The following is a 144,179-nucleotide window of genomic DNA, read 5'->3' as shown; positions in this document are numbered from 1 at the left end:
CACAAACTACATCTATTCCATTGCTTGCAAAGCTATCCTAGTTTCACTGTATCTGAGAATTATCTCCCATGCAGCTTCAAAGCAGCTTTTGAATGCATCTACCTGAGCAGAGCATGTTCCCCCAATGCCCAACATGTACACTGGCTATCAGCCGGTCTGCAGCCTGAACACACCAGATAGACCATGTCCAGGTATTGATATTCTCCTCGCTGCAATGCGTGATCATTGAGTTTTCATGGAGTTACCAGTGGGAGAGAGGGAGCAGAAGTGTATTTTGCACTCTGGGCATTTTACTACTTTTCCAAAGCAGTATGTCTTTTTAAGAAATAGAAGACTCCAAAAGAGAAATGGCCTAACATAGGAAATATGGGGATTCAAAAGAAAATAATTGTTAGTATTCAGGAGTGCTTGGTTCTACAGCTTTTGTTTATTCACTTAAGAAACAGAATTTGCTTATATGCCCTTCTCCCAAATTCCCATTGGTCCCCTCAGCTACATCAGCTCATGCCACCCTTTTAAAAATCCCATCTAAATCTCATAAATTGTTTTTCCTAACGAGTTAGGGAATAAAGCCTTGACAGTGTTCAGACACAGGCGCAGGCATGGTTCAGCAATGCTGCCACTGGCTGATGGACGGCTCCCCCTCGTGCCTTTCCCACACAGACAATCCCTGCCCAGGAGGTGAGACTGCCTTTCACGCAGCCATATGCACACGCTGTGCGGGCACCAATATAGCGTTCAAAGTCTCTGATGTACAAGGATGACATTTAACAAAGGACACTTAAATCTCAGCTCCTTATTAAAATGTATTTCATAACTGAAATCATATTAAGCGTGGTTTTATCAAGGTGATCCCGTCAGGGTGAGGTCTTGCATGCCAGTGGTTTTGTTTTACTGTGCACACTAAATGCTTTCTCACGTCAAAAAAACAAAACAAGTGTCAAAATATTAACGGCCACTGTCTAAGGAAGCAGAAGGGTTTGTGTCAGTAGTTCTTGGGTAAGCATGGCTAGGTGATGCGATGAAGTACTAACCCCATCAGTCCAGATGGACAGCCTTTTCCTGAGACAAATGCAAACACCACCCTGTACTTATTTCTGCATCTTATTCTGTGTCTAAGCATCTCACCAATGGGAAACCATTTGCCCTCGAGATTTCAAGGGTCCACGAATGCAAAAATAAATTAAATAACTCAAAGGGAATAGGTGTATGTTTAATCTGGATATCCCTTTAGTGGAGCTATTTGTGCATAACGCTGCAACGATTTCATACTGAGATGAAACATTGCACTTCTTTCCACAGAAAATCCCTAAAAAAAGTGGTCTGTTTTAAACCAGGGACCTATGCAGCTTTCTGAACAGAAAAAGTTGGCCCAAGTCATGTTTGGATTATTCAAAAAATGGCCTATCCCAGCAGGGCTTCACTAAGCTTAGCTGGGCACTTTCTATTTAGATCCCACTGTCAAGGTCCAAAAAAAGATTCTGCACTTAATAAACCTTCTTTATACTAAGGATTTATACCCTGGGACTTCACTTTCCTTCTCTATATGCATATATCATTTTGACTCACAGAACAATTTTTATGCAGCTTGAGTGTCTTCAACTGCAATAGAGCACACATTTTTCAATACTCTTGACAAATCCAAAGCCATCTTTTGCATAACCTACTTTCTTCTCAAGTCATAAATCCTGCTTAGAAACACTGATTTGGACACATACTAATTAACAGCCACACAACAATCTGAACAAAAAGCACACCTGAAGATCTGCAAAACTGAAGGATCTAAAATGAAATGCAAAAAGTCCAATCTCGGAAAGACCCTCAATCCCTAGATCCAGTTTCATTGCCAAAATCTGCCACAGGATTTGGGAAACAGTTGTCATAAGGGAAGAAATAAGGATATTGCAGTCTAAGTCACTTTTGAAGCATTGTCACTGGTACTATTTCTTGAAGTTATGTAGAGGATTTAACTTAACCCTAGGTCTCTATCAGCACTTACTCAAGTAATGACAAATCTGATTAGTTACAGGAAAAAGTTGAGCATATCTTAACCCCATAAGTATGTCTTAGGACTGAAGAACATCTACTACCAAGCTTCCAGATCTCTTTATAAGAATTGAATACATTGTACATGACTGTTTCATTCCCACTGTATACAGCTTATCTAGCCTAAAATGGGCTCAGTGGGATTTGTGATGAAATCCTGACTGCTCCAAAGTGAGAGAGACTTCTCTCGGGGACTTCAGGGGAGCCATATTTCACTTCTGGAATTTACCTTGTCTTTAGGTACACACGCATGGCACTTACAATATGCTCACATGCGATCAATCTAGCTAGCTCTCACCAGCAATGTTTTTAAAAGCTTTTTTGATGTCTTTAATGGGTAATTTATTACACATATTTCACCATTTATCCAGCATTTTTCATTCTACTCACTACTTTGGTAGATTTAGCAGAAACAAACCAGTACAACTGATTTGGATATAATGTCATAGCTCCCTTATTCCAGATGATTCGGGAGTTTATTTGCCATTGCACACAGGCACCAGAAGGTACTGATTGCATCCTAAATATCTTAACACAGTGTTGTATCCATGCGAAATTCAAAGTCTAAGGAACACAGACCCATCCTCTGCACCAGTCACCAATCCACAGCCTGTAAACACATGCAGCCCAGCAAAAGAGTCGTGGCTGCTGGCCACTTCTTTTCTGAGATCAGTCTGCTATTTTGTCTTCTGTATACGCTCAGACAACACAGGACAGAGTCCCAGAGGAATCTCATACAGCCAAGGTACTCTGTAACTGTAATGTTGATCACAAAAAGCGCAACTGTAATTTAAAGAGAAGGCTTCTGCACAGTTCAGGAGCAAACCCAGCTCACATTAAGGAAAAATCTAAAGACACGTGGAACTCCTCGTGATGGTACCAACAGCAAGCATGTTTACCCCCAGAACCTTCACAGGGACCCAAAAGTGAAAGTAATGGGAAAGGCAAAACATCTTTTTCCATTCAATTTTCCAAGGGGATCTAACTTATCTGGTTTTAATCCCACTTAAGTTGCTCAGCTGCTGCAGAGGGAAATTAGCTCCTTTGCTACACTTTGGACACCAGCACCAAAGTGAGAATTTGACTTCTGGATCAAAACAGAACAGTGTCACCAACCATGCTCAGTCCCAGAGTGTTCATCAAGGACCACAAGTGGAGTGTATTTCCTCTTTCTGCACTCTTCAGTAGTACTTGTAGTCGATGTTTGTTCTCCCAGTGAGGTGGGGAATTTTCTTAGCAGAAAAGGGACTTTTTCTTTACAGAGGAAAACACCAAGAGATATGCCTCTGGTGGGTTTAAGCTGCCCAGTGGCGTGAGCCTGCAAGCTAATATCTGAAACAGAACTTCTGCTACCAGTCTCCATCTTTCTTTCTCCAGGCCGTTGCCACTTTCTTCCACAACACATTGACACTTAGTCCTGTAAAGATGCAGTCTCAGCTCGTGTGGGGGGCAACCAGATGGACGCCTAGAGACACAGATGACTGCATGACTGTCAACAATTCTTCAGGACAAAAACTGACACTCACTAATTGTATGGTACATAAGGTAGCCCAGAACTTACCCAGGGATTTTAGGAGATACCCAAGTGTAAACGACAACACATGACAATAATGGCCATTAGCATTTTTGCCATGTGCAGACTCCATATTCCCGTTTCCTTGAACTAGTGATGTTTTATGGACATAAGCCTGCAAAGGGCCTTTTGCCATAACTATTCTATGATTCTTCACTCTCAGTCAGATGGTGGGAGAATTTTTTTTTTGTGCCCTTAATGTAAAATTGCCAAGAATAACTGTTGCCTCTCCTAAAATGGCAGCTGTAGCCCTGTGAAAACAGCCCCGGCGGGTTGCTTTCTGAAGTGACAGCAGGTCTTACCAACATCAAAGGAGACACGAGGTTTTTAGTGAGGGGTGTTTGTTGATTTTTTCTCCAGTGAAGTGATATTACATGGCATTTCCAACCCTCAATCCTATTAAGTGACAGAACTACCTAATAGCACTCATTAAATAACATAACTTGGTGTCAGAAATTCACTGACAGGCTCATGCAATTGAAGTGGTAGATTTATGCCCTAAAACAATATGGTTTTGGTGTTATTGTTACTGGTTTTTTAATCAATTTAACTTATTTTAACAGGTGAAAGCATAAGATCCAGGACAGTTCATTAAAAGGTTATCATCAATCAGCACATAACTGAGTAGAAAATCGGGTGCCTTAATTTTACATTTAGGGGGAAGAAAGCATTAAAAGCATGTTCATTGCTGCGCTGCTGAACCCCTTCATTCCTTGGAGATCATTTCTTTAGTGACACCACCCTACACTGCAGTGTTGTCACAAGGCAGTCATATGTTGCAACAGTATTCAGGAACTTTCCATTTTCTGTCCAAGGAGATATACAGAGTTATGTATAAATGAAAACACCAATTCCCCCCCCCCAAGTTATCTGTTGCTTATGGGCCCAAAGCAAACACAGATAATAAAAACATCAAGGTCTTAAATACCACCATCATCCCTTGGTCTCAGTCAGCTATTAACTGCACGTTTTAAACCTTTAACACAACATATTTATCTTGTGGATCAAATGACAAAGTTTGTCAATGTTCACAGAAATAAGTTTATCAATGATTTCTTGCTTTTTTCTTTCTACAGCTCTCATTCTACTAGAGCCGAAAGTGCTTTTTACCAACTGATATACAAGTAATAACTGCAGCTTTCCAGAGGCAGTGATCTGGCAATGGTTTACATGAGAATGAAAAGAGAGTGTGAAGCATAAGACAGGGAACAGCTAACTGTCTGTCTGAAATCCACTTTACCCTTCAATGGGCAAAGCTATCATTCAGAAAATATACTATTATCAACAACATTACAGCTCAAAAATGATGTTACGGTTGTCTTGATTTATATTTAATTCCTGAATTGTTATATACATGCAAAAAGTATTAGAAACCATAATTTCTGTAGAACATTTGTAAAAGTAAACTCTATTTTTTCCTTACAAGAGAAGTCTACTTTGCAAGTTGCCAGTAAACTACCACATTCAAAACCAAAGCAGAAAACGTGCACTCTACATAGTAAGCAATTAAGTTTTACTGGTAAGTGGCTACCCTCATGAGAGATCCCACTGGAATTAATTGAGTACTCATGTGAGCAACTGCTCACCAAAATGAAAAGTAATTCACAATCTGGGCTAAAGGTCTGTAACTTGTACACACAAATCCTCCCAAGGTCTGCCCCTCCACACTGAAAATTCATGTTTTTCATTTGCCCTCCACTTGCCCTTTCTTGCCAGCCATGCAGCAAAAATCTCTCTAGGTTATTCTATCACCTTAGGTTATAAAAGTCAGTCCATCTCTGGAAAGATAGAAGGACATTATGGGGCTGTTTTCAGCCAGGACCAGCACTGATCAAATTTTCATCTTCCTGATGCTGTGGGTAAGTTTTCAGTTTTAGCCACTGGAGGATGGTCAAGCCTATAGGCAATGGTTTAAAAAAATCCTCTCTTGTATTCTTATAGTCTCTTGTATTTTTACAGATACAGAAAGAAGTGGTATCATCACCAGCAAACGCAGAAGCAGACCAGATAATTTCAGTGGCAGAGTCCTAAAACACATTGCTTTCACAAATTCCCAGCCCTTGGCTGCCTTTTCACTACAATTTATCATCAATGCAATGATGTAAAAGAGAGCACTGCAAATGAGATCAAATTCTCAGTTTAAAACAAGTAATCAAAAGAGAGCAGGGAGTTATTTTTAGCAGAGAACATATAGTGATCTACTCTACACGCCAGTCTCGTGAGTGAAGGCAGTGAAACACCTGATGGTGTGGTTAAACCAGACAGGCTGAACTAGCAGCCAGTTGCCACCTCAGCCATGGTCTCATCCTTCCCACCAGTGCTGCTGGCTCCAGTACTTGTCTGACCCTGCAGTGAACTGATTCAACTCACTACATTGGTTGAAAGCTAACCAGGAGGGAAGAAGTTAATCAGCTCACGGGGTCATATGAGCACCAGTGCTGATGAGAGGGAGGGGATAAGCTGCAGCCTGAGGAAAGAGCAAATTGCAGTGTTCCCATGGATGGAAATGAGTAGCCACAAACTTCTTAAACCAACTTCACCACTGAAACTGCAGAACAGCACCCTGCACAGCTGCTTGCTTCCTTGTGCTAGGTCAAGCCAATCTAGTGAAGTTCACGTTTTCTGTTGTCCTGATAACAAGGTCACATATGGGTATGTTCACATCAGGTTAAAATGGAATAAAGAAATCAAGGAGACCATGACCTGGAAGAGGACTGTCTCCACGCATCCCTGGATAGGACGAGTAAGAGATGTGAACTGCCACCAATATAACCAAACCTATTTGGACATAAATAGAGTAACACAGCTGAGCTTGTCTAACAGCTCAATGCTGCCAGAAGGTCTGTCCCACAACTTTCTCTCCCTTCTCTTTTCCAACACCACTCCTCATCACACAATCCTGCCCCCTCCTTTATGCTGGTTCAACATTTATCGGACCTTCACTGAGCACACTCGACCTGCTAACTGCACAGGAAAGCCTCATTTTTCTTTCCCAGGTTAGTTTTCTCCAGGTGTAGTGAGTTGAATCTGTTCAGACAGGAATACAAGTGCCAGAACAGCACAAGGGAAGAGGTGAGGGTGTGCAGTCGGACACGAAGAGGAAAGCAAAGGGAACCTTCCAATTTCATGGGATCACAAAGTAGTTTAGGTGTAAAGGGACCTCTGGAGGTCATCAAGTCCAGTGACAGTGAATCACTGTCTTGGCTCTTCTATATCGAGCAGGCAAACCAGCCAGCAGCCTTCTGGCTCTGTCATCAAAACACCAACTCTTACAATTTTCCAGTGACATTTTTAATTTTTTTAATGGAACATCAATGTTGTTGCAAAAATGACTTCTTTTTGTACCCTAAAGGAATAAAATAAAATATTCTTCCTGGAAATAACAATTAGCAGTTAAATCCCTAACTATAACACTCTAAGTAAAGCCAGAATGCTCTAAGGAATAACAAAACAATGCAGTGAATATTTGTGCAGCAGGAAGAGTTTGGAGATGTTTGTTTACCATACAGTTTGTTCCTACTTGACAGATTCCTAAAGAACCCGTATAAAGAGCTCTGATTATTAATAGAGTCAGATAGCATGAAACAGTATTTCTAACCTGTTTATAAATGGTTCAAAGGAAATTACAAATAGATAAAAAACAAAACCAAGTTTACAGTAAAAGGGCAGAGAGCTAAATTCGTTCTTCCAGTAAGCAATATGTTATATGAAACTAAGCTGAGTACATCTGCCATCATTTTACCTGGAAAAAATCAAAGTGGGGAGGGGAGGAAAGTTTTTTAGTTTGCCAGTTTTTTGCAAAAGCAAAACAAAAAGAAAAAGCCCATATATTGTATTAACCTATTGTACATATGGATAAGTAGTTTAAGTAACACATACAATGATTTCACAATGTGCTTTGAAAAGATTCATTAATGTCTTTGGAAATATGGGAAAGTAATTTATAACACCACATAAAAAAGTAATAGAGGGCCCAATCCTGTCACCACTAACTTAAACTGGGCAGAGTTGAGCTTTCAGGACTTTCCGACAGATTTAGAACATTTTTCAACAGCCTTGTTCAGATATTAGCAAACCCCAGCCTGGCTGGCTCCCACCACATCCCCACTTGCTAAATTACTCCCTTTTCCTCTCCCTCTCCCTCCCCCCTCCCCCACCATTATAATTTAAAACAAAAATATTTTTTATGTGTTGAGCATTTGTATATTTGGAAACAGCGCCTGCCTTTTCTCCATTCTGACAGCTCCAAGCACTGCTAGCCATTAGTGGCCTGCAAGTCAAGAGATGCAGACCAGCCAGATATACCAAGTCAGAGCCGCCCACCCTCAACAGCATCCCTGAAACCACCAGAGTTTTGTGAAGTTCTGATTTTCTGCATAATACTGCTGTGAAAACCAATGTCTCCTACACAATCAGAGGGCAATTGAAATGCAAAGGGAGTTAAGTTTCCAGAGTGGTTTATGACATGAAAGAAATATTTTCCCTTTGTCTGCACAGTAAGAGAAATGACAAGCACGAATGTGTGGACCAAGAGGTTGTGTTAGGGGACCAACCATTCTCCCCAGCAGTAACATCTGAATATGGCACAGTTTACAATATGAGCTTGCACCAAAGAAAGAGCCCTTCTCTTTCTCACTCCCTGTCAGCACTGCAGTTCAAAGTGGCTGCTGGAAATACCAAACCTCTGCATGTGGCACATGAGATTTCCACCATTGGCCTGCAAAACTGTTGCACTTTCACAAGATGCTGCTGATCAGACCAAAATTCTGATGCCATTTATTCAAAAAGGGAAAAAAAAAACCCAAACAAACGAATAGTAAGTTATTCTTTATCATGCAATCCCTCTGGCCAAGTCTGCATTACAAGACACATCCACTACTATCTTCTCTGGCTTCCACCTAGAACAGACCCAGCATGCTTAGATCCAAAAGCACCATGTCATGCATTAGGTAGTTAAATGCAGCAAATACAAGGGCAATGACCTAGAGTTCTCATTTACCCTGTGCTTGTCTTGCAGCATTCATTTGCCCAGGAGAATTTCTTTATTAAACATTTAAAACCTTTCAGTTTCTGTCAATTGATGCCACTTATGAACTGAAGCGGAGAACTTGAAGCCATACAAACATAGTAGGACTCCGCCCACAACATGCACTGAAGCTCCAGAGTCCTCTAGGCTGCCTCCTTTAAAGCCAACTTTCCCTTCACCACCATTGTGTTAAACTCTGCAAGTCAGCCCAAATGAACCACAGCCTCTAAAAGATCTAGTGGCTCCTTCCGATAACCTGAACCAGGAGGAACAGCCAGCCAGAGGCTGGTACACGGAGGTGTACCATAGCATCTCTAGCCCTGAGTCCCTCTTCTGTCTCTAGACACCAACACAGGACCAGGCTTCAGCCCTTCTTGGTGAAGAATCCCAGGACCTCTACTTAAGCTTCAGTTGAGACAATCTGGACACATGCCCCATCCAGCTGTAGGACACAGATCAGAGCCTCTCCTACAGGGTTTTGAACCAGCTTTCTGGTTCATTAACTTTTGTTCCTCTACTGTACGGTTTGGTTCAGATTTAAATGCAGTGCTAGCTTCTAAGTTCACCTCTATTGCAAATGCCTCTATCAGTGCCTGGCAGTTCTTCACATTTCCAAGACAGCTCATCAAGTTAATGCAGACTGCTATGTCTCTTCCTCCCAGTTTGACATAACCCTCAAACAGTAAAACTTTTCCTATTCAATTCTCTTGCTACTCCTGAAAGACTGAAACAACGTGGTAAAAAAAGCTCCACCATAGTACAGTTGGAATTCAGTAGGAAAGTTTATTTCTTGTGCTTTTTATTACATTGCTGCCATTTCCTAGCCATAAGCTGGAAATGTTAAATTATAAAAAATACAATATTAATCAACCAATTGAGTTGCCAGTTCTAATTCTGGATAGAAAAATGGACAAAGAAATAATCAAAGGCTTACCAAAAAAGCAGATGGCTGGAGAGTGCTTCTGGCAGTCATGCTGCTCGCACATGGGACCACTTGAGTTTAACAAATTGGACAACAGAGAGAGTACTGAAATGGAAATTGGGGCTCTACTCCATTCAAATTCTTCAAAATGTTTGTTTTGGATTTGTACCTCTGCTGCAATTTACAACTCTAGATTAGATATAGCAAGAGTAAAATTCTTGACTAGAATAAAAACAGAATGACTAAACCGTTTGCCAAATCACACAGATTGTCTCCCTGTATACAAATAATACCAACGTACAAATGGTTTCCTAAATAAAATCTAGTACTAAACATGTCTTTTACTAACACAGCAATAAAGTTCTACCAGTAGTTAGAGCACAAGACACTTATCTGACTCAAACTGCAAAACTTCTTCAAGCAAGGCCCGTATCTGCATGTAAACATGTGTAAGTTACATCAGCATGAAAAAGAAATGCACAGCAACTTGAGATTTCACAGTCATCTCCATGCAGCACAGAGACCTCCCACTGCAAGTGAAACTATATCCCAAAGTCACTTGTTCTAAAAGCATGCTTTTCACTGCTAATGAACTAAAGGGCAGTTGTTTCTAACATTAGACAGTTTTGAGACCATAAGGCATAGTACAATACTTCCTATTTGATCAAGGAGGGAAAAATCACTAAAACAATGTTAGTAGTATCAATAGCAGGTAGTAGATGACACCTAAAAAGGAAGAAAAAAGACTCATTCCATCAGTCTTGCTGTAAGAAATCGGTTGCCTAAGTGTTTAACAGAAAAAACATGAAGCCCTTTTTCAGTGAGATGCCAGTTGCAGCTTAAAGTAAATGTATGGCCAAATATGACGTCACCTACCACAACCGAAAATTAAGACGAAAGTTCTGCTGGTCTCAGGGACCAGTCACTCACCAGGGAACCGGCGGTTTTATATGCACGCCTTCCTGAAGAATCCAAAAATAACATTTTTCCATAGAGCAGAAATTCCTGTAGCGTTCACGCTTTTCATTTCAGTAATGTTGCAATCCAAAGTGCCAGCCTTCTGTAATGAGGTAATCCGACAATGTAATTTGTAGTATTTTATTCTGTCAAAATTGATCTTAGTATTTCTATAGCAACTAGATCAAAACAAAAGATGGAGCAGAGTAAGTCTCTCCCTGCCACCACCCAGATTTTTATATAAATATATGTGTGTATATATATAAAGCATTACACATACATAAAGTTAATGTTCATGATTCATCATTAAACAACGCTAGAAAAACAGCACTGGAGAAATAGCAGCACAGTAGGATAACATTTTAAAAAAGAAATGCTAGCAAATGCGTAAGCTGACATCAATAAAATATAAAAAAAAGTAATTGTTCAATTATCAAAAACCTGGGAACAGAGTATGTCTTTCCCATTAAATCCAGTCAGGAAAAGGTATTATCCATTTCTGGTTGGGATAGATGGAAGTGAATACCGGCTTTGCTGACATGAGGTAAAGAATACAGTATCTTCCCCCCTCCCCCAAGAAAATCACACTTTAACCATTACTGTTAACATGTTAATGGTTAAGAAAGCTTGACTGCCATTTAGCTACTTAAGCTTAGTTTTGGAAGTGCTGTATGCAATAGCCTTGTAAATGTCTGTCAATTTATTTTAGTGCCTTTGTAGGAGCTGAGCTGAGTCCAGACGCTGTGATTACAAAACACCTAGGAAAACTCTGGATGTGGAACTCAATGCCATTTCCAATCAACTAACATGATTAATAGCAACACCACCCAGCCCCTTCCTTTTAAAACAAAGATTGATCCATTACAATGGTGGGATAAAAAGTTTGATTTTCCTACATACCATTTCTCCTTAACATCAGAGTATCTTCTGAACATTTCTTAGGAGATTTCAGTTAGATCCTGAACAGAGATGGCTAAATACACACTGTGTGTGGGTGCACACATACACCTGCAAGCTTCACATGTAAGCATGCAAATCCCAGAACACCCACACAGTTCCTAAATTGGGCTTTAAGAAGAGGAAGAACCTCTCCTAACAAGTGACATGTACCTGCCTCCAGAAATCTGTGCAATGTCCAAGAACAATTTTCTGACTACTGCATAGTGTCACTTGCAGCCTCTAGTATAAAAACGTGACAGTTTTAGACAGATCCCTAACGTGGCTGGGAGGGAATTTCTGAGAATGGCATGTCAGCTGGGAAGGGGATGATATACTCACTTTTGTTGTGCTGTTATCACTGCAGGTCCAATGGTGCCCCTGCTGCTGGCTGCCATCTGTGGAGGTCGCCATGTACCTGCTTCCAAAGCATGCTGTAAGAGCCATGGTAAGGGATTGTGGCTGGAAGGCAGTTTGTCTTCAAGGCCAACTGCTACTGCTCATTAAAAAAAAGAGAGAATGTTAGAGAAATACTGGACATTTAAAAGAAATAAACACTCTCAAAAGCAGGATACTTCTTTGATCCCAAGCTCTTCTGCTAGAAAACAGGACTTCCCCATCAGCTTAAGAAGGAGGGTATGATGGACAAAAAATTCTCAGTGAATACAGGAATAAAACTGTGTGCATGCATAATTTGAAGCATAGGAATGTTTCCACAGACTACTCACCCTCCTAAAATTAAACACACTCAAGTCATTCACCTGAGTAAAGACCCTGACCCCACAAAGCACTCTTCCACTTGATGGCAATTCGCTTCAGTAATGACAGTGAAGAATTCAATACTGGCAGAAACTGAACTATGTATTCATACTGACTTCACAGATGCTTCCGTAACAACTTCTGTCTATACATGGTCTTGTAATACTGGCATTTCAAAGCTTATCTTACAACTGACACACACCTTGGCATGTCTTCAGGTTAATATACTAACAAAAATGTACAAAATGAGCTGTTACCTTTTTTTAACTTCAAATAATCATTGATCTGCTGCTGCAGCAGGAGATACAAAATGCTCATTTAGGCAAGAGTGTTTAAGAAGTATAAAAATAAACGAAACTGTGGATTTCTTCCTAATTATCACTAGTTTCTGACTGTCAGAGAAGATGTACCTTTTCCATGTGAAACCCCTCATTACCCCTTCCTTCCAATAAACGCAATCAACATTGAACTTAAAAGTTCCCATCCGCATCCAGTTTACAGGCTTTACCATCCTGCCCTTTGAAATGGATCCTTGTACAAGGCATATCAGAAAAACTGGAGGAAATTGGAGATAAAAAAAAGATTTAAAAATAAAAACAGTATTTATGTCTCCCAAATGGGAAGCTTGGAGCAGCAAGGGCAGGAAACGGACTGGTATTTAAGCTGATTACCCAAGCAAAGTCCTCTGCCTTTTCAGCAGTGCCATGGTCCTTCAGTAAAACCATTTAAATTAATTGGAGTTTGGGGCAGGGGGAGCGGGAGGGAAGATGTCAAATTTTATCTGGAGTGTTAGTGATGGCTGGCTGGAGAGGGGCTTTCAGGCCTGTTAATTGGGCCTGCTTGCTCCAACGCCACAAATGCTTTGACATGAAATGTTCTAATAACCCTGCAGCGCAGGTGGCCGCCAGTGTCAGCCGGCTCCTGACAGCCCAGCCAGGCCTGTCTCTTCCACTCAGGGCCCGCTCGGCTGAGCAGGCGGCTTTGGGCCCAGCGGTCATTAACCCAAATGCTCTCGGTGTGTAGCTTAGCAACCAATTAAGTAGCTGGGATCTTTAACATTTGTACCAGAAATTCACACAAATAGAAGTCTTTTGGGCCACGCTGGCCTTATAGACATGGATCTTATTATGCTTTTTACCTAATTATCAACTTAGCTTTTTTCTTCATGCATCTGAAAAAGGACGGACGGCAGTTAAAGGCAAGCTCTGCTGAGCACAACTGGAGCGTGATTTCCTTGGGCAACACTTCCACGGGTGTTTGCATACATATAAAAATTACATCTTCTCATTCACACTTGCACATAACTGACTAGACAAATAATGTTATCATAGTGGGAAGAGCCAGAATTAGCAAGGAAATACTGCAACATTTAGATTTAATCTGGTGAGCATTAGATCGTGATTCATTTTGACACAAAAGCTCAAGAGCACATTTAGCTGGGGCAAAACACATTACAATGTTTTAAATGAGAAGGAAATAAGTCTAATTTTTGATGGGCTCCATTATTTGCTGTTGAAATCCTAATAATTGCCTATGCTTTACACCTACATTGTACCTAATCAATTGGTTTTAAATTTCAGAAAGCTTCAGCAACAAATTGGAAGATCTTATTTGCTTCTGACTCTCCAACAAAGGGGACTTTTTTAGTAGGACAGAAAATTGACAACAAAAACCCCCAAGTTTCAACTGCCACACTTCATTTATCTTCACTGTATATCACAGCAGTATTTTTAAAATAAGCATCTTTTTTGATAAAATATTTTTTTAAACGGGTGAATATTCAAACACTGTAAGCAGGACTGGTATCACTGTTTTTCAATATCCACAGTTAAATACCCATAGGCAAATACGGAGCAATGCTTCTCAAAGGCTAACACCTGATCAAGTCTCATGAAGTTTTGCTTTATCAAATAAAACACTGAATTAATACTCCATATGAAACAGTGGCTGACTCAACAGAAGTTTTGAAGTGGCTTAACCCAATCTTCTGCTTTCTTCTCACCCACATCCACAAGATCCTATTGCTTCCTTCCCATTACCTCCTGCTTTTTGGTGGCCACAGGAAAAAATAAATCCCTGCAGCCTCCTCCCTGCCCATTCTCTGTCACATCAACTGACAAAGCAGTGGATCATTTCAAATGGTAATACAGTCCTGCCCTGGCTTAATAAAAACCTGAAATGGCAGGCTCCAGATAAACATTTTTCATGGTACATAACCAGGCCCAGCTGCGTTTTCCAGCCATGCCTCTCCATCAACAGTCCCTAGTGCTCTCTCAACAAGACAGAATATACTCTGTGTAATTCGTAGGAGGAAGTCAGAAATGCCTTTATAGTTGAGATGTGAGCCACAATGTGTGAAACTGGGTCTGTCAAGCTGGGCTGACTTTCTACTAATTGTCTGTGCCTTCCTCAGTCCAAGGCATACCAACAAAATTCCCATGTCTGGGTTTCCAGTGTAACTTGGGTTTTTACTTACGACTTGTGTTCGTCTAAACACATCTCCTTCATACAGCAACTGGAATGAACATATCTAGAAACAAACCAGAACACTAAAAACATGCTGCTAACTCTTTCTCACGTGTGAATACAATGCCAGTTCCCAGAAGCTGCTGTGATTGTATGAATATGGTTCTCTTATGAACCCGACTGAGTGTTGCAGAGCTCTAAGTATCTGCAATTTCAAGGCAGATAAATGTTATGTAAACTCAAATTTTGCAACTTTATTATTGTGTATTATTCCATGCCAAGTCATTCTTTACATAGAAAGCAAACATCATCGAATTTATTTCAAAAAAAGCAAAATAAAGCTTACAGTTCTGCTTGGCTTAAGGTTTGTTAATAAACACAGGAGCAGACTGGCCTTATTACAATGGGAATGGCAGAGAAAAACCCTGTCTTCAAGCTGAATGTGAGCCAACAGTGTTCTCTCAGTAAGTAAGGCAAAGTGCATACGGGGCTTCATCTGAAGCATGGCCCTGGCCTGCTTGGTCTGATGAAGAGATGGTGATCTAGTAACAGGCTATCTAATAGCAGCCTGCAAGGAAGTAGCCTACACTGAATTGCCTTACTTGAAGGGAAATTATAGTGACAACACAGAGCCAAACTTCTTGTTTGAGACAGATGATAGAACTAGGGGCAATATCAAAAACTGCATCTTGGCAGGTTCAGATTGGACATTAGGAAAAACTTTTTCAGAGAGAAGTGGTGCAGCCCTAGAACAGGTCACCAGAGAGGCAGAGGATCTCAGTTCTTGGAGATGTTTCATGCTGAACGCGTACCTTTTGACACATGGGCATTTTCGGTGATAAAGTATCTTGTTAAGAAATTCTTTACAAGTCATTGGAGGAACCACAGATGTTTGGCACTTAACCACCCAGTAAAATTCTCAAAAGCACCTGTTCATCTTTTTTAAATACCCAAATGCCTTTAAAAGCCTTATCGTAAACTGCCTCATAACTATGGCTCCAAGTTCTGTATCCCCAGAATACTGGACCTTTTGAGGGTTTCATTCACATGCAAACCCTTGCACTTTATTCCAGTGGACTATTCCCTAAGAATACAGACTTACTCGTGAGTGCAGGATCTGGCCATATAACTTGCATCACAAGAGCAAACCCCACATATTTGAAAAGATTATCAGTCAACTACAGTTCTTCCCACTGTAGAAACAGTTACTCAGTTAAGATAAACAAAGAAATTCCCATGCACTGAAAAGGAAAACCTATTAACTGATTAAACATGTGAATCAGTTGATAAACTGGTTATCAAAGTTCTGAAAACATTTTTAACAATGACCCTTCCTGCCATTTTTAACAATGACCCATAAAAGCTAGAATAATTCAGCACTTTACAGGAAACCAGCTGGACAGAGAACAGAACATATTTCTGATCTAAGAAGCTGCAGCTACACCATATGAGCTAACAAATTTAGACGCTAATTATCAGTAGTGATAGACATTTTAAATACCAATTAAAAGCTCTGGTCAAAATTTTTCAATGTTTTCTAGCTCTTTTCAGCACACAGAAAAAATTACCATTCTCATCCCATCTGATGTATACTAGTAATTCATTCCTTGTTTCAGGCTTTTCAAATAACTATAAGAATACTTACTAAAAAAAACAAAAACAAAAACAAAACCAAAACAAACTCCTTAATTTTCAGGACAAGTTGAAGATCTGAAAGCAGAATAGGAATGGAAATACCTGTGTTTTTCTTAAAACTGATCATGCATATCCCATCTCAGAAAAAAGTCCACCTCAAAAATATTTGCAGGCACGCAAAAGCAGAATATAGCATATACTAATAACTAGATTTCACTTCATGGAGAATCTGATTTTACTCCTTAGTACAGTCCAAAAAAAGGTAAGTTGAAAAAAACTGTTAGACTTGGCCCTTGTGATAGATTAAAGCTCCTTTTAGACAACTCCAGATCCACAGAATTGTTCAGAGCAAGACAAAATTTTGGTGCCAGATTAAGGTCCCGGTTAACCAACAACATTACAATTGCTCACATGAAAAGCATGGACAGTACCTGCTGTATTTAAAGAAAATGCCAGCCATGAACTTCAGGTGGAGATTTACATCTTCCCAAGATTCAGAGAAATATTCAGATCTGAGGGACTTTTCAGACCATTCTATACAAATGCTTGACATCTATTCCCCTTCCTCATACCCTTTGTATTACCCATGTAAAACAGCTGTTAACCAAAATATATCCAAATCCTGAATCCTACGTCTGCAGGGCTTCATGGCAAGTAAATTGCCTATAGCTTCCTTTTTCATTTCATTATCAGAAAAGTCAGTCTAGCTAAAAAGCAACATTACAAGTCAGAGAAATCCCAGAACGCAAGATGTTTCCACCAGGGTCTTGTATACTGTTCTAATAGTTAGCCAAGATTTTGACATAAAAGTTTTCCATCAATTAAGAACTTTTTTACGAAGTTGTAGAAAAAAATTCAAGATTTCTACCAATTACTGCAGAGCATTGAAAGTAAGTTAAAATGGTCAGCATTTAAACATTTGGCTTTACAATGATCTTAGAACAATCCAGTCTTTGTAAAAAACCCGACCTCTTCTCAGCCTTCTAATAAGCTGAAATAATAAGGCATACAGAATTAAAAGCCAGAGTTAAAAGCCAGTATTCTATTTTCATTCCAGAAACACAAAATTTAAAAGTAATCAAACAAGGCATTTATTAACAGAGCAGCATAAATAAAAAGAAAATGAGCAGAGGTTTTTAATTTTTAAAAGGCTGCTACCATTTCTGGGAACATCATATCTCAAGAGCATGGCTTGCTCATCGTATAGAAAGACTGTATTTATTTGGCTACAACCCTGATCTCAGTAAGTACTGATGCCTGTGCTTTTGGAAGAGGAAGAAAACAAGAAGTTCAGAGAGTTATTTTTAAAAAATTTAAATGTATTTCAAGGCTATGATGGGTTTGGAATATACCTGAGCCCCATGCAGACCCTGGATTTGGAAGGAGACAATGCACTCAGCACCCCTCCATAAAGAGCTCTTCTGTTCACAATATCTAAAAAGAGATGAATACACAAAGGATTTGATACTTTCAGTTCTGTAATTTGCAGAAGATTTAGAAACTGCCCAGTTCATATACTTAAGGTCACGTTGCACTTTTTTGGTCTACAGAAACAAAGTGCTAGTAGAACAGTATGTTCTCCCCACCATCTTCCTTCCACTGCCCCCCTCTCCACAGCATGAAGCTCCCAGTGGGAGCCACTGCCTTACAGAGGGTTTTAACTGTGTGTGAGCAGAAATTCAGAAAAAGTTTCTATACAATTCCTGGCTCAAACAGTTCCTCCTCTGCCTATGAGCTGGACTCCATATGTACTTTGTGTAAAGCAGAAATGCATTTTTACCTATTGACATTACAGTAATCTAAAATATTCCTTGAAACTAGATTAAGCATAAAAATTTACAGTTTTGCAACCTTTCATTTCTCCTGCTTATGCCATGCTTTTGAGCAGCCACTCTGAGATCAATGCAGCCATTTTGTAAAACCAAACCCTACATTTTTACAGAAACTGCTTGATTTCAGATGTTTCAGTTACCAGGTGCTCAGCTTGAATACCTTGAAGAATTTTAAAATTTTCAGATGGTGAGAACACGGAACTTTCAAGTCACCTTTTTCCAGACAGCCCAGAACCAAGTTGCCCACAGTGATCTCCAAGCATTTCCAGTGCCTGTTAACAGAAACTTGGTTAGCTATAAATACTTTTACAGCTATAGCTTCTTTATACATCCCAGTTGTATCAGTATTCAATTAAATGGTTTTCCTATACTGCTTAGATATTTTTGCAGTTATACATAACATACACTCTTTGTTCTTCTTCTAGAGTTGAAATCTGAGTACAACTGTAAAAGTATAAAAAAGCGATGCTAAGATTCATGATACAGTTCAAGAGCGGAATAGTGTTGCAGGTAATTGATAACATATACATAATATCTATGCTTTGATATGGATATAGCTGCAGCCACAGAACAGGGATGAGTAGTCTTAATATTGTAGCAAGGGCAAATATACCTTACATTTTAAAAAGCTTGTGTTCGTACAATGAGTTGTTCCATCTAACGTGGATTGATCCTTCTAGCAGTTGCCCTGTCTTGTCAGTGAAAAAGTCACTGGGATGGAGAAATGTCTCAGCACAATCTGTTGCTGTGACTTATTCAGTGAGCCCCACTAGGACCTGCTGAGCAGCAGCAGCAGGACCCCGTGGTGGGGACACGTGGCCTGGGGCTGCAGATCTGCCTGTTAGGCATCACTGTGCACTAATCATACGTGCTAGAGATTGAGGGGTAAAACTGAAGAGGACAAAAAGACAGATGGGAAAAAAAGAGAAATTCAAGTGAAAAGTTAAGCTCTTTAGTTTTTCAAAGAAAAAAAAAAGGGGGGGGGAGCTTTAAAAAAAATTCAGAGATCAAAAATCCCCTTTGCAACATGTGATCATGTGATCACTTTTTGTAATGACAGCATCATTTTCAAAAACAGGTTTCAAGCGTTGCAGATGAAGGCAGAAGTATTAGACAAATAACATGCAGGTCTAGTCCTTGCTGTAGCTCAGGCCAGATCAAAGGCAGTGGGTCTGGCATGCCAGCCTTTCCTGCAGCTCCTCTTTACTACTGGGAATTCTTGACAACTCCTGTGCACCAGGGAATGGTGTTTAATTGCTCACACACACAGCCTGACTCATCATTTGCAGCTTGATGCTGCATCAGGCATCCCTTTGATTGTCAACAAGGCCGCAGACAGTTTGTTCTAGAAATGGCAATTGAAATGTGCATTCCCGTGGAGCGCTCAGATGCACAGTCACGTTACCACATCCTAACAAGTGGCTGAGAAGATGCTTAAGCTGGTGCCTATTCAGAGGACAGAGTAAAACATGGGCATATGCCTAAGTTCCACTGGGTTCAGTCCACTTCATGCCCTTCCTAAATGGGTGGTTTAAGGAAAGAGAAGGCCTTTGGCCAGGGATCATTCCTTTGCTGCCAGACAGACAGCATCTTCCACAGCAGAGTCAGATCCCTGATATGGGTTCTCCCTGCTGTCACAGGAGTACAAGTGTGTCCCATTTATTTCCAGCTCCAGAAAGGAGCATGATGGAAGGAGGTTGGACAGTCAGACTGGAAGAGGATGAGAAATTAAAATTAAGAGTTTCATGATGCAAACTGTTACTGCAAATCCTCAGTTAGAAATAGCAAATTACGAAAGTAACAATAAAAGGTGACTGCGCAATCTTCAGATTAATGCAGTCCTGGACAGCTAGGAACTGTGCTTGGCAGAGGGACTGACAGTAAAACTCCTTCAGTTCTCCCGCAACCCTCCCAAAGGGAGCACTGAAATCTCAGTGATGCCTTTAGCCTTTACCTAGCCGATAGCTAATGTAGCTATCACTACATTATGTCACTGGCTTGAACAGACTTATGACAATTTATGTCAGCTGAGGAACTGTCAACTGTATTTAGAGCTCAGCACACAGCTGCTGGCCTCAGTGAATCTGCAGGTCAAAGGGGAATGCGTGTCCCAACAAGTTTACATGAGCTGGGATAAAGGCTTGTAGGTGACCACAAGCCTATGGGCCAGGCCATGCTGCAGACAGATCCGCCCTGGCTGGCTCAGACCCACAGCCCAGGAGCAGCGCTGGGTGACCAACAGATTTTTCTTATTAATTGGTCATTCTGGATTAGAAAAGCATAGTAAGTTCAGATAAAAGTAATATTTTTAATTCATGGTAAAGTAAAACTTGAGGGGAAAAAAGCAGTCTTCATTATACTGTTTTGGTTTGAGTCCTTCTGAAGCATTCAATTTTGGTAAAAATTATGTAAAAAATTCAAAACAAATTGCTACCGCAAATTGCAGTTTCATTTTAGAAATTTTGCAATGAAATATTTAAATACTTCACACTCTTGAGGCAATTTTTCCAATTGAATAATTCAATGAAATAGCCATAGACTGACAAAACAAAGCAACTGTGTCAAATCTGCAGTTTCCCTAGAAGAGCCCAGGGGGGAAAAAGAGTTAACAATGACCCTGTTCTGCCTCAGAATGCCTTTATTTAAAAATAAACCATGTGTTAAAAAAAAATGAAAAAAATCACTAACATTATAGTTTTCAAAGATTGTGCAGCCAGGAATTACAGATAAGCCCTCTTAAGACCATAAAGAAAAATCTTTTGATAGTGTTCAGCATATTGAACTGGCTTCTCCTAGTATTTGCAGTAATAAAGCTGTCAAGCAACACAGAAAAGGAGAGCTAAGCATTTCAAGACTCAGACACATGAACTTATATTAACCTACATTAACATGTAATTGTTGCTGTGAGCACACTGTTCTCAGTGTCAAGTGCTTGTAAAGGACACAAGGAAAATCTTTCCATGTGAGACAGGGTAGGGTAACTGCTGTACTGTCCTACAAATTTCTGAAACAGTCTTCCTGGCAAGCACTAAATTGATATGTATGAGTTATTCCTGGAAACTTCCCATATGGTTAGTAAATTTCAGAATGGAAAGATATGTTATTTCACTTTAATAACTTCCATGTTTTATATCACACCAAGTAGTTGCTAGTTTGCTGAAGTCTAAGAGCTGAATGAACAATTTCAGTATGAACATATATGAGTGCTTCAGGTTGCTGAACAGCCTGCAGTCTCAGAAAGGCAGCAGGGGGTTGGTGATCATTTGCTTCAAAGCTTTGAGACGCCCTGGCCAAATCAAAGAGGTAATATGGCAGGAGAAGACTCAGGATACAACTTCAACATTTTCATCTTCCATTCACTCAAGCTGGCTGTGTCTGAGATGGATGGGAACACACCTGTAATCCTTCTGGACACAAACCCAAGCTACAAAGAACCATGGCATGGACAGCTTTTTGGACCTGGCTGGAAAGCCTTCAGAAAGCCCACTCCACATCACCTGGAATCAGTAGCTCAGCACTCTCTGCACTGCTCCCTCAGGCACTGCAAAGATGTACCTTTTAAGATGCAACAGAAGTGAGGTTGAGAGGAGATACACAAGGCTCTCTGTAAATAAAGCAGAAGGGCAAACAGCAGGAAGAAGAGCCATCTAATCTGAAGGAAAACATTTGCACAACAAGCAGTGGATATAAGCCAGCCATTAATAAATTTCTGCTAGAAATTAGAAAAAGGTGCAGAAAGATTCTGGCACAGCCTTCCAACAGGATGGGAGAAACACAAAGCACACAAAAATGTTACTGTTTTAAAATGGTTGTTGATAAATTCACAGAGAAGATGAGAGGACATAGTGACCTGTGACTGCAGGGACTGGACTTTCTCAGTTCTTACCCTGGACTTGTGCTTCATGTTCCCTCAAATACCCTTCCTTTCCAGCCAGGGTGAATTCCTGGCATTTCTTTAATGCTCATGAACTGCAAGGGTGTCACTAAAAAGATGTTGTAGGAGTATTCTCAGAGGGCAATATATGATTGCATAGAGAGTTGGATGTGTTTACATGGGACTGATCATTTGTTCTACTGTGAATGTTGCTGATGCAGGTGAACACGTTACCCTGTCTATCAGGCTGCTCATCAAGTCCTCTGCCCATCTTCCAGACCTTACCAGACTTACAAGCAAAGCTCTACATGTAATGGTGCCCTAACTGCAAGTCATAGTGACAGAGGTTAAGAAGTGCTCCAGGCTTAGCAGTTTCCCCTGAACTGAGCTGGGATGACATTACAGATGCCCCAGTACCAGTGGATCAAAGGGATGGGTGCTATCCCACAAAGCATGGCAGCTGTAAGAAGGAAGGTGTGATAACTCTCAGCCGGTGCAGGGGCTGCCAGAATAGGGGCAGTTATCACCAGGATAACAGACTAGTGACTAACATCACTGCACTGCCCTACCAAAATATTTTCTGGAATTGCTTCTGTGAGTCCTGTCGTGCTCCCTTGAAGGGATTGCTCCTTGACACGTAGCTCTGGTTAAACTTCCATGGACTGGAAGTAAAGGCCAGCTTATCAGCATATATTGCTGAGCAGGTAATTATGAAGTCAGCTCTCCAGGTTTCATAAAAGCACAGTAGAAGTTTAAGGTGCATTTATTCCTTTGGGTTTCATTCCACGCATTGTAATCTGCCTCCCTCACCTTTCATCATCTTGCTTTAACAAATATAGCCTGGGGGGGATTTCAGAGCCTGTATCCTCACCTCAGGTTAAAGTGGTTGCTGATGACAGACAGAGCTAAGCACGCGCACTCAGAACCTGAGCTCTCAGGCAAGAAGCACGTAGCTTAACTTTGCCAAATTACTTTCAGAAAAGCCCTGATTGAAAGGGATCTTCATTGTAACATGCTGAAAGACATACACACGGAAACCCCCGAAATCACTGAATTGCACAGGCAAAAGGTAGGAAGCAGCCTGGGTTTTCTGACTCTCACGGAACTGCTCATTTTCAGCTGATGATCGCATCAGCTTAATGTGTTCCAGAGCAAATGCCCTGCACATAGGATCCACACACAATCCAACCCAAAGGCCAGCCTAATTTCTGCTGTAGCTAGATGGGCTGTAGAGTCCTTTAGAGCTGGAGGAAGCTTAGGTCTGCTGAAATTTATGCAAGCAGTGAAAATGTCTCTTTCCATGGAATTGCATCAAATCACTTTTGCTCCCTTGTTTTTTCTCCTGTCTAAACACAACTGCTGCTCAAAGATTCAGTAATCAGCTTGTAACTCTGTCTGTCTAATGATCTTCCATTTCCTGCACTGCTTCATACCATCCTCATCATGGAAGACTTCTGCTGGAGATGCTCTGGGGATGAGGCTAACAAAAAAAGAAATAAAACACATACATATTCCCAATTCAGCTATTTCTGTGGCCTCCCCAACAGTGGAGATCCCTAGAGGCTGTTATTAGGACTGCTTGTGCACAACCTCCTTAAATCCATCTGATGAAAATTCGCCAGAAGATGACATGTAAAGCTACGGGTTTAGTACAAAGGAGCTTTCTTGATCAGCACAAACTTCCACTTCTGAGAATACAAGAAAAGAAAAAAGGAAGGATTAAACACTGTTAATGCATGCCATTCTCCTTCACTTTCCTGGCACGAGCATCCTTTCATGTGGTAGATTGTTTTCCTACAACACAATTTCAGAAATAATCTCTGCAGACATCTGGAAAACATCCACTTGCTCTGCCCACCATAGGAACCAGAGAAAATTAGATTGTCTGTGTACTCCACTAGGGCCACGTTTGTGGATTACCTCTGCCCTTGTCTAAAGGCTGGCTTAAGACCTCATTTTGTGGTTACCTGAAAGCCTGCCATTGCCTCAAGAGAGCTTTTCACAACACAGCTCCTGATGTGTTGAAGGCTTTGGTGCCTCTGTTCCTGACAGCCATGCCTCCTTTTAACCCTCCCCAGTTGCCATAGATCATCCTGGGATGAAAGAACTCGTGATATACACTACCATATGTTTAAATCTGGAAACAAAGAACAAGCAACAGCTCACCTCTGAAGACTGAACGCTAATTCTCATGGAGAACAAGCTCTTTTCTTAGCCCTGGGTCAAAGTTCATTTGCATACTGGGCAAAAAGGGGACCAGGGAGGGCCTAGGGTTCTCCTAAAGGCACTGCCAAGCAAGAGGCTGTAGCATCTTCCTGCTGTTTCAGTATCCACAGCACCACCAAACATTTAGTAAGAGATCCACACTCCTACCTCTGTCAAGTGTGGATCTAAGTGCCTTTTCCGTTCTGATTCCAACCTCCCCATTAACTGAGAGCCACAGAAATCTCGCTGCGTATGCATACAGGACATGGACCGTCTTGAGCGATGTACATCCAAATGGTTTCATCTTCATTCCCAAGACATATTTCAGCCTCAGTGACCTACTTCTTCAAATCTTCTTGAGAGAAAGGACAGGACAGTGTTCCACACAGTGACTGCTGGAATTCACCATCCAACAGTTCTCATCTGTAATGCAAGAGCTATAACAGCTGACAGTAACGGAGATTTAGGATACGATGGCATTCACTAACCATTTCATTGAATTGAATGTATATGAGCAGCAAAAGGAAACATCAACAAATTCCAGATGCAGAATGTAATTATGTTTGGATGGCAGAATGTTTCATATTGTTTTCTATAGGAAAAAAAAAAGTCATCATTAAAGCAATGGAATTTCAGTAAACTATGTTTTGGGTTACAGCCCAGAATAGTTACACTTGGCAGTTCAGAGGCATGGGTAAAATATTCCAAGGTTCATAAATCCTTGACTTTAATTTGTAGATATAGGTTACAGCTTTAGTATCACTGCAAGGGGGTAAATCATGCTCCCACCTAAACAGTTGCCAAGGGTTTGTAGATATAGGTTACAGCTTCAGTATCACTGCAAGGGGGTAAATCATGCTCCCACCTAAACAGTTGCCAAAGGGCGCTGCACCAAGCTTTTCAGCTCTCTTGGGCAGCTTCTAGGAAAACCATACATCAATGTCTTTCGGGTTCCCATGCCACTCAGATACTATATACTCAGCAGAAGGCTTCCTTGGCTGGAACAGTCTCTGCAGCACCTATTTTTAAATCACACACTTAGATGGTGGTGACCCATGAAGGAAAAAGATACCTGGAGCTGAACTGGATACGAACAAGGTGATTCCTCTCTCACATCAGGTTACATCAACTATTGCAGTCCTGCAGGGTCAATATGAGGAGGCAGTTTGGAACTGTTAGGAATTGATTTGTAAAACAAAAAAATCCAGCAGCATTCAGTGGCCTATAAAGAAATTAATTTAATTTGCATTCTCTGGAACAAGTTAAAGGGTTCTAGCAGCACGTGCCTACAAAAAAACAGCTAATAATGTCTGAGAAGAGCTACTTAACTAAGATCTCACTAGATATTAAGACACCTCATCTGCATGCTTGGGTTCTTTGCTGTGTTAAATTAAGGGTTTAAGAAACTGGTTCACAAGACTTATTGGTTAGATGCTGGTTTGTACAACAAAGACCTTACAATTAAGACCTGTCACATGGGCAACATATCATGCCACAACAGGGTAATAAAGCTGTAGGATGAAGGACAAGTCTGTCTCAAGAGACTGTACTCTACAGATAGCACCCAATTTGTCCCATTCTGTTAAAATCTTTTGCTACAACAAAGCCCTGACACAGCTAGAAGAAAATTACTTCAGAGGCTATAACTTAAACTAGTGAACAATCAAAAGCTGAGTACCATGGGCCACAGTCTGAAAATTTAAGCATATGCTTAAGAAGCACCTGAAGAAATTCCAGTGAAGCCAGTGGGACTTCCAAAGTGTTTAAAAGTAGATCCTCTGTCTAAGAAATTACAGAGTCAGCACTAAGAGAGCCAAGAAGTTGCTTGTAACAGTGTGAAGTGTGAGTTTAGGAAAAAATAATTCCTCTTCCTACCAGGCCTCAGTCACTGCTCGGTTGATTTCAGTTCACTTTTTTACTAGCTGCATAATTATTCCATTCATATTCCCTCACGGAAGTCTTTTCTGGAATCTATTCTTTGAAATTATGTGATTTTCCTAGCATCAGGCCCTATTCTGAAGTCCTGTGCTCTGCATGTAAACCCTGTTTCCCCCAAAGGTACACCAGAATTTGGTACTTACCCATTTTCACATGGTGACAAGAAGAACAACCCTTCATTCTAAGGCACTGCCTCTGGTTTTCAATCAGTTATAACAAGGTTATGAGAAAGGCTTTCTTTAAAGAGAAAAAAAACACCCAAACAAACTAAACAGCAGTCTGCTTTACTTGTGTGTCCTACCACACCTTTATAGTAGACTAGACAGTATTGTTTTTTTCAAAACATTCAAATTGACACCAGTGTTAACCTAGCTCTTCTCAAACAGTTCCAAATTTCTGGAGAAAGGGAGTCCCTTATAATCCAGCCAGACCTCCTTTGTTCTTTGAATTCCTGCTCACCCACACCAGCTCTACAAATGCAGTCTGAGGTCGAGCCAGACTCCTCCAAGCCACTGGTCCTACCATTGTCCCATAACAGCACTGGGCATTTGGGTGGTTCACCCCGTGACATTGTTTCCTTGCTGCTTGTTTTTACTGACAGCCTCCTATTAAACTAAAGCAACATATCCACACAGTAAACATCCAATAACCGGGTCACCATCTAACATTCAGAAATTAGAGAGCAGCTCCACTTCCACTACTGAGCCAAACCCCAAAATGAAGTGCTGGCACAGATTAAAAATTCTCCCAGAGGGAGAAAATTGTGGCCTTGTGTATTATGGTCTCACAGTGCCTCCATCTTGGAGGGTTTGCAGGCTTGTACTGAGCTGTGCCAAACAGACAGTAAATCTTTACTGGAGACAACCATGCTTCTCTAGAGAAATCTAATCTCTTGAAAACAGTGCTAGGTAAAATACAGTTGTACTGCATCACAGCCTATCATGCCAAATGTATCTTCTCCAATAAATGTTCCAAAAGAAGTTGAAAAATACGTAAAGACATTTTCAGTAAATCCAGATTTATATATAACATGTATTAGACTGCAGATGTCAGAGAACGTAAAATGCTTTTCTAATAGAAGAATTCAAGGAAAAAGCCAGAGCTTTAACATGTAAAGAATGCAAATATCCTGCAAAGTCTGCAGATGCATGACCTATGAGTAAGTGTACAAATCAAATGATTGGGTGTGCAGAAGGCTGTGTAGAAACCCAAGTGCCATTTGTACTGTTATGTTACTGACACCTTCAATGACTATAATATCTCACTATTTGAGTTCTCATAGACCCAGACCCTCAAACATATTCAAATCTGTGAGGCTTGGAACTCATTATGATACATAGTACCTGGTCATAAACCAGGCATTGAAAATACGGTTTACAAAATGACAGTTCTGGCTACAAAGCCTGTGTTTGGAACGGGGAAAGAGATGGCTATAAACAGGCAGGAGAACGCAAGGAAATGCTTCCAACTGAAGAGGTCAGGCAATATTGGCAACCCAACTTTATTAACCCAAGCCAACCAAATCCACAGCTCAGCAGAAGGCTGAGCCAGGTACCTCAAAGCCATTGGTTCTAAGATTACCCTATAGCAACCACCCATTGTGTAGGTGGCTCACTTTCAGCCATTGTGAAGATATTCAACCACCAGGAAGAACCAAGTGTAAATTGTACACGACACGATGAAGGAGTTTTAAGTGACTGTGCCTACAAACCCAGGCAGTGATTTGGACAAGCAAAGGTCAAAACCAGGACACAAAGTACTGTATTGGAAAAGGTCTATGCATCTTGGTTCACATCCGGCCTACAACAATTTCTTTTTTGTATCTTATTTACATCTTTATCTGAATAGAAACACAGCAAATGAGGTGAAATTAAAATAGTAAACAAGAATTTCAACTTTAAGCTTTGATTTAGATGATCTGTTTTCTGATAGTGCTTATGTAAATTGTGTCATTCAGTTATTTCTGGAATAACAGCAGGCAGAGTTTAATAAACAGGTAACCTACAACAATGTTTCTCATTCCCCCGCACCCGCTTAATAAAGTGAAGGATCACCTAAATTTAAAACAATATATTTAAAACATTAAGAATCATTTCCTGGAGTGTTGCCTAGTTTGTTTAAAACTTTTTTTTTAACAACAAAAAAAAAGAAGCCCAAACTGTGAATGTTTGTTTATTGCTTTTATGTTTCAATTGTACTTATTTCTGTGCTTGTACAAGTGGAAGCACATAACTTTTTTTTATTTTTACAACAGCCTTTCAAAAAAGGAAGTCAATTGTGCTCCTAATTGTGTATGTTTTTCAACTGAGGACCATAAGATATGAGAAAGTGGGCCACAAAATGATAGCAAAGATTAATTTTCAAGGTTTTTTTATATACACTAATGAGTAACTTGCATCCATGTTTAGATACACCTACTTAAGAAAAGTACATGATGCCCATTCCAATTTTTTATTATTTTTTTTATTTCAGACTTCCCTAAATTCCTAAATTCCCTAATCTAAATGTCTGGAGACTTTAAAGTCTCCCTCCAACAGCTTCCCCAGGGATATTTCCTAGTGCACTGAGAATTAAAAGATAAGCATTCCTTGATGGTGTTCACACTCTTTGCTGATTGTTTTGTTTTCCCCCAGTTTTCAAAGAAATATACACGATAATGAAAATGCCACTCTCAGTGAGAACACTTGTTCCCATTGGGATAGATGGCAAAAAAAGTGAGGAAAAAACCCCAAACCACAGTGCTCTCAAACTTTGTTCACATTGCAGTCCTAACCATTATGATTTTGAAAGTACCTACTGTTTACTACCTAAAATAGACCCCCCCCTAAATTAAAGTGAGTTTCTGCCATACCTTCACATATTGCCAAAATTATTTTTTTAAAGGTTTTTCTTTCAGATTCAAATGTAACAGATGCAAAGCTACAACTACAGAATAAGGATGAAGGTACATCCTACAGTGGTGACAGGAGGAGAGTGACAGGGATTGTCTCTTCCTTATGATTCCTTCAGCAGATGTTTCTTCCCTGGCATGGAGGACTTTGTGCTAAGCCCCATGAAGGTACTCCTTCCATTTAAAAGCATGCCTTCGATATGCAGCTGTGGTTGGGCCACCTATATCATGAGATTGACCCCTGACCCTGCACTGCCTGCTATACTACAGGCTTCCTTTCTCTAGGGACAGGCAGGGGAGGGTAGTATTTCGCGGCTGCCATTCCAAAGCAAAAGCTAGAAATCCAAGAGTCTTTACTTAATAAATAAAATTCCAGCACTATTCACAGTGGTGATGTCTCAGTTTACATGAAGAGTTGACAGAATTTTCTTCTAGCTAAGGGGCTCAAGTGAGTTACAGCGATGAAGGAAAACCCAAGAACGTTGATAAATAGATATTGTAATCTACAAAAAAGAAGACCAAAATTCACATCCATTCCAGCTGTCAGGAAAAGCAAGACGGCAGAGCTAAAGCGGCAACCAGAGATGCAGCAATGTGCGGTATCAGTGACACTCTGCCCAGATCAAGTAACGCTTTGTTCTTTGCAAATCCAGGAACAACTCATGTTAGAAAAATTCTAAATACCAGCACTTCCAACTGCATGGAGACAAGGCTGCGAGGACACTGCACCCACTGCAGTGACGGGTTTGAGGTACAGATGAGAAGCATAGGCGGAAATACCTTATTGCTCCATTTCTTTTTTTTCTTGAACCAGTTTGCAGAAGCACTAGTTAAGCTTCTCATTTGTTTGGTTCTACAGTTTCAGGGCTAAACTATTAAAAACAACCCAACACTGCCTGTTAATGACATGGCACATTGCAAGTCCATACAGAACATTTTACTTCCAAACCTGCCTATCTCAGTTTCTACAGAAAAAGGGAACCTCTTGTCTGCAGCCAGCAAATCACAGCTCTGCCGGCTGCCAAGGAGCTGCTGGAGCCCTTCAGACACTTGGTAAAAGCCTTACATGGTTCAGCTGGGGAGGCCATAAGCTGCCATCACAGGAGGTTTGAGAATGGGATGGATGAACAATTGTCAAGAGTGATGTTGGTGTAGGTGATCAAGGGAATGGACCAGGAGATCTTCTGAGAAATTTCCCAACCCCCTCTTCCAATTCAGTGAGCATTTTCACACTAACAACTATATTAACTTGACTCTTACTCCAGCTAACTAATTTTATAATAACAATACATATCCAAATCCTTAATTTCACTGATTACTGACAGTCTTGCTACTACATCATCTATAAACCAGATATCTTTCAGTTTACACTCTCAGTGAAGAAAGCAAGCTGACACACATCTAACCCTAACAGAAATTACCTGTCAGCCTCAGACATCCCAGCAGAGCTTCCAGCTCATGGTTATTACAGATCACCCTCCAGATACTCAGACCATTATAAGGAGCAGTTTTTACAAATTTCAGATGAACGGCTAGTTCTGGCATGAAGACAATGCAATAAACACACATTTCAAAGCCACTTTTGTCAGGTTCCTCTGTTGTTTGCTGGACAATTGCCAGAAAGAATAAAAATGTTACCCAGGGGTGAGCTCTCTGAAGGCATTAGGTGCTGGAGCTGAACTTCTGTGCTGATGGATCTTACAGAATCTCACTTACGAGGATGCCAGTAATTCTGAATTTGATGCTAGATTTATGGAAAACAAGGTGATACTTTTTTTTAATTTTATTTTATATTATTAGACAAAGGAAAATACAATCAGTGCTGCAATACTGTGATTGGGGGGTTCTCAAAAGGAAAAAAAAAAACCAAACACAAAAAAACCAGAACAAAAAACCAAAACCCACACTCATGGGGAAGCTAGTAACCATCAGTCATCTGTTAAATGAAACTTGTTCTTTCTTTCAGATTAGCTACTGTCTAGTGGTACATAATTAATATTGATTTGAAAGGCAGTCTGCCCAAGGGATCCAGAACAAGTGATTGTAGTACATGCTGACAAATGAAATATCATAATGGCCAGTTTACAACATGGCTTGAATGAATATCTATCAGTAGGAGCGGTTTTTCCCCCTCAGACTTCCAAAAGGCTAGATTCTAATTTGACCAGATTTCAAACACTGGAAAATGGAAATTATGTTTGAGGAAACTGGAAAGTACTGCTCTATTTTTTCAAATACTTGAATCAGTTTTTCATGTCAAGCCCAGTGTGTCTCAGTGAAGGAGTTCCTTGGTGAAAGTCAATGGACTCAACGATGGCATTAAAACCTGCATTCCTGTGTGGTTTTTGTGTGCATGTTCTGTTAGCCAGAGACCTCCCAACGCAATTAGGGGAAGGAGGGCTAGAGGTCTGCCACAGACTTTCTATGAGACATGGGGCAAGTCTCCATCTTTTTGTGGCTTACTTTCCATACCTGTGAAATGGAGGTAACAGGATCACTTCACAGGGACACGGAAAGGATAAAAACTGAAGAGCTTAGGAAAATTAGGCCTCTAATAGAAGAACAACTGACCAAAGGGTTAGAAGACCCTAACCTTCTGCAGACAGCGTTGTCTGACACACTCGCTTTCAGAAATGCAGTGGAGGGAGCAAACTTCAAAATACTGAGTGCTTCTAACCAGCATTTTGCTTCATAAATACAAACAGTAATTTCCTTGGAGGAAAAAAAGAGGGGGCAGGGGGGGGATGGACACAACACTGTTTATCAATTCCCTCTGACAAGCCTCCTCCTGCAGAGCCACACACAGAGTCCATTCAGCATTTGGCTCATCAAAGGGGGAGGACTCTGGTGAGAGGAAGGAGGGAGCCCTTCTTGCTGCCTTCTGTCCCTCCTTCCCTCTCCTGACTGGAGGGTTCAGGAAAAGGGTAGGAACATGCTTGGCTTGAGAACACCCTAAAGCGATAATTAAAAGGATAAACCAAAAATTGTTTGCACAAGTAAGCCAGCTGCTGTGTAGAAGACCTATTTACACCTTGCACTGAGTTTTCTTTCATCTCTCTAACGACTCATGCAAGAAGCATTACGAGAGCTAGGCAGACTTCTTACCCTGGCACCTTTGCCACACTAGAATATCAATTCCTGAAATGCAGTTAGTCTGAGAATGCAAGAGAGACTACTAAAGCAGACAGTAACATTACATAATTTAGTAGAAGCTGTGTTCATGACCAGGACAGGAGCTGGAAAGATTTCCTATGTTTCCATAAAACATCCCATTTCCCTCTATACAATCCTATCTCAGGAAACAAACAAAATAAAACAAAACAAAACAAAATCTATTAATTCTAGGCTCTAAGACTAAAGAAGGAAATGACAAGTTATATTAAGAAAAACAGGGTGGCACTTTAAAAAAGAAAAAAACAAGATGTCCCCAATTACTAGAAGCAGATACATATGTCCCCTTTGGCGTTGAAGCAAAACTGAAACAATTCTAGAACTACTCCTTTTTCTTCAGCTTACTCTTAAACAAGAATACTGAATGATAGATTTGTCTGAATAAAAAAAAAAAAAATCAGGATTAATCCCAGAAATTATTAACATATTTCAATAAGATTATTTAATCTCTTTCAACTGTGCTTTTAAGTCCAAAACAGTTTAAAGCTTACTGTGTAAATACTGGACTTCCGAGCATCCTGCTGAATTCAACAGAACAGAAAGACTAAGGCATCATTAAAAATAACACATTGTTTGCATTTTTCATAAAGACATCAAGAGTATTTCATCCCTCTGAAACACAATCTCCCCCAGGGAATTACAGATGAGCAAAACCAGAACAAGTGGAAGTTAAATAATTTTTTTTCAAATGCCAAGAAGCCAATGGGTTAAGCTCTCAATTTATCTTTGTTTCTCCAAAGATACAACACTATTTCAGAGACATTAAGAGCGAGACCACACCTGTGTTTCTTTAGTGGTGGCCTGCTGAAAATATTTGTCAGGCATTGTGTCAGAATCCAGAGCACATTCTTTCACTTTATGATTAACCTTTAAAGAGATTATGTTGGGAAAACACTCAAAGTGACATTCATACTAAATTAACTGCATTCATACTGAAAAGGGTTTACCCTTGAAGCTGGCGGTGTTTTTCAAGCAAAGCCTAAGTCAGCCGTAGAGTACGTGTCCATAGGAAACAGAATACACAACCAAATGCTGAAAACAAGCCAGGAACGTTTTGATATTTAGACAGCAGTAAATTCAATACTCCATAGAAAAGAAAAATAACAAATGAGAGAAACTGATGCTTCTTCTAGTAAGATCTGGTCATAGGGATGAGCAAATCAGCTTCAAGTAAGTAAAACCTGACCAGAACCTGGACTCGCATTGCAAACAGATCCCTTCTTCCCTTCATCCCACAAATACCCTGAACATCTACAAAAAGTTCTGCCACCTCTGCCAGGCTTGGCATTGCTCCAAATTGTTCCTCCTGACAGGGTTTGCTCCCTGGATCCATGTCAGCTGGTGCAACTCCAGCGTTGTTTCATTGAGAGTTTATCTCGGAGACTAAAGCAAAAGTCACAGGCTGCCTGAATCCAGGCACTTGGCCAAATCTCCAAACACAAAGAACTTTGTCCAGCACAGTGCTAATAAATGATTACACCCTCCTTTTACAAAACATTAATTCACTTGACTTGGGGCATAGGATCCCTTTTTCCAAGTATACAGTAGGGGTTTAAAGAAAAAAACATGCCCATTTGCAAAGCAACTGCAACAAGACCTGATCAAACATATTTTCCCACCATTACATTGAACAGATGCCCTCATCCCACATCAGAATGATTTGTACCATAAATGAGGTAGTAGGAATGATACAAAAGTACATGTAATCTGTGCGTTTTGGAAGAAATGTGTCAGGAGCACAACACAAAGGCTCGGCTGCATTCATTCCCCGCTGCTCTGCATGTGTATGGCCACTTTGGCAGCCGGGAGAAAAGTGATCCCTGAACACCCAGTTTCTCCTATTCTGTTTAAGCACTGGTTGTGGACTAGTGTCCTATCTCAGCACTCCGACTTGTCCCTTTGCCTGAGCGCGTTCGTTTTTTTCTTAAATCCTTGATGCAAAATAATGCAGAATGCTTCCAGAAGGGCCAAGCCTGCATCTGCACTCCTCTGGAGGGGAGGATGATACAGCTGCTGAGCGGCAGTGCTTGTACCCTAGCAGCCATTTGGAGTGCAAAACCTCAGAAGCTGGAGGGCCCTCAAACCCTTGGGAGAACATTCCATGTTCTCGAGCCCCATCTGCTGGCACCTTGGCCACTAACACACACAGGGCCTCTTCCACCTGCACTTCAGAGCGCTCCTCCTTCAGGGAGGAGAAGGGCTACCTTCTCCCCAACGACTGCTCAACTGCTACCTTGCATAGCTCTTAACAGCAATCAGGCAGCGTTTCATAAACGAGAGCAACAAACCGCTGAAGCCAGATCTTGTCCTCGGGGGCAGCGTCCGTAATGAGGCAACTCTAGGTGCATCTGTAACAGCACCTGAATTCAGTTAGGAGTGTGATTTTGTGAGGCGAATCTACCAGTCGTCCCCGCTCGCTGTGGCGTGGCTCTCGGCGGGGCAGCCCCGCGCAGCTCTCCCACCCCCCCCCCCCCCCGCTGTGCCTCCCCGGCCTCCCCGGCCCCGCAGCTTTTCCCGGAGCGCGGGAGGCGCGCTGCCGGAGCTGCCGTCTCGAGGGGCAGGAGGAAAAGGCGGAGCACCGCGGCCTTAGCGCCGTTACCTTTCCCAAACAGTACCAGCATGGCCCAGCAGCCCGCAGGAGGGCTTGCAAAGCCTCGCTCCCCGTCCTGCCAGCCGGAGCCCTCCCAGCAGCGCTGAGCAGCCTGCCGTTTGCGCTCACGCACGCCCCCAGGTCAGCCCAGCGACACGAGTGCCCGTAACACCGCGCAGTTCTGCTTCTCCAGTCGCAGCCTGTTTCCTTCCTTCTCCTCCGTCTCCGCCACGCACCCAGGCAAAAGGAGGGAGAGAAAGCAGCTAACCCTTCGTTCATCTCTGGCCAGACAGTGCTTTTATCCCTTGCTTCAAAGATGCCTGTTTCAGAGTCTGAGGCTGGAGAGGAACTACCCGGCTGTACGCTGGGCCCGCTTAGGGGCTTTAACAGGTAGCATGCTGGTGTACAGTTCCCTGTGCTCGCAGTTAGGCCAACAACTAGTCTTATTTGATGTTATCTTGTTTCGTGAGACCCTCAACGTGTACTTCATTAAAAAAGAAAAGAAAAAGCTGGTCCTCGAAGTTACAAAGAAGAACTTAGAAACACGGCTTGGATGCGAGATTTCAATGCCAGAAATCAAAACTGACAAAACCCAAGATTATTTTCCCTTTTAAGTTTTTGTTATTCTTAAAACAGTACCGCAATGTCAGAGAGTCCGACTTCGTTTTTCAGGGCTGGTGATAACAGTCCTTCTGCATTGTTCAACACCAGTCTGAATCCAGCTTCATTTTTATTTGAAATTTATTTCATCAGCTAAAAGTCCGTAATTTGAGGATGAACATTTAGGAGTCCAGCCTCACACAGAAAATGGATGATGCCCCTCGTGAGAGCAAGGACTTTCCCAAAAAGTCTTGGGAAAGGACTTCAGGTCTTTCAGGACAACCTGCTTACAGGTTGTATGATTTCGTCTCCATCCCAGTGTGTAACTTCTGTTGCGTCTTGATGAAAGGCATGAGGAGGACAAGGAAAATGATAAAGTTTACTACAGTAAATTTAAAATACTATTTTGATACAAGTTTTTTTTGTTAAAGGCCATGGATATTTCTTGTGTGATTAGAATGATTCCCTGTCTTAAGTCATTAAGATAAAAGACCTGTGATCACAAATTAACAGTTGTTGACCAGTCACCATAGAGAAGGTTTCACATTTCTGTAATAAAGACAGTGTCCAGTTTAAAGGTGAAAACACTGTGAACTCGTATAACGGGGATTTTCTGGAACGCTCTAGCTTCTGCAGAGTCCCAGTTCCTCTTAATGTGCTTCCGTTTTCTATACTGCTCTACAGCAGTTTACTTCGGCCCTTGGAACACAGCAAGCTGGCAGCTACCATTAATGCATTCATCAGGAGTCTGTAAACTCCAGATGGGAGCACAGGATTAATCTGTGTATGTGGTTCCTAAAGCATCTGATATTCACAAACATCTGGGATTTTTGCAGTGTCCCACAATGCAGACCTTTTCTACCACCAAACAATAAAACTCAGCTTTCTCAGGTAGAATTAAAATAGCAGGGGCACTAGTTCTCTCTCGGTCTCACTCTTGGATTTTGGGGAGTTGTGGTTTTTTCTTAATTAGAAAGACTTTATATCAAGTAAATATTTAGAGCTTACAGACGTTCTTTCTTTGTTGATTGACTTCTCAACACATGGACTTTCTGTGGTTGCTTCTGTCAACGTCAAGGATTTCTGCTTTTTCTTTTTTTAATAAATCGCAAAAGTCCTTGAAAAACACCAAGACGAAGGCATGACTCACATTCAGAATTTCCTGTTGATTTTTTTTTTAAAATGACCAGGATGTCATTGGACAGCTTATCCTAAAATAGATTGATTACAATAATTTTAAAAAGACGAGGGATGTAGAAGGTTTAAAGCAGCAATTCTGCTTTATGAGCCCCTTTTGCCAGCAGTGCTGTGAGTGGAGGCCCCAGGGCAATCACTGGGACTTTTGAAGGTTCAAGATTCTCAGACACGGTCTTTAAAGATCCAGTTCTTGCTGAAGACTGACAAATCTCTTCATGTAAACCAAGAATGAACAGAAATACAAAACCAAAGCCATGTCCAAAATCAGAAATGCACTTCCAGGTTTGTCCTGTGAGATTGCGACATATCTAGGCAGCCTTACAGGGTAGGAGATTCATATGAACACCAAGGGCTCATAACCTCTTCTCTTTCCCTGGAACAGACATGGTGTGGGTGGTGAGAAATGACCAGTCTTGATCACATCCCCCCCTGCACCAGGTTAGAGATACATTCAGAGATACAGTTCTGCCACCAATATCACCTCTCAGTCACTGTTAGCAGTATTAAACTCTTTTCTCTTCTGGGCTGCCAGTGGCAGAGAAAATGAAGATAAATGGGAAGGAAGCATGCTAGCAAAATATTAAACAGAAAGGAAGTGGTTTGGGATGGCACTTGGAAGTGGCCCAAGAGCATATGCCTGATGGCGGGTTTCTCTAGAGCCCTACAGAGATAGGAAGTTAAGGCAGTTATGCTCCTTACAGGCAGATTAACTGCAGAAGTGAATTTTCAGTTTTTCTCAAGCGCTTGCATTCATCCAAAGCATTTCTCTCTTTGAAAAATATTCTATTTTTTCATTAGACATGGGGGATTTGTGATGACCAGAAAGACTGTATTTGAAAGCCATATGGTCCATAAATCCACTTTGATAATTTTGATGATCTGTTAGTTGCTTCATTAGCATTATGCAACTACAAAGGGCGAGAGGTCACATTAAACTCCATAAAACTTTTAGAATCCTGTGGAGGAGGGGTGGTGGGGAGAGAAGGAGGGAACGAATCAGACGTATTGGGGAAAATAATACAAATGGCACATTATGAAACTTGGTTTTAGTCAGGCTGACAGGGTTAGCAGGTGGGCAATACTTTCACATGCTTTTCAGATACACACAGATATTTTGCAACTGCAGAGGAAAGCATTGGTACAAAATTACAAAAGGTTGAATGGCAAGAGACCCTGTTCTTTGATCCATGTTAAACTGCTGTTGATCCCAGAGCATGAATCACAGAACCAGCTGAACACGGGATGCTTGCTAGTATAAAGACAGGAGCAGATCCTCACTTTGCACGGCTACTGATCTGAAAGCAACAACAAAACAGGGCGGAAGGTGGTAAAGCTGTGACTTGGGATCACAGTCTGTATGACTCATTCCCCAAAAAGAGATCTTTAAAAGTCTCACAGCTGAGAAGCAGCCAGCCAAGAGACTCTTACTATTCAGAAATTTAGTATACAAGGAATAAAAATTTGCTATGTAGTTACACATGGCACCACATCTGCAAATATTTTACAGTTTCAAATGTTTAGAGAATTATAGAAAGACTAACTCCTACAGCCTCCCTGTAAATGTTCTGAACACATTTTATAGAAGCAGCAAAGGCAGAAAAGTAGCCTGCTCCAAAGCCAGACAGTCAGTAGTAGTTTTGAAGAGATCCAGAGCTAAAAATTATTGCAGAAGATTAAGAATGCTCATTTCATGGCACATGCAGATTAACTTCAACAGCATTCACTGTGCATTTTGACCTGGGTCAGCAAGTTTCCATTCAAGTTATTATTTTGTTCAATAGTGAGGAGCGGAAGTCTCAAACACTCACATGTTTTTGCATCTCTGCTGACAACTTTTACCATGTAATACACATTTCATAAAATGTACATGCTTTTAAAACCTCAGCTTGTGCAATCAAACCTCCACTTTTATTCTTATGATTTGGGGATTTTTGTTTTTTTTTTTTACTAAAATTCCATCACATATTTGTGGGAAAGAGATTGGCAGCCCCACCACCACCTTTACAGCAGCTATGATAAAGCAAATAAAAACGAGAAACCTTTAGTTATTTTTAGATACTCATTATTTCTGCATACATATAATGACATTAATGAATGCTACCAATGAATGTTACGTTGACAAAACGAGGGACTATGTGAAGGATTGATAATGAAACATCCAAAGCAGAGAGTCCTTTTGAAATCCTGATTTAACTCTTCCTAACTACAAATTCCCAGTCAGCCATTCAGAAAACAGGATCATCATCATGCAGTTTAGTCGCCCAGTCAAGTACTGCACATACCAAATGATGAAAGACATAGGAAGCAAAAAGTTTAATAACATGTTATGGGCTCTGATCTGTTCCCTGCATCGTATATATGAGTGAACCAACAAAAACGAAAATCTGTTAAAAAATAATCTATAAAGATTCAGAAAAATTCAGTAAATTACTAACTGCAGGCTCTGGTCAGGAGTTCCTGGCTCCCATTTCTCAGCTCTGTCTTCTAAACCACATTGGTTTCTGCCACACAAACTCCAGATGGAAAAGGCTCAGCTTTGGGTCTCCTAGTTAAACAAAAGAGCAGGCAGGGCTGCAGCCTAGGGACTGTAAACATTCTGGTTTGGGTTTTTGGCATCTGTAGTATACAGCTTCCTCATACATGTGCTAATGCATGTGCACACATACCCATTAATAAATATGGACTGTTACCTTGAGGGAATAGCCAAAAAACTCCTAAAGTGGTGACCTACTATTACTGCAACCATATCGTCTTGGAATGAACCTTGCCTCCCTCCTCCTTTTCACTTTCCTCATGCACTTTGACCACAGATGGTCAAACCTAGGCTTGGTATTAGGAACATCCACTCTTCTGAGCTGCACATAGATGTAAACGAATGCTCAGTTTGGTCTGCAGTATTGTGTATGTTTGTAAAGAACACAGGAACTGATACAACACATCTGCTCCCACTGCTTCCACAACACTATTTCTTTCATCTGTTTGAGTTTTGGCTTCTCTGAGAGGAAGTAATTGGCTGTTAATTATGGGGGCTGAGAACTGGTCACATCACAGAACTGTGTTTGCAAGCATGATTCATGACAGCATCATTTCTCAGCAGCTGTCAGCAGTAAAGGCTCAGCACTTACAAGAAACTATTATAATATTATACCAGCAAAGGACGAAGACAAATGCTGTGCACAGCTGAGAAAGCAGCAAACAAAATATTTTTTTAAAACCTTTATTCGATAGAGAATCAACTTGAAACATGCTGTTTCTCAGGAGAGATAAACAACAATCCTGCCAGCATGGCTTCCCAGACCATGAAACTGAAATCCAAACTCTTCAGATGTCCTCCCCAGAGCTGGATGAAAAATGAAAGACCTTTTCTCATTAATAGCTGGAAATTTTAAACTTGTTCTTAATACTCCCCAGACTGTCTCTGTTCCCGTGTCTTTCTTGTCTTATGCTTAAATTGTTTGCTCCTTAGGGAAGACATTTTGATTTGTTATCTTCATATAGGCCCTAGGAGATCTGGCCAAAATCCAGACAGTATTTAAAACCAGGAAAACAGTCAACCTGCATCAGATCAGAAGTCCATATAGAACAGCATCCTGTCTCCAGTGACTCCCAGTAGCAAATGCTTTGGGGGAGAAAACGCAAACATCAGAGCATGTGTGGACTAAACTTCTTCCTGACTATATTTTCCCTGCTTTCTGCAGCCAGCAGCTTACTTAGTAAGAAACAAAGAATAAGAAATAAAAATTGACATTATGGCACAGGTGCATAACAGAGAGATCTAAATACCATTTAGTGTCTCAGTCCCTAATGTTTGTGCTGCCACACTGTCTTGGTTGCTTCTTTCAGAGGGAGCTTTGGCAAGCAAGGGGAAGATTGTCCTATAAAGTGCTAACTCCTAGTTGCAGATATCATCACCTGAGGTAGCTCAAGCTCCGCTGCCAGACGCTGGCAGAGATAGCTGATGGGTTCTACCCATCCCATTTTACAACCTTGTATAATAACAAACTGAAATCAGTAGCAGTTCAGGTTAAAATGTTGGGCTGTAAACTGGGGCAATTAAGGAGTGCCTTCCACAGCTGTCCCTGCTATTGGGACAGAAACTCGTGTCCCCATCAGCCATCCCAGCTAAATCTGCACAGACACATCAGACAAACACTTCCATCACTCTAAACCAAGTCTGCTGTTCTTGGAAAAACTCTCTCCCTAGAAACCAAGGGTTAGTGCCCTGGCCATTGGAAGAGAGGGCTGCATGCAAATAGTTTGTCATAACCTCTGTTCTAGATTGGGTTTCCATGGAATGAATAAAAATGAGAAGCTCTACACAAGCTCTAGACAGCTCTTTTCTCCTCAGTGGCAGCCACTAAATCTCCTATTGTTTGCCAGAGCGACCACCAAAAGGAAGAACATGGTATAATGGACAGTACCTCTGACCCAACTTAGTCATCAGAAATTGTGAAAAACAAGGTGATCCAAAGCCAACACACACAAAAGAATGCAGTCTTTTGTAAGAAATGAAAATACATTTATATGGGCTTCAAACTTTTTGGTGTGGTTTTACATACGCAGTTCTCTTCAGGATAATTGATGCTGCGGAAAAGTCTGGTTTGCAGTAGGCAGGAAAAATTAAGGCATTCAAAGCAGCTTCACGTTGTTTGTGGGCTAAACCAAAATACCAGGACTTGTATGTAAAACACAAATGAGAAGAAAGAAAAAACAATGTTATAAAAAAATCTCAGCAATAAAGCTTAATGAGAGTGGATAGATAACAACATCTCTAACCTACCCACTCAAAACAGGGCCTGAGCCTTTTTTCCACTGACTGCCTTAGACTTTGGAGGAGAAACTGAGCAAAATGTTTGTCAATACCCAGGAAACTTTCAATTCAGGACTACTTATTTCAGGAGAACGGAAGCTTTAGGAACTTGAAGATTATGATATACTGCCCTCGATAGTCTCATTTTCACATGATGAAGAGGAGCAAGACATTTCCTTATTTTCATGAAAACTGGCTCTCCCTGGTATTAGAAACAAAATACTACAGTTTTATTGATGGGGAAGTGACTGCCAGCGAGAATAAATCCTTTGCCCAAGAACCAGAAAGTGAATCTTGATCTCTTGAGGTATAGTTCAGTGCCTTAACCCCAAGACTATTCTTTCACTCACAGTCATGTATCAAAGTCCATTCTCTACCGACTCCACCAAAAAGCCTCTCAGTTCCTCTGTACTTTGAACATCTGAATTGAAGCTTTACTAGAGTCTTGGTTGTGCTGCTTGAATGATAAGTTACTAACACAACTATCATTGTAGTGCTTGACCAACACAACATGCCATTCTCACAAATGATAACATTGTCTGCCCTGACTGGCAGTAAATTGCCACTTTTCAGTGGCCCCTGCTATTTTTCTGAATACAAATTATAATATCTTTTAAGGCTACACAGGGGCAGACCTGTGGTGTCATGATTCCATGTAATGGATGTATGGCCAACATATAAGAACATGTTTAGGTCTGTAGCAAAGATTTTGTCTCTTTCCTTCCTTAGTGAGCGTGAGCTGGAAAAACTGGGGGTGCAGTGCTTTCAGCCCCAAAGAATCATGGCTTATGATCTAACACCATCTGACTAAGCTTAGTTGTACACTGACCAGTTTCTGATTCATAAGTCTTTCTGCAGCTTTTCAGGTTGAATAACTATCATCTCCAAAACCAGTCCCAATTCCTCAGTACTGAAAGCCACATTCTTGCATCTGGCCAAGACACTCTCAGCACAGATGCAGAGAGCAAGAAAAAAAGCCACCTCAGAAACCCCATGTCTTCACACCTGTTCAACACTCCCAATCACAACATAAATTAATGCTGGTCCTCTTGCCAATGTTACCAGAAGCTATTAAAAGAAAAACAGCAGATAAGTCCTGACTCTGGAAGTCTGGAGGGCACCAGCCTCCATTTCTGTAAATCTTGCATAGAAGACATATAGTTCTGATGATAGGTGTGACCTATTAAGTTGAGAATTTAGTCTGTAGTAAATGTGCCACAGACCATATTGCAGAAGCACCACAAGAGTTAAAGATGGTGTTACTTTGCTGATCCAAAGCTGATCTTGTGAAGTGTTTCAAAATCCACATACTTATTCAGTTTGTCTTCACAATTGCTGGACCTTACGGGCATCCAGAATAGAGTGAGCTACCCAAAATTTAAGTCATCTACATAAAGGTTTCCAAGATATATCTGTCCTACAGAAGTCTCCTGATAAAAGCTCATCAGCTCTTTTAACATTTTTAGGTTGTACTTATATAATACTAACCAACAATTCTGTCCAGATCAGCATCACCTGCGAGGATTTGATTGCCGGCCTGCTAGCTCATTGGTGAAACTGTGCTTAAAAACATGCTCAGCATAAGAGTTGAGTGAAGTTGCCCAGCCAAGAAAATACAGTTGCATATGGCTGCCATCTCTGGTTCATATACTGCTGAAGATCTTCTCAGAAGGTCCCACTGAGATAGTCAGTAGGGCTCTGGTTCCAAGGCCACAATCAGAGGCATTCAACCTCACGTGACTGGAATCACACGGCCCAAAATCTGCTTGAGAATGGCCCTGTCTTAGACAGTACGCAATATGGCACAAAATCCGATGCCGATCATCGGTGCCAGTACATTTCTTCTTAGCTGGTGTGAAGTGTGGAAACAAGCACCAGCCTCTACCACTCACCTAACACGGCAAGAGCACGCTGCACCGGGCGATGTGACGCAACAGGCAAAAGAGCTTATTCTCTAAGTCGCTCCTTAGATCTTCTCATTGGAAAGCAGCCCTGGTTGGAATACCCCTAGCACAGCCTTCACTGGCTTTTGCCACCTCCAAGCAGCAGTTAGGGTGCAAAGCACAAACGTTGGCTGCATTAACTCTTCCCTGTTTAATGGGATTTCAGTCAGAAGGGTGCACTCGGTGTCCTAGAAAGGCTCAGAAGCACTGCCTGTCCACCCAATCTCCGTTTTTAATGAACTTTTGGGGCACTGAGTCGTAATGTTGAAGATCTAGCTAAAAAACAAACATCTCAGCTGGATAATCTTTAACCAATTCATCACAAAGGAAAACAGCATCTTTTGCAGAACTCAGAGGAAACGTGGACAGTTCCTTTCTGCACAGATTTATTGGAAAGGTTTTAATAAACACAGATGTTGGGAACGGATGGCTACTGTGTAATCATGTGTAGAAAAAGCCAAAGGACAAAATATTCCTTAATGAAGACCTGCATACCATGCAATATTCCAAAACAAGTGAGGAAGAAATATGGTTGGTGTTACAAACAGACAAATCACAAGAATCCGGATCCCAAGATTTTTATTTTTTTTTTAAACATTGATTCTTCTCCCACCCCTCATTTGTAACCTAAAAAGCCCTGAACAGGCCTTGCTCTGAGCAACATAAAAGACAGCTTAGGAGTTCAAGAGACCTATATGGCATTTGAGTCGGTTTTGTAGAGAATTATATCCCATTTTAAACAATGACATTTAGATATGAGAAGATGCTTGCAATTTCTGATATCCTTGTTTTATACTTACTGGTCTTGCAAGGAGAGCACACACATTTTCATGTCAACAGGGTCACAGATGCTTATATGAAGAGCTTTTACTAGATCTTAGTCTCTGTTCTGTTTTGGTTTTTAGAGGTATAAAAAATATAAAAAATCTCCATGAAAATATTTCTGACGCAATGAACCCATTATTGGCCAGTGCAATTCCCAGTAACAACACTGTGATTCTACTGTGACCAGAAATAATCCTAGATTAGTGCAAATGTGTTCACTTTTTCTGAAGAAGAAAAGAGAAGAGAAAAGATATTGGACACTGAAGCAAATAAAATGTCCGAATTCCTGGCTTTTAACAGTTTTCAGTACAAAAATACAAATTTCAGTTTTTCGTGAACTGACTATATAATATGCAGGCAGAATATCAGAATAGCATTTTTACTGAATTTCCCCCTCTCCCTCCCTCTTCCCCGCCACCCCCCTTCATTTGGGATTTTCATTCACTAATCACAACTAAATAATCCCCAAGGATAAAAAGTTATTTTTGCAAGTCCAATATCCTTGTTATGCCAGTGAACTTTGCTGAAGAATCCAAAACTCAGGCAACTTAAGAATATATTTGTAATATTCAACAAAATAATAAATTCAGCACATGACACAGGAAATAATAATCAGATGATCTCAGCCCCAGAAGTATTTCACTGCTGTGGAAATGCCAGGTTGGAGAGTTCATGTGGAAAAGGAAAAGCCTTGTAACTTCTCCAAACATCAGTCATCACTTCCAGATACCTCTAAATACAGCCATTCATTTCACACTGCAGGATATTGTATTGAAAAGCAAGGCAGGGCCAACACAGCACCTTCTACCACTAAATATGCACTGCACAAACCTTAGCTAAGTGTGTTTTTCCTATTTGGAATAGGGCTCTTTCATTTCCAGAAAAGAGGTTCATGCTTCTCGCAGAGTAAAATATTTATAGCCACATGCAAAAAAATATAAAAAAGCTTGAAAAGGCAAACCCAGAGGTATTCCAAGATAGCTCCGTGTCAAATACAGAATGACTCATCTACCTCTTTCAATGAAAATGTTCGTCCTGGATAGATCAAAGGCACTAAGTACACCAAGCCCTTTTTGCTAAACCTGGCAAGAAAGTAAAAAGGTTTTCAATCAGCAGTCACTTAGTGGGAGGTCTGTGAACAAATGAAAGCCGTAAGACGCTGCCATATGAAAGAGACCGTCCCCTACAATGCACAATAGGGACAATGTATATAATCTAAGCATAGTTTGCAAGGAACAGAAAGGCTAGATGAATATTTTTGTGCAGCTATACCAGATGCCATATGGGTCTGATATTAGCAGTTACGCATTATTTTTGCTATGGACTTTCAAAGATCTTCCATAGTGCCTATCGTTCACATGCTTTCACAGACACAGGTTTGAAGGCTGGGACAAACGCAGCCCGTCGCCTCACTGCACCTCTACTTCCCAGCCTCACACAGTCTCTGCGTGGATTCCTACCAGCTTGCAATTGGTCTGAGCACGTCTTGCAGTAAGAGTCTCTGCAAACTGTTATATTCTCGTTAGGTCGTATTTTACCGCTTGGGTTTCTACCTCTTCCACCACGTCCACCGAGGTTGGGCTGTGGGGGAAGGGAAACAAGAAACCACAAAACACGGGAAAGTAAAATGTCAGAGTCTAATTTAAAACAACCCTGACCTGCTGCAGCGCCTGCTTACAGTGGCAGAACACCAGCCTGGAGATCACCTCGCACAGCGGTGCGGTGCGGTGCGGTGCGGTACGTTCTGCCGCGGCTGCAGCCTCTTTCCACCGGCAGCCCCGGGCAGGCAGCGCCGGTCCCGCGCTGCCATCGTGCGGCCGCTCCCGGCCACCGGCACCGGGACCCCTTCTCCCGCCCCGAGGGAAGACGGGAGGGAGCCCGCCGCTCGCCCCGCTCCTCTGAGCCGCCCACCATCCCGTTAGGACTTGTGCGTTTCTGGAGGTGAACTTTGGGACCTCGCTCCGGCAGTAACTGGGGGGTCCTTTACGGTGGCTCCGTTACCTTAAGGCGGCTGGTTGGCGGGACCACGGAGGGCCAGGTCGGGAGAACTGGCTCGCAGAGCTCGTCAGTCACTAATTCGCTCAGCCTGTGCTGCTGCTGCTGCTGCTGCAGGGTTCTGCCGTTTGACTGCTGTCATCCGAGCTAGGCTACCTCAACAGGGGTGTAGGCAGCTGAAGTTACTTCTGCAGAGAAGAGGCAGCTCTCGGACTTATTCTGAAAGCCACATGCAGAAGCTCTCCACAGTTTCCAGAGAAGCTGGAATTGTGTCTGGCACTTCAGGGCAACTGATAAATTAATTAACCCTACACTAGTAGTTCGGTACAAAGGCAATAAAGCCGCTGTGAGAGGTGAACACAACTGCCCAGATGACATGCCTGAGTGTAGGGTTGAACCCCTCCAACAAGCACTGCGTGGGCTTGGGCAAACCCTGCTTCTTCAGGACTAATCTCATAAACTGTGAGCTCTTTGAGGCGGGCAGGACGTGAGCAGGCCCTCCTGCGATGATTAAATAAGAACGAACATCTCTGGGCAGAGTATATTCCATCCCCAAAGGTTTAGTGCTTCTGTGTAGTAAAGCCAACATCTCATATTCCTCTCACTGAATGCTTTACCTCACTGTTTGTGGGAAATGGAGAGAACAGTATCGTGTAAAGCTTCCTTAACTCCTTCCCAATTTTCTTTGTCCTCCCACTTTACTAGTTGTTGTTTACCACTTTCAGCAGCAGAGACAGCAGGCCAGGAGACCTGTTTACATCCTACAGGGTGGCTAATCCATAGCCAGCAAAGAGCCAGAGGGACCAGTAATACACAGGCTGGCCAAATCATTCCCAGTGAAGAAAGCACTGCCAGACCACAATGCACAGCCTCCAACTCGCTCCACACTGTGATACTATGAATACGAGTAACCGGGATGACGCAGACTCGTATTAACACCAGCCTGACCAAAGCATGGTTTCACTCCAACTACCTAAACAGTTACTTTCCGTACACACACATCATCTGGGCCAGGACGCTCAAACCCCGCTAGTGCAGCGCTACTAGCTGCTGCAGTTGAACAGAAGGTTTTTAGGAACTTGACACTTCATCATGAAAACATTACAGTGAGAAAAGCTGAGTTGCAAGTTTCTTGGGTTCGGGGGGTTTTCTGCTAAATTCTTGCAACCCTTTTTAAATATCAACTGTGCAGAATTGACAACTACTATAGAAGAGAAAATCCTGACACTAATATACTTCTTAGCCATAAAGAATTCATGCATTTTACCCTATTTTGAAACTCATTAACCAAGCTTCTGGAAGCAATTTTTCCATGACCCTTACACTTCACCAGTAACAAACGGTTTGAAAATTTCTCTGGGTAACAGTTGCCTGCAAAGCACTTAAAATTTATAAACTTCTCATACAGTTCCTGACATTTATCATTGCTAAAGTAAAGGGAAGCAATGGAATCGACTATGCATCATGAGTAATATAATGCAATATTAAAGGACACCCAGTGGAGTACTTTAGAGGCTAAGGAATCTAAATCATACACTCAGTGCTGGGAAACCATATAGGAAAATGTACGGCACCATTTGTTGGTTGACTGTAGCTGTCACTGCTCAGTGTTATGTGAGAGCTAAGCTGCACTGCTGATGTGCAGGGTTACATAATTGACAGCAGTGATTTACTATTTATGTGAATTAGAAAAGAAAGGAACTGTGGAAAGAATTCCTAATGAGTGATCACAAGCGTTTCCACATTGCCCGCCACAGCTTAAGCTAAACAAAAACTTGCAGCAAGACAGGGAGATGGGCTTAGGCGAATGAAGAGGCTAACTCATGCGACCACTACTGGGGTTCCCAGGCAGGCAGCCTGGAGCATCCCAGCTCTTTTGGGGGTGTCCATCTAAACTACTTAATAGAGAAGGACAGATAACAGGTACGACACTAAGTAGCACTGATGAGATCTGAAGGAGATTCCCACCTTCATCTCTTCTAACTTCTTTTTTGTTACCATCCACTGTCCTGGTACAGGTAGGAGGTGCACAGGCAATGAGTAGATGCACTGAGCAGAAAAAAGAACTACTTTGAACGCACATTTATGAACACTACATCAGCCACTATGATCTCTGCATGTCACTAGGCAGCAATCCTGAGAGGACTTTGGCAGGTGTGTGGCTTCCACAGGTCTTGAAAAATAAAGAGGCCTCCTCCTTTGTGGCTACATATTTTGTCTGGACAGAGTCTGAAAGCTCTAGCCGATTGCCAGGGACTTCCAAATACCCAACAGCTTGGTTACAGCAACTACTCTGCACAAATGACCACTGACACTCACAGATCAACTCTGCAGCCTATGTGTAGATGTCTGCCGCAGATCAGTTTTATAGCACATGCCCAGGGGATGATGGGCTAGATACTCTGTGCCAATGGTACACACAGGGCAGATTTCCATCTGGGAAGGCTCAGACAAAGGAGAAATAAATAGAGCAGATATGGGAGTTTTGTACATACCTTCCTCCCCACTGATTCACTGCCTGTAACATATATCCCAGCAAACTATATAGATTTTTAAGCAATAATAAGCAGTACTGGAATTACACTGAGGAATTACTTTCTTTTGTCATCGTTTTTTTCTTTTTATTTTGGGTTTGTTTTTTTTTTAATTTTGCCTGCGTTCCTTTTCTTTCCCTCTTCTTGCTTTTTTCTTCAGTCCCACTGAAGATTCACAGGATCATGATGTAAGAAATAAGTCACCCTTCCCATTCCTCTATTCCTCCTCCAATAATCTGCAAATTCTATTAGCTGAAACAATGTGGGACACTGGGATGGATCGGGGCAGACAGAGAGGCGCAGACAGAAATACTGCCTAGTAGCGTCTGGTAGCCTGGCACTCACTGGCTGCTTGGTGCAGAGCTGTGCTGTTACTGTGGAAGAGTTTTATCAGAAGGATCAGTACAAACCCTAATCACATTACAGAAATTGTAAAATGAAAATGAAAGTTTAAATTACTTGAGTGTTTATCTTCGTTTGTATATATTTGGCTGTTAACAAGATGGACGCATACACAGTACCACCCCCAGCTGAATTATGAGTGAATTTATGAAAGATGAAGCTATACGAACTACAACTGAAGAACAGCCAGCTGAGAACTCCGAGTCCTGTCAGCAGAGTTACAGGAGTCATTTTTGGGAGTGATGGAAGCACCGTTAACTCCACTCCTGAAGCTCAGCACCCCTTTGTGCTGATGCAACAGTCTGTGGGACCACACTGTAAACCAGACCTCTGGAAAGGGGCAGGAGGGTGTTCAAGAAAAACTATTTTTGGAGGACTCTCTGTACTGCATCATTAGATCTTGCGATCTAGACCTGCTGTAGAAAAGCTATATAAATGATACATGAAGTATCAGTCAAATAAAAGTCTCAAAATACTATTTAATTCATGTTTGTGTCTTTAATATCAAAAAACAAATTATTTTCCTGGTATGATGGTCAAACAGCACTTCTGGGATAATTATATGTTATTATTAGCAAATGAGCAGCTTCTGAAGCCATTAAATTGGTTTTCAGTGCTCTGTTTTCGTGTTTTTTAATAAGAAGCTAGTCACCATCACAATAACAGAATAAAGTTTGGAAGAAAATAGGTGAAAACAGTCTAATGACTCAAAAACACAAGGCAAACAACAAATCTGCTTTAAGCTTATGGTCTTTCAGAAAATCTCATGACTTTGGAGAGCATTTTTGACTTTCGAAAGCTAGCACTTGGATACGTAATGTTTCTCTTCACAGCTATTTCCTTAAAATCTTTGCAGAAAACATCTGCGACTGACACAGACAGCAAATGAGGAAGCAAGATTCAGATACAGCATGACTGCCTCGTGTTTCCCTGTTTTGACGGTTTTATGGCATAAGCACATTTATATGTAAAACCAGCAATGCTTTATTGGTTAACTAATAACACGGATCACACAGTGCAGCCAGTAAGTCCATCTGCCCCAAGAAAACATAGAGATTCAACTTGGCTGGCATTATTATTTACACATAAGACTGCATGGAATCTTAGCTTCTAATTATAGTTGTGCCCAGCTGGGGCGGGTGGATCAAATGTGAAGTTCCCAGGCAGGATTGAATGTGCCAACAGGATATCATCCCTTTCAGACAATTTTCAGGTCAGTCTCCCACCTATCCAGTCCAATGCTACCAAGAGTAAACTTGAGATGGGTGCATGTTGCACCCTCACCAATATCCCCAATTCAGTCTCGCAGGTCGGAAAGACCAGAGGATCACTGGTTTCCCATTCCCAGCTCTACCTGACAAGCTATCTGGTTACTTCATCTCCACCTCCAGATTCAGCAAAGCACCATTGCATGGTCCTCCCACTAGCCAGAGGGAGGCAAAAGGAAAATCCTTATGGAGTCCTTGGCCACTAAGGACTGAAATATGGGAAGAGGACTTCAAATCTCCTGCTTTCTTCTAAAAGTCAGAGATCTGTAATCAGCTAACATCTTCATAGGGACTGTGACAACTCTTTCACCAAGCCACTCATCCTGCTGCTTCCCCTCTGATGATCGTCATGTCATGTGCAACACATTTGGCACACAGAATCACAGGAGAGGGCAAGGGACCATATTGGGACATCTGTCATGAAAGGGACGACTAATCTGTACAACTGCTGAGGAACGTGTTTTCTAATTGGTCTTGTCTGAACGGAGGTCTCATGTCAGCCAGAACTAGAGGTCATGGAGAGGGGGAGGCACTGATGTATGGTCCTGGATGCAGCATAGTGAGAGGAAGGAATTAGATGTCCCTACCATCAATGTGATGTTTGTTTTCACATATACATGTATTTGTACTTGCACACACACAACCACAGTCACCCACCCCATCCTATTGGCAAGCTTATGAAATGGTAAATTAGACTCAGAGCTTCTTGAACATGTTTTGGGAAAGCATTAAAAGCAGGCCATATTCTAAAAGTGCAATGTAGAAGCCTAGTCTCTATTGCTCTAATTTCCAAAACACCAAGCCCCTGCAAGACACACACACTTTAAAAAACAAAACACCATAAAAAGATCAAAGATCCCTCTGGGAATACATTCTCTGCACTCTTCAAAGCCAAACGTCCCCTCACTTGCCCTCTTGTAAACTGATTAATTTCAGTGGGAAGAATCTGCTCACAAAATCAGCAAATTCATGCAGTGAAAATAAGTATTTGAGCATGTTAACTCAGGGACTGCAAGCAAAACCAAGAGAGCCCCTTGTATTTCTCTCTGCTCAATAGAAACAACAGGATTTATACTAGTTCTCATTTTCAAGCTGCAATTGGTATTTAATCTGTTACCAGGCAGTTTTTTCTTGAGTCATTTTGCACATGGATCAGCTGCAACCCCCGTTCCCTGAATTAAAGAGTAAATGAGTGCACCATCTGGCCAGCCCCTTGTCTGATTCAGCCCCAGCGCCTGCGGTGGTATTCCAAAATGTGAGGAATGCTCACCCAGTAGACTCGGTTCACATCCTCCCTCCTATTGACTAAAGCTGCTCTGTCCCCTTCTGGGCCGCTTTATATAAGAATTTGGTGGGAAGACTAGGTCTCTGAAATCTTAACCATCTTCAAATGTGCGTGTGTGTGGTCTGAGCAGGCAGCTTATGCAATGAGAAATGGGAAGCCACTGAAATGATTCTGCTTCTAAATATTTTGACCTTTATTGACATTTATAAGTAGCAGGCAGCTTAATTACCAATTAAAGGAAGTTATTAGCTACAAAAGGAGCCTGTTCTCTTTTTCCTTTATGGCTCCTTTCCCAAACCAGTGTTGTTAGATGAGATTTCTGTGGCAGGACAAGGCAAAGGAGCCCAGGAGACCTAGGCTATTTTACAGCTAACCTATACAGAAATCCTTATAGAACTCGAAGAACTTTCATAAAGTGGATACTCCAGAGACAGCCTATTCAGAACAACAGACTCGCCAATTCTCTTGGTGTTAAAGCCTTGTATTACAGCACTATCATGTTTTTCTATATGGAATTGCTTGGTGGGCATTATTGCTGGCTGGTTTTCTTTCAAACACACCCATAAAAAAGGCCTATCCAAATTTGGTTTGGGTTTGGGGTTTTTTTTTTCCCCATCATATGCATTTAGGGGCTGGCATGAGGAGCTGAGAATATACAAGACTAATCTTGATACATTCTGTTAAAACAACCGGAAGTTGTACCCCAGAGATGGCTGAATTCCCACAGCAAAGCAAGCAGCGCCTGTAAAATCACCTGGACCCCAACTCTGCCTACAGGATTGCATGGGCTGGCAGCTCTACACACATTTATGGTCCCACTAGAGCATTACGATTGTTTGCTGGGTGATGGCACCCACGAGAACATCTTAATTAGAAAATATTTATTAGAATGAGCAATGCTCTCCTATCATTTTAGAGTATCTTACTTCCAATAAAAACAAACTAGGAGAACAGTATACCAAAATTGCAGCATGAGCAGAGTTCTGATACCTGATAGATATATTTATGATTTATTTAACTAAACTAGTGCTAATATGAATCAAAAATAGCCTCATGAAAGAACTACCCAACTCTGTACATCCATATTATTTTCAGTTCTGTAACACATATTAATGTTGTTTTAAGAGTCTTTTTATATGAAGGGAGAAGCAATGTAGATAAGACATAGGAACACAAAGAAAGATACTTAAAACATTATTTCCTCACTGGGTGAATAATCCAAAGGTATAACTTCCCCAGTAGCTAGGAAGGTAGCTGCATGATCCAGACCGTATTCCAGAGTATATCAAACCCAAGACATCATGGAAGTTCCAGCATTCTCCCAGGCATAGTAATTTAGCTTTTCATCAACTCTCCTCCTGCTCATTTCAAAAGAAGTCCCATGATATCTTCCACCAACCTCAGCTTCTGATTTTCTGACAAACTTCTGGACTCTCAAGCAAGATATTTAATGCTATTTTTCCTTTCTCTGATTTTTTCCCCCAGATCCTCCTGGCTTTTTTTGCTCTGTATTCTTTACATCTTCTTTACTAAGTTGGTAATTCACCCTCAGTTTCAAAGGAAAAACAGTTTTACTTGCAACCTATTTGAAACTAAGGGTTTGATCCTGCAGTCACTAAAGTCAAAGGTAACAAGGGCTTTCTGTTCAATGGGAATAGAAGGACCCAGAGTTCCTGGACAGTGTGTTTTTAATCAGGGAGTCTTCACATTTAAAAGGAAATAATTTGCATCATATTAGTATTCATTGTCCACCTACACAGGATGGGAAATTTGCTGAACAAAAAGGTTAAGTGTGCTGATGCCAAGAGAGCTTGCCCATTGCAGAGCCGGTCTCAGCAATGAAAGTGTCTCAGCTGTACCTGTTCCAGGAAATTACATCAAAAAAGCTCTGCGTTCATGGCTCAGGGGAGTCAGACCTGTTTCTTACGGTACATAAAAGGTCAGCTGAGATCGCTGTGTGCATTATTTCATCCCAGGAACAGCCCAAGTGTACCAAAACCAAAAATAAAGCTCAAGGGAAAGAAGGTAACAGAAGGGAAGCTGCTGCAGCCCATCTGACACAGTTTACTCAAATATGTCACTTTAAATCAACAGAGAAATGTCCTGCAAAGTGTTTATCAAGGGACCCTTGACTGGAAAACTTATACAAGAGTTCTTTATGCCTGTTGCAAAAAAGCATATGTGGTCTTTACCATGCAAGAAAGTTCTTCCCAGCCTGTGGTTCACAGAATCAGCTGGAGTCTGGGGCTACTTCTGAAGAATCTGTGAAACACATCTGAGACAGAAAAGCTACAATTTGCTAGGGAGAGGTAGCCCTCTCCACTGGAAAGTTTTAGGCACCTGCAATTCAAAAAAAGGTTGCAAGTCCCTTGTTTAGGTGTTTTATACAAGATTACTTTTTTTCTTCCTAGAACGTTTGATCTGATATTGGATATTACCTCTGGTGATAAAAGACTCAAACCCCTAATTTTCTTTCCAAGAAGCTTCCCAGAGCTCCTCTAAGTCCTTTCCCACTGTCTTTTACTAGCTTCATTTATATTCACTGAATAATTTTTCTCCTCATCTTTCAATTTAGAGCTGAACCTGAAAGTGCAAAGCTCACCTGTTTCCAAACCTCTTTTTCTTTGGATGGATCTCAGATGATGAGCAGCACCTTCTTATCCTTGCATGTAAATCTGTTAGGCAAGAGCAGTAAAACTGGGAGCTTACAAAACAGTAAATGTTAGAATGGACCTCTGGAGATTGTCTAGTTACTGCTCTCCTGTCCTGGAGAGCCTACTAGAGACACTGTACTCTCCAATATATGTATGCTGCCTGTGACCTCTGAAAAACGTGCTATAAAAATTAATCTGAGGCATAAAGAAGGGATAGAAGGGGTGGATGCTTTTTAAGTTAATTTAGTCTGAGTCCTTATAATTAATTGCTGGAAGACTTAGAAAAGCTGGTGGAACACAAGAGGTTTGGAGATACCTTTCCTGCTTCTTGACAGAAGCAACTTCTGTCAGCTTGGTTACATATGGCTCAGCACATGTCAGGTAGGTAACAAAATGTTGTAAGCACTAGAAGGTAGCTTGCCGTTGGGACAGAAATTAATATAGATTATGCTGAACAGGGCAGAAAACAAAAAGCCATGAGGCATGTTGGTGTAGGCAGACTCGCTGTCTGCTCAGATTTAATGTAGCTCTTTCCTGTGCTCTGCATTGTGTAAAAGCAGTGAACTCCTCCCAGCCCCTTCAGTCCTAAATATAGAAATAATACAGATTCATCCACCTCTGTGGGAAAAGACTCAAGAAGTTAGTTTTCAAGGGGGAAAACACCTTATAGTGGATCATTTCACTGACATGTTGTGGCTGTTGAGGACCACTGAACATCACACCCTGAAAAGCCTGTGCATCTTTTAGGAAAACGTCTCAAGCCTGATCCTTCTTCTCCTTTGGCAGCTATTCTGGCAGTTTCTTCCTAACCAACTATTACTGGAGGGACAGAATGGGATCTTACATCCTGTGTGAACATCTAGTTATCAAATGTCTGAGGAGAAATTATATTCAAAGATATTTTCCTAAAGATTAATAACAAGGAAAGCTTGTGCAAGTACCAGCCAAAGTAGCTGCTGGTGTGCAGGCTCCAAAGACTTGGAAAAGCAAATCAAATCCAAGCTTGCAACAGTGAACAGGTATCAGTAGGAATGAAATATTTGCCTGAATTTTGATGACCTTGAACAATTCAATAAATCAGATCACTCCAAGTACACAGCTTGATAGGAGTCAGACAGCTGCACTGCCCTTGAGAACTGGGCAGTGGGTTCTGGGAGGAAGGAAATAGCTGCCACATGCAGTAAATAAAAAGAAGTTTAAAAAAAAAAAAATACACACATAGTTCTGCTGCAGAATCATTCCATTCAGCCTGGCTAGAAACACAGGCAGCTACAAACCTATCATTCATCTCCAACATAAACACAGATTTGGTTAAACTAGCAGTAACATAGGTTGAGATTTTTAGTAGATGACATAAATAAATGTATTTTTATATTTCCTGACCACATTAAGCTTGAAATCAGAGTTCTAAAATGTGAGCCACACACTATAAGACTTCTAATAGCCAATAAATTCAGATAGTCACAGTGAAGCAATGTTTTCTCCTTAAAGGTACATTTTGCTGCAGTGTATATAAATACAAGGGGACTTGTTTTTTTATGGATTTGAAATTATATGTAGCTGAACATGATCATTCAAAAAAGGTTAAAGTTCTCTTAGGAAGACAGCAAGATGGAAACCACTTCAGAAGGCACAATCTAGGATTCCAAATATTATTTCTACATGGAAAGACATTAGTAAGGAGATGAGGGAAGGTTAGGGAAAATTACTTCCCCCCCCCAAAGGTACAATCCAGGAGAGGAGAGCTAAAACATCCCAGCTCAAGAACATCAGTGTATTCCTCTGTTCCCATCTCACCTCTGCTACACTAAGAAATCACAAAACAAGTTCTTATCAGGCCCAGTGCATCCACTTCCCATTTGTAAAGCAGGGATTATAGTGCTAGAATTCCTTTAGGTGGTGTTAAAGGAATGAACGATCTTCGAGAATTACCAGTAATACTTGAGAGCTAAAATACTTTAGATGCTAAAGGTAATTTTCATCTCTAGCCCTTTCAGCACTTTAAAGAGGAGATCAGCATTATCATCATGATATCCCACACTGGGAAACTGAATAAAACAGATATAATGAACTTTTCAGCTTCTCAGAATGGGTCAGTAGCAATGTCAGGAGTGATTTTCGGGTGGTAGTTGGCCATACAACACTTAAAAGGTATCCAAGATCCATAAAGGCTGATGGTCAGGCTGACGGCCAGCAGTCAGAGAACTTAATGATGAGAGAACTCGCAGGATCACCAGGCTGAATTTCAGCATGGCATTGCTCACTAAGCAAGCTCTGGCTGAAGGATGACAGTGCACTGCATGGACTTTGAAGGCAAGTCCTTCGATATGGAACAAAGTTGTTTAGGTTTTGGACCTACCACTTTCTGCGGGTCTCTTGCAGAGACATGTTCCCAGTGGGTGAGCAACAGATAGTCAGTGTGTACTGAATCTACTGCCCTTCATTGACTGAATGTTGTTGGAATAGCCAAGATGAAAATATCTGAGCACTGATGTCACTTCGATACAATTGCTTTGGAGGCTCTTCAGTTTTCCTTGGGGTGCCTATTCATTTTAGGAGACTTGCTGATCTTTGTCTGATGGGTGGAATTTTATGACCAGAAGACATGAAGATGGCACATAAGAGCCTCACTTCACAATGAGTAAAATAATCCTTTTAAGGGAGAATTTGTCATTCCTAGCTCAGTTTAAAAACCAGCAGTTAGGACTAAGGAAATGGAATGTACTAGCAGAATAAATTTTAAAACACCAAGTACTTTCAAGTGGAATTTAGCTGCATGATGACAAACAAAAAAATAATAACAGCCTCTCCACCCACCTATGTTAAGGTTGAAAAGTCAAGTATTCAAGAGCTGGAAACACCAAAATTAAGGTTGCCTTGTGTAGTCCTAATTCACTTCTCCTGTGTGATACAATTAAAAGATATTTTTCCCCATGGCCTCACCCCATTCAGTGGGCAGGATGAACGGAGCTATTCAGTATTTCTTTTTTTACCTTTTTGAGTCAATGTGTGGCCTTTGTTTTATTTATAGCATGCAGTTTAAACTCTTCACTGAAAACAGGATTATTCATATCCTTGTGGGTTTTAATACAACACTTATCACAGAAATATTTGCTTCAAAAACATAACAAATGTCTCATGACAAAACCCCTGCCAATGAGGTAGGATGGTAGCATGGTCCCTTCAGCCCAAATGCTTAATCAGAATCAGAGGTCCCACAAGATTGTTTTGATTAGTATGAGATCATCTGAATGTAATACAGTGTATAATATATTCTTGTTTTTAGCAAACCGATGGTAACAAAACTCCACTTCTCTGAGAGAGAGCTCCAAAACTTCCACTGCCATGAGTTCTATGTTTGAGAAACCATCTGTTTCCTTTCAGGATCATCCATAGCATTTGCAAACCTTGTTTTCTACGGTTTAAAGCACCTCCTTCTAAGACCACTGGGCAAATAACAAGGAAGGCCTAGTCTAGGGCCAAGCAATGTAGCAGAGTAAGGCTAGAATGAACTTATTCCTTGCTCACATAATTTTGGAAGATTCCCACTGGAATTTGCAATTAAAAACAAAAAAAAAATTACTCCCAACTTCTGTTTGTATGCCCTTATTTAGAAGTGTACATGCATGTGATTATGTATATACACCTAAAACCAAAAAAGTAGTCATATCTGATTGCAAAAAAACTAAAACAACTCACGCTTGTAGGATTTTTGTTGGAGCACAACAGTGCAAATGTTCTTTTTCAGCACTTAATCAACCATCAGCAAAGTTTTAAATAAACTTTAATTCAGGGACTACATAATCATTCTTCTCACAAACAAGACAATTTACATCCACCTTTTTGATTTGGATCTAAGCTACAAATCAAGTAATTTTTCTTTTGAGACATTGTCTCTGTAGAAAAAAATGTTACCTCAAGTTCTTCCACCAGTATAAAGCCCATTTGAGAAATACAATTTTCAAGTTTATGCAAGCCTGCAATCCCACCTGCACAACCTCTCAGAGAAATCAATTTTTGATTCCCTATGTCATACTTCTTGTTTTACATTATAGTCTTAGGGAAAAATGCTTATGCTAGAAATATTAAAAAAAAAATAAAATTACTTACTGTTCTGACAGCCACCAGGATCTCTTTATATTCTTCTGGTCCATATTGCTTATCTCAAACTTTTCCTCAATGATACTCTCTTCAGAGGAGAGGATCTGATGTCTGAAAGAAAAATACACAATGCTTACAGTTTATATCCACAAGACTGGACATTTGGCATGTCTGGAGGCTTTAGCATTATTATTATTATTATTACAAATACATTTTGGAATTTGTATTTTTGGCATGTATTTTTTGGAAGATTCATTATAAAGAATGCAGCTCTTTTTTTCTAAAATGTATTAAATCAGCTTGGATTATTTCAAATTCAACTACTTCAGCAATGACTGTAACTAAGATTTTTTTTTTGTTTTGGATGTAGTAAAAACGAAGTTAACAAACACGATCTCAAGTATCACTTAGCAGCATCTTTAAAAATACCACCATTATTATCCTAGGATGCAGCTACCTGGAGCTACTACAACCTGCATTGGATCAAGACAGTTTTGTTAGTTAGAACAGCTTTTTTCTTTAATTCAGAGCTGTTTTAAAGTTTAAAAAGTTTAAGAAAAACAAACAAATCATCCCTAACTGGAACTACTACTGTCCAGCCTATCTTCTGCTCTGGATTTACAAGGACATGCTTAATTCACAATGTAAGTTACCCCACTGTAACACCTAGTTTAAGGCAAGACCTCTAATTTATGTAGACGGATGTTGATGCTACAGTCTAGATTGTAAGTCCATCCTCCCATCCACCATTATTCTTTAGTAGTATTAGTACTGCAGCTCAATACAAATCCATTGTAATAGCACCAGGGATCTTCCATTGCTGACATGGACTTCACTTAATTAACTAAGTGTTGTATAAACACAGCAGAGAAAAAAAAAAATTATCCCTTCCTCAAAGACATTGATGCAATTATTTTGTTGTTCTAGCATGAAGATCACAAGGCATTTTGCAGTTAAGTCTCTCTGGAAGGAAGACTGTTATTTTCAGTCCTATTCTACAGATAGGAAACTTGAGGAGGAATGAGTTAGTAGCAAGACACAATGAATTTTGCTTTCTCTCTCAAAGTGGACATACTCAGAGTGCTGAGCTGAAAGCTCACTGATTTTCCATTTTAGCAGAAATTAGCACTAATGCTCAGAATACATAGAAACTCACAAGCCTGATATCAGTATCTAACCCGGTTTAGAAGCACCCACTTCCTCAGCTTGATTGAGACACTACCCACTATCCATCTGATGTTCCCAACTGAGCTCACTGAACGGCTCTCAGTGCAAAAATCCCTGTCAAAAGAATGCATACAGGCTCATTAACACACTGGGAAACAGAAGTCAATGTTGCTTCATCTGTATGCCCTAAGAAGCCATGGTGATGTAACAGTTGCCACAGATACTATACAAGGTACGTATTAAAATCATCTTACTGCCAATATCTGGTCAAGTTTAAGGTGGGTATCTTATAAAGCTTCTAGTTACACCTCCTTGTGCTTTTCTGAGCTTGGATTCAATCTCAGCTCAGGGTTGTTGTTTTTGGGGTTTTTTTAACTTTAATAAATGTATTCTCTGATTCATAGCAATGTTTTAATCAATTATTTCCATTATTCCCTTTTTCACTACCTAAAATTGAAAAAAAGGCTCCTGAAATTTTAACCTTTCACATCGCAAAGTGACAGAGGCTCTCAGAACCTTGTCTAAGCCATGCTGTAATTACCTAGACTTTCTACTGACTTCATCAGCTTTGGATCAGTCCCCAAAACAATAAGGGGGCTATGATACAGAAAAGCATTGGGGCAGATATTTCACTTTAAGAACACATTAAATGTCCATTGGCATCACTTGGTATTCTACATGAGTAGAAGTTGCTAATGAGTACTAGTAAGGCCTCATCTCTGAAATTTATCCCTGAAAAGGCAAAAGTAAAAGCCATTGCTTTTTTTTTTTTCTGTTTTTTTGTTTGCTTGTCTTAATAAATAAGCTACAAGAAGTATCAGGCCATGCCACAAAACAACTGTCACTATAAGAGCTCAGCCCAGTTGTACAAGAATTGAAATTATCCTAATTCATCTTCACGCTGTCCCCATGAAGTTTAAAAGTTTACCTAGGAAATAAGGAGCCTGGCAGTTTAGAAAGCAGTTCTCTCAGGCTTTGCTCATGTGAGTAAAATCTTCCTTTCCCTCGCAGACCTGACACTCCAGTCCCATTGACAGCTGTCCTGAGGCTGCAGAGTACCTTTTGCATTCCTTTGGTGCTCTTCTCCACATGTGCTGGCCAGGCAGAAAGAGACAGATCCTTACTGTTGAACTGGTATTAGTAGTTCATCCATAAATAACAGATTTCCAACTCACTGGTACCCTGTGCGGCACTTTTCACTAGCATTTTTCAAAGTGGTCTGCAGAGTGGGTGGTGGTCAGCACTGCATCCATATCACAGGTGAAGGGAGTGAGGAAGCAAGCCCGGGGTCAGCCTGGCACTCCCCTGACTCTCCCCAAGCTCCTCCAGTGCTGTGCAATGCTGCCTCTTGGTGGAGCACAGCTAAATGCTCTGCAAAGCTCTCAACTTTTCTCTCCAGTCTAAACCTCTAGACCTGAACCGAAGCAAAACTAGTCTCAGTGTCTTTAGTTATGAAGGTGCTTTATCTGTCCACTTCCTTGCAATTTGTGTCTGCCGGCTGCATGAGAAAAGGACTATCATGCCTTCTAGGGTAGCATTAAAGATAAAATGCCCAAGGGGTGTGTTTTAATACTGGTAGTTAAATGGACAGCCAGAAACACTGCATTGGAATGTTTCATAAGCTAAATTGAATATCCACAGAAAGAACAAGTGTATGATTTTAGTAATGAACTAATTCAACTAATTAAATAATGAACTAATTCAACCCCTTCCAAAACAATTCATGAACTCTTGCTCATTATCAATTTACAGTCCTTGGGGACCTAGTTGTTGTATGTATTTATATTATAGGTGCAGTGTAAAGATGGACATGGAAAAAAATAGCTGTGCCTTTTTGTTCATACTCACAAACAGCGATGGGAAAACCTCCAAAAGCATTCTCCATGTTTTGTAGTTGTCAAGACACTTCATTTTCTCTCATTCCCAAGCTTCAGAAGCTTCCTCTTTGTGATTGCAAACAGATGATGGTAGAGCATGCAATTAGACTAATACAAGTGAATTCCAATCAGTGGTAGCCTGCAGCAGCTTCTCAGTGTTCACATCAAATGGAGGCCAACTCTTAGTATGAAGCTGTCAGCAGGAAAAGATAAATTAAAATTGATTTTTAGAAGCAAACTTCTGTGACCTTCTTCACTGCACCCAGGAGTATCTATAACATCTGTCATTTATTATATATCATGGTTGGGATTTTCAGCCATCCACTGAGCTTGGGCATTCAAAATCCAATATGCACCTTTGGCTACATCAGTGCAAAGTCTCTTGAGTTTTGACCATTTGGGAGAACAGCATTCCACAAAAGGGGGAAGTGTCTGTACCTCTCTACATGAACCAAGAACCATTATTAAGAATCTACAATTTAGGCGCTTATTTGAAAATGACACCTTTAAAATTTGAGCTTTTAGTACAACTAGAACAGATTCTGCAGATTTACACTATCCTTGTCAATCTTTGCAATCTTTCTTTACAAAACAGAGATGGCAGATTCTAAAATATTTTAGTTTTTTCCAAAAATTACCCCAGTAAAACCAGTGGTTAGTGATAACAGCTATTCAGAGCGCTCAGTAGGCGTAGCACTAGCATTCATAATACTGTAGGAACTGGTAAGTAAATGTGGTGTAAGTTGCAGAGTTACCTATCTTGATCTCATCTCAGGGATCACAGTTCAAACACAAGATCTTCCAGACTTCTGGAGGTTTTCTTAAGATGGAGACTGTCTTCAGAAGCTGCCTGCAGATTTCACAGGATACAAGAAGATTGGTATCTCCCACAGTGGGAAGCTCGCAGAGGTACCTCTGTCAAACTGAGTATGAAGCAGTTGCATGGTAAAATTCTGCTAATGGTGCCAGCCAATGTTATCAGTGCATTGCATCCCAGATGCCCCGGAAGGGGTGTCGGTCCTCCTGGTAGTCCAAGCGGAGACAGGCTTGTCAGCAGACCAGGTCAGTTCACGGCACAGAGAGCTGGTGAAAAAGCATATAACAAGGTCAGGTCCACCAGAGTTTATTGGGTAAAGGGCAGAGCTGTGCAAATGTGACCACATCAGTCTGGCTAAAAGCATTTATGTAAGAAATAAAAATGGCTCTAAGCATGGAAAAGTTGGCAATCTTTATTCTAAAGTTACTGGGCGACCTTGGTGTATATATGCAAGTTCAAAAACAGGCTTTTTAGAGCAGAATGAGTCTTCAGTGTCCTTAATCTCTTTTTATAGGCAATAAAATGCATCTCCCATATTTCCAAACACTCCTTTCTGCCTTTAGAATCCACTTGGTCATAAGAAACAGTTCCAAACATCTTCTCTATTAACAACTATATTCCCCTAACTGCTTCAAGTCAAAGCAACATGACTGACTGCATAGCAAGGCATCCTCATTTCCATTACTTCCAATTTTCTATTTTTCTCTGAAAAGCAAGTCCAGGCCATTAGTACAGTTGAGTGTTAGACAAAAAGTTTCCAAAACCAGCTAACATAATGCAACGAAAGTCATTTTGTAACACAGAAAAATACAAGTACAGTTATACAAGTGTTCCTGTTCCAAGAACAATTGTAAGTGGGTTTTGTTTTGATTTTGAAAAATCTCCAATATCTCAGGGTAGTTGCAGTAGACCACACACTGGAAAAATTACGTGTTTTTCTGGTCACTGTATAATAAGAAAGGATTTTTCTCTTGGAGACAGAAAAGGCCTATTCAAGATTGGAAAGGGAGTGCAACTCGGAAGAATGAAGAATCAGGAAGCTGGGGAGATAGGTTATAACTGTATGAGGATGATTTGGTCTAGTTGTCTGAACAGCTGCCAGGGAATTAGGAAAGACAGCCTCTACTTTTTCATCAGCCTAGGCAAAACATAAGGGCAGGAAGCAAAAATCAAATAAATACCAGTTTTATGGTATCTGCTATCAGGGGTGACTCCATCTCTGGTTGTCTATCTGGAAATAAGAGGTTTTGCAACACAAAGTGTAGCATAGACAGAAAACAAAGTGGGAGGATAAGTATCAATTTGTTTAAGATCGTGGGTTTTGTGCCAAAGTTTTTGGATATGGTCACGTAGTATTCCACAGCAAGACAATACATAAACATCCACTTCATTTATGGATGAAGATCCACTCCAAGCTGTAGACAAGTGAACAGCAGAAAAACCATAAACTGAGAGTCAATCGTGATTTTCCCTTGACTTCACAACACACCATAGTAAGCCAGTTGCATAACCTACTTTCCAGGTTATTTTACTGCAGTCATTGGGCATTTTGGATGGACTCCACTGAGTACATTTTTTTTTAACATTCTTTTTACCAGTAAAATAAAATACAAGATTTTATAGCCTTGATGTGTTTCTGGCATATTTTAAAAACTGCTGCTAATAAAACTTTTCCAAGATGAAACGAGGAAAAAATGACCAAGTTGTAGCAATGTAAATATCTCATGACTTTTTTTTTTCTTTTGTAAAGTTGGGCTTTTATGCAGGAAACTGGGAAACAACATCACAGAAAAAGATTGTGTTAAGAGAAGAAAATCCATGTAAGCACAATTTATGGAGAGGAACAGTATCATGTTTCTAGCAGCCCACGTCAAATGTAGTTTGAAAGAATCACGTTTCCATGCACACCAAGGACTTGCTCCTTCTGACCACTGAAGTCAGTGACAATTCACCAAATTACTTTGGTGATGCATGAGCTAGCCCCTAAAGCAGCAGACTGGCTTGCACGTATGGCACCGGGCAGAGAGCCAAGAGATCTGAGTTCAGTTCCTAGCTTGATACAAACTCCCTGTGCGATTTCTGTCCAGTCTCCCTGGGCCTCAACTTCTCATCCATAAAGAGGGCTGATCTATCTTTGCTTCCACTCTCAGTTCTCTGAACAGTCATAGTCTCTCTCCTGGCATGCCAAAGCCTGTGGTTTTGGGGTGTTTTTCAGGTGCAGTTGTGATTGAACAAGGAATGACTAATGAACACCCTTAATCATTACAACTCTACCATCATACAGCACTGCAGTAACTCTTGCACACTGCCCTACCCAGTTCTGCAGCAGATAAAGCATGCCAAGTGTACAGCAAGTACTTAAAAATGTGCCTTAAGCACCAAACTCATCTGCAGTAGGCTGACCTATGTATACAATGCTGCCCTTTATGTGCATCATAAATCACAAAGTGCATGAGCTGGTTGATTTTCAAGGATCACCTCCTCCATGCTTGAAAATAGTGAGTCCTGATGAGCAGGAAGTCAAGCAAGTGTACCAAGAGACCTGCATGGATGAACAAGGAGCTCCTGACAGTATTCCTCCTATAGTTTCAATGCACTTTTAAACTCCTGAGATCAGAGCCAGTATATGAACTACAATGCTGTTAGTTATTTTACTCTATCAGGGAACATTTTTAACGTTAATGCTCTTTCACTAAATTGACCACGAGAGGGCACCAGTACTGCTTAAAAAAAAGGGGGGGGGGGGGCGGGGCGGGGGGGGACGACAAAACCAAGTAGCTAAATAAATAAATTCATGTGAATTTGCTTACAAACTGTATAGCTTCAAAGGCATAGAATAGCAGGTTCCACGGTCATGAGTCACCCACCCACAGAGAGCCGAAGTGTCAGGCAACTACATGGGTGCACTGCAGTGGGGAGAAAATCACCCAACCACCTAGGACCAAGAGAGCTGGTGCTCTTTCTGCTTCCCCTACAAGACTCCCTTTACTTACAGATCCCTTTTCCGTTGGGTGGATGGGTGAAAGGTTACCCATCTTTTTGTATCGGTGTTGTCCAGAGCCTCCCTCTGCAGCATCTCAGGCCTCCCGCACAGGAGCCGTAGTTATCTTTGCTGCTACTCCTGGGAGGCTCATTCCCCTCTCTCTCAGCAGAGAAAGGCTTTTCATTCCTGAAAGCCAGATGAGCAGCAATGTCTGAAACCACATGATTTCAGCCCAGCAAGCCCTAGCAATGGGTTTGCTCGTTTCACAGTCTTTTCAATGCATACTATCTATGAGGGGAGACTGAATGATAACTCACAGCCCTAAAAGAATGAACAGCTATAGCTCAAGCTGAACAGCTGACGTCCAAGACTGGGAGAGTTGTTTTTTCCACAAAGACATCACCATAAGGAAAAGACATCACCATAAGGAATTCCTCTAGACACAAGAGGAAAGAAAAAGCATATTATTTTTTAAGACTACATCCTGAATATCTGATTCAAAATTATGCCATGTAAAAACAAAACCCTCGGCCTCACAAAATCTCCCAGCGAGATCTCCCTGCCAAATATCATCTAGGATACAGACATCTGCATCAAGAGAAAAATGTCTACAAATACCCTATTCAAGACCAAGTACAATTATGTATGAATGTATAGATCACTCGCAAAGCTAATTTTGCTTACAAAGGAAAATACCTCATTGCTAAAAGATTCGTATGGTTAAGCTAAAACTTTTCCTGCAGCATTGACTGTGAATACAAAAGGATTGTTCCTTTTTGTTTTGGCTGTAAGTGAACAAAATGCTGTTTTCAACTAGATGTTTCTCCCGAGTTTTTGTGACAGTTGGATTAATTGTATGCAATTATTCCATGAAAGTAAATTTATTCTGAATGCCCTGGTAAATTTCTGGCAGTTCAGAGGAATCTCCCAGTTGGGACACATCCATTGCGAAGAACACCAGGTAAGCCAGAAATGGGAGAAAATTAAAATAACTCAATCTATAATCAGGGTAGAAGGTAATATAGCTGCTAGAGAACAAGAGAGTCAAAAGGGTGTTTTACAGTATGAGCTTTACAGTCTAAACTTGATGAACGTGTTTGCACTATTCAAATAGCTGTTTCTTCTACTATATTTGTCAAGGTATGTGTCAGAAAAACAGAGCAATGAAGAATTCCAAGAAGCATGTATTCATTTGAAAAGAAAGTTAATTGATAAAATATTCCATAATAAACTGTGCACAAAATAAGACTATTTTCTTCAATACAGGGTGTTGTAAAATCATGTTTGTTTAAAAATGTGTTTCTTGTGCTTGAGCAATTCATAAAATACTGAAATAATTTCTAATACAGTTATCAGGCCAACGAATGAAAAGATATACTGATTTTGATTCAACTGTTATTCCTAGCTCCAAATGAGTTACCCAAAATACAAATCAGATAGTTACAAATGTCTAAAACTGCAATAAACACCCTAAAATGTTATTAAAGCTTTGCTCTAACTTTGGAACAGAAATATCAGCACCTCTGCAAAAGCATACAGTCCTATTCCCATAGGGTTAATGCCTCAGCTACAGAAACCAATAATATACCTCGCAGAACACGTTTTCTGGTTTTGCTTCTTTTCACAGGACTGTCAATCATTGCTAACAAGAATACAAAGGGTAATGCTGAATTTAAACTAACTTACTGACTAGGCTGAAGAGCTAGATTTGACTGTCAATGTCTAAATAAAATCACATGTATTTGCAACCTTTTATATTAATTTATATTATAGAGTATTTAAACCCTGTGATTTTTTTGAACGGTTGTAGTCTGCTCTTTCCGCCTACCCCCTTGCAATCTAAATGTTCACATTAGAAATGCAGAGGTGAAGATTCTTTTAATCTGAGGCAAAAGGCCTTTGATGTTGAAGCAGATACATTTTCCCAAACCAGCTGTGCAGTTCCTGCGTTAATTAGGACACGTGGAATGCTCTTTAATAAGCACAGAAGAATGAGAGGTCTCTGAGGTCATACATTTATTACACGTTCTGAAAAGTGGTTCCTTCACCTTTTGTTTTTAGTCAAACTTGCTGTTTCATTTTGGTCAGGACCCAATCTATAAGCAACACAGGTACTACACAGGCTGTTTGGATCTGGTATCACAGATCACTAGAGACTTGACCTACAGTCCAGGGAAGTCAATGCAAAGATTCCCACCAGGCTTTGCCACAGGTCCTAAATTTTTACATGAAGGAGACAGATGCTACAAAATCATGGTAAAAAGTAACTCAGAAATAAACTGTTGCTTAGTTCTGTTTAGCCAGTCTCTCCCATTACTGACGTCTCCTAACAGAAGGTGAAGGAGCACACAGCAGGCTCACCATGGGTCACCTGATTCTGAAGGTGGTTTTTGCGCCCTCATTCTGTCACTTGCCCCAGGGCTGTGGAGAGGAGCTGATGAGAAGAGATGCTGTGTAAAACACAGTCCCCTTCTTGCATGTTGCAGAAGGACGGCAGCAAGGCTGCTTTTGTACAGGCAGGCAAGGATGTGGTATTTTCAGACCTTCATTTACCTGCTCTTGGGAGGCTGTTAAATGCTCTGTCGCACATAAACAGTCCAACTGATTGTTGGTTGGCTTAGTGTACATGTCCAATCCTGTAATCCAAGTTTGCTTTTCAAAGCTCCAGACATATTTACTTTTTATACAATGCTCCAATGCAAAATATGATTATTTTTCATAAGATATTTGTTCTACTTTTCCTCATTTTCTAACCCCGTCTTCAAATTCACCAACAGAGGCTCAGGAATGTTAAACAGACCCTTTGGGAACTGTATAAATTTTGGGGAAATAGTGTTGTTCTACAAAGCCTTTCTGAAACTTTATTTAAGATGGTTAAAATTGGTCATCCCACCAATACTTTAACCTGATTTAGCAGTTAAAAATATAGTGCATACATAGTAGCATTTTAAATTGATACTGGAACTGGATAAAAGGGGCATCATCAAGATAAAACTGCAGTTATTAAAACGCCAACAATTGCAAGTATTAATTTTCCTTCTCAACTTCCACAAGGTTTGCTTCCGTTACCTATTTAGGTGGTAAGATGCTAGCAGCATACTCACTTTCATTTCTTGCTCGCACTCACAATCAGTTTGCAGGGTTTTATTTACTGACACTGGTGGCACAGTTTGAAATCGAGAACAGAATAGCTACCAACAGAGGGACTTTTAGAATATAGTTAAGATAAGTAATATTATGGAAAATATGCAAGGAGTGCTTCTAATAGTTACAGTTTTGCACTTCATTCTTCTCTCATTTTCATCACCCTGCCAGAAGCTTAACTGCATCTTCCACTTAGCCCAAGCACTGCTTTTAGCCTTCAATGAAAATCATATCCATTCAGCAGAAAAAATAAGCTTTTCCCTTTTGATCACCCTAAGCCTCCTTTGTAGAGTGGCAATACTTGACAATGCTTTCTATTTTATCAGGTGGGAACTTGCAGACAACACTTTGCAGTGATCCAATTAACAGCGATGAAGACTTACATTTTGAGAATATGGTATATGCTTGTGCCGATAATACGGCTGAATACAGCTGAGGATTTCCAGTGGACAAAGAATAATCCTGGCTCTTTCTATTATGGCACTTTTCCAGCTGGTACTTTTAAATTACAGTTAATTGTGGGTTTTATAATGCTCTAGATCTACATGTGTGTTCCCACAAGCAAGCTACCAAAAGGTTTTCCTTGTTCTTCCACGGAAATGGCAGAAACAAAAATTCAGGCTCTTGCAGAATGAATACCCAATATCAACTTCTGCACCTAGCTCTAGATGTATAAGGATTCACATAACCCTGCACACTTCATATGGTCACTTAAAACAGTAATCTCAGAGTAAACGCTAATAGATTAATATTTCACATCTAGATCTCCCTTTCCTGTCTGTGATTGAATAAGATGCACAGTATAACAAATCACATCTGAGAACTCTTCTCCTTTTTCATAAATTATCTACAACTAATGAAGAATTATAAACTAAAAATATTCTTTCTTATGCAGCTAACTTAAGAAATGAACATGAGTGAAATAATTGTGCTGGGTTTGTTTCAAGCTGTTTAGTATATCTAATTCACTCTTCAGGAATACTTTATGAAACCTTGTCCTTTCTTCAGCATATATTTATACACACTCACACATTTCATTCAACAAAAATTAAAACTAAAAAGATATAGACACTGATTTCTTTTCATGCTCAAGTTTTTAAGTGGCTTGTGAAATGGATTAATCATGTCCTTTTGTATAATAATAGGAAAATAATCCAGAATCTTTCTATGTATTTTACATAACAATAGCTAAACTTGTCATTGCTAAAAAACCCATAAAAACTAGCAGGCAGAAATTATGTGGGAACCTGATTTTTTCTTACAATAAGACATTTCTGCCATGCTATCAACACGCTGCCTCATCACTGTAAAATAATGGTAACGAGGCTTAATATACAAAAGAATTAGATCCCTTTTTCAGTGCATCAGAAAAGGATACCTTTAGTCTATACCACATTTTCATAGACCCTTTTTATGCACCGATAAAGTTTCATGTAGAAAACATTGGCCTCTTGTTCAGTAGGCATGCAGTCATGCACATTTCACACCAAGCTATGCAGCTGTGAAGGTGTATCAATTACTTTCTCATATGAAAATTTAGTATGAAGACTGGTTTTGCAGGAAAATGTTCATCTTAACTCACTTCTTTTTACCTTTAGGTTTTTTATGGGGTGTTGGAAGTTCGGCATACCAGACTGAAGGGGCCTGGGACAAGGATGGGAAAGGACCAAGTATCTGGGATGCTTTTTCTCACAAGAAAGGGAAAGTGTTTAGAAATGAAACAGGAGATTCAGCATGTGATGGCTACTACAAAGTTAAGGTACCATTAAAGAGGAACTATCACTCTAGAAACATTCTGGAACCACTTCATGATACTGATTTTGAAATAACAGTAAAGATGAAATGCTTCAGTTGCTCTATAGGCTTATTTAACATAGGAAGCCAAGGGATGGTAGTCTTAATTAGCTCATTAAAATTCTCTTTCCTAATAATCTCATAGAATCAATAATACCACAGTATTTCCCAAACATGTCTCAGTTTTTCAGGATTTTTGTGTCCAAAGAAATATTCTAGATTTTGTGGGAAGTCTAAATGCTTAGGTAGAACAACAATGAAGACACTTGAACTTTGAATAAAATTAACATCTTTTTGTGTGTGTTTGAGCAGCTTTAAAGGTTTTCTATGTATATTTTAAGAACAATAAAACTATCAGCTGCTTTAAAAGTCAGTCTGAATGTTTTCCATTTTTTTTGAATGGATAACAAATAAATAATCAATGCAGCTCTATTAGCAATATGTTTCCAAGCTTAAAACTATCAAAACCAATTTTAGAATTACTGTCCTGGAGAAAAGACAGATAGACAGCAAGAAGAATCCAAATGACTGTGATAAACCAATATTATGTAATTGGAATTCCAACTTATTAGATAAAAGTTATATTCCACTGAGGTTTTTCCACATATATGAAATCCAAGGGAGAACTAGAGGTCTCAGCAAGAACTAAGAGGAAAGAAACTAATATGCCTTACTATCCTAAAATGGGAAAATGCAAGAGAAATTTCATTTGATCTCTCTCAAACAAGTCAAAACTTGAAAAAACAGCTTAATAAAAACCTATAGAGAGGTTGGAACTCTGAGGCTCATGGGGCTGTTGCATTAGAAGAGATTGACATGATGATCACGTGACCTATTTTTCAGAGAGGATTCAGGTACAAATGATAGTATTTCAACATTTACTCATTACTGTGGGCTTATGTTTTGAGATACTTTCTAAAACTTAATTGTATGTGTTCAGTTAGATGGTCCTCTTCACATAAAAGCACTCTATTTGCTTTCATCAGCAGAATTCTCTTTGCATTGGCTCATATACCATCAATTTCGAATTTTGTGCAATATTGAAGATGCACGATTTCTTAGAAAAAGAACATGTATTTATACCGAATTTATTCTTTGTGCTAACTCCAGAATGAGATGGTAAATGAAAGCCTGCATAATCATGTTTTTGTGCCTACGCTGAAATGTTTGAGGCCAAGATTTACAGGCTTACGTTATTTTTTAAAACATGCCCATTACAAATTCTGACATAAATATAATCGTGTTGCAGAATACTTCAACTCATTTTTCTGTCCTCTACTTGATGGTGAAAACATTCAGTTTCCATAGCTGTTAACACAAAACATTACAGGACTTCTTTAGAGAGCCAAGAAAAAAAAAATGGTTAAAAGGAAGTATACAAGTAGAAAGACCCATCATCTCAGAGCAAATGCAGAAAATAACTGATAGAATCCTCTTTTGTGCAACTCTTCTATACATTTTCTGCATTCAGTACTATTTAAGACAGATGAGTAACTGAAGAGTTATTCTGCTCGGACTTGAGATATGTTAATTAGATTTTCTTTTCACAGGATGACATTGAGTTACTGAAGGAGCTGAAAGTTAATCACTATCTATTCTCTATCTCATGGCCTCGGATTATGCCCACTGGCATCAAAAGTAAGCATAACATTTCACCATATTCTTACCAGTATTAGTAGGCAAGTAATTTTACTCATGAGTATACCATAGTTTAACGTTACTGTTAAATAGATTTCTGTTTCTTTATCTGCAGAACAGAGTTTAACCATTACACATCCATTACAGTACACCCATCATTGTGATGTAAAATTATTTGGTTAAAGTTTTAGATTTCTATTCTTACAGTTATTTGAAAAACAACCCAGGTAATTTTTTGTCTCTGCATTTCATCAGCAGAGCAATTGAACGAGAAGGGAATACAGTTCTACAATGATACAATTAATAGTCTTCTGGAAAACAATATTACCCCTATCGTGAGCCTCTACCACTGGGATCTTCCACAGGTTAGACAATATTTAAATTAGTGAAATGTCTAATATAAATGCTTCTGATAAAAATAAATCTCCTAAGTTTAATGACTATGTGTACTTTGGAAAAATGTTTAAAGATGCCTGCATGCTTTTAGGTGTCCTAATAATTATTTTCTATTCATTTGTGTTATATACATTGCAGTTTATATACATTGAAGTTTCAAAAAAACTCCTTCTGAGCTACTGAAATATAAATAGAAGTCTTTCTTAATAGGCAGCTGAACTTTAAATAACATTATTGATTCTTTAAATTCTTATTTATGAAGGTTCTCCAAGAAAAGTACGGTGGCTGGCAAAATATAAGCATGATAAATTATTTTAACGATTATGCAAATCTGTGTTTTGAGAAGTTTGGTGATCGTGTGAAACATTGGATTACTTTTAGTAATCCTTGGGTAAGTTATCAATACCTTCTTTCCAATCACTCCCATTACGGAGTTCTGTTCCCAAAATTCTGCGGAAGTGATACTACAGGGAAGTAGGTTAAAAATTGGAGAGGGAGAGGGAAAGGGAGAGAGTTATGCCATTAATCCTTGTGCCCAAAAATCTCAGTGGCCAGATTCCACACAAGTGCGGAGTTTTAAGATGTGAAATTCCAGTGCCGTTTTGAAAAATCATCAGCTGGAGAGGCAAGAGGCACAGAAATCGGAAAGGCAGTTACAACTTGCCCTTCATGTGTTTCATGAGGGAACAGCAAGCTGGCCAGTCAGTCCACTAATGTTAGTCACCAACACATTGCTTCCAACAAGCCATAGCATATTATCAACCAAACAGCAGGGTAGTAGATGGGAGCCAAGAGGAGGGGAAGGAAAAAGGGGACTAGAGAGGATCGAGAGATTGAGACAGACCATGCAGAAGAGCACAGGATCTAAGTCCGGAGGATGGCAGCAAATGCATTAGCTTTGCTGTTCAGAGAATAACTAACTGTATGTATGTTTGTAGGCAGTTGCTGAAAAGGGTTATGAAACAGGAGAACATGCACCAGGACTGAAGCTCGGTGGATGCGGAGCATACAAAGCAGCACACCATATAATTAAAGTAAAACTAAAATTGTGCTTTAAATTATGTGTGAATTAAGAATATTTAACAGACTGATTAAGTTTTTTGGATTCTGCTCTTTAAACAGCAATAAAGCTTTGCAACAATGTCATTTCCAACTAGCACTTTGAAATTATGACCTGGTTTTAAACTACCAATGCATATTCAGGTGTAGCATGAAATTCTAGGTGCTTGATGTGACACTGTTGCAACAACTTAAATTTGTCCTTATAATTTAAGTGTCTCTTACAGTATGTTTGGAACTGGTTGAATAAGAAAATATTCAGGTTACTCTAGAAACAAGGAGTAAAATCCTGACCTGTTGAAATGAACTTGAATTTTTCAAGTGACTTCAGTAAGGCTAGCTCTCACAAAAGTAAACTTTCACTTGCCTGAATAAATTAGGCAAAGACATTCAAAGACTGGAGACACCAGACAGAACACTATACTGAATGCTGCGTATTACCTTCATGGGGACCTCCCAGAATTTAGGGAAGGAATCTTGCATAAATGTTTTTTTGACATCTTATACGAAATGAAAGCTTCCATAATATACATAAAAGAAATTAAGTGATATTTTCAGACACTCCTTCATGCAAAAACTGCTCTTGATCTTCCCTAGTTTTCTATACTGACTGTGGCATAACAGATTAAAACGTGCATATAAGTATTTTTTTTTAAACTTACAGACTCATGCAACAGTATGGCACTCTTACAACAACACATGGCGTAGTGAGCAGCAAGGTAATAATGATTCATTCTGTAATTATGCTTCTATTTATACTAAGGGCTTAAAGATTATGCATGAACTGCAGAATTGTCACTTTGTGTTTTAAGGTATGGTTGGAATTTCCCTAACTAGTGGCTGGGGTGAACCTGTTGATCCACACAGCCAAACAGATAGAGACGCTGCTGAAAGATATATACAATTTCATCTGGGATGGTTTGCAAATCCAATTTACAGAGGAGACTATCCAGAAATTATGAAGAATTATGTAGGTAAGCCCCAGTAACTGACTATAACATGAATAAATTACACACTCACAGAATATTACAACAGAATAGGCCCTGACCAACATGTAGTTTAGTCAAGTATGAGGACACAGGTGAGACAAGGCTAAGCAATGGGCTAGACACAGCTCCTGAGCAATTGGGGACATGTTAGAACTAAAAAGTTGAGCTGCTGTTGAGCCCAACAGTTGCATATCTGAGTGCTCCAAACTGGAAAGGAAACAACTACCTCACTTTTCAGTCATAGTCCATTTTTAGTGGCCTAACCAAGACAGGGAGTTGTTAAGTATTTTTCTGGATTTTCCACCTAAGGACAAAGAGCCAGCAGTTTTTCATCACTAAAGCTTGCATTTCTACAGGGTTCCACTATCTTTGTTTCACAGAATGAAGAAGATAGGCAATGTATCCAGCAGCAAAGCACTTCTGTTCCTGTAATGTTGTTTCTAAGCTCTCTTTTGACATTTATCATACTCTTTGGAAAAAAAACCACTTTAATTCACTCTATTCTCCATGCATGGCACCCAACTTGTTGTACCCAACTTACTTCTCCAAACTAAAAGCATGAAAGATTATTTCATCTTAAAAGCAACCAAACTAAACTGTCCTCTATGCTAAGTTCAGGAAAACCATATTTATTGTTGGTGAGGGAAAGAAAACAAGTTTCTATGCTCCTCAGAAGTATGTTTCCTGTAATTATTTTGATAGGTAGGAAGAGTGCCCAGCAGGGCCTGGGGACATCAAGATTACCAACTTTCTCAGTGCAAGAGAAAACCTATATTAAAGGCACATCGGATTTCCTGGGAATAGGTCATTTTACTACTCGTTATGTTCTACAGAAGAGCTTTCCCTTTCTACAAGTGTCCAGTTACCACACTGACCATGATTTGGCTGAACTGGTGGACCCAAAATGGCCAGCTCCAGGACCAAAATGGTTATATTCTGTGCCATGGGGATTCAGAAGATTACTCAACTTCATTAAGGTGATTACAGAGTAAATTTTTAAAAGGAAGTAAACAAAATTGTCTGGTTACATGCAGAAGCTGCACTTACTTAAACTATTTTAGATTTTCAACAGTTCCATCTCTATAGTCTTGTCATACTGGAAAGTTTCTTTGCCAAAAAACCCACCTTAATTTCAGTTCAGAAAACTAGAGAATTCAGTAATTTTAAAATAAAAACCATAGTTAACTTAAATTCCTAGTTATACATTTTTCTTACTGAAGGTAACTAAGTAAATCTAGAAAATTGCTTTTAATACATTTTACTAAGAATCTCCTGTTCTGTCAAAATAAGATGATTTTGTTTACATGAACCAGTCCAAACATCTCTTTGTTTGCAGACACAGTATGGGAACCCTCTCATTTATGTGACAGAGAATGGAGTTTCTGAAAAGGTACAGTGTACACAACTGTGTGATGAATGGCGGATAGAGTATCTGAAAGGATATATTAATGAAATACTGAAAGGTAACTTTAAAACCCATTTTTTTAGTGCATGAGCTTTTTAAGCATTTTCACCTTCTGATTATTTTTTACTCTTGTAATTTACATCATAGAGAAATAAATATTCACAAATCAAAATGAACAGCAAACTAGGCTAATAAATTTTCACAAAAATGACAACCTAGCCAAACTTACTGATCCTAATAAATACAGTAACCTACATGAGATTTAATACTGTAATAATCATCAGTTTCCACTTTTAGAAAGGAGAAATTGCACCGAATTACTATTCTTATAAAGCTCTAGTACCTCTAAGCTAAAAATAACATTTTCAAAGGATCCTAATTACTTTATACTTTGCCATTTTTCTGTCCTCATCCCCCCTCCCATTTCTTTCTGGTATAAAACAAAAACACCTACAGAACCATATTTTAAGGACGATAAACATAGGCAACACGCTTAACAGAATAATTTATATTCTGTTTACAGCTCTAAACGATGGTGTTAATGTCAAAGGTTATACTGCCTGGTCACTGCTGGATAAATTTGAATGGAACAAAGGCTTCTCTGAAAGATTTGGATTTTATCACATTGATTTTAAAAATAAGAACAAACCACGATACCCAAAGGCATCGGCTGACTATTATAAAAAGATTATCAGCGCAAATGGATTCCCAAATCAAAGAGAGGTGATGTCAGTTGCTGATTTTATTCTTGTTTCTTCCAATATATAGGCAAATATCACATTGAATTTCATGAAACAACCTGCACAAATACAGTACTTGAAGCAACACTTTGGTTCTGTAAATTAGGGATGTGTTAAATGCACAGGCCTCCAGAGACAGAGAAAGTGGAAACGGCCTCAACTACTGTTTTTAAAGCATTTCATGAAATCTAATTGGACTTACTGATGTGATCAAAAATTCTGAATCAGAGTTACCAGTCCTCTGTCACATTTCTAGGCAGAAAATTACACATATGTGGTACCTTATTGGAAAATAACATGGAATATATTATGTGCTTTTTAAACTTTTATTAAACAATTAACTATAAAAAAATATATTGCAATAAAAATCACAAAGACACAAAGAAACTTTCATAAAATTATGTGCTGACAGAATAAAATAGTTAAGTCAATTGTAGTGGACAAATGTTCAGGGACAGAGAACAAGCTGCTGTGAATGAGACAGAATATTACAGTCTAGTAGAACTGCTATATGTCAACCTTCTCAGGTGGAAAATTGGTATCAGAAGGCCATGGACACTTGCTCTACCACACACCAGCTCCTTGCTACAGGTAATTATGTGTCTTCCATTTTGTTTTATAAAAGCATATTATGTAACTTTCAGATTTTATATTTCTCTGAATACTACTATTAGCAGGTCCTAAAAGGTATTTTCTCCCTGGAAGCACAACAGCTTTCATATACAACAAGCCCCTAAAGAAAAATGTCTTTATTTACTTTCTCCAACTAAAATCACTGTAGCTAAATGGATCAATTTTGGATGTTAGTGGAATACACAAACTGAAAGAGTTATGATTTAAAATTAAGGCTAGGAATAACAGTATTCTCCTTAAAATAATGAAAGGGCTAAATGCTCTTTCAAACATAAAACAAACCCAGACAAATCAAGACAACCATGCAGACAGAAAACCTGTAAATGTTTGACTTTTACATAAAAGGAAACTATAAAAAAAATGGGCTAAGTACTAGCCTAAGGTAGTGTTAAGCCACGTTTCTGCTTTCATACTCCTGGTAACAAAGCTCACAACAGCACAACTTAGAGCAGCTACTCAAGAATATAATACAGTCGACTCTGCCTGCAGTTTCCACAGTGCCAGCCTAATCCATCTCACTTAAGACCTTCCCAGTGTAATTCAGGACCCTTCATAATTCCTGAACTAGGAGAATAGTCTACTGCAGTGGATTTCTGAAACTTTTAAGAAAGATGAAATAAGTATTATAAAGCCTCATAAGAAGGATGAGAGAAATTCCATATTGTAGAAAACGTCAAAGCAGTCATCCTAAGTTTATCCTACTTAGCTTCAACTGCCAAGTTATATGTTCTATGTGAATTAACTGTGTTTACTGAACTCTTTGAGGCTTATCTGTGGAATAAAATTCTACAGAATAAAACCCATTTAATTTTCAAAGAGCTACAAAACAATCATAAAAAGGCCAAAGTGCTTCCCAAGGATTTCTCTTTGACAGTTTTCTTTTCTACCCTTCCCTTGGGGTGGGAGGAATAAAAATCAAAGGAACAGTAGAATACTGCTAATGCACTGAAGCTAATTCATAGTAACACAATTTTTGCAGCCCTTTGAGCACCGACATATCTTAAAAAAATTTACATTACAAAGAAAAAAAAAAAAAAAGAGAAGGAAAACTGTCATGGATTTGCTCCAGCTTTTGCAGACTTAGGAAATTTTTTTTGTTTGTGTGCTGTTTATGCCAATGTCAACATTTAAAAAAATAATTTTAGCCATAAACCTTAAAAAAATCCTTAATCTATGTTAAATTTAAGTTAACAATTAGTATACTCCAGCAGATTAAATTTCTTACATATTACTCATTTCTCAAATTTTAGATTCCCTGATTACTCACATGGAAATGGTGACAGAGATTGTTCTTCCTACAGTTTTCACGCTCTGCATACTCATCAGTATTGTCCTACTAATATTCTACCTTCGAAATCATAGTTAAAATTGCAAGCTTACACACATCTTCATTTTGCATAATAAATAAAATGCAATTGCTTTGTTATATTAGTTTACCACAGATGCCCCTTTTTATACCACTGTAAAGAAATATTACTTTACCTATCCACCTAGCACTTTTATAGTTTTTCCTATTCAATTGCCAAAACATAATTTAATTTTTTAAAATCAAAACCCGAAGTACATTTTCTTTCTGCGTTACTTTCTACTAATTTTAAGTAGCAGATTTTATGTTTCTTCTTATTTTGGAAAATACTATACATTTTGTTCACCAGAAAAATAGTTAGCTAAGCTTAAAGTGATTTGAATCTTGACAGTACAAATTTCAGGTGATTAAAAGCTGCTTGCAAATGCTGGTTTCAGTCTGTTCATCAATAGTCTTTTAATTAGCATGTAACTGCTATTTGAAGAGAGACAGACACATAATTTTAAAATAGGACTGAAATATTCCAAGAGCACTGCTTAAACATTACTTTATTATTCATGTCTAAAAGTTAGGATAATATACATCTTATTATTCAGGTGTGGAGAAAAATTACTTGATTACTTGATTACTAATCAAAGATGACAACTGCTGGGTCAGATTTAAACTAAGGACTCCTATCTCTCTAGTTTTGTTTACAGGGAACTAGGTTTGTCTCATATAACTTTATAATATATTACACACAGAAATGTGTATTGTAAGTAATCCAAGCACTTCCAGAATGTACTATTCCACCTCAGATTCACTTCTACTGCAGGTAGGAACAGGTTAAGTACATGACTAAAAATTTGTTCCAGAATATGGCCATCTGGCTATGTATGTCCTCCTGTTGTGCTTGAAATTATTCCTCTAAAGCAAAGCAACAAACAAGTTTCCTATTTAGCTTGCACTATATTTTCAGCACTGCATGTGCATATACTGAATGCAGAGTAGCAGTACATAAATCCAAAAAAGTACCTTGGCTTCTCTTCAAAGGCTAACTATTAAACTGATAGTTAATAAGATGTAATATTAGGAAAGAGATAAGATTTACTGAGGAGAAACCAGAAATAATAGAAAGTTATAGTTTTTTAAAAGCATGAATATTGGGGGTTTCCTTATTCTTATCAATAGTTAATAGTTTTTTATGCAGAACATTTGTCTCAAATTATTTAATCAGCATATACTACACTATGTAATTGTTTAAAATTACACTACCAAGATGTTACATACACTATCTAATCAACATAAGAACATATGCAACTGTCATCCCAACATATTTAAATGATTATGCCCAGCCAATTATATTGACCTGGGTTTTTTTTTTTTCAAGAAAACTATGCAAAAGCATACAAGAGAACACTGTTAAAATAATTCACTTTGCACTGAGGGAAAAAATGAATCTGAAGAAGAGAGAGAAGTATATCCAAGAATATTCCAAAATATAAACATGAAGGCAAAGAAAATCAAATTGTCAGAAATTCACAATGTCCTGGATGAACAGCTTTCCAAATATATCTGGATGATGAAATGTCACTTGACACCAAGAAAACATTTCAATATTGCTTGTTTTGTTGGGTTAAGCTAATTCACATTTTGAACAGTGTCTGATTGCATTCTTAATGAATAAAAATAAAATTTAAAATCCCAAAGTGCAGTACTTTATTGAATGTTTGTAAATACACAAAAATATCTACTATATTTTCAAAATAATTATATTGTACATTCATAATTGCACAACATTTATAAACAAACTAGATGCGTACACATGAATTATGGCTGTGTATGTCACACTTCAAGCACACTAAAGCAAATAACTTGGAAAGATGTACTGTTCTTCAAATCTAAATATACTGTTGGAACACAGATAATACTGAACTTTCCCCTTTACTGTACCTTCCAAGTGCCTGCCTGTAAAGTAACATGCATTTATGTGAAATGCACCTGACTGCACTTAGCCATTGTAATAAAATACATTCTTTCTTCACTGCTTCCATTAACTGTGGAATCAGAAAAGAGACCTGCATAGACAAAAGAAGATGTGATTAGTCACTGTTCTTGGAAAGAGAAATTGTAGAGATTAGTTCACGTAGCAGCTTCAAGAACTGGTTTCAAAACTTCAGTTTTACTGAAAGGAACACTTCATGACAAAAACTGAGAATGACAGGAAAGTTTTACCAAAGCATCAAACCTCATGCCAAAAAGGCAAATTATTTGTATACTCAGTCTTTATGGTTAATTCTTCCCCATTCTCATGCTTTTTCACTTGTTCTACATTTGATTGCAGCAAGGCATGTCTTCTCACCTTAGCACCTGCTTGCTTCTCTGACTAGAGACCACCATTCAGTAACAGGTAAATTTCTCTTCAAACCCATTCTCAGACACACTGGCAAAGACTTTAGAAATAAGTTATAAGGTATTCTGTAGACTATTTAACAATCATTTCATATTTGGAACTATTCTGTCATTTTAACTCTAAAAACCTAACTCAAAGGTGAGAAGGCAGAAAGTCACCACTTTGTGAAAATCTTTTACATTCTATGAATACCATCTCACCCTTTTAAGAAAAAACAAAACATTATTTTGCTTTTGCTGAAGATACAAGAAAGTTCAGATCCCCTGAACCCAGTATAAAAACTGAATTTATTAGAAGTGTGTACTTCCATTATTTCATGTCACCACAAATATTCCTCACCTGTATTGTTTGATGTCATATGTTTAACTGGAGGATTAGTACTAACTTGCCATGTTGTTTTAACCTCCTTCTGTCCATGCCCACTACTTATGTCCACCTTCCATATTTCTGGGTCATCACTGATAGAATAAACAAGAAATGTCAAAATTCAGTCAGGTGTTAAGTGACATCTGAATTTTAGTGCTGCAAAGGTTGAAGATTCTCTTACTTTTGATAGAACTTCTTGACAAGTGCTGGTCTGATTGGCAGTTGAAACACATGCTTCTCATTTAGAGGATTTTCCTTATAATACTTCATGCAAATTCTATAATAAGAATCAACTAGTTACTAACTTTCTTTGGAGAAATGCTTGTGCAATACTGCATAAACTTTGTGCAAAATTAACTATGCTTTCAGATTTTATGATTTCCTTTGGTTTTTAATTTTAGTCACAAAGCAAAATTTAGCAGGAAGATCCAACTGCTACTTCTGCAGTCCCACTATCATCAACATTAGGGAGAACTGGTTTGTTTTGTTTTTTTTTAAGAGCGTTTCTTTACAACTGTTGAAGAGAATCTACTTGTTATTGTAATTTGAAGAGCAAGAAGTAAAAATGAAATATTACTGTGTCAAAGGGAAGAGGTTCTCATGTTTAAACTGAAGTAAGACTATGCAGCTGACCATTATTTCCAGCATATGGTGAAGCTTTTGAACACGATGAACTTGTTCTTGTAGATCTACTGATGTGGAAATGAAGTAATCCTGGAACAGCAAACAGCTTCTGCTCTTAACTAGACAGTTTCTACAGACACATAACACATCCTCAGTATACTAAAATAATTTTCCCATTTCTTTTGAGAAGCCAAAATTTTAATGACCCAGCAGCATCAGAACAAAGTTCCATGCTAACAAAGTATGAACAAAGATTCACTGTCCTGCCTGACAATGACCCATATCAGATACCTAGGAAATAATATACGAATAGGGAAACAACATAATGACATTTCTGCAGTATATTTTTCCATCCTCACGATTTGCAATTCAGTTTCTCAGCTTATAGGAATGATATGACTTGCATCCCACCATCAGCTAAGTGTGCTCTACTTTATACTGCTTTCAGAAGTGGAAAAAAAACCCCAATCAAAAAAAACCCGAAAACCAAACCACAAAAAAAACACGTCTCACCAAGTAGGTTAATGTTGCAAGTTCCTGGCCTGTGAAATGAACGGGGGGGGGGGGGGGGGGGGGGGTGGAAATAATTAAAATTTACTACACGGTGTCAGATGAAATATAAGCAACATTCAGGTGATCAAACAGGAAATTCTACTAAAGAAAAGCACAAAGTCACTAGGACAGTGATGTTATTTATTGACATGATTACTCATTCAAAAATAGAAAAAAACCCTGTAAAGTAACGTGGTAGAGGCATTATTTTATTTATTACCAAGGCTGCACAATGAAGAACCCTACTGCATACTTTGAGACAACCACCCTCCTAGGGACATAATAAAAAAGCAACTGAAACAAAGAATGAAAACAGGATGACAAAGCAAAAAAGAAATTAAGAGATGAAGGAAAAAGAAATGGGTAGCAACAATGGTAAAACACAAACCCCTCCTCCCACAGGTTCAGAAAGAAAATAAAGCTATAATACTGAAAACAAAGCCACAACCATTTCAAGAAAAAGCGTACTTTGCAAAAATCTTTCCACCCCAGCTTGTTTCCAGTATAATATATAAGAATAATCAAAAATACCTTTCTAAATACTACAGACTTTACAAACACAGCTATTACATATAAATACCATTGCCTGATTTCCTTTTAAGCCATGTAGACCATAAAGAAAAAGACAGAAAGACCATGAGGGTCTTATTTCCCTTACCTACAGCAAACAGATAAGAAAACAAAACAGTCCACAGTTATATAAAACTGGTATTTATTTTACTTGAAGTTCAACCTAAAGTGGTTTTTTTTTTTCAAATTTAAAGAGAAATACATGGTTATGCAAGCTATATTTAATTTTTTTAATTTTGAAACCATATACAACTGAAAAGTAGAATTACTAAGGAGGCTAGAAACAGCACTTCAGAAGATGGGAGCAGAAGTGAGATCAAGGTTTCCAAAAACATCATTATTTTCTGCATGGAATACCTTTTCTCTTGAATTTCTAATAACATTAACAGATACCAGGCTTACCTATGAAAAAACTGACGTAATCCTTCTTCATCTTATCCAAACCAATCTCCAAGAGCATTTGAATTGGAGTGATGCCACTGAGGGAAACGACCTCTATCTTTCCATGATAAGACTGTTGAATCAATTTACTTAGCAAACTGCTACTCCCTTGATGAATCTAAAAATTAGAAAGTTTTCTCATGATGTAACAGTGTACAAAACATCATAAACGTTGTTTAGAAGTACAGCACCATGGAAATAGAGGCAAACTGTGACATGTGAAAGTAATTTAAAAAACAATACAACACAGAAACGAGGGGCAGTTAAGTGACAAGAACTATATTCTACTTCAAACAACTCAAAATTTTAACATTCATTGCGAAATACAAATACATACCCATGGCTGTATCTCACCATGTTCCAGAGATTTTATGATCAGTGTGAAACATTCTATCAACTCCTGATAGGAACTGACACCTTAAGAAAAAAAAAAATGCAATGTTTTCTTTATCAATCCAGGCTCTCTCTCTAGCTGTTAAATCATTAACAGGCCAACACATACTTGCAAGAATGAAACCCCTTATGTACAGAATGATAGCTGAAATGACAGATTTCACTGCTTTTTGTTAAGTTTGTCGTATGATGACTTTAAAAAGGATTATTCTAAAGAAACAATAATCAAGAGACCACTGAACTGCATATGACTGTTAGAGAACAGCACATGGCAGAAGCAGGTTGTCACGTAACACATTGTGGCTACATTCTCTCTATGTACACTGAAACTCAACACATTTTTTAAATTTAACTGAACAGCATTTATCTACAATATGAACTATTAGTATCCATTTATTCAACTGCTTCCTAAGCAAGAAAAAAGCCTCCACACGTTGTGCAGCTGACACTGCCCTGAAGCAGGATAGATTGCAGTCACCACAGTACATTTTTGCTATCTAGTTTCAATTCAAACACAACAGCGGTTGCACTAATAGGAATGAAAGGGATTTAAAATTGCATAACTCCATCCCTCAAACACAAAGGAGTTGTTATAATCTCTGGAACAGCTTAACAAAAGTTAATTAGTAATCTGAAAAAATAGTATTAAATAAAAATGTATTTTACTGAAGGACTGTGAGTGGTATTACAAGAATGAAAAAGTTTGTATGCAGCTTTATCAACTTAAAAATTGTCCTTCAGATCTAGAAAGACAAAAATTTTATAAAGTTTTCAGTTTTAGAGCACGAGTACTACTGATTGTTTAGTACCTTTTACAACCAAATAAAATGAAATATAGTATCTCCTGCTAGATGTTGGTTTACCTTTATATGTCATAAGAAAGTGTATCATCTTACATACCTAAAATTAGCTCTTCTAGAAAAAGCCTGCTGATAATTTTCTGAAGAGCTGATCAGTCAGTCCTTAAAACTCAGAGAAATTTATATTCATCTCACTGAGAAAGCAATACAGTATAGTAGATAACAGAGAACAGAATTGAGGGGGGCAAAAACCCACAATACACTTACTTCTCATTTTGCACCATAATTGTTCAGCAAAATCCAGGTCTCCTCGCTCACTGAAGATTGATTTTATTGAACTGTCCACTGCAGCTGTGTCACATTTGATTTTCTGAAAGAGTTTGTTTGTCTTAAGTAAAAAAGGATGCCTAAGATTCAAAGACCTTATGAATTAGAATTTTCTCAAGATCAGAATCGGGTGCATCACTAATTTTTCCCCTTTTCCAGGGAAACTACTTCAGAGAAACTACTAGTGCATAGTAATTTGGAAGCCTATTTTTATTTAAAAGTGAGACTAATTCTTTTCAGAATTATCACACTGGATAATTGCTAGCTTCGGACCAGGAAGTGAAGCCTACTATCAGAAAGACTTTTGATCATAGCCAACTAAAGCTCAACCAGTTTATCTAATAAAATCCAACTCCTTAGCTCAAGATGGTCCTTTTCACCTTACAATGACACGATGCATGGAACATTAGTAAATAGCAAGAATACAGTCCAGTAAGTACTAACTCAGAATATGACCTATGCTACACTGAACTCACAGATGACTAAATAACTGTATGTATACCTAGCAGTGCCCTGGGACACCAAAATTAATACATACATAGATTCTCAGAGCAGAGAACTATTCTTCTGTTATCCTGATCCTGAATATTTTTGGTTTAGCTGATACAGAAATCATTATATTTTTAGCTTATCAACAAAATGCAACTTCCCTCTCAATAGGAAAAAGATGCAAACCTTTCCTTGTAGGCTGAAAGGGGCAAAAAATGTTAGTATAACTGAAGACATTTTTATAATTTGAATTTCTCCATTGCCTTAGAATATCATAAACCTCTAGATAAATAGGACAGATATCCAATTGATATCATTAAGTTGGCCCCAAATCATTAAATTAGGCAAGAAAAGCAAATTAATGATAGAATGCAATAGCACAAAGGTCAGAATTCCTGGAAGAAACGAGGACATCATGAGACTGATAGCTTTAGGAGATGACAGACAACAGTTAAGACAAGGGAGTACGATTGCAGTTGATACAATACAGTTATAGTCGCAAGCTTTTGGTAGTGAAAAGGAAGGGTAAGAAGCAAAGCAAAATAGCTCCACACCACTGAATTATATAAAAAATACGTATCATGGACAGTGGTAGACCATTCAGAATAAAAACACAGGAAGGTTTTCTGAAGGTAAAAATTAGTAGACTTTCTATTAGAGGATAGCTATAGAATTCCTAATTTTGCCTGTAAGGCCTTCTTCCATTATTTTTACACAGCAGAAACAGAAAGCAAGAAATCTATCTTTACATCTCTATGTCTACGTATTTACATATGTACATAAATAATATACAACTCAAAACTTGAAATAACTACAGTTATAAGGGAAACAAGATGACAAAACAATTGGTAGGAAATTGCATATACCTCTGTTTCATTCTTGCTTCCCGATATACAATATCCATCCAGCTTCTTCTTTAAATCTAGCAGAGGAGAAAAATAAATTTCACTGCTATGGGAAAAAAAAGAAGTATCATCAAACCAATTGTATAAATCCCCAGGCACATCAGAATTAACAAATACACTGCCCAGATGGCTAATAGACAAAATTTATCCATTTTAAAATTGTTTTTACTGAGTAAGGTTGTAGTCTGAAAAGATAATTTCTTAACATTTTTTATTATAAGCTATATGTTTTCCCCATATAACTTTACTACATTCTATTATCTAAGTATGAACTTAAATTCCAGTGTGGAGGCAGTAAGGAGCAGGAGGTGGTCCAATAAGTGTCTCTGGTTTTCTTCCACATGGATTTGTCAGAAAGAGTTTTTGTCTGATTTATCTTTTGAACAAGTTGTATCTACATCCTAACAAAAAAAATAAATAAATTTACAGTTGCATTTGAAAATCCCTTCACACATTCCTACGTCTGATTCTCTTTTTAGATTTGTTTCCTAATATCTTAAACTTCTGACAGGACACATACTCTTCACAGCAGTTTTCAGAAGAAATCAGTAATTTTGGATGCTTCATTTTAAGATGTCATCAAAGGATTGTTTTTCACCACCAAAGAGACACTTAGCATGTTTAGAAGTTCATGTGCATGTCAAAACTTGAAAGGTGCATCCAGAACTCTCTCAATTGCTTTTTAAACATAATTGTGTCATTTTATAAAGAAACAATTATTACTTTTATACAAGATATTAGGACAAAGAAAAATGACAGTGATGTACTGACTAACCTATTTAACTACTTTCTGCAGGTGGTTATAGCATAGAAATTAACATCTCTAAACCAAATACTTTAAAAAAATGTATGTGGAATTTCCTTTTATTTCTGTGAAAGGTGACATCCCTCTCTCCCCATGTAACAAGCAGCAATTACCAGTGAGAAATTCCTGGACCAGTTCAACAGCTGATTCAGACTCTAATGGCTCAGGCCACTCAGTCACACTGGTCTTCAAACCTTCCGCCAAAGCCTAAAGGCAGCATGGAAATCAAAACAACACAAATCAGTTCTTATTTGAGGTTCTGCATGTGTCATACTTCAAAATGTAGTTAACTTCTCCAAGAATCATACATCTCTCTCTGTACAGCTAACCATGAATTTAGAAACTTCTTGAATTTCCTGGCTTTGGCATTCATAAGCCTTGTATTTGAGATTCCTAAAACTGAACTCAAATTTTATTCTAAAATAAAAGCTTAAAGTTATCTTTGAAACATCTGATGAAGTTTTAAATAGAGTAAATTATTAACACATAAAATCACCATTCCATGTAAATCTGAAATTGGAATTCTTCACTTATACTTACAAGGAGAAACTGCAGTTCTCTATATAGCTGATATACAGGACTTCTGGGGTCCCCAGACTCCAGTGTAATATTCTGAAAGTTCCAGAAGTTTATGTCAGTTTCAAACTTTAGAAATCAAGTGTCCTAAAATTTTCATTAGTGAAATGCATATTAGCATAATTTATAATTTAGATTATGAACACATTGTGTTGCTTATATACAGAACAATAAATGCAAATGTCACGAGTCAAACTTATTTTCTATCCTTTACACTACTCATGATGTAAACTGTGGAAAAAGTTTGGGTTTGTTTGCTTTTTCCTCTTGACTTACCAGTGTGGCAGCTGAAACTAGTGGGGGTGTCTCCAGAATCTTATCTACAGTATTCCATGTAATATCAACATATATATTGCTTTCAGATTCTACAATTGTGTCCTCTATTACAGCAGCTCTAATAAGTTCATACTGAGCAAATCCTTTTGTCACCACCTAGAATAAACAGATTTAAAAAAAACCAAAAAACAAAACAAACAAACCCACAACATTCATTGTTTTGTATGCATGCAAAATAATTTTAAAAGCATTCCACACACACAAAAAGGGCTAATATCAGACAAATGCATTACAACATAGGGAACTCAAATGTTACTTCAAAAGGGACTATTATACTATAGAATCATATTAAGGTGAGTTTCTAAGTAGAATCTATAAAGCTCCCCAAAACCAGTATCATAAATCCAAAACCAGAGTTTTTAAACTTAGATTGGAGACATGACAGACTGTAAAAACCTACAATGGATGAATGATGCTTCATTTTATGTGCCATTTTGAGCTCTTCCAGGTTTGCAAAATAGGTTTTATCAGCTGTAGGACCTAGGAAAAGAAAAAAGTAAGAATCAAAAAATAAATTAAAAAAAGAAATAATCATTTGACACAATTCAATTGGCGCTTAAAATTAATTCTCAAATACTCCATTTGGTCAAGTACGACTCATTGTCCTTTAGAAAGCAGGCATTCTTCTTGTATTTGTCCTATTGATAATAAGAGCTGATGTTAACATGTAAATGTTTAGTAAGAGTCAGTGCTTGTATAAGGAGTTGAATGGTAGCACTTTAAATTTGCTCAGTTATTGCACCTGAGTGAAGGTGGGCCTGCACAGATACTGTTGCATTAAGTGCATTAAAAAATTATTGCCCCCACACAGCATGGGTTAAAAACATTTTTCTTTTCTCTGTCTTCCCCTCCCACCCTCCCCTCATCTTTTAAAACAAGGAATATAGAGCAGTACCAAGCCAACATCACACAAAGCACAAAGATAGCATGGCTACATCAATATTCCCACATTTTTAAGTCTTCTTATTTAATTTTATGTGTAACATATAACCTTACCATCACATGTAACCATATAAAAATTGATCCCTGTAATTTTGTTTCCAGCTTTGAGAGGCTCAGCTCCAAGCCAACAAGTATGTTCAGGATCAGAACCGTCACACCTTATCCAGAGAGGAGGAAGCACAACCAGGTCACTTATGTTCAAGTGGGTCATATTCGGATTTTGGACCATTGTATATAAGGAAATCAACTGCCTAGAAGTATGAAGAGGAAAAAAGAAAAAAAAAAAAAGATGCCAGCAAGTATAGCTAAATCTATCCCTTACATAAAACTTAACTCCTATCTACCATGCTTCATTAGCAGACATCAAATCATTTTACAAAAAGAATGCAGTATTATAATCCTCTTTTTACAGGCAGAAAAACGAAGTCACGAAGGAAGAAGTAAGATATCATAACTGAGATATATTTCATGTAATATCTTAATGTAAAGATTCTAAAAGCATAATTGAATTTTACATTTTAAGCATATTAAAAGGATAAGTTAAACTAGTCGCCATGTTTTGGTGCCATACCTTGGTATTTTAATAACAGCCAATGACCCCAGTCAGATTTTTTTTTTTTTTTTTTTTTTAAAGACGACTTACAAAAACAAGCATTGAAGTCTTAGTAAGCTTTCTTTGCTCACCTACACCCAGACAGTCCCATTAATCTAATGGCACAGCTTAAGTGCTTTTCCAGTACCTTGACTTTAGCTACTTTGTTAGGAACACTTTTAGCCAGGGGAGGCCATTTTGCAGGATGAAAAAGTCACATTGCCTCACTACACTAGTGAGTAATTTAATTTTGGGGGACTGAAAATAATACAGGTTCTGAATATTAGGAAGAGACACAAAAGTTACAAAAGAAAATTACATTGAAAAGGGTAGGCAGACCTTTGACACTTACTTTGCTCTTCTAACAGAAAGAGCCACTGGTCCAGAACTCTCCTTTGGTAAAAGCTCAGAGGCATAAATAGCATCATCTGGTTTTGATTCTTCCATTGCATCACTTTCTTCATTGTGTCTCTTTTAGAGAAATGCATAGGTAAGTCAAAAAAACGCAAGGTATGGGAAAATATGTGATGGGAATTCAAAAGCCTAGAGTACATTTAAAAAAATTAACAACTAAGATATACACTTACTGCTTTCTGCAAAATATATATCATGTTGTTGCCATTCCAAAATCTTTCAATGGGACTTTTGTGACTACCACCAATCAAACAGATCTCTACATCAGTCTGGTAAAAAAAAAAGTTAAAAAAAAAAATTAAAAACTTTTTAATACACTACATATAAATGCTGCATTTCAGCAATTTCTTTGTACCAGAAATTGCAAAATTAACTGATTCCACAAACTGTTTTCCAACCCTATTGCAACCACTCACAAATCTAAGGCTTTCTTACTTCAGGAGAACCGTTACTGCATGCCATAGGTGGAATCAAATCAACTGTGACAACGCAACAACTTTCAACTAACCAACATAGACAACTGAATCTTTAACAGGTTCATTCTATGAGAAACTGAAGTTTGGTTCGATGAACAAAGCTTCAGATAATCCAAGATATGTGGGATCATTGCTGTCAATTAGCAACTACAGTCACCAGATATCCTTGAGATAGAGTCTACGTTTAAAGTAACTTTAAATATCAATCGATCACATCTCTGAATGTCTTGTGAGAGTTCTAAATGCTGTTTGGAGACATAAAATAACTCAAGCCTGTTCTCGAGAATGAAAGAATATCAATCTTTACTTCGGCTTTTCCATACTCATAGAGAGTTATTGCTTGATTCTTCATATCTAGCCTGTTTTTCACATTACTGTATATTTAAATAATCACCTGATTTTATTTTCAAACTACTATCAAACTTAAGTAAATCCCAAGATTAGTACAGCTAAATAGCACCAGAGATTTTCCTCCAGCCATTCCTATGTTCCAAAAGCCATTAGAAACAATTGCTATTTTCATACACATATCCCACTCCCCATAAAAGTACTTAGATAAAACACATGCCATTAGAGACTGCAAGTTTGAAGCATAAAATACTACCTGATCACAGTCAGATTGCTGCCGAGAAGGGTAGCTGCTGTGGCAGCTCTTTCCTCCCCTCCCAGCAGCCCCATACAGTCTCACCCACCTTCTGCACTTCACACGACCCCCACCACATAAGGCTCTCGCCTGTACTTGATCCTTACAACCATTTTAAACAAGTCAACTGTTAACAGGTGCAAAAAATCAGGTGGAATGCAGGTATGAGGGGGGAGGTGAAGGCTGGCGCTGGCCCTGGGAAGGCGGCACTCTGGTTCCCGGGTCTGCTTCTCCGTCCTGAAGTAAAAGTCGATCTAAAGAGGTATTGCTGAGGTGAACTTTCCTTTTGACGTGATATCCCCGCACATATCTCAGCTGTTGATCAGTGCCTGCGCGTTTTAACATACAGACTCAGGTTACATAACTGTATTTTCACATATGTATTTACCTCAAAGAGACAGGGGTGTTCGGGGGTACTTTCCCTTCCTTCTTCGTATATTCTGAAAGAAAAGAAAACGTTAAGCTACATAAAGTTTTTTCCTCCGCATTCCTCATTAAACAGTAAGCTTAACTGCAGAGGCTCAGCAGCCTCCCCACAAGCCGGGGCCCCGCTCGGCACCCCCGCCCCAGCCAGCTTCCCTCAGCAGAGCGGCCCCTCAAGGCAGGCAGACGCCGTCCCGCGCCCGCGGAGGGCCGAGACCCACCGGAGAAGGCGGCCGTACAGCTCGGCAGCCGCCCGCCGCCGCCGCTCCGCGGCCATCACCGCCCGCCGCAAACCGAACAGCGCGCCTCTCCTACCCCCCCCCGGCGCTACATCCGGGGCGGTCTGCCTGAGGAAGACCAAAAAAATATTATTTTCACCCCCCCAGGGGTGGGTTTTATTGATATTTATTTGCGCCGCGCGCCTCCCCGTGGAAAAAAAAAAAAGCCTTAAAAATTTTATAATTTCTGTAAGACTGGCTGACCCATCACGCCGAATCCCTCCGCCAGAAAAGAGTCCCCCGGTTGGGGAGGCGGCTGAGCGAGACTGAGGCGCCCGGAGGGAGAGGGCTCGGCACCGCCCGTCGTGGAGTAGGCGAAGGGGCTCGGAGCATGGCCGGGGTCAGGAGCCGACCGGCCGGCGCGGCAGTAGGCGGCGGGCCGGGTGCGGAAGGAGGTCGCTTGTAATGAAGAGAGAGTAACGCGTCCTTCCTTTTCCGGTCGGGGCTGCGGCGGAGTCGGGCGGGAGCACGAGACGCTCCGCCGCCGCCACCATGGTGAGGAGCGGGTCGCGGGAGCCCGGCGGGCCCAGAGGGGCTGGGGCCGCCGGTGGGCCGGGTTGGGTAGTGGGTCTAAGTTGGTGGGAGCCAGTCCCGGCGGGCAGAGGCGTGCCGCGGGCAAGCCCGAGGGCTGGAGGCGTGGGGCGGCCGGCTGGCCGGCCGCCATTTTGGAGCCCTCAGCGTTCGGCCTGCCGCGTGGAACCCGTGCGGGAAGGCCGTGCCGGGCGGCTGGCGGGCGAGCGGGCTGAAGAGGGGCCGGCGCGGGCCGCAGAGGGGGTCGTGGCCGAGAGGTTGGCTTGATCCTTTGGAAGTCGCCCTTTCCTCGGGCAGTGTGGGAGACGGGGCCCGCATCGCCTTGTGGCAGGGCTTTTTTATGTTTCTCATGTATTTCTCTAAAGCGAAACAAAGCCACGTGGAAGCTTTTGAGCCCACTTAAAGTGGAAGAATGGTTTGTAAAACCCATTCCTGGTTTTGGGTGGGGTTTTTTCCTAACCTCTTACTTCGAAACAGGCTTAAGAGGCCTTGAAGGAGGTCTGGAACCAGGTTGCGAATGAACAGCTTTTCTTGCTAATACAATTCAGATTGTGTTCTGGTTCCTTCACCCTGATCAAGTTTGTTGCTTGCTTGTGTTGGGGTCTCTGCACTAACTCCGGGAGTCAGTGCTTTGCTAGTAACGAGTGTTAGATACATAGCTAGCGCTTTCATTGCGATTAGCTGCTTAGTTTTGAGTTATTTAGTATTTTTAATACCTCTAAAATGAATTGCAGAGAGGAAAGGGAAGGAACATGCTTTGCCTGTACTACTGCCCTGAGCTATTTAATAAATAACAAATACAGTGTAGTGCTAAAAGATTCTTTTTTAAAGGGTGCTGTTCAGACCGGCAAGATGATATTGGATGTCTTTTCAGCTTTTTGAAAGGAAGCCGGTGCTGCTAGCAGTTGAATTTTTCCGCTCGCAAATTTTGAGGCACCAGGGGTTGTTCAGAGGGCCCAGACTAAACACAGAATTCACTCTGATGCTAAGTTTGATTGCTTGTAGTCATTGTGAGTCTGTGTGTACTATATTAGAGAAGTTGGTTGCAGCATTTCAACTGTTAAACATAATCTAAATAATAAGCTTTTGGTTAACTGAATAAACACAGGTGGGCTTTATATAGGCTTTCTTAATGGTAAATAGGAAGTAGTTTAGAAGGTGTTACTAAAAAGCCCAGCGATTCAATTCTAGATTAATTTTACCCAAGTGACTTGGAAATCTATTGAATTTCAAACCTCAGGTATAGTTTTCTCAATGTAGATTGTGCTGTGGAGAACTATTTTACATGAAAAGTATTGCTATGATGATGTAATTTGCGTCTTATCCAGTGTTCAGTGACAGTTGCCTGCTGTCAGCAAGCTGGCACTGTTGAATTGAAGACCCCTTCATTCTGAGCAATATTTGAAGAATTTGAATGCTAGCAATTTACTTAACTTGTGCTTAAGAGTTTTTCCATTTTCTTTTTCAGGCTTGTGCTCGACCGTTAATATCCGTCTACTCTGAGAAGGGGGAAGCATCAGGCAAAAATGTCACCTTGCCTGCTGTGTTCAAGGCTCCCATTCGCCCCGATGTTGTGAACTTCGTTCACACCAATTTGCGCAAGAACAACAGGCAGCCCTACGCTGTCAGTGAACTTGCAGGTATGGCTGTTCCACAAAATGGACAGAAATGCTTTTGACTTTAATATAGGTGGGCTGAAATGGAAACAGATTTAGAATTGAAAGAAGAGAAGCACTGTTCAGTGGGATTCCATGTAGAAGGCAAGGCAACTGTTCTAGTTATTAACAATCTGATTTTAGATTTTGTAAAATATCACTTTTTTATTATTGGGAAGAACAGCAAGGTGTTGTAAAAGTTTTGGAGTCTCTGGGGTCTAACCTGAAATGTATATTACTGAAAGCATCATGGCGCCTAGGTCCTCGAGTAGAATCTACATTCTTTTGCAAGAAGAACACAGAATATCTGAAAGTGTATCAGGCGCAAAACTGTGATGAAAAACTACTTTATAATCCCTGCTCCATGTTGACCACATGAGACTTACCTGAGGCGTTTGCCAAGAAGAAACCTATGCAAATGGGCATTTGTTAGAGTTTTCAGAAGCTTGTAGGTGCAGACAGCTTCGGTTTCCCAAGAAATCTGTGCTAGGAACATGCATTTTCAAGTTTATTTCTGATGGGTGTTTCACATAAACATTTTAACCCACGAGGAACAGCAGTGCCAATTCAGACCTCCAAATTGAGGATCAAGCTTAGAAATGAGCATGTTAACATACTTGATTCTGACCTAAGCAGATCCTTAATATGGTAAGAGTTAATTTACCTGATCAGGACTTGTTTTGCTGAAATGATGAGATTCCACTTCATTGGTCCGTGTTTCTGAAACACATGATAACAGTGGAAGTTCTGATTGGTGCTCTTGAATTCCACATATCTGTGACTTTGGGGAAATTGCAGTGTTGTCAGTGTCTGAATTAAAATCGTTCTGTTCCAGGTCATCAGACCAGTGCCGAATCTTGGGGGACTGGGAGAGCCGTTGCTCGTATTCCTCGAGTACGAGGTGGTGGAACTCACCGCTCTGGCCAGGGTGCCTTTGGAAATGTATCCTTTCATAGCTGCCGCTTGTGTCAGGTGCACTGAACTCGTCAAGCAGAAGAATTATTTTTAAGTATCTAAATGTGAAGTGGAATCTTCTGCTTGAGGTAATGCCCACCTGCAGTGATCTGGACCACCAGCTTTGGGTAATTTGTAATGTCATTAGAACCTTCTGTGTGCAAATTCAGACTTGCATTAATGAAGAGCAGCTTTCATTGATTTCACCACCACCACTGCAAAAGCGTGGATATCTTGAATCTCGTGATACAGTCTTGCCATGATGTCGTAATTTGCGTCTTACTCTGTGCTCAGTGACAGTTGCCTGCTGTCAGCATACTGGTACAGATGGTTGACGAACAGTTAATGCTGAGCAAGTATTGGAGAGTCATGCTAGAAAAAGAGGCTTCAAAAATATTGTTCTTAACTGTAGATGCCTAGATGTGTCGTGGAGGCCGCATGTTTGCCCCAACCAAGACTTGGCGGCGCTGGCACCGTAGAGTGAATACAACTCAAAAGCGTTATGCCATCTGTTCTGCTCTGGCAGCGTCAGCTCTTCCAGCACTGGTCATGTCTAAAGGTGGGAATTCTGTCTCTGGAAATGTTTGCCAGTGGTTTTACATTCCCTGAGCAGTATCAGTTACTATGCGATTACTTGAAATCTTTCTCTGGCATAACTAAATTCTCTTTTAAAGAGTTTAAGAGACAGTCTGTTCTTCAGTAGGGGGGTATTCTTCTTATGTACAACTTGGGAAAGTATGGTGGTGGAAGTTCGGTGACACTGAGGTGCTTTTGCATGCGTTGCTGACACGAATCTTGTCTGTGCAGTTTATGGAAACTGAAATTGGATTTTGAATCACATGGTAGTTTGATTTCTGTTCGTGGAAGCCGAAGATTTGCTTGATATTTACTCAGCTACAGAAAGTAGTGTTGGAGGCAGACCCATAAGACACGTAATTACTACGCCTGACTGTGAGATGATGAATTTAATTTCCACTGTTTATCACTTTGTATCATTTCTGAATACACAAGGCAATAACCCTGAGATATGCATACAGCCAAAATCGGTGGGTAACTTAGTGTCTTGTAAAATCTTCGCTAGGCCACCGCATTGAGGAGATTCCAGAACTTCCTCTGGTTGTTGAGGACAAAGTTGAGAGTTACAAGAAAACCAAGGAAGCTGTTCTCCTTCTTAAGAAGCTTAAAGCTTGGAATGACATCAAAAAGGTGAGTTTCTACAGGAATGTTCTGAAGAGCGAAATCCAGGTTATTTGACTCTGCCGTTGTTACAGTAGGAATTCCAAAGAGTGAGTTCTGTTTTGATTTGATACTGCTAGAAATCCCTTTGTAACAAAACTACAAGGAACTGTAAAAAAAAGAGTTTAAGCAAAGTAAATTTCTTACTGCGCTGCTTTATGTAGTTGTCTTCATTTCAGTGTTGCTTAATGTTAATAGCTCTTTTTTTTGACTCTTACGAATTAACTTCTCACTGGTCCGTGTTTCAGATAACCAGTGATGATTGTAAAGTTCTGACTAAAGCAGTTTTCTTGTGTCTTACTAGTGGGATTTGGACTATTTTGAATTCACGAGTTTCATTTTTATATAGGTTTATGCCTCCCAGCGTATGCGGGCCGGAAAGGGTAAAATGAGGAATCGCCGTCGCATCCAGCGCAGGGGACCGTGCATCATCTACAACGAGGACAACGGTATCATTAGAGCTTTCCGGAATATTCCAGGTAACTTCAACTTGGGGCACACTTACTCTTTTGTTGGGAGACTGCTGAGAATGATGAGATTCCACTTCATTGGTCCGTGTTTCTGAAACACATGATTTTGTGGAAGTTCTGACTCACTGAAGTAGCTAATGCATTCTTTCTAAGAACCTGTTTCGGTGATGTTGAGGATGTTCATGACAAATGTTACACCAACCCTAAACTGCGTTTGGAGCAGTTAAAAATGAGGCTGTCTGTTCCTGGGAAAAGGCTGATAATTCGTTTAAAAAATTCAACAGGTTTTCGTACGTAGGTGTAACTGTAGTGTAAGAGCTAATAAGGCCCTATCTGTTTCTGCGTACTATCTCCTCTGTTTATTGCTTAGTCTTGCATTCCTTGATTTTAATTCCCAATCAAAGGGATCAGTTTGTCTGGTTTTTTTCTGTAGGAATTACTCTTCTTGACGTGAACAAGCTGAACCTGCTGAGACTTGCTCCCGGGGGCCACGTTGGGCGTTTCTGCATTTGGACAGAAAGCGCTTTCCGCAAGCTGGATGATTTGTATGGCACCTGGCGCAAAGCTGCTACGCTGAAGAGCGACTACAAGTAAGCACAGCCCAGCGTCGGGGAGAAGGGAACAGGGTGGAACAGGCTTGGGAGAGCAACCGTTAGTGTCACAGCTGCTTCTGCTTGGAGGTGGAAAATTAATAATAATATTTTTTCCCCAAATGCCTCTTTTCAGTAAACTAGCCGTGGTTTTTATCGTCCAACTTACCCTATGAACGTTTGTTCCACAGCCTGCCAATGCATAAGATGACCAATACGGACATTGGAAGAATCATGAGAAGCCAGGAAATCCAGAAGGCGCTGCGTGCTCCGAAGTAATGATTTTTCTCTAACGACTGTGAAGTGCAGTCTCTTTAGCAGATCAGAAATCTCTCTGCATTGGGATGTCAGACAGGGCTGGGTTTTCTTTAGCTTCTGGGTATAAATACTAGGAATTATGGTTCCCCAAATTTCAGGGAACATCTAGCAGAACTTGAGTTGTGAAATGAGGTCTTGATTCATGCCTGTTCTTTTCAGGAAGAAGATTCGCCGCAGAGTCCTGAAGAAGAATCCACTGAAGAATCTGAGAATCATGATCAAGCTGAACCCCTATGCCAAAACGATGCGACGCAACACCATTCTGCGCCACGCGCAAAATGTGAGTGAGCGGAGAAGCCGGTAACAGCTGAAATTGGTTTTAGTAGTTCAGATTATGTGCCTGATGATCTTTTTTTGTCTTTTTTTAGCATAAACTTAAGGAAGAGAAGAAAGCCAAGGCCAAGCTCGCGGCCAAGGTCCCGGCGGGGCCCAAGGCAGAGACCGCAGCCAAGACAGCGGCGAAGGCGAAGGCCGAAGCGTAAACCCGGTGCAGTACTTTATCTGTTTGAGTGCAGAAAACTGTACTGTGCATTTACAACTAATAAATTTTATTGGAACAGAGCCGTGCTGTCATATGTTTTTTGACGCGGTTGTCCGTTTTCGAGCAGGTTTTAAAATGGGAACTCCTTAAAGAGTGAAAAAAGAGGGGGTGGTCTTTGCAGTCCTGTTTTCCGAAGCCCTTCTCCTTCCCCTTTAAAGCGGCCGTGACGATAAGCGGCCGCGCGGTGGCAGCTGCTGCCCGGAAACGTGCAAATGGCGGCGGCGTGACGTCAGGCGGAGGCCGGCCTTCCCCGCCGGCGCTGCAGGGGGCGCTGTCGCTCCCCGCTTCCCGCCGGCGGGGCGAGGCGGGCGCGCGGCGGAGGATGCTGAGCCGCCTGCAGGAGCTGCGCAAGGAGGAGGAGACGCTGCTGCGGGTGAAGGCGGCGCTGCACGACCAGCTCACGCGCCTCAAGGTCGGCGGCGAGCGGGGCGCGAGCGGAGCGCGGGGGGGGGGGGGCGGCGGCGGCGGCGGGCGGCCCGCTCGCTCCCTCGGCCGCGCGGCGGGAAGGACGGAGCGGCCGACGGCGGCAGGGCCGGGCCCGCGCCGCCCCGCCCCGCTTCTGGTTCTAAAGCTACCTTTTTTTTTAACCTTCTGGAGCCGTGAACGAGCGGGCACCCGCCGCCTGGGCGCCGCTGTGAGGGGTTTGGCTTGTCGCGGTGGCCTCGGAGCCTTTTGACCCCCAGCGTGCTCCCCGCAGGAGGGCGCCCCTGACCGCGGCCCTTCGCTGGCGTCCCGCTGAGGGCGGCCGGTGCGGGGGTCGTCGGTGTCCTGCTGCGTGCAGAAGCTGAGGAGCGGTGAAGCAGGCTTTAAAAGCTTGGCTGTCGATTCTTCGAAAACAGTTTGACTTGACTCAAGTTTAAGTATTTAACGCTTCAAGTAGAGGCCAAGAAACAATTCGCTGCAAAGGCTTCCGCGTTCCCTCGTTTGCAGGTGGAAGAGCTGGCGCTGCAGTCCATGATCAGGTCCAGAGAGGAGAACGTTACCGTCTCTTCCTCAGCTGTCGCAGAGGAGACGCACAAAGTAAGGGTGGTCCTGGCCTGGTGGAAGGAGGGGGGCTGGCTTCCCCTGTGCTGGGGTGTGTCAGCAGGGGTGACAGGGAGAGGAGGAGAGCTGTGTGGATGTGATGGCCTATGGGTGTTTCTGTGGGTGGTTTCCATTTGGAGTTCTTAATGTTGACCTCGTTTATGTTGCTCATTAACTGAAAGGCTCAGCTGTAAAATCTGTCTGGTTTGTTGCCAGTTTATGTTTCAAGGGTTTCGCCTTTTCCCCGTCTCTGAAAGCAGCATGTTGTTTCCAGGGAGGTTGGGAAATCCCTGCTGTGTATTGGTGTAGCTTCAGTTTGCCGTCTATTAAACACAGTTTCCGATACTCTTAACTACGACAACCTGGTTTAGGCAACTGATCGCAGGGGATGGAGGCACAGATAGTATCTGAACTTTTTACTAAATATATGGTCAGCCTGAGCTAGTTGAAACTCCTCTATGGAGAACTGGTGCTTGGCACTGTGATGGGCTCTTCCAGTCAACAGTTCTAGTACCGAGATTTCTGAAAGACGCTGTGGCTGCACCAATTTAATAGTGATTTGAGAAGCATTTGGTATCACTGCTGGTTTTGATAATTAGCAAGATTAATCTTTTACTGTGACAGACTCTTGGGCAGATGGACAACGAGGCTGCTATCAATCAAACTGAATTACACCTAAGTCTTCAAGATGATGAAGAGGAGGAGGAGGAAGAGGAGGAGGAGGAGGAGGAGGAATCTGATTCTTGAGAGAAAAAAAAAAGACATGGTTTTTAATACAGGCTCAGGAATTTCTTCTTCATTCATATAAAATTCACCAACTGGTTTTCATTTTGTCCTGTATATGAATAAGAACTATATGATACACCAGACTCTTGGAGTCTAGGGAGGTTACTCTTGAACACATGAGTGTCACAAGCTTGGCACATCTTGACTTAGATTTTAAAATTAAAATTTGCTGCACAAATATGTAGCATAATCTGTTCCATATTTAAAACCTAATGTAGCTTACTACATCTTTATATGCAGATGGAAGAAGTCACTAATCAAGTCAGACTAATTCAACACGTATACTAAAAGCAATAATTCGTCTGTTCTTATTTCCTGATGCTGAAAAATAAAACCAGGCCATGGAGGCTGGTTGCTGAACCAATGATTATATTATAACCTCATTTGCTTAAACTGCGAATTTTAAGACACGTGGTAAGAAAAGATGTGTCCAGGACTGTCTCCAGGCTTTCAGCTGCTGTGTTCTCAGTTATGCAGAAAACTGGACTTGCACTCCCTATAAATGTGATAGAAATGTCGGTGTTCTTACACCGGGGGAAGCAGGTACTGCACCATCAACCTAATTCTGAGCACGGTGACGAGGTGGCCTCTCTCTGTACCTACTGGTGCTCTTCTTAAGTACTGTCAGTCTGACTGTAACAGTGAAGTATTTTCTACTTCTTGCTCTTTCAGAGTAGCAGCCAATTAGCCTTTCATTTGTCCACAAATTGTACGGTAAGAATTGGTCCCTGTTACCTTTAGTAAGGAACTAATATTTTAAAATTAGTGTTATTTTCTTTTTCCCCTCACAGTAACTTCATAAATCAATGCAAGTCTGCTTTCTCCTATCAAGTGAACTTCAAGGAGGAGTTTAATAACTTAGTTGTAAAGCGATGTGAAGTCCCCTCCACAATTTCGTTAATGGTACGGTAACAAGCTAGTGCTGCTCTTGCCGATAGACAATATGTTCTTTCTCCTTGTGGAGTGCAGACACTATGAGGTGCAGCTGGTTATTTTATCAATTCTTGATTGAATTTAAATCAAGACTTGATTTAAATCATAGAAACCCAAACTCTGTTAAGCTGATTAAAAACAGACAATAAAAGTAATGTTCTAACTTGGCCACTTTGTCGACTGTCTTCCTAGGAAAATAGTCAGTTATATCCAGGGTTGTTCATTGCACAACTAGTGTCTAAAGGTGCTGTCTCTGGCATCACTTGGAGAAAATGGAATAAACGCTCTTCTGAAATTTCGTTTTAAGAGCAGGTAAGAAATGTGGAAAAGTGTCCCATGCCCTGGGCATGGTCAGAGCAGTAGTCAGTCTCCAATGAGTTCCTGCCACTGTTGAGGCAAGATAGTTGGCTGTTACTTTATTGTAGTGATAGAAACTGAATGATGGAACATAAATGCAGCTTCATACTGTACTAATGACTAGTTGTTTTTTGAGAATCCTGGGTGTCTTAGTGAAGCAGCTTAGAATGTGAGTGCAGGAGATCTAGCAAAGCTTTCCCAAGACCAACAGGGAAAAAACCCCTAGAGTGTGAGCTGAAAATATTATGGCTTGGAGTGTCAATAATTCTTTGAAAGTATGTGTGTGAAGAGCTGGGTTGTAGGAGCTCAGAAGCCAGCCTGTCCTTTCTTTGCATGTTTCAGCTCCAAAAGGGTAATTTTGACAGTTGAAAAATATGTTATTTTTCCTCAGCATGGTCCAGAGTGGTTTTCATGGACATAGTTCCTGCTGCCTTCTGTGAATAAGTCCCTTGCTTGCTTTTGGATTAAAACAGACCAGTTCTATTGCATGTTGCAATAAAGTACTTTTCCTGGTGTCCTACTACATATAACTGTGCTGGCAGTGTTCTGATTATTGCTGTCTGTGAAGCAAACAAGTAAAATGGAAGTTAAATCTCTAAGAACTTGCTGTTCATATACTACATATTTCTCTAACACACAGAAAAACTACAGTAGGTTTTAGTGTGTATAATTCACATATAAAACTCAGGACAGATTTTAAATTAAACACTACACAGCCTTGTCATGACTACCAGGAGTCACATTCAAGTGAGGACAAGCTGAAGGAAGCCCTTGAGGTGTCAAGTAAGTAATTTCCTACTGCTGATGGGTTGACAGCTATTCTATCCCTCTCTCTGATACTTGATACCATTGGCCAAGTGGAAGTTCATGTCTAGACTGATTGAGATTCCTCATGGGAAAGAACTTCAGCCATTTCCTTGTCTGAAACATCCTTTCAAGGAGCTGAACTTTTTAATAGTGCTGCTCAGCACAGCTGGTGAGAGCAAGACTTTGTGCTGAGGACACATAAGGTGTACCCACCTCTCCCTGTTCTGTTTTACAGCAACAGCAATGGGCTTGCCCAGTAGCTAACAGAAGCTGAACTTCTGAAGAAAAATAACTTAAGAAGTGAGTGTAGTACAACCACTCTCAGTTAACAACAGATGCAGGCAAGCAGGTCTTCCCTCTTGCTGGGTGTATCACAAGGTTCTTATGTTTCATACCACCGCACTGGTTTGCCCTGTAAAAACACCCCTCACACCCCCACCCAGGGGGTTACAGCACTGGTCTGAGCATCAAGTGCTTCATGAGTTGTGTGAGCACTATACAGACAAAACCTCTGCAGTCAGGCTTCCCTCAGGCATTCCACAGAAACCCAGTAAACAGGATATTGACACACTGCAATGGCAACTGACTTGAGCCCTGTTTTCACACATTGTCATCTTACATGTGCCATCTTGTACCTCTTAGAACTAAGGATGTTGCATGGTTGTGGAAAAATACATAGAAAATGGGTGTGTAAGGCAGCAATGACTTCAGATTAAGGCTTTGGTTAAGTTTGAGTTTTAAAAAAAGCTTCAAGTAGTTACTTGATAATATATTTATTAAGAGAATCCATTGCTAAACATCTGAGAGAATAAAACAATAAAGGATCTTCATACACTTTAGACACTAAACACAGTTGTCATGAATCTTTAGGTTAAAAGAAAGCAAATTGCCTGGATCTTTGTCTTGATTCTGTAGGACAGTTCCGAGAACTAACTTTTAAAAATCAATTAGAAAGACATACATCACTAAATCCAAGTATGATGATATGTTTTAAAAATAAATATAGAAATATGAACAAGTCTACAATTAGAATATTGCCCTGTACATTCCAAGAAATGCAGAGCTCTTGCCTTCTTTACCTGGAAAGAGAGATCTCTAAACAACAGCAAAGGTAGAACCATTAGGCCTAACTTTCAGATACAGTTTGGCAGCAGCAAAAGCATGCTCAACAGATACAGTTTTGGAGCATCCCTAACCCTTTTTGCATGGGAGATTAGGTAAGCATGATTGAAGTACCAACGATTTACAAAGAATCTTGATAAAGTTCAAACAAGCTGAGGGTAAACACCCCCAGTGATATTTTCATTAAGAAAGAATATCCATTATCACTTAAAATCAGCAAGCACTGTAACTTAAACATCTTACATTTTGGTCGGTAAATGAATGTAATCCAATACAATACCAATTAGTTTATGACAAAGTTTAAAACCATTTGGCACATGCTATAAAGACATTCTTCCTTAAGAGGTGAAATACATGTTTGAACAGGTACAAGCTGAGGAAATAGGACCAAAATAGCATTGTTGTTAACAGATGTACAGTACAGGATTTGCTCTTCCATATTCAGACTCCAGCAGCATGCGTGGGTGTACTCGGTTGGTTAAGGCCTATGGTTGAACAAAGCCACCCTGCAAAATCCACCTCCTCCGCTTCAGACCTCTTAATGAAAGCATGAATCTAAGCAGAGGAAAAGAATATTATTATTCAAGCCCTCAATCTGTTAAATAATTATTTTGAATAACATGAAATACAATAAATCCAGTTCACTGTCGGTACTGAAGCTAGCTATAAAATTTGGCAAACCGCATGAATTGACCAGGAGAGCTTTTCTGCAGCATTACAGAAATAGCCAGCATATCAAATGTACACGCTGCAAAGTATTCCAGAGGAATACTGCCTACACAGTGCCTATTGCAGAATACTTACACCACAGTATGCAATAAGAATGTGACTCAGCCATTTGAGATAATACTCTGGAAGATATCTGCCTGTGCACAGAAAGGCTTTTTGTAATGGAAGGAGTCTGATTGCATTTTGCACCCTTATTCCACAGCAGGATCAGGGCAGGGAAAACTTTATTTTCTGCAGTAGAACTTAAGTCCTAGGATTATGCTTAAAGCCATGAAAAAGATCCACTGAAACCGAGAAGGTCATTTCATGCAGATAAAAATATGCAGAATTTATTTGTGTCTAGTAGTTCCACTAATTTTGCAAGACAAAGCTGATGGATAAAGGCAAATTTTGTGTTTCACAACAGATAATAAAAAAGTATTTAACTAGTCCATAAGATACGTGGAATTTTGTTCTTTCGTCCTCCTAAAAGCAATAATCTATACACTTTATTATTGACTAACAAACTCAAGAAAGAGAGAATCCTTTTCCTCATTAAATTAATAGCATTAGGTCATATACTCATTGTAATTATCAAATGGCAGATGCCAAAACCCACCAGTTTTAGTCTCCTTGACAGTCCCTGTTCTTGGAGTGTGTGAAAGCCTGCAGCCCCTTGATCTCTGGATCAGAAAAGCAGCCCCTCCTGTAAACTGTTTGAGCTGCTTGCGTCAAGGGCCACAAACTACACTCTAGGCCATATGCTCTGACCCTGATCTCAGGACAGCTGAGGAATCCAACCTGCATGGAAAAGTGCTCCTAGTTCAAGATAAAAACTTTCACTTACCATCAGCTGCTTCAAATCAGCTCTCTCAGCAGGGTTTTTAATTAAACTAGGGAAATAGAAAGTGTTACACAAGTTACACACTATTATCTTCTAAAATAGGATTAAGTTATATCATGTTGGTGCACTGCTTTGGTCTGCAGAAGATCACACTCTAGATAAAAGCATTAGGTCATGTAGTGCCTCTCAAACATAGATCAGGGCCTGTAAGCAATTCCCTTCTGTAGGTTTCACAGGTATTGTTTTACATATGAAATCCTGAGTTGTGTGATACTGTTCAGTGGAGACAGGATTGAGTGTCTATAACCAAGCTGGAGAGATCAGGCTCCCATTTAAACAAAAACTCAACAGCATGAACCACATTATCCCTCAAGTTTCTTTTACCCAAGTCTTTTCAATCTCAGTATCAAGTACAGCTATTGCATTACTGTTCTTCCTTTTGGAAACAATAAATATGTATATATAGCTTTTAATAAATAAACTAGCTTTTCAAACTGTAATGCACTGCCTCCCTTAGCACTGAATATACTGGTTCATTTACCATGGCCTACAAGTAGGGACTCTGATTGCCAAGTTACTGATACAGTAAGACAGCAGGACTGATCCCAAATGTGTCCCTTGACAACTTAGCCATAGAGAAAATACTCACCATTTGTTAACAAAATCTTGAAATTCAGAACCAAAAACACCATTGGGCAGTTTTGGAGGTGGCTAAAAAATAAATAAATAAAATCAGCAGTCATTCAGCATAACTAATACAAGATGATGCACAACCTACCCAGAGACTCTATATGTGGGTAAAGCTGTAAAGCCCTAGCACTTACCCAGGCCTTTGCTCAAAGCTGAGCTTTGAAACAAATGTCAGGCAGACCTCAGCTTCCATACATATGAATAAAGGATGTGCTGTCATATGATTTATAAAAGTAAAGATGCTGAGTTTAACACTGGCTAATTTTGGTTCTCTCACAGCTGCTGGACTTTAGGTATTTCAGTAATAAATCAGATCAGAGACAGTTTCTACTGTGTGGGGTGGGTTTTGTTGATGGTTTGGGGGTTTTAAGTGTTTTGTGGTGGTTTTTGGGTTTTGTTGGGTTTTTTTTTTGTTTTTCTCCTATAACACACACCTCAATGCAGTTAGCACAGCCTTGAGCTATCATTAAAGAAGGCTCAGAGCAGCTGGCAGTAATTAGCAGTGTTACTCTCCTCACTACTAATCTCCAGTTTGGGGAAGGGAAGATATGCCCTGCACATCATTAGTTCCATAATCCTTTCGATCTAAATATTCTGTCCCAGGGAATGAATTTGTTCAGGTTCTGAATTCAAAAAGAATTCTGATAAAAGAAAGAAGAGGTACTATATAAACCTGCATATTATTGTCTTGTTCTCCATGACATTTGCTATAGGATCAGAGCCAAGTTTTTATTCTTATACCATGGGTCCTGCAAGCAGTAACACTTGGGTTACTTTTAAGTACAGAGTTGAGACATGGCCTGCATTCAGTTACGCACTGGTTTACAGACTTCATTGGATATAGCAGCTCATGCTGAAGATTGCTTGCGCTACAGCAGAGGTGGCAGATGATAATATTGCCAAATTCTCAACTACTGCAGCTTTTCAGCTTAAACTGACCTCCTCATGGATGCTACGAGAGCAGGACCGTACTGTCCGAAGTAATCCAATGCTAACTCTATTCCAAGAGTTAGTGCTGCCATATCAAAATGTTATATAATATGCAAAATAGGTTTGTAACATGAGGAGAGAATTGTGCATGCAGATGAGGAGCAGAAGCAATTTATCAGTACATGTACAGTAGCATAAGCAATGCCAGTCTTTGCAGGGACCTAGACACCAACTGTGCTTTTCGAATAGTATGTCAGACACTTTTTTATAGTTCATTCAGCTGGAACAATTATGTTATCCAGCTGTTACAAATGGTAGCTAACATGAGCATGCTTTTTGGGGGGGTTCGGGGGGGGGTTCGGGGGGGGGGGGGGGAAGGGAGGAACTACAGGACACAGACAGACACCACCACAGACACACAAGCAGTGGAGTCACATGAGTTTCAGTAGCACTTGTGAAAATACTGGAAACAGACTATCAATTCTAAAATACCAAGTCTCAGCTAAGCTACAAGGCTAGTTAATAATTTGAAAGATACAGTATTATAAATTAGGTTTTTCATAAAACTAAAACAGATTACATAAAAAACCAGTTTTGTATATGCTTGATCGTACCATTTACTATTAACAGTCCTAACAGGTTGCATGATCCAGGCTGGAAAAAGTACAAACCTACTTAAACAATGCAGAGAAAAGAACTAGAATTTTCCTGGGAATAATTTAAAGTCAAGCCAACACACATAACAAGAATATGTCTCTCATACTGCAGCAATAAATGGTCAGGAGACCCAGCTTATCCTAACACTAATCCCACACTCTTTCAACTTCTGGAATGCTTTAAAAATTTACAATTGTATTAGTACAAGTGCAAATAGTCAATTACCTCATTGACGATGTAATCAAGAAGTTCAAAGATTGCCATTGGGGGTCTGCTGTCTGGTCCGTAGGCTAAGAAGAAATTGTAGCAGTGGAAAAATAGTGTTACTCTCCTTCCCTGGTAGGGGTGTTTTATGAAGTTAAGTCATACACTCCGTTCTTACATGGCACCCAGTAGACTTACAGGGAAAAAAATAAATGGAACAGCAACACAGTAATACTTTCATGCAAAGGGACATTGTTTTCAGGTCTGCTCCAAACCATTAACTTCACTGGGAATCATACTCCTGTACTTTGATCTGCATTGCATCTTGCGGAGATGAACCATAACAACAGACTGGGATATTAATGGTGCTCATGAACAGCTCAGTTATTAACAAAACGATCTCTGGTCCTTGATTTTCAGATACCTCCTCATAGTGAGACTGAGCCAGGTGCCCAAAACAATCCTGTTGGTTTTGGGGTTTTTTGTTTGTTTTTTTTTTTGTTTTTTTTTTTTTTTTTTTTTTTTTTTAATTTTAAAGCCACACTACGCAGACCAATATCAGGTAAGGAAGACCTTTAAGCTGACAGAGAAGGGTATTAGAAAAGCATTTAACAGATTGTTGTAACTTACAGCTCACTGGTCGACCAGGTGTTCTTTGCCGGGGCGAGGTCTCTGTGACTGGAGAATCTCCCTCTACTGGGCAGCCAAACATTAATTCAAGCTCCTTAGAGTCAGGAGGAGGAATCGGGTATCTGCCAATAGCCATTTCTACCAGTGACAACCCCATACTCCATATATCTGATTGCACTGAATAATGAGTTCCCTGTAGTCTTTCCGGCTACAAAAAAAAGCAGGGGGGAGGGGAGGAGAGACAGTATTGTAACAAGAAAGAAAAAAAAAACATATTCCACAATAGCCTGGATAAAATGAGGGATGAAACCCCAACTTAGTATGACATGTTCCAGTGAGTGACTTACTGATCCTTCTCTTTAAATATCTCATCTGGAGTGCCAGAAGTTCCACAGACATTGCATACCACCACTGCAAATAACTTTGAGACTTTTTAAAAATTATGTTATTATGTTGCTGTTTTATTTCTTTATCATAATATCTACATGTTGCAACTATTTATGATTAATAATTATTGAAGAGCAAGAAAGCAAAACTAGTACGGACAGCTAAAAGATTCACCTGGTTTCCCTAAGAAGCTGTTCTTGGTTTTCTGCTGGGAAGGAGAGGGAAGATATATTGATTCTACACAGGTCCAAAAGTGACCTGGTGCTATAGCAATAATCTTGTTTGCGACACTTCTCAGCTGATAGCATTCTGACAGCTCCCTACAGCAGAAATGCATTTATGCAAGGACTATTTTATATATATGCATACTGCAGTTTTAGATCCATATTCAAATAATTTCTAAATAAACTGTTGAGCTCTATAATCCATTGAAGTGATAATAAAACATAACATACAAATTGAATGATAAAGTATTATGCAGGGCACAGACCTTTCCTGAAGGTATAATGATTGAAAAATATATGCAAGATAGGAAGATAGACATGTGTTCTGCCAGCTTAACCACTTGCACATTATGGCCTGACAATCAAAAATGCAATAGGCTTAAATTTTTCTCAGGAAAAAAAAAAAACAAACTGGAAAGGGAAAAACACAAACACAAATTCTGGATAGATTATATCCACATGCTAATGTAAGTATTAAAAAAAATGTATGCAGGTAAGAAAACAGACTCAGCTAAAAATATATTTTGTATTGTGTTTAGGAGACTCAAACACTGAAAAGATATTTAGGTATGGGATTTTTTTGGTCAGTTGAGTCATGATTAAAACCATATCTGGATATTCCGGTCACATTGCTCCAAGGATCCTCAGTTTCAATCAGTGTACCCATCTTCTGTTTCTGCCTACAGAACTAAAACATAAGATTAGCCCTTAACTCTAACTCCTTTTGCTTAGTTTTTGCACTTGCTTTATCAGTACCATGTTGAACGCTAAATATGGCTTCTGCAAATCTTAGTACGTTGGTCTACATGATCCTCAAATCCATTTTTACTAAGACTTCTCAAAGAAAATGTTCACTTTGCTCTTCTGTTCTTTTTAAAATCAAGCTCATATTTTACCAAAATGGTGCAGATTCTTGCCTGACTATATGCATATTTCAGAAAATTATATATGCAGTTTTAAACTTATTCTCATAGAATGTAAGAATGCAGTACTGCGATAAAGTCTCTTCCCTCTGCCATAATGGGTGATAGTTTTGTTAAATTAATTTTGTAACATTAACTGAGATTATATTTGAACTTTCTCCAGTGTCCCACCTCAGCTAGTTCCAAAGCCATCTAGATAAACTACACAATTGCTGGACAATGGATAAAGACACCCCAAAACAAAGACACATATTTTATGAAAATCTTTTGCAAGTGTAAAGTAAGAAGTGAGTAGATGAGAAAAAGCAGGAAACACACAGTACTAGTTATACAAAAATAATTAAAATCTAGAAAATATGTTCAAGTTAAACACTGTTGACTATACACACCGTCATAGGGTAGAACAGGATGTTGTCTGGCACGTAACAATTCTATAGCTGTTACTTGAAAAAACATGTTAAGAGAGATACTGCAAGAAAAGGTACTTCAGACACTATCAAAAAGAATAAATAAAATCACCATCATGGCTTGGTCTGTGACATATGATGACAGACAGCAAAGCTAAGTCTCAGTCTTTAAAAACAATAAATTGAAAAAAACTGAAGGGAGACGGCACTTTGCTCTCACTCCTACTAGAAGAAAAAGGGAAAGCCAGTAGTATGTCAAGGGCCCAGAAGGGGTGGAGCTGTAAATTTTTTTTGCTAGCTAGCAACAGCTCCTAGATGTATGTGGGAACATAAGCCACAGTTTTATTTCAAGTATGTTACCAATATTAAATGACAAAAATGAGAATACTGTCTTTGATGTTGAAATGCAGGTCCTGTGCTAAGCAGAAGCAGCATTATTATGCTTTTTTCCTTTAAGTTTAAGCCCACACAGTTTCAATCCTACAGCAGAATCTCTGAACACTCTGATTGTATTGAATTAATTGGTTGTATGCTGAACAAGGTGCGTACATTAGCATAGGAGACCTGTTATTTCCATTAACTGTGACTTTCACATAATGCAGAGTTTATCTGAAGAACAAGGTATTCTTATATTCATATAAAGGAATAAAGAACACCCTGTAAATAGTCTCAGATTAGCTGCTGTGGCCTTGTCCACACTAGCCACTCCCATTCTTTCTCTTGTTGCTGCAGCCATGTTGGGTTCCCAGGAGCAGTCACGACAGGATCACTAGCAAGGCAGCAGCTTGCCTACATAAGTGACCGCAGCAAAATGCTGAAGTGGAAAGAGAACCACACTTAAGGAAAGCAAACTATAAATACTGGGCTTTTTTGGAAACACTTGTATACAAAACCTAAATGCATTACCCAACTGGATTCTGCAACGTAGATGCAACTGCATCTCTTTTGTAGTGTTAGAAAATATCCCAAGTTGCTTGGCTTTTCTTGCAACAGTTCTTTCCCCACATACACAGCCTGATATGATACGGGAATATTCCTGGAATGCAGAAAGCGCTGAACTATGAACAGCATTAGTAACGGCAATAGCTGGTTTCTTGTTTGATTACTGGAATTGCAATAACTCTACCATAATGTGTAGTAAACTCAAAACTATAAAATCTGTACTTACAGACATGTAGGAGCGTGTGCCAACAAACGAGTTTGCCATAGAATCTATCAGTTGTCCACTGACACCAAAATCACAAAGCTTGATTTCACCTCTAGAGTTTACCAAAATGTTAGATGGTTTAACATCTGGAAAAAAAATGAATGGATGATTTATATTTATAATAGATAAAATGGGAAATTTGACAATGAAAGTAACATAAAAGGTGAGAATTACCATGTGTATCCCTTTGTTTCCCTTCTATGACACAATTCTATCCCTTCTCTGGGAATACTCAGAAGAGATTTGGTTCCCTACCCAGGCCCATTTCACAGGCACTCAAACACAGAAAAACAAAAAGAAATTTTTAAAATCCCAAGTGTGAAAAGGCAGTTAGTTTTAAGTTTTGATTTCACCCTGTTTCTTGGCTTTCAAATATTAAGTTTGGGCATCTACATCCTCCTTGCAATGACTAACAGTTGAGATAAATTTGAAAGCGTATGTCAGCATAACTCCTCTTCAATTATGTTCTTTTGCCTAGAAATACTCAATAAAGAGGCCCTACATATTTATTTTATAAAGGTCAATGAACTACAGCAGCGACACCATCATCCCTAACTTAGCCTTCATATGTACATAAGAATAAACCATCCTACAGCAAAACAGTTCTTGGAGCATGTTCTTGCTGTTCTGGGTTTTGTTTGGGTTTGGTTTTTTTGTTTGGTTGGTTGTTTTTCTGGGTGGTGGTGGTGGTCTTTTTGTTTGGTGGTTGTTGTTTGGGTTTGTGGGTGGTTTTTTTTTTAAAAAAAGCCCTGAAAAAAAAAATTATCCTATTATTGAAATTCTGCATTTAAAATGCTTTGAGATTGTTTACCTGTGACAGAACCCCCTTGTGATTTTGAATTCATCACTTTTTCCAAATGGAAATTTAGTAAGGGTCACTGGTAGCTAAGCAACTAATAGCATCTATTTGTGAATGCAAAGGTACAGAGAACAATTGTTTGGTATTTCTTTTATAGCTGTAAGAACTTTTTTAAATATATCTTGCTGCTTAGCTGGTCATTACCAATGCATTATCGAGACAGGTGATCAACAGCTCACATTTGCAAAATAATGCTACAGAAAAAGGGGTACTATAAATTAGGTTTGAAGAAAGAGATCAGCTCAGCCTATCAGAATTTCACTTTCAATTCTGCTATTCAAGAGCAGATCCAGAAGTCTATAGTTTGTAGCATATTTTCATTTGCTTTTCACTTTTAAACACAAACATATTCCAGGTAGCTTTCATTTCAGTGACACAGGAACTGATCTTTGTTATGTCACCAAGATGTCACTGGAAAGATGATACCCTGGAAAAAGATCTCCATGCGGAAGGTTATGCTTCACTGAACAAGATCCATGGAGATTGGAAATGAAGACAAAACTATGTTTTAGCTGTTTCTCCCCCAGCCCTCTTCTAAAGAGCAAAACAAAGCTTGAATAAAGTCATCTACTTTTGGAAATTGTGGCTATGTTTTCTGGTTCCTGACATCACCTTTCTAGGTAACTGAAACTGTCCAGGCACACTGGAAACAGCATTTTGTGACGATTTGTGTATACACAAGTTCTTCTAGGCTCAGCTACAGGACAGCGAGCCTACAGCTTGTCTGCCTTGCTTGGAGCAAGCATCAGCCCACAGAAAATCCACAGAGTGATCTAACACAATCTACTGGCTGGTCTGAACACAGAGAAAGTTGTGCCTGTCTAGGTCATCTTTCTCCTGCAAAGAAAATCCCAGCTGCTTTTGTCAGATACAGTCTTTCTCCTTATGGAGGGGGAAGAATATAGGCATGTATTTTGTGTGTACTACTCTTAATTCCCTACCCCTAGGAAAGGAACTGGCTTATAAACATTGCTCTCCTTAACAGATTTTCCTCCTGTAAGAGCAGCAGAGGTACTGGGCAGTTAGTCAAGCTGTTTACCAGGCAGGAAACACACAATGTTACACTCTGGTTAACTTGGAGCAGGGCTTCAGTAAGGAGAGATTTGAGAGGCCTCCTGGGCAGACAGCCAAACCTTCTGCCAGTTCTACCTCCTTTGTGCAAAAATTTGTAGAGACCTCACCACAAGTACGCTTCACAATGAAAAGGAAGAATCCAGTCTAGGAGCTTGACCTATCAATTTAAAATGCCAGCAGGAAAAAAAAAACCACCACCAAAACAAGTAGATGGTGCAGCAAAGCAGGCAGCAGAGATTAGAGATACCCAGCTATGCAGAAATCTGCATCTAAAGTTTGGTGTAAAAGCAAGGTGGAAAAAAACAATGTTTGCAAAATATGCTGGAAGCACTGCAGAGCCTGAACAAATTATAGATATGGCCTCTAGATTTGTACTGCTTATCTATGCACATCTACTAGTTCAATTTAGAACAAAGACATAAATCCTCACTTATCTCTACAGCTCATGAATACTTCATGCTCATAATTAAATGGCAAAAAATAACATCAGCATTCCACTGTCAGTAAACCAAATGACATTCTCTTTATAAGCATCTTACATGCTCTAGAATCCACCTGGTCTTCTGAAGACTTAGGTTTTTACCTTCAGTGTTTCTCTAGCTGATAATTCCACACTGTACCCTTCTTACAATAGCACAGAAAACCATGACTCCTCACTGGAATTTTATATAAAGCTTGCCTTTCCCTGAGAATTTTCATTTTCCTTGCAAGGCATCCAGTGTGATCAGAGTGTGATGTTTGGAAGGCTGCTGTCTTTCCACCCCTCTAAACGTATGCTATTTTAACTCCAGAGTGTCAGAGCACTTCAGCAGTTTCTCTGGAAACCAGAGATTTGTACTGCCAAATGGAACAGGAATGCCAAGGCATCCTTCAAAATGTATACTGTAACTTGCAAGAAATGAACAAATCTAGAAAGGAAGACCAAATGTGCTACATAAGTGAAATATTTAAGTTTTAAAGAAAATGAAAGGACATTTCATGTATCATCCCAGGCAACCCAGAAAGAGCTGTGCAATTCTAGAGAAGTCCAGAGGGATGGATACATGACACTGAAAAGGGAGCTAGTTCATACAAAGAAGGTTCCAGGATTCACAGGATGTCTTGTAATCTCTGTAAGAGGTATACCTCCTCTGCCTGAGCCCTGCTCTCCTCCACAGGCACAAACCTCATTCATTCTGAAAGAAAGGTGGTCCTGGACATTATCATAACACTATCAGGCAATTTCTTTTGTACAGAAGTTACTGAGTAGCCAGACACTCGAGAACATATTTGTCTTGCAGCACATTATTGGTATCTTCCAATCAATTTCAATTTCCCAAGGCAGGATCTCATGAGAATACTCTAGGAACTAACATACTAGAACAGACTATTGACATCACACCTGCTCTGTGGTACCTACTACGCTGGAGCTACTGGCAGCAACTGCAGCTCAGAAATCTTACAAAGCACCTTCTATGCAAGAGAAGATTTTCAAGAGAGAATAACACTCCAGACTGTGGTCAAAAACAACTAAAATTATGTTCTGATTAACTTAGAGGATTTTTATTCATCCAGAGACAAAACAGCAAAAAAAAGTTTGAATGTCTTAATAACCTGCAGCAATATACTTTGTAATTAGTTACAGGACATTCCTTTCCTTGTCATTTAGTGCCTTCTGGTACTAACCACAAAGGTAAATAGGACCATAGAAGCAGCATTTTCTATAACATTCCTGTTAAATAAAGGTATTTGTAACAGGGAGATATTATGAAAATATCTACCATAGCCACGCTCCTTGCCCCCTTCCTTTTCTATGCCCGCTTTGTATCCCACCAGTTTGTCTTTCAGAAGTTTTGCAATTTCTATCATGTCTTTTCAGAGATGACCAAAACAAAGCATGTCAGTCCAGATGAGCTAACGGTCTCTTAAAAAGACTGTATTTTCCATTCCTTCCTTAATAAGCCCTAATGACTTCTTCCTTGAGCTGTCCGTAATGACAAGTGAATGCTTCTCCTCAGAGGTCACAGTTAGTTCAGGATACATCCGTGTGTAGAAGCAGTTTAAGCTGAACCTCATGTTGAGCAGCTACCTTATTCCATTTGGTGCTTTGCAGTCCTTTATGACTATCATTACTTCTTGATCAGTCAAAGCAAATGCGTCACTGACAAGTTTTGCTTATTTTTGTTCTTTCAGATCAGCATTATTATTTATCTAACAGCAGTCTCTTGCATTCAGAATGCTGTGTGCTAGCTTCTGCCCATCATGACAGAAAAATTGTTAACATCTTATAGAATCCTTACACTGGAAGGCACTCCTGTGAATTTTTGCCCTATGGTGATGTTGCAAGTCCTTTGTTTTACTGTCCCACAATAATGCCAAAGTCTCAGTTGCACTAGCCATCTTCAACTGCCTTCAACTACACCAACATATAGACCTCCACAACTCTCTACCCAAAGAGAATACTCCATCTCTTACCTTAGTAATAGTACTTTGATGAGGTTGCATAGCCCAAGAAAAATAGGTGGTCTTAAACTGCTCTGTGTGCACTTAGTCTATTGAACACTTCATTAGAACACTAAAAGCTAGACAAATAAGGCATTACCTGAAGCTCCTGGCAACTTGATTTAAACTGATTTTTCTTCCCCAGTTTTATATACAGTGCAACAAAACCAGTAACATGAACACTTGATTTATATAAAATCTACATTAATGGGCAAGACTAGTCAAGAAACCAGAGAACAAGCTGGATGCCTGCGAGTTTCGAAGGAGGGATCCCATACACAGATTCCTCCCCCCTGCCCTGCAAGTCTTATTTTGTAGCATTACATTGCATCAAAAAAAAAAATCCCCAACCAAAAAATACTGAGAATGGTGTGTTTATTTGTTGGGTTGGCAATACAGCTGTTTTGACATGAAACAGTTCTTTTTTTAAATAAAAATATATAAGCTCACATTTTGCATCTTACTGTTAGATGATGTTTTATAGAAACATCCATCTACTTTTCCTGGTAATCTCAATGGCCACGTCAATATTACAAACTTGCTGATGTTGCCGTGTCACACAAGTAATAAAACATAGTAATGGAATAAATTCCGCCCTGAAAATGAGTTATCATCAGCTTTGCTCTCTTTAGATTTAAGAACAAATTTTTTGGCTTTATGTTGCTATGGTCTCATGTTTAGTGAGGACAGCTATTCATTTTTAAGTCTCCCACTCTCACCACAACACAAAGCCAAAAAAACTTATTAAACCAAGCCCACCAATTGCATGCGTTTTTCCACAGGGACAGAATGAATGAGAACAAACAGCGCATGTTAGATGTTGGTCACACTATGTCAGTGCAGTGCTAGATAATCACTGAGAGCAAACTCTAGGGGCTAGAGAAAGTAAACCACAAAAATCTCCAATTATTACAGTTGTATCACCAAAATAATGCTGACCCAGTTATACCAGGAGAAATGTGCTTTTACTAGTACTATTTATTTCAGGCAGGATTCAACAAAGAGGCAGTCTGGAGAAGCGTAACTTTGCCAGAAAAAGCTTCACCTGCGCTACAAGGGGTTTCCTAGTATAACATATTGCCATTCTTATACTACACCCTTAACCCAGGGCCATATGAATCCAAGAAGTTCTTGGCACCTAAGAAATTAAAAAAGCCTAAGAAAGTAAAATTATGATGTAAGCAGAGTTTTCTTCTGTAATTACAAAAATGCAAAGCATCTCATATCAAATAGCAGAGAAGTCAGTACATTTACAATGGTATTCTTGGATTTTGAAGCCACATCTAACATTCAGACGTGCATTATCTAAGCACTAAACCCTACTGACACCATTTCAGTCTACATCCTTTACACATATTACATTTTTTCCACATGCCAGTCCCTCCTTAATCACAGAGTACCACACAACAGTACAGCCAGTATACAATTGAGCATCGGTCAACCTCCAGAAGAGAACTTCACACTGCAGGACAGCATCTTGCTCATGAGTCTGACATGCAGGAAGCTAATGAGGGCCCTCCACAAGGAAGATAAGATCTAACAGCTCAGTCTACTGTGCCAGCTTACACACAAGGTCCAACTTACATGCAGGGGTCTACAAATAATGCACAAAGAGCAGCCTGTAACACAGACAGACCGGAAGACAGTATCAAAGACAAGAGCCAGCAAGTTTGGCTCCACATGTCAAGGGATGAGCAAGTTTGGCTCCACACATCAAAGGATGGAAACATTGTTCTGACTGGTTTTCCTTTTAGCTGCTAGCACTAGCCATAATCAACTTCCAAAATGTCATTTTATCTCCTACTTTATCAGATATCACACATTTCAATGAGAGTTTCTGCAAAAAAGTATACCAGGTCATGTATTCCTGATGTTGTCAGAAGACACAGTATGAAAACTGAACTGAAAAAATAAAAATCACAATTTGTACATGGAATTTTGCACTGCAGGGCATATTCAATCCAGTAACACTGGAAGCAATGTAGAAGATGAACTGTTGTTGGTCCATGCACTTAAAGTGTAATCTCTGATGTAGCCAATGCTGTGAGGTTAAGCTGCACTTAAACAAGATCTGAAGGGCTTTACTTTGGATTTATCAGATTTACAGATTGTAAAACAACAACCAAAAAAATTGCTGTCTCAGCAGCCAGCTGAGCAAGAACAACTTAAAAAAAACCCCAAAACCCAAGTAACCAACATGGTAACAAACAACCACTGTGGCTGAATTGAGAATTACAAGATACAAGAGTCACTCTTCCAGTGTGCTCTAAAGAAAGATGTTCTCTCTCCCAGGAGTCTCCCTTATGCCCCGAAAAGAGACAAAAACTTTGCAACTACCATCAGAAATCTTTACTGAGTCTACCTCCAGCCTACTTTCTCCAGAAGAGAGCTGTATTTGATTGTTTAAAACAAACAAAAAAACCCAAAAACACAAAAACCACCAACACACAAAACCACAAAAAACCACCACCAAACAAACAAAAAACACCACAAAAAACACACAAAACAGAAACATGTAATAAACACAGTCTACTTCATGTGTAAGGTGATCCTACAACAGATTGTATAAACTAGGATTGCTGATTACTCTTTTCAGTCTGGCCAACAAATGTAAATTCAGACACGTATTAATGTCTGATGAAGATGTTTTTATAATCTGAAGATTGATCTCACACGCTACAAAACTCACTGAACAGCTGGCATGGTTTATACATACTACTTGATCACTGCAATGAACAGTGCCATTCAAACAAAAACATGAAATGCTCCATCTCCAGTCTTCAGTTTACAATCACATCAGGAATAATGGAATTTATTATTTTACCATATCAAGTGTAATTTTTGTCTAGTGGAACATGCAGATTAATGAAGGAGCTGGATTTTAAAAAGGGCAACTATAAGCCAAAAACAAGGCAGTGCATTTATTTTACAGTAAAGTAACTAAAGACCCTAGGAACAAAAATCTCATTTTACATAGCTTCACCATGGTTTTAAAATCATTCAAGTATAAAAAAAGATGCAATTCTGCATGATAGATATCTATAAATAGCATGTGAATGTAAGGCTGGCAGAAATAGTGACTGACTTTTAAAAGTTTTAATGGCAATAATGAGCGTTGAACCGCCAAATTAATTTTAGGTCACAGGTTTTAATTGTGAATCTCTCCAAGGATTTTGTTGTTACACTTAATAGATCTGTTACTATCAAAAGACTAGCAGTTGCAATGAAGAAACAGATACAGTCGGAGAATGCTTTTCAATATAGTTTTCTTCATAGAGTTAATTATGCCATTACAAAACCCCACTCATAGGTATCTTAACTGTCTTCTGCTTCCTCATTCTCTCCGAGTACAGGAATGGAAACTACACGAAGATCTTACCTCCAATACTTGTCTCATTTCAAATGCTGACATTTCTAAGAAAGGTACTGCCCACAACTATACTAGACAGCGTGTATCTTCACTGCAGCAACACTAGGCAATAGTTAACTTGGCCCAAGTGCCACTGCTGCAGGTAGAAATGTTTGAAAGCTTCTTCAATGCATAGCATTGTCTGAGACTGCAGCCTCTGCTTCTGTACCTGTCTGTGCTTATACGTAAGTTCATCATGTACTTTTTTGTGCTGAAAAAGCGTTCTTCTCTTCCCAGAAAATGCAGGAAGACTTATTTGGTATTGAAAGGAAATAGAGATTAAATCACTCAGGTCCTTCAACATATTCTTATCTTTACTGCAAAGGGAGTATTTCTGGTCTCAAGTTAGATTCCCAGCTCTAGCACATACTCCCAACCAGCCAAGTCACTCTGGCAGCAACCAGTTTCAAACACATTCTGTGTGCGCGTATAATACAAGTATACCGCATTTAAGCATGGATTATAAACCCAGATGAACTGCAGTAAGATAGCAGAAGTTGAAGATAGGCGAGTCATAGTAAGAGATTTGGATGTTAAAAAAAAAAGTTGCCTTAAACTACCCAAGAAAAACCCTCGGAATCAGCCATATTGAACCATAAAGAGTCAATCATAGAAAAAGCACAAAGCACATATTATAACTTGAATAAAAATTATATTCAAGAAGAGTTACAATGTAACATTTTCTCACCTCTGTGCATTATTTTATGCTTTTCCCTCAGATATGTGAGTCCTTTTATTACCTAAAGACAAATAAAAAAATTAATTTATGAAACAGAAGAGATAATTGCATGCTTTGTCTGTACAAGACTTCCAGCTGAATGCAACAGAACAGAAATTCCCAAATGTAATCGCTGTAAATCAATATTTTATTTTAATTTATACCTCCAGCTCAGACTAGAAAAAGTCAACCAACCCCTTACTGGAAGTTTTGCATACAGAGCTTGTTGCACAATAGATATGAAAAGGTAAAGTTCAAAATTTTTTAATGAAGTGTTAATTCTGTTCTTATCCAGAAGCATCAGCTGATACAAAAGCAGAAAAATCACAGCAAACACAATAGAATGTGTTACTCATTCCAATGTCCTGAGCTACCAAATAATGACATGTACAAAGACTGCTTTTTAAAAGAAAGCAACACATTAAAAATCTGGTACTATTTCTCTCTCCCACATCCTTCAGTCCTGAAATGGCAGCTTCCTGGATCTGGTATTACTGCACCAAGACACAAATGTACCCACTTCCAGCCTTTGAGAGCTATGAACACTTACCGCAATGCTAACTTTGCCCAGTATCTGCTCTGGAATTCTTCCAGCCTTTTTCAGTACTTGATCCAATGAACCACCATCCTAATAAGAAATGTTTGATTAGTCAAGCTTTAATCAAATTACTTTAAAACATTTTAAACAGGACTGTAGTCTGAAGCCTAAATTTGGTGAGGAGAAAAAAAGCGTTGCCTTTCATGTTTGAGTTAGTATTGTTATGGTGCATACCTGAAATAAAAAATATAAAAAAAAAAAATCACTCCTCAGTAGGAATTAGTCGGGTTTATGTTTATTTTAAAGAAACATTTGGCCAGTAACAACATCCACTCAAATAAACACTTCACACAATGATCTTCCATACTAGCATTTCCATGATTTTGATCTTGTTAAGGAAGTACTATCCACAAACAGCTATCAACCAAGCATTAGGAGTTCTACAGATTTCTGTAACTTTCAGTCCAATGCAGTAACATGCATTATTTTTTTCTTGTCACAGCCATCCCATGATACACTCTCCCCCTCCAAAGATGGGAAGAGGAAGAGTGAAGCAGCATAGAAGATTTTATGATCCTGATTATGGGGATGAAAATTTATCACACTGGAAGAGACAGAGTTCTCTTCCTGAACATAATGTGTGCTGCTAGTGGCACCCCATGATCATAACTAAACCCAGATCCCTGTTCCCCTCATATCCCAGATGAGATCCTACACAGAGACAGTTGGCCTCTGTTACATCTGTATATCCAGGGTGACTCCATCAACTTCCAAGGATGGAGGGTTGATTTGGCACAGCTCTCAAAGAACCAAAGTAGGAAGAAATCTTTTTAAACTTTCATGGTAAGAGCCTTGCTAATCTTATTGGGTTAAATAAATTAAATGCACGCACACACACACTCACACCACCACCACCATCCCCCCCCCCCCCCCCCCCCCCGCAAAGTCAAATGTATTCTACTGTTGCCAAGAGCTTTTGAGAAGGAAAACTGTAAAAAAATATTTATTTTTAGCAACTGATTCAACAATGCACTTATGCATAAGTTCCAGATTCTCTAGAATAGAGACTATACAAAGAAGGAATTAGAAAGTTAATTCTCAAATTAGAAAACAAATATCCTGTTGTCCAGATCAGCATTTGATATCTCCCAGTACTCAAGACAAAAATCCAACTTGAGAAAGTAATTGCCTTCTGCCTTAAACTATCCTTTTAAAGTTTTCATGTATGTAAAGAGAAAAGCTGGAATGCAAGGTTTTATTATTTGAGGACTAAAATCTAAAACTCTTACGAGAAGGAAAGTATATAAACACTTATTTGATCATGTATTTTTGTAAAACACACCCACATACACCACACTTGATTAAAAATACACCAACAGAAAAAAAATGTCTATATAAATCTCTTGTATAACCAGCCTGCATTTCTGGACAGCTGTCTCTGCTGAGACACTGGTATATTAACAAAGATTTCACACAGAAAAAAAAAAAACCACAAAAAACATTCCCCCCCACCCCGAGGACTAGCTCAAAGCCTGGAATAGGCTGAATACAATTCAACTGCCTAGTGTTCGCTACAACCTTCAGTGTCTTTCAGGAGCAGATTCCAATCCTTTTGCCTGTTAAATACCTGCTGCTAAGCAAAGTTATGCATTGATTTTGAATTTATGTACCTAAAAATATCAAACACTCAAATCTTCAAGTTCCATGCTTTTTCCACCTCCAACTTTTTATTCGAATTCATACTTATGTTTCATAGCTCACTGCTAAAAATAAGAATTTTGACTGGCAGTAATTGAAAGAAAGATATATACAAAAAAGACAATGGATATTATCATCTAATCTTTTATCCAAAAGGAGACCAAAAACTTCCACCTAATGATCCACATTAAGACAACAGCTTAATGGCTTAATTAAGACTACAATTTAAATAGTCTACCTTCTCTATTTCATATCTTATTGATCAGTTGTTCTGTGTGCAAAATCTTGTATCCAGTCTGACTTAGACCAGATTCAGCACTTAAACACCAGATTTCATACTGCCTTCTCTTAAACGGAAGAGATGTCTACTGTCAGATATATTGTTCCCTGCTTAAGAACTTGGAAACCCCGATTGTTCCTGTTAATTTTCTCATTGACAAATAAATAGAGATTCTTTAGGCCTTTTATTTCTACATGTAATTATATACCACCACCACCTCTCTTTTGGCATGAGTTACCATACACGCTCTTTTAGCAATTGCAGATGTGCACGTTTGTAACATTTAATAATGTATTCTGAAACAATGCCCAGTCATTTTTAACATCTATTTTCCTATTTTTCATTATTCTTTTCAATTTTGAGAGACTAACTTCTTTATAATTACCAACAGTCATTTGGGGGGGGGGGCATGCACACCTTCTATTTGGCTAGCACATACTTAAAAATGGGATCATGATCACTTGTTCCTAGGCAACCATCGATTTCTTCTAAAAATTTCCGTAATAGAAGACCAGAGAAGCATTAAAACAATCACATGCACTTCCCCAGAAAAAATAATGTTTCTCTCCAAAGAAACATTTTTTTCAGGGGAAAAAAAATAAAGGTCTTCAGATTTATTGTATTCCATGTTGTTAAAAACATCCTCTACTAAGCAAGTGAGGCAAAAAATTTGAGTGACCTTTAATTACAGAAAATTTACATTTAGTGTTTGGCTCCATACAGTTAGAGAAAGGCAAACAGATATCGAGAAGAATGGGTACTTTTCTATTAAAATGAAACACGGTTAAAAACATTTTTGGCATTAAAAAAGTTGTGTAAGATCCTTCTGGGCTTGTTCACTTCCTATGCACTATTCTTTATGTTGGCATTTTCTGTAAAATTTGAAAAAGGAGACAAAATACAGATTCATCTAATAAGAATAAACTAGATTTTCATTATCAGAGCTACTAAGGACTACACAGCTGTAGCGTCAGAGTGACGTGTTCCATTCTGGATAAAAACAAAACTAAACCCAAATCAGAACAAGAATCTCTAAGTAACAGAATTCGATAAATATTTTTTAAATTAAAAAAAAAAGAGGACCACAGATAAAGGAGAAACAATTGGGAGGCTACATGTGTACAGTTTCAACTTATATAGAACAGCAGATACTGGAGAAGGGCATAAAATAGATCATACCCATCCCAACTTCAGATTTGCAGAGTAAATCTGAAACACAGTATTTGATTACTTTATTACAGAATAAAGATTCATGCAGAAAGGTCTACTTTGTTAACCTAAGTCCTGTTGACTTCGGTTTTGCATTAATGGTCTGTTAACAACTTCAAGCTAAGACAGATTTATATTTACTTACCATATGTTCCATGCAAATGCTGATTTCTCCATCACTGTAAAAAGCTCCATAAAAGCCCACTATGTATGGAGAGTTGCACTCGTGTAGAACTTGCAGCTCACGAATGATCTGGTTTCGAATAGCCGGCTTGATCTCTAGATGAATTAACTGTAAAATAATCCACTCTCTATTATTTTCTTAGTTGCAAAGTGCCATTCAGAAGGAACAGGCTGTTCAGAGAGGTTTTCAATACCTAGCTGGATAAGGCCCCGAGCAGCCTGCTCTGATCTCATACCTAAGACTGCTTTGAGCAGGAGTTTGGACTACACGACCTCCTGAGGCCCCTTTCAACCAGAATTATTCTATGACTTAACTGTAAAATAATCCATCCTTATTTTCTTAGTGGCAAAGGGAAAATACTACAATACAGCATGAGAAAGCTGAAACATCAACACCCATGAAAAGGTGGGATTGCCATCTCTTCTTTTCACAAAATACTTCTCTATCAGAAACTTTCTGTTCCAACACATTTTCTTCACTTATCTGGTTTTTATGGATAGTTCAGAAACTGAAGCTCTTTATGTCAGAGGAAAGCCATGAGCAAATGGCTCAAGGAAATGTGTCAAAGGCATACTGACTCAGAAGCAGCTGCTGAAAAATATCTGCACAGGTGTTTGTGAAGCATTAGTGGAAGTAATTTGAGGTTCAGCTCATTCAAAACTCCCCAAACTGAATCTAAATCTAAAGGCACGATTACATAAAATATATTTTTCACTAGACTGTTTATCTCATACAATACAAGAAGTGTATTTCTTTTGTGAAACGGAAGATTAAGAGACATTATGGAAACGAGATTTTAGTGAATATATGAGAGGAAAAAATTGCAGTTCAGCTAACACCTTGGTTGCATCAAATATTAATGAATTGGGACAAAATTTCCTGTTAAACCCACAGTAGGTAGAAAAAGAAAATCCATTAAATTGATTTAGTTCAGGAAAACCTCAGTGATTTGTATGTATATTTCATAATTCCCACACCTCGGAAGTGAGCATTTTTCTTTGCTTCTCTCCAAACTGCCAGTGTACTGAGCATTGTTTATTCTTAAAATCAGTACATGCACATTTTCCTTTAGTTTTGCTGAGGATGACAGTGTACACTTCTTAAAAAAAGAAATACCTGAAGCCTTTCAACTTCTCAATTTAAAAAATGGAAATTTTCAGTGTAGTATAACAATGGGGTCTGGGATTTGAGTGTGACCTGTGTTTTATCCTTCTCTAAGGCTAGGTTATGTTTCCCATGAACCACAGCAGCCAGCCTGCTATCTCACCCACTGCAGTACAACAGCATATGCCCTGACACACTGCCTTGTAACTAGTGCCACCTGTGCAAGGATCTTTGCTCCTGAAAGAGGCATGAAGTACCCAAACAGAAATAATCAGGCAGTATCAACAAGATGCATTTCCCTTACTGTATTTGGTTCCCAGGGATATTGGGACATAGTCAAAGCTCCTCACATAAACAAAATGAGAATTAAAACATCAAGCTATTTCAGTTAAAAAAACCACTCGGTTCTCTTACAAACTAGGTCACAACTGCTATTGGTTGTAAAGCATAAAGCTGAATCACTGAAAAATACTCTCACCAGAAGGACAGGTACCTTTTTGGACAGAAGCCACCTGCACCCCACGATGAAACTATAAAACAGGAGATGTTACTGTACTCCAATGCATTCCCTCATTCTCAGTTTTTTGAGTATTTTCAGTATCATCCAGACGCCCTTTTCTGGTCTGCAGCTGTGAAGGAAAATCTTAGGACAGGTGATATCTTTTCCATTCCTCTAAACTTATGGCCCAGAATACAGAATATGGTCACTTTTCCCTAACTGATATGTTTCAGTAACTTTTTAGGCCTTCTACTCATGAGTAAGTCTACCACATTTTCTTTTAAAGATATCTACCCAACTGAAAAGATCATATTTGTCAAAAAGCAGGGGAGGGGGCAGGGGAGAAAAAAGGGGGAATGAATGCCTACCCTTTCATTGCTAACACATGGGACACTATTTCTGGAAAACTGGGAAGTTTAGGATAAGCAAGTGCAACCTTTCCTACTTTTTGAAACACATCAACTTCTCTGAAAGTTGGCATTCAATAGTCATTTTTTGTGTGTGTCAATACCACTTATTTCTCTAAATAAAATCACTGTATTTTAGAGACAACCTCCTTATTAAAAATCATCCCTAAGTTCCTATTTTTGAGGCACTCACCTTTCTTGCCATTATGAGACCAGAAGGCTTGTGAGATACTTTGAAGACCACACCACCATTTCCTGCTCCCAGCTCACTGATCTTCTCAAAGTCATCATCCTTCAGCTCTCCAACTTTTTGTTTCTGGGTAAGGAAAGCTTCAAGGCGCTTTCGTTGCTGTTCATCCAACTCTAGTTCTTCCAGCTTCTTCTGAAGTGCTTCCAAATTTGTCCTGTACAACAGAGAAAGAACAGCTCAATTATTAAGCTGTTTGAGCTCACACAGTTGCAAGAGGAAGAGCAATAGAAAGCATTAATGTCAGGGATTAAATCTTCTACATTTTTGCACCTATATACATTATCTAGAACGATCCAACTTGTACAGTCATCCCCATGAGACACATATTATTGGAACTCTGATTTAAGTAAACTGTTTTATTCCAAATCAAACAATGACAAACACAAACAGATGATACCCAGTTTCCCCATCTTTGAGGTTCTGTTGTCCAAATCCATGCATGCTAAGTTTCACTACCTACAGGCGTGGCTTAATGACTCGGCATTTATGATCAGAGATCTCATGAATCACAGCATATCACTCCACGCTATTTTTAGTTTCGCATTTTCAAGGACTGTGTTGTAATTTCCTACAGTTTGTCTAAATGTTTTATCTACTGATTTTCACACAATTATAACTAGTAATCCATTCAGAAGCTTCTTATTTAGATATCAGTAGAAAGTTATCAAGCACAGCCAAACAAACATGCATTAAAAACATGGCCACTGGAAACGCAGAAGTCTCCGCCCTGTCCCCCTTCCCCCCCAAGTTTAACCGAGGAAAGGAAAACAGCCCAAAGGTTTTAAGCTTACTTTTTCTTTTGTTTAAGGGCACATCTACTAGAAACCTAGGTTTAATGTCATTAAGCAATACAAAATAGAAATACAAAACTCTAAACAGTAGTTAAATTTGGGACTACAGAGAGAAGTGCAGTTTCGCAGGAAGATTCTTTTTTAATAGCTTAACTTCAGATCCTATGAAAACACTTATTCCAGTAATATGACAACTTAAAAACTCATTTAAAATTTCCCGCTTCTAACTGCAACAATAAGCTGCTGCAAGAGTAAATACTTAACAGCAAATACCTATTTTGCTTAGCTAAATTTAATGCAATGTTCCAGTGAATAGTGTTGCTACGATGAAAAACTCGAGGAACAGAATCTACTTCTTTAGAGTCTAAACCACTTCCCATTAAAAAAAATAAATTAAATTTCACCAATAATCAGGAAAACTATTTATATTCATCACTTCATAAAATCTCCACTTTCAAAACATGCTGTACAAGAGACATTCTCTGAATGCCCAGTAAGGTGCTGGTCAGTTGAGAAGATAGAAGGTTGATTCTCCAAGAAGCAAATGACAAATAAGCCCCAGACTCAACAGAAAGAGAGAATTATAGGATGAAACCCTCAACTCATTTATTAGAGAGCCTGCACTTCCAGGCAGGGTAACAATCTTGGTTTGACTGTATGTAAGGTTTAATTAAGGCAAATAAAAATAATATAAATATTCACAGCTCTTCCTTACAACACAATCACTCTGAAAGTTTAAGCAATAACACACATTTATCAATTTAAATATGTTAGACAGGATGCAATTGCTAAGCTAACTTAGGAAGTGATAATGCTTAGAAGAATTAAACAGAGGAAATAGAACGAGACCTTTGATGGAAAGGGGAGTTCTGTTCAGTCTGTTGACATTTTAACAGTCCAAGCATAAGATCACCAGGCAACACTTGCCAGCAAGTTTCACAAAACACGCACTCTGGGCAAATACAATTTGGCAATGCTGCTCAAAACTAGAGCAGTCTTACACAGTAAATTTTGATGTACTTATTGTATGGTGGTTATACTACCATAACTGTATCTATATTTCATTTTCAGGCTATCCTACAAAGAGGCACATACTCTTATTTCTGTCCTTGTACCATGCTTTATACCAGTATAATCATACTGGAATATAATCCTACAACAAATATCCTAGAGTATCCATGATGAGAAATTTCCCTATGTAGATAAGCATGACTTATAGGAACATTCAAGTTAATCTGATTCACACACTCTGTTTTAAAGATGAACCATTAAGAGACATTTTTGAAATCTAATTTCTAAAATGCAAAACAGAAAGCAGATTAATCAGCGAATTATTTTTTTCCCCATCAAATGGGCCCAACAAAGCAAATTCCAGCCTGAACTCAAAGAAAAGTGTGTCTCTTCTAGATCACAGCTGACCTAGCTCTTCTTACACTATGATCCCAAGATAAAAACAGGAGCAAAGTTAAGCCCCCCTTACTTTCCTACAATAAACTCCAGAACCATGAATGCAGGATGCAAACTCTATATTTTACCCTAGAAGATTACTGTTGTGAGAAGACAGACTTCATGGTTTTCAACGAAGTTATACTACCAACCCTGCCAGTATGGCACTCATACACTCCGCACATCAGACTGCCTGCAGCCAGTGAGGAGGTAAAGTGCTCTGGTTGGTGACTTGCGAAGCCAGGAATGCGTTGCTTGCTTGCTCAGGTTGTTTGCTCTTGTAGCAGGCTTGAATAGCAGCAAACTTTCTACACACACTTGACAGATACATAAAATCAGTGGTTTTTCATTGAGCAGTATGTTAAACATTGGTATTTTTAGGAAGTACAGATTATTTTTTATTCTGTAAAACCCTACACAACTAGCAGAAATGGAGAACAGAGATCCCTCGTATTTTTGGGGCCACTTAACAAGATAGTATCCTTCAAATATTTCTTTATATTAGAAGCAGAGCAACTTCATAGTTCACATTCAGTCACTAAAAATTAACAACTTCATAGTGCCTTTTACCTGCTTTTACCCTGTGCTTATATCAAAATCATGACTGCCCAGAAAATATGGCCTACAAAGCATATTCAATTAATGAGGCAGTTTTATTGGATGCGACTTTTGCAGAGACAGATCTATTACTCTGTATCACTGCTTTAAAGAAGTCAGGACCACAGAGACAAGAGCTCAGCATTCACTACCTGGATATCTCTTTCAAAAGAAGCCAAGACAATTTAGACTATACAACAGAATTTAAAGGAACATCCAAATAATTCAACAAAACTGTTGCTGTTAAGTTAAACATCTCTGAAATACAAACATACCAAGCTCCTAAACATAGTATTCCAATATTAAATGCCCTTTTGATACACAGGGCCAGATTTTCAGAGGAGCTCAGCAAGCAACACCTTTAGCTCTCTCTGAAGTCTGCATATGGACTTAATGCCAAAATGGAACCAAACTCTCCTCCCCAAAAAATCTGTCCTTAACAGGAAATTTCATTTTCCTTCACAAAATCTGGTCCAGTAAGCCACAGCAACAAATAACCTTTATCTTTATTTATAAGTTTTGAAAAGGAACTTGCTGTCATTTTAGGGATTACTGAAGAAGGTAGGGCTGCTCATTTGGAAAAATAAAGAAACTAGAGACACAGAAACAGGATGCAACAAGGCTTTTCTTGCTCTGTTTTGAAGAAAACAACTATTCAGTTTTTCTCTGAAGCAGAAGGAGTTTTCTGGGTTTGGAGACAACACAGAGATGTTTGAGCTGATGACTTAGAGCAGACAAAATGCTAGTGTGATGAAACAAAACACTCTGTCATGCTGTTTTAGTAACAAAAAACTTGCTAGGATAGCATTTATCACATCTATGTTAGTCTAATGTACATCTGTATAAACTTTTTTTTTTTACATTGCTCATTTCAATCTCAATAAACTTGGCATTCACTTAAAATACAGGCATTTCCTTGCTTGAAAGTATAAATTATTGTTGGGGTCCTTGTTCAAACACTAGTCAGAAGATTCCAAAGGCTCTCATACATGGAAATGTCTTGGCCCCATAAATCTCAGCACATCAGGTTCTCCCTCTAGCATGTGGCCACCAACAAAATCACCAGAAATGTTCTAAGCTCTAACAATCAAACTTTCATTACTTGCAGTGACATGCAAGACAATGACAGCAATGACAGCAAGTTCTCAGATCTCACTTGAATTTTTCAGGACCAATTCTCTACCTGTAAAGTAAATTAATCTGAAGAATTTTTGTGAAAGATATTAACCCAATAAATGCATTGTCAGAACTACTATTCAGAATGTAACTATAAGTAACATCTCCGGTTAGTTCTATGATAATTGAACGACAGACATCAGGACAGAATTGATTTTTTCTTCATTCTGGTCCTTTGCTTGAAGCACTAAATATTAATCAATTTAAAATGTAAATAGATAAATTTAAAAGAGTATTTCTGTCACCAAAATTGGTGGTGGTAATCTACTCTCAGTATTTCTAGGAGGCAGGGCTCTGGTAGTTCCAGTTTTGAACTCAAACTACCATAAGAATACTATCCCCTGACCAGTAACTATGACTGTTATCTGGACCCTTACCATATAAAAGCATCACAGCCAAGTTGCAGTGCAAAGCACATACAGAAACAGGCAGGTAAGTAAATCATTGCATATAAAGTTTTACAAAGTAAACTAAACCAACACATACAAAATGCAGAAGAGGGAATACTTAAGTCAGTTCATCACTAGAACACCATGAAAATGTTAAGGAAGTTCTGGTAACTAAAAGTAGCAGCATGGTAGTGTGCTAATGTCTGCCTCCAGAAGGAGCACTAGTAGTTACTTAATCTTATATAAAACTTTTATTCAGAGACAAAGATTCCTATTAAAATTCATCACCATTACCTGCTGCAGTCTTAAGAGTTGTTTTTTCACTGTCAAAGCGCTACGCCTTTGCCAGAGTTCTGTCAAAGCAGGAAATCATCAAATCACCTCAGTGCTTCACTGTTCCAAGCACCACTCTAAAGCAATAGGTTATCATTTAATTTACTGCTATCAGTTTTAAAGCCAAGCACATACTAAACATACTGCACTAGGGAAAGAATCCAGCTTTCGTAATGCGATCATCTGAATGAAGCCACGGGGAGGTCAGTGCTGTTTTCTCCATTCGTTAAAGAAAGTGTAATTTCACAGAACACTATCAATAAATATATTCTTACTCATCTAGCAGAAATGCATAAATATGCTGTATAGCTAGCAGACAATACCACTGTAGAAACTGTAGTGTCTTAACTGCTGGACTTCAGATGCGATTATTACAAGCTCTCTCTCTTCCAGACCAAGTGGAAAGTTGGGAAAAAAAAATAAATACACTCAGGGCAAGTTTTGGGGAGAGTCATTTGTTTGTTTCCCCCCTTCAAGTGCAGCACCAGATACCAGGTGCTCTAGATGGGGAATTATCTCCACCCATACTTGATCAGATAGGATCCTTCCTATTAAGTCAACATTACTTCTTCCTTTTTACACTCAAGGAAGTATGCTGACAGCACAGTGTCCTCCCCCTAGTCACATGGCACTTCTGTAACCTCAAAAGTTTAAAAAGAAAGTAGAATCAGAATGAGGTCTCCTACCAAATACACACAGCCACACCCCACCTCCCCCACAAAACAATGACCCTCCGATGTGTGTGGAGAAACTTCACCTCTATTTACTGTCAATATAGACTTCGCAAAATCCAAAATCCCCATTTTAGAGGCCAGAAGACAAGTGCAATCTGACATCCTGGGGCAATCCACATCCACGCCTTCTGCAGCCAGTTTGTAGAGTATCACAGAAGAAAGGTTTTCTGAGGAGAATCGCAGCATGGAATACTGGCAGCTTTTCAGACTCAATGCCACCTGACCTGTATGGAAACTCATCTAAGACCTTCAGAATTGTCTCATCTATCCCAGTACCTCACATTCCTGACAATGGCTAAAAGTGGATGCTTAGGAAAAAAAAATAAAAAGAATACCAGCTGTCGAACAAGAAAAGAAAGTCAGTGCACAGCAACACCTCTAGTTACTACTGGACTAAATGTTCTGTTCTCTGCTTCCCAGATATGCACATGGTCTTACCCACAAACTCCTGAATGGACAAGATATGTCACAAATACCATCACTTCACCAGGTTACCACATCACTGTTTGAGCCCATCATACTGTTCCCTTAAGGCTTGGTTGTAGTTTTTCTCAGACTAACTTTCTTTAGGCATCAAAAACCCCATGATTTATAACCACTGTAAACATGTGCATATCATACACAGGTCGGCACTGTAGGTATTAGTGAGTTAGGGGGATACCGAGCAAACCTACATTTCTGCTATGTGCAGGTTGGGCAGGGAAGAATAACAGATTCTGCAGACTGCTCTCTCTCACCCTGTACACAAAGACAGGCAGAAGGCAAGAAGAGACTTCTCGGTTCATGCTTTTGGGGGCAGCCACCCCAGCACTGAAGAAAGCACTCCTGGAAGAGATGCATTAACATTTTATAGCATACTAGCACTCTTTGAACCAGTAATGAGAAAAGAAGTGCTGCCTTTAGTCTGCTAGTAGAGAATATAACAAAACCAGAAAATAAATCCTTATTCTTAATTCATACTAGTAATACTCCAAATCCTTGAGAATTTTTTTTTAATTCAAATTAGTGATAAGTTAATCATATACTCAATCCTAAAGGTTACATTAAAGCTGTACTCAACTCTGAAGTCTACTTTTGAGAGAGAAGAAAAAAAATGTGGTGGAAGAAAAAAAGAAAGCCTGACACAGTCTTTAACAGTAATTTGTCAAATAGTTGTTCAAAGTTATTACTATCAGTTTTGCAAGCTGAACAATTAGTACGAGTGAAAGCATAAAGAAGTACATTCACTTTCAGATCTACTGTCACATGAGGATACAGGCTTGGGGGTTGTTTTCCAGAACAGTGACAGTAATGCTTTCCCCAAGCCTACACAACAGTCAATTTAGGGAAGAAAGTAGGCAGTTCCCTACATAATTTCCATGAACAACCTCAATCAGGGAGCTGAAATAAAGTATTAGTAACATGAAGACATTCTGTGGTTTTGAAAAGACAGACTACTATTTTACATGACTGTGCCAAACCCAGGCAATAAGACAAATTTTTATTTAACTTTTCCTTTAACAAAGAACAGTTCACAAAGTAACATGGAAGATAAAAGTAATTACAGTAGTCTTATAGCTTACTGCACAGGTGTCTATGTCTGGGCTAGCTCCAGTGCAGCCCCGTAAAACTTGCAGTTAAAACAACAACTCAAAAAGATCCAAACTCACTATGAGTGCAAAGGAGTCTTGTTTTGGAAAAATACACTGGTTTTCACTTCCTGCTTATTTTCAGTTCTTGCAACACATTAGAGGTCCTTCATAAATTACCATTAGGTGGGATATATGATTGCTTAATACACCTGCTCATTTCTAGCATAAATTTTAACATCTGAAAATACCATGCCACTTTCACAATGCAACAGACATGGCAGGGCATATTTGGAGGTTTAATACTGCCAGAAGAAAAAAAAAATCACCCAGTAAGAATAAGAGACAATGTGATTAAAATCTATTTCTTAGTAAGAGGTATGCAAAACAAAACTATTAGAAAAGTATTGTTCTGTCAAAAAAAAGTATGCTGCTAGACTAATTCAATGTTCTCATTTTTCTAAAGCTGAAAGGCAAGTATTTTAAAGAATATGCAATATGACTTCAAGTCTCCTGTTGAGTCTCCAAACAATGGGACAACTTAACTTCAAAAACTCCTTATAGGCTGAGCTGTTGGGTAAGAATCTTTGCTTTAAGCTTCCTCCCTCTTCTGCTTTAGCCTAAGAACTACCCCATTAAACATTTCAGATTATTTTTTCTTAAATAATCTGAAGCATGCCAAATAACATGTTTGAATTGAAGACAGAGTTCACCAAAGAGAATAAAGTCACAGATGGAGCAGTGGCACAAGTGGACAGATATCAGATTCATGCCCTGGCTGCCTCTTCCTACCAGACTTTTTTGCAGCTGTTCCCAGTTACAGCCCTTTATCCTGGGTGGCAGCAGTAGCTGCCAGCAAGGCTCAGGCATCCCTTTCACATATTAACTCTGTGGTTAAACAATGCAACTGGTGGTTTTGGGTCCATCTTGTCCCATCCCATCCCGTCCCCCCCACAGTTAAAAGACTTCCTCAGGACTTACTGTAGCATTGAATTCAAAGTTTGCCCAAAATAAGCTTTGCCATCTCAAATAAAAAAATTCAAGAGCCGAATCTTCAGAACCAGAAATCCAAGTTCTCAGTCTCCATTTCATAAGTATCTGTGCACCTACCACTGATTTCTCCTAGCCAGCATTACACACAATCAGAACAAAAGAACCATAGGGCAATTAACACTTCCTTTTTCTGTCCATAAGAAACTTACTTATCAGGTATTTAAAACACAACACAGAGGATGATTACAAGTCATAAAATTCTGATCATCAGCCGACACATACATATACAGAAGTCCTGGGTTTCCATTGGTTTATGTCTCTGAACTGTGAGTTAAATTTAATGATAAAAGCAAGAGATAATATGTTCCATAGTATGGTAACAGTATCTTCACAACTCCGTTATGTGGTAGACACACAGCCTTTGAGAGATGCTACAATAATAAAAAAGATGAAGTTACAGTATCGGTTTACAAGGCCCATGAAAAAGCCAGCATTAGAATTGAGATGCCTTCTGTGCAAGAGCTGAGCAAGGAGCACAGAAGCACAAACTTCATCAACAGCTGGAGTTAACACATCAGGCACTGGGAAGGAAAGTTGCCAGAATGTACAGATGCAAATATACAAATAAATCCTGTAAGTGAGATTCAGAGAAAGCCATGGATGGAAGGCTTAGATCCTTGCCTATATTTCAAATGGATGCATTGCATAACACTGAACATTTGCCAGTATAGCCATTTAGTGGAAGAAATCAGTAATTTTTATTTCATATATGTATAGACTGTACCAACACATATAAAAATATTCACATATAAATATACACACATATCTATATCCAAACTGCATTCTGTGTTTGTTGTATTTGCTACATTAAATTTCCTGACTCATCTTCCCAACCACACTAAAAAAGTTCTAGAAAAACATAGAACAATGCTGACTTGTAAAAAACACTGAAAGAAAGAAGAGTTGCCAGGAAGTTTCAACAGTTTGTTTTAAAAACCTGTAAGTAGATTTTTAGAAGACACTTGTTAAGAATCACACACTGCTGGAATATCTCTGTCCTAGTTCTCAGGCTGTAAAGTAAAATAATCTGTTTCCGTTCTTACTCCTTTTGCATGTGTCACCCAGTCACAGACACTACTTGATATACTTCCTTCTGCTGGATGCCTGGGAGGCAACTGAATTCAGGTGAAAGACCACAGTGGGTAGAAGTTCTGCTGGAATTCACCATCCTCTTGTTCAGACAAGAATCAGGATGACAACAGCTTCTCAACAGATGCTTGCAAAAAGATTCTGAGCAGTGAATTAGTCTTTCCCAGTTGTTCAATTCCTGTGGGCACTAACTGGCAGAAAGCCTTGCACATTTGTTCCAAAGTATAATCAAGACTTTGCCTAAGTAATATTGAACATATATCAAATCAGAAATAATCCAATTACTAATTTCTAGCAACACATTAGTAAGTCTTCAGAAAAAAACCTCTATTGCTTCCTTTAAAAAAAGAGATAATTAAAATGTCTTTGGAAGAAAGAACCTGCTCCCCTGAAGTTCAGCAACCTAGACACCTATGTTGCCAACTAACATTGCTTCCTCAAAGAGACGTTTTTGTGTTTTGGCAGTGGAATCTGTACACTTTATAAAGCTCAGTCAATCCCCAGGGCAATGATGGGAGAACAAATGCAGCTGTAAAAAGGGTAACAGGCAAGAAGAGGCAGGGGGAAGCTTTTTTACTGGAAAATTTAGAACTTAATAATTTAAAGGGAACATCTAGGTTTACCATACATAAAAGAAAATTCCTTCCTCAGTTCATTTCAGAATGTGTCTCCTGTATACATTGAAATATTTAGTCAATACCCACTCAAATAACAGGCTAATGTATTTTCCATCTCATGTAAATTCCCCACAATTTTCATGTTGGGCTTTTGGCTTTAGGTTGGTGGGTTTTTTGGGTTGTTTGGGTTTTTGTTTGGTTGGTTGTTTTTTTTTTTTTTTTTTTTTTAAGCTAGTGCTCAAGCAAAGACCCTTTGCCCAGATTAAAAGAGTAGCACTGCTGTTATGTCAAATAAATAACTACATATCGGGTTTACCTAGTCCCTTTGAATCCTTTGGAGGTTTTTTAAGCCTTCTTTGGCTACTAGATAACACTGGAAGGTCTCAGAGGTAATCTGTTCCTCTTGAGACAGAGATCTGAGACTATTCAATTAAAAGACGTGCTACTCAGAAATTGCTGTAATTACTGAATTTCAGTGTATCTCAATAGTACCTCTCAGGCTCTGAGTACACTGTCACTTAATCCTGCAAAGCCTGGGCTCTTGCCAAAGGAGGTGAATCCGCCTCATTCGGTCCCTAGCCATTCATTCCTAAATAACCAATTCAGGTAACAGATCCATTCAAAAATTAACTAAGAAATACTGCAAATTTTCAACCAGAGTATTTCCCTGATTAAGTTCACCATGTGGCTAGATCAATGCTGCTGTAAGCACAAGATGATAGCCCTCTGAAAACGAATCTGGGCTTCTTTGGTGGGTAAATTCTCAGTCAGATCAGCATGCACATCTGACTCGCTGTAAGATTTGATAAAAAAAGAAGATAAGCATAAGGAAGACAAGGGCACAGTAAGGAGAGGAGAGGACTTCTTCAGAAGCAACAGGATCTTGCACATGCTTAATTGTGAAATCACACCTTTGCAACCATCTACAGAATCAGTGCTGTAAGGCACAGAAAAGGAAAAGCAGCTAGATCCGTATTTACAGCCTGCACTTCCCTTACCTTTCGTCTCACTGGAATGTAACATTTATTTTTACACCCAGTTTTTATTTAACTCTCCTAAATTGATTTATGCTTTTGGAACAAAGACAACATCATAATAACTAAAGAATGCTTCCATTACTGTCATTATACTTATATTTAAGTGCAAGTACGTAACCAGACTTGGTATTTACTGTTACCTCAGTGTTAAACATCTTAAAATCTTTCCTACATCCATAATTGTAAACTAAAAGCTACCTATCAAGTAAGAACAGCACAGGTTGATTTACCACTTTCATTAATTTCTGTACTAGGTGTGTATGCTTACTTAGCTGTAAGTTTTTTTCAGTACATGCATCCAGTAATAATACAAAAAGTTAGTAAGGTGATGCAGGCTCTTAATTTCCACTATTTTGTTACAACAGATCACATGTTTATTAGCTTAGGTATTATTAAAATGCTATTTCTAATTCAATGAAGGACTATGCACAGGCTCATACACATTTAAAGAGAATGCTATGAGTATGGTTTAATTTAAATTTGGAAGATTTAGTGAATAACAAAAGGCTCACAGTGTTCTTGGAATTATCTAGCATTTATTATTGCCTGCCTAAAATTTGTTCTCTCATACCACATGTATTTATAAGCCTGGTTAATCCTTCATTAGTAGGAGATGAAAAAAAAAAGTTCCTGCATTTTTTTTTTTTCTTAAAAATATTTACAAGGTTGCAGTAATTCCACATACACATTCAATGCAACTGCAATCCAGCCAGATCAGTCATTAAATTCCAGGACCTAATCTTCCAGAACACTACACACACGCAAAGTTCCCTGAAGTCAAAGGGATTCCAAAGAGCAGCTGCCCCTCCTCAGAGACGTTTTGGTTTTAAAAACAAACACCCCCACCAAAGGCAGAAGTGAACCAGCAAGCATTAGAATTAACTCCTCCATGAAAATCTTCCTTCCATTTCATCTAAACTCACATCCAAGAAAACCAACCAAAAAAAATCTACTCAACGGAGGACAAATCCTTTTGGAACAAAGTCTACTGGGCAACAGCCCACTGGTTCTGCTGCCCCCCTCATGCCACTCCATTTTACAACACAAGCTTAAAGACCAAAAAACTCAAAACAAAACAAATAAAACCCACACTACAGATGATAGGAGACAATCTGTCTTTCTACTCCTACAAAGCCCAAAGTGAAGTTCCCTTGAGAAGATAGTGAAAAACATGAACATTGCAAGATGCATAGCTAGTAAGCAAAGCAACTATTTATTTTGCAAATTGTAATACAAATTGAAGTTCAAACCGGTTTTGCATAATTCCCAAATTCTTCTTTGGCTGTCAAATACAGGCAGTTGTACTCAGAGGTCATGCCAGCTATTCAGGAACTTCCTTAAATGCATGACCTTAAATGCAATTTAAACAGAATAAACAGCAAGAAGCAACAGGAAAAAGCTGACCAATTAATTAGTTTTTAACCTACGACTGGATGACTGACAAAATCCATTTCTACGAAATTACTCTTTGGTTTGAACAGTTCTAAGACACAAATGTACTACAGTTAAGACTAAAAAAAAGAGAAAACCCAGAACTACTCATCATGGATGTAAGCACCACCAATAACAACAGCACAATGCCTGATGGCCTGTTTTTGCTCACAGCTGTCTTTGGACTTTCTTTCAGGCCACATCCTTTAAAGAAATACAGTTACTAAGGTGGTAAAGACCTACAGACACTACCTTCTGAAATTCCTCTCAAAGACCTAGTTCTTCACAGCATATTAAAGATGCAAATTCCATGTTCTACATTTTTCTTTACATATTCATCCAATTAAACACGAAACTGAAGTGTTCTTTCATACTGTCCTTAGTTCTCCTCGCCAAGAATATCATCTTACTCTGCTCATTCTACCTCATATTATACCTTGCTGTGTCACATCTGAGATTTGCTTGGCCCTGTCTTCCCAGAGCAGAGATCATACCTTAGGCTTGATTTGAGAGATACCAGTTGTTGCTAAAACACATATGCAGTTTGTACATTTTTTGAATTCTTTAAACAGATGTTAAAAAAAAAGACATTTCAATCCCAACCACCTTTTCAATGTGAATGCTTATACAACACAAAAAAAGAGTCAGTGGCACTCAAAAAAATTTGCTTTCATTTTTATATTCAGAGTCCCAGGCACTTCTGGAAGGTTCAAGTTGTAACAACAGAGACAGGGAAGTTGTCTTTTACTCAGTCAAGATAAAAAGTAAGGCTTTAGAGCAGTTAGTTTGTAGATATCCAAATGCAACTGATGTACAGGAAAAGTAATCACAAAGGGACTCGTCTATAATTAGAAGTCTTAAGCAGTGACAAACATTAACACACATTCTTAACTGCAGCAGTAATCTCTTCCATGACAGACAAATGAACTAAAAAAAAAATTATAATGCTAATTTGGTGGCTCATTGGATTGTTGTGCTCTATGACAAAATATGTTGTATTGACTATTTAAATTTTTTCAGGTAAGCACTTTTAAAATAGGCTGTGAATATAGTCTACATTACATGCTAAGACATTCTATCTCATTAAACATCATTTGGGATCTCAAGGCACAGGTTTAATTGTGGTTTTTTTCTATATGTATACTTCTGGACATAGGCATTTTAACTAATAAATTTTAATGCCCTTTCCTGAGATCAGTGGAACACTTCAAAACTCAATATGCAGTCTAACTTATAGACAATAGCTTCTGTTGAATTAAAAAAAAGGTACTGATTTTCTAAAAAATTGTATTACAAGGCTGTAACTATAGAACTCCTGCATTTTGTGCTATCTCAGTCTAAAGCACTTTAAGTGACTTAATCATGTTTGGATATTTGTTTTGAATTAACAGGAAAAAAAATAATCAAGCATCTATTTGGATCTCATTAAGTACCAAATTTAAGAAGCCAAAGCAGTTAAAAATCAGTAAGAATTTGACATGTCCATAATGTATTAATAGCATCTGCTGTTTAGGTATTCAGTGATGAGCCATTACAAAACTTAATGTGTCAAAGAAAGTGGAGACCGAAGTTGGGGAACAATAAGGTACCCTAATTCTGTTCTGCCATGTGAAAGAATAGTTAGGTGGGTGTTTAACGGTATGTTTTCACCCAGGAAAAACACAAAACAAAACACCTAAAATATGTACTTTAATATAAAATCTTGTCTGAGAGAAGACAGTGGAACTTCCGTTTCAGCATGGTTGGTACATACCATCACACCTGCCCTTATGTGGCATTTAGTGGACTACCTACACCAAGCTAAAAAACTAATTGTACCTTATCTTCACTGGCATTTTAAATCAAATTAACTTTCTCATTATAAATATGACCCTTCCCTCTGCTTACTTTTTTGTAAAAATACAATTAAAGATGACATGAAGTAACTTTTTCATGTGAGAAAAAAAAACTTATTGCAATACAGAAAGTGGCATTTTCTTGAAACCTACCCTCCTGCTTTTTTGCAGAGCTTCTACTTCATGTTCTGGGTCTAGTTTGGATTTAGAGAAACGTAGAAATTGAGCAACAACTGTCAGATATTCAAAGGGACAGGGAGTCAGAAGTTTGAAAGGAACACAAAGTAGAGATTTTGTTCTTATTTCTTTTGACTATTAAGACAGTAAACTATTCCAGCCCGTTCAGTCAAAAGAGAAGTATTCCTTTTATTAATTTTTTTTCAGGTTTGTCTGTTTGGTTCTTTCCCCCTGTTTTCTCTGCAAAATCTTTTGCACAGGTATAACTGTGCAGCTCCAAAAGTACCAGGATGAAATTAAAGTTGCAGCTGGCCAATGTCATCTTGGTTTCATTCTGATGATCTGCAGCAACACTGAGCTCAAGAACAGCAGCATGGGTTCAACTCTTTCTGTGCAACTACTTCTCAGCAGGAAGTGTCAAAAACAGAAGTGAAGCTCACAGCATAGGAAAATGTTTTATTAAGTTGCCTCTGTTGTCCAGCAGGGTAGCTAGGGATTTGGAAGGCCCTAGAAAGAACCACAACATCCTGTACAAATAAAGTAATTGCTATAAATAACAAAAACATTGCAAAATTTTCATTAAAATATTCAGTATACCTATATTTAAATTGCAAGTACCCTAACTCTCCTTTATACTACCTTGCCAGGGAAAAGAAAAAAAATAAAGGAAAAAAAGAAGAGTCATGCAAGTGAGAACGAGGCCTCATATGCATACTTCTTAAAGCCCTACACCTCACGCTATAAGCTTTTTCTTACTCTAGTCAATGAGTTCCCATCACCAAATAAGGATGGAGACAGAGGATGAGACACAAATGGAAAGCAGGACATCCTGCAAAAAGCCCCTTCTTTTATTTCCTCCCTTTCCCCTTCCTTTCTGCCAGGAAGTCAAAGTATCATATGTAGTCATTCCTGAAAGTATTAAGCTTCAATATTTTAAAACTAGCAAGAGATCCTGGGGGTCAAATACCCATGAGAATATGTTATGGAACCTTCCACCTCTGACAGCTGGAAAGTTTCCGAATTCCAACGTACAACTACTGATGGCCAATATATATCCATTTAATTTTGTGCCAAAACTAGCAAGAGATTCTGGGGGTCAAATACCCATGAGAATATGTTACAGAACCTTCCACCTCTGACAGCTGGAAAGTTTCGAATTCCAATGTACAACTACTGATGGCCAATATACATCCATTTAATTTTGTGCCAAAATTGCCTTTGGGCCTAAATAACTTCCTTCCTTCTGGATGTTTAGGTCCTTCATGCATTTACATACAGCAATCATATCACCTCACTCTAAATCTTCATTTTACTTAGCCAAGTAATTTGAGCTCTTTACATTCTTTCTCCTGAGAGGTTCTCTTCTCTGAAAAAGAACAGGGAAGCATCCAAGATCATTTGCAAAGTGACAGGTTTGTATATGGTGGAAGCAAATGAGTAACTGGAGACTCATATAGCCAAAATTCCATTATACCAGGAACAGAGCTTTAGAAAGCGTTAATATGGTAGTCCACAGGTGCACAGCATACTTGAAACATTTGACAACGTATATAGGCTGACAAACACCTCTACTGTTGCTTTCAAGCATCAGCCAAAGGGGTAAAAAAAAGCACAGAGCAGGAGAGGAAAAAAAGAAACAATCTTACAGATAAAGGAACCCCTTCCTGCCCCAAGAAACCAAAACCATTTTCAGTTTAATTCCAAAAACATTTCCAAATTATGATGCAACTGTTCTTTGCCATTTGAAACCTTTCACAATGAGGATTTAACATTAGCAGGATATGGGGATATTTCCACAATTAATTAATTCTGGCTGTTTACAGGACAACAGGTTGCTGGATTTACTCTCACTAAGCTACTTCTTTTAAAAATACTTGACACATGTCTAAGCCTGGCAAAAGCTGGGTATAAGGTCTTATATATGAGAGAGAGCAGAAGTCTAGGAGACACACATACCAAACAAATCAACATACAAAACAGAAAATGAAGCAAGATAGTTCATTAGTGTAAACAAGACTCAACACTCCCATGAGTCTCCAACAAGTAAATGAGTATCAGACACGTAAAAGCAATTTAAAGTTAATGGCATTTCTCAAGTGAAGAAATACATTATTTAATATATTGTATGTTTGGTGATTAACCTCAGGTACTAAAATCAGTGATAGGTTTAACAGATTTATTCTATAGAACAAGATTAATATGCAATAGGAACCCCTGAAGACTAAATCAACCCATCCCGAACTACCTTTAAGACAATCAACTGGGAAGTGCTATACAGGCAAATATAAAAACAATATCTTCACCCTATCAATCCAGAACAAAAACTGCATCGTATTCAGATCATAATGCTTAGATACAACCACTAACTCCTGCCAAAGATTTTAAACAGCTCACCTCTCAGTTAATCATCAAAAGAGTTTGCTAGAAATGTCACAGCTGGAGCTGCTAGATGCTGAATTCTCCCCACCCCCACCCACCCCCCAGATGTTTGAGTGGTTAAATGAGATCCGAGCCTGTCTGAAAATGTGGCAACAACGATGTATGTGAAGCACTTTAAAGCCCAATACTTGTATGTCTCGCTGCAATTCTGCCTCACATACCCTCTGTCAGTGTGGTACATAAGCATCTCAGAGGTCAGTTTACATATCCAGGAGAAAATTGAACTGACCATACAGGGACAGGAATCTGTTCTTCCAAGATAAATCTTTGTTTCAAGGCTCAGTTAAGAGCTAGCCCATCACTTTAATCTAAAACTTAAGTGGCGAACGCAGACCTGTTAACCTCAAAGAAAAACCTTTTATAAGACTTCGTTACTTTAAGGTGCTGGCACTGTATCTGCGTAACTGAAGCCACCATGCTCTCCCAGATCCAGAAGCTCAACAACAGAGGCTTCATAAGCAACATATAACAACCTAACAGTCTTTTTTTAACCCTGCAAGTGTATCCACAATTAACCTACCGCCCCCACATTTATACTCTGTAATGTTTGTATTACACAGAAGAAAACTCAAAAGCGTTTTCTCCAAACACAGTGACGTACCTAGCATGACGTTCTAATTACTGAAAAACAGATTTACTGAAACTAGCATTAGTTTGGCTTAAAGCCAAGAACAAGGGGGGAAAAAAAAACCCAAACCAAAACACCTTTTCTACATATTTGTGGTTTTCAATATAATTTCTCCCCCCTGCACACAGAGTTATGAAACACACTAGCAGAAATGTATAATTTGGCACTCACTAGGTAATTATATAATCTAAGAATTCAGCAGATACCATTATGGACTACGAGAAGAGAGTTACACGAGTTTTCCTCTATTTTTTTCCCCAGCTTATCTACCTCGCATACCTGACTGAAGTTTGCTTATTGCCGAAGGCACCATCCACCGATTCCGTTGAGGGCACTCTCAGCAGCTACCACCAAGGGGGCACGCACCCCCAGGAACCAATAATTTGGGTTTTTCTGGAAACCAGGCCGTGCCGGTTTAAAGCGAGCTGGCTTAAGGAGACGCTAACCCAGCAAGCAGGGCGGGTGCCACTTCACCGCCTCGGACAGGCGCTTTTCCCGGCGCGCGGCGGCGGGGGCCGGTCCGCAGGAGGCCGCCCCACCGCTCCGGGCGGCGGGAAGGCTGCAGCAGGGGCGGCCGCGCCCCTCGCCTCAGGGACGCGGGCCGGCGGCCGCCGCGGAGCGCGGGGGGCCCCGCCGGAGCCCCGGCCACCCCCAACCGGCTTCACTCACTCGGCAGAGCTGGTCCCGTTGACGGCGGATCCATCCGGAGCTGGGTTGAGCTGAATCGGCCCGGGCTTCTTCTTCGGCATTTTCGCCCCCAGACGGCGCAGAGGGTAACGGACGGCGAAGCCCCGGCCCCACTTCGGCCAGGTTCGAGGGGACTTCCTGCGGCGGAGCAAAGTCGGGGGCTCCCCTCGCCGCCGGTGCCGCGGCGGGCTGCGGGCAGCCTCCTCAGCAGGCAGATGCCTGTGCCGCCACCAGACCCCGGCCGCGCCGCCGCCGCCGCCGCCCCTCCCTCCCGCCCAGCGCCGGCCTCCCCCGGCAGAACAGCGCCGAGCTCCCTCCCGGCAGCTCCCAGCGGGGAAAACTGCCCGGGCTCAAAATGTGCCCTTCTTTGGGACTGCGCCTGCGCGCACCGCCCCGGCCTGCCCGGTGCGCAAGCGCGGTGGGCGAGCGCATGCGCGCCGAGGGGGCGAGAAGCCGCCCCGAAGCCCTGCCCTCACCGCGCTTTGCCCGCAGTTGCGGGGTTCGCACGTCGCGGGGCGGGGGCGGCGCGGAGGAGTCGCTCCCCGCCGGGTACCGGTACGGCGGGGCCCCGCCCCCGCCCCC

At 39.5% G+C, this 144,179-nt stretch overlaps 5 protein-coding genes and 4 non-coding genes across 15 annotated transcripts; 7 read left to right on the top strand and 2 right to left on the bottom strand.

Moving 5' to 3' along the window:
- The first annotated feature begins 68,452 nt into the window (after positions 1–68,452).
- Positions 68,453–78,662, top strand: LCTL (lactase like). 3 transcript variants are annotated; one of them, XM_049812189.1, is made up of 14 exons: positions 68,453–68,580; positions 68,853–68,917; positions 70,021–70,181; positions 71,767–71,854; positions 72,110–72,219; positions 72,513–72,641; positions 73,189–73,284; positions 73,974–74,028; positions 74,122–74,283; positions 75,001–75,275; positions 75,635–75,761; positions 76,227–76,426; positions 76,971–77,034; positions 78,327–78,662. In XM_049812189.1, the coding sequence occupies exons 1-14, from the start codon at positions 68,516–68,518 to the stop codon at positions 78,440–78,442; spliced, it is 1,713 nt and encodes a 570-aa protein (XP_049668146.1). In that variant the 5' UTR covers positions 68,453–68,515; the 3' UTR covers positions 78,443–78,662. The 3 variants fall into 3 exon arrangements, with proteins under 3 accessions (XP_049668146.1, XP_049668147.1, XP_049668148.1); XM_049812190.1 differs by lacking the exons at positions 68,453–68,580; positions 68,853–68,917; positions 70,021–70,181; ... (2 more) ...; positions 76,227–76,426; positions 76,971–77,034 and having other exon boundaries at positions 72,552–72,641; XM_049812191.1 differs by lacking the exons at positions 68,453–68,580; positions 68,853–68,917; positions 70,021–70,181; ... (3 more) ...; positions 76,227–76,426; positions 76,971–77,034 and having other exon boundaries at positions 72,552–72,641.
- A 1,401-nt stretch (positions 78,663–80,063) lies between these two features.
- On the bottom strand, positions 80,064–92,066 carry ZWILCH (zwilch kinetochore protein). 5 transcript variants are annotated; one of them, XM_049812188.1, is made up of 18 exons: positions 91,931–92,066; positions 91,414–91,465; positions 90,080–90,175; positions 89,845–89,963; positions 88,955–89,151; positions 88,359–88,438; positions 87,899–88,054; positions 87,587–87,658; positions 87,160–87,253; positions 86,203–86,258; positions 84,788–84,890; positions 83,665–83,744; positions 83,289–83,445; positions 82,278–82,306; positions 81,718–81,854; positions 81,322–81,417; positions 81,114–81,232; positions 80,064–80,439 (listed from the first exon to the last, which is right to left on the bottom strand). In XM_049812188.1, exons 3-18 carry the CDS (start codon positions 90,101–90,103, stop codon positions 80,348–80,350), a joined length of 1,611 nt encoding a protein of 536 aa, XP_049668145.1. In that variant the 5' UTR covers positions 90,104–90,175; positions 91,414–91,465; positions 91,931–92,066; the 3' UTR covers positions 80,064–80,347. The 5 variants fall into 5 exon arrangements, with proteins under 5 accessions (XP_049668145.1, XP_049668141.1, XP_049668143.1 ...); XM_049812184.1 differs by lacking the exon at positions 91,931–92,066 and adding an exon at positions 91,670–91,912; XM_049812186.1 differs by lacking the exons at positions 81,322–81,417; positions 91,931–92,066 and adding an exon at positions 91,670–91,915.
- Positions 92,067–92,083: 17 nt separating this feature from the next.
- On the top strand, positions 92,084–98,041 carry RPL4 (ribosomal protein L4). The gene is made up of 10 exons (XM_049812193.1): positions 92,084–92,221; positions 93,726–93,897; positions 94,748–94,854; positions 95,287–95,425; positions 95,948–96,072; positions 96,452–96,581; positions 97,006–97,162; positions 97,354–97,437; positions 97,640–97,760; positions 97,849–98,041. Exons 1-10 carry the CDS (start codon positions 92,219–92,221, stop codon positions 97,960–97,962), a joined length of 1,152 nt encoding a protein of 383 aa, XP_049668150.1. The 5' UTR covers positions 92,084–92,218; the 3' UTR covers positions 97,963–98,041.
- Positions 93,554–93,654, top strand: LOC126044161 (small nucleolar RNA SNORD16). Its single transcript, XR_007507596.1, has one exon. It is a non-coding gene; the product is annotated as a small nucleolar RNA SNORD16 (small nucleolar RNA).
- LOC126044170 (small nucleolar RNA SNORD18) lies at positions 94,596–94,667 on the top strand. The gene has a single exon (XR_007507605.1). It is a non-coding gene; the product is annotated as a small nucleolar RNA SNORD18 (small nucleolar RNA).
- On the top strand, positions 95,122–95,221 carry LOC126044160 (small nucleolar RNA SNORD16). Its single transcript, XR_007507595.1, has one exon. It is a non-coding gene; the product is annotated as a small nucleolar RNA SNORD16 (small nucleolar RNA).
- Positions 96,627–96,697, top strand: LOC126044159 (small nucleolar RNA SNORD18). The gene has a single exon (XR_007507594.1). It is a non-coding gene; the product is annotated as a small nucleolar RNA SNORD18 (small nucleolar RNA).
- A 259-nt stretch (positions 98,042–98,300) lies between the features above and the next one.
- Positions 98,301–101,650, top strand: SNAPC5 (small nuclear RNA activating complex polypeptide 5). The gene is made up of 3 exons (XM_049811959.1): positions 98,301–98,433; positions 98,952–99,041; positions 99,669–101,650. Exons 1-3 carry the CDS (start codon positions 98,344–98,346, stop codon positions 99,789–99,791), a joined length of 303 nt encoding a protein of 100 aa, XP_049667916.1. The 5' UTR covers positions 98,301–98,343; the 3' UTR covers positions 99,792–101,650.
- Positions 101,651–102,684: 1,034 nt separating this feature from the next.
- On the bottom strand, positions 102,685–143,856 carry MAP2K1 (mitogen-activated protein kinase kinase 1). Its single transcript, XM_049811958.1, has 11 exons — positions 143,580–143,856; positions 125,514–125,724; positions 123,272–123,418; positions 119,952–120,029; positions 119,372–119,423; positions 110,822–110,946; positions 107,713–107,920; positions 107,104–107,168; positions 105,251–105,312; positions 104,605–104,650; positions 102,685–103,604 (listed from the first exon to the last, which is right to left on the bottom strand). Exons 1-11 carry the CDS (start codon positions 143,657–143,659, stop codon positions 103,491–103,493), a joined length of 1,188 nt encoding a protein of 395 aa, XP_049667915.1. The 5' UTR covers positions 143,660–143,856; the 3' UTR covers positions 102,685–103,490.
- Positions 143,857–144,179: the final 323 nt, after the last annotated feature.

The sequence above is a fragment of the Accipiter gentilis genome, chromosome 10 (assembly GCF_929443795.1).
Source record: "Accipiter gentilis chromosome 10, bAccGen1.1, whole genome shotgun sequence".
Lineage (NCBI taxonomy): Eukaryota > Metazoa > Chordata > Aves > Accipitriformes > Accipitridae > Astur > Astur gentilis.
The sequence above is the reverse complement of the archived record's forward strand: the minus strand, read 5'-3'. Positions and strand labels throughout refer to the sequence as shown.

Excerpts from the sequence above, each read along its gene's own strand:
- LCTL (XM_049812189.1), top strand. The coding sequence starts at position 68,516 with ATGGAAAATATGCAAGGAGTGCTTCTAATAGTTACAGTTTTGCACTTC. Across the intron at positions 74,284-75,000 it reads AATTATGAAGAATTATGTAG|GTAGGAAGAGTGCCCAGCAG; the intron begins GTAAGCCCCAGT and ends TTATTTTGATAG. Across the intron at positions 75,762-76,226 it reads TATTAATGAAATACTGAAAG|CTCTAAACGATGGTGTTAAT; the intron begins GTAACTTTAAAA and ends TTCTGTTTACAG.
- ZWILCH (XM_049812184.1), bottom strand. The coding sequence starts at position 91,725 with ATGGCCGCGGAGCGGCGGCGGCGGGCGGCTGCCGAGCTGTACGGCCGC. Across the intron at positions 91,466-91,669 it reads CTGTACGGCCGCCTTCTCCG|AATATACGAAGAAGGAAGGG; the intron begins GTGGGTCTCGGC and ends CTTTTCTTTCAG. Across the intron at positions 87,659-87,898 it reads TAGTTTCAGCTGCCACACTG|AATATTACACTGGAGTCTGG; the intron begins GTAAGTCAAGAG and ends TGGAACTTTCAG.
- RPL4 (XM_049812193.1), top strand. Across the intron at positions 93,898-94,747 it reads CGCTGTCAGTGAACTTGCAG|GTCATCAGACCAGTGCCGAA; the intron begins GTATGGCTGTTC and ends GTTCTGTTCCAG. Across the intron at positions 94,855-95,286 it reads GCCAGGGTGCCTTTGGAAAT|ATGTGTCGTGGAGGCCGCAT; the intron begins GTATCCTTTCAT and ends GTAGATGCCTAG.
- SNAPC5 (XM_049811959.1), top strand. The coding sequence starts at position 98,344 with ATGCTGAGCCGCCTGCAGGAGCTGCGCAAGGAGGAGGAGACGCTGCTG. Across the intron at positions 98,434-98,951 it reads ACCAGCTCACGCGCCTCAAG|GTGGAAGAGCTGGCGCTGCA; the intron begins GTCGGCGGCGAG and ends CCTCGTTTGCAG. Across the intron at positions 99,042-99,668 it reads TCGCAGAGGAGACGCACAAA|ACTCTTGGGCAGATGGACAA; the intron begins GTAAGGGTGGTC and ends TTACTGTGACAG.
- MAP2K1 (XM_049811958.1), bottom strand. The coding sequence starts at position 143,659 with ATGCCGAAGAAGAAGCCCGGGCCGATTCAGCTCAACCCAGCTCCGGAT. Across the intron at positions 110,947-119,371 it reads GCATAAAATAATGCACAGAG|ATGTTAAACCATCTAACATT; the intron begins GTGAGAAAATGT and ends TTTTTTTTCCAG. Across the intron at positions 107,921-110,821 it reads GCACACGCTCCTACATGTCT|CCGGAAAGACTACAGGGAAC; the intron begins GTAAGTACAGAT and ends TTTTTTTTGTAG.